Source organism: Oncorhynchus mykiss, chromosome 1, assembly GCF_013265735.2.
Source record: "Oncorhynchus mykiss isolate Arlee chromosome 1, USDA_OmykA_1.1, whole genome shotgun sequence".
Taxonomy (NCBI): domain Eukaryota; kingdom Metazoa; phylum Chordata; class Actinopteri; order Salmoniformes; family Salmonidae; genus Oncorhynchus; species Oncorhynchus mykiss.
Window position 1 is genome coordinate 1,277,168 of NC_048565.1, and position 121,896 is coordinate 1,399,063.

Here is a 121,896-nt window from a genome sequence, read left to right on the forward strand (position 1 = left end):
CCCCAGTACGGGTCAAATGTCAGTACAACCCTACCCAGCCCCAGTACCTGTATGGGTCAAAGGTCAGTACAACCCTACCCAGCCCCAGTACCTGTACGGGTCAAAGGTCAGTATAACCCTACCCAGCCCCAGTACCTGTACGGGTCAAAGGTCAGTATAACCCTACCCAGCCCCAGTACCTGTATGGGTCAAAGGTCATTATAACCCTACCCAGCCCCAGTACCTGTACGGGTCAAAGGTCAGTATAACCCTACCCAGCCCCAGTACCTGTACGGGTCAAAGGTCAGTATAACCCTACCCAGCCCCAGTACCTGAATGGCTCAAAGGTCAGTACTACCCTACCCAGCCCCAGTACCTGTACGGGTCAAAGGTCAGTATAACCCTACCCAGCCCCAGTACCTGTATGGGTCAAAGGTCAGTATAACCCTATTCAGCCCCAGTACCTGTATGGGTCAAAGGTCAGTATAACCCTACCCTGCCCCAGTACCTGTACGGATCAAAGGTCAGTATAACTATACCCAGCACGGGTCAAAGGTCAGTACTACCCTACCCAGCCCCAGTACCTGTACGGGTCAAAGGTCAGTATAACCCTACCCAGCCCCAGTACGGGTCAAAGGTCAGTACAACCCTACCCAGCCCCAGTAAGGGTCAAAGGTCAGTACAACCCTACCCAGCCCCAGTACGGGTCAAAGGTCAGTATAACCCTACCCAGCCCCAGTACCTGTACGGGTCAAAGGTCAGTATAACCCTACCCAGCCCCAGTACCTGTATGGCTCAAAGGTCAGTATAACCCTACCCAGCCCCAGTACGGGTCAAAGGTCAGTATAACCCTACCCAGCCCCAGTACCTGTACGGGTCAAAGGTCAGTATAACCCTACCCAGCCCCAGTACCTGTACGGGTCAAAGGTCAGTATAACCCTACCCAGCCCCAGTACCTGTATGGGTCAAAGGTCAGTATAACCCTACCCAGCCCCAGTACCTGTACGGGTCAAAGGTCAGTACAACCCTACCCAGCCCCAGTACCTGTACGTGTCAAAGGTCAGTATAACTATACCCAGCACGGGTCAAAGGACAGTACTACCCTACCCAGCCCCAGTACCTGTACGGGTCAAAGGTCAGTATAACCCTACCCAGCCCCAGTACCTGTACGGGTCAAAGGTCAGTATAACCCTACTCAGCCCCAGTACGGGTCAAAGGTCAGTACAACTCTACCCAGCCCCAGTACCTGTACGGAAAACTGTCTGTTTGACTCCAAGTACCTTGGGGAGGGTCCTGACCTTAAAGATCTCCTCCAGGCCTGTCTGTTTGACTCCAAGTACCTTGCGGAGGAACCTGACCTTAAAGATCTCATCCTGTCTGTTTGACTCCAAGTACCTTGGGGAGGGCCCTGACCTTAAAGATCTCCTCCAGGCCTGTCTGTTTGACTCCAAGTACCTTGGGGAGGAACCTGACCTTAAAGATCTCATCCTGTCTGTTTGACTCCAAGTACCTTGGGGAGGAACCTGACCTTAAAGATCTCCTCCAGGCCTGTCTGTTTGACTCCAAGTACCTTGGGGAGGAACCTGACCTTAAAGATCTCATCCTGTCTGTTTGACTCCAATTACCTTGGGGAGGGCCCTGACCTTAAAGATCTCCTCCAGGCCTGTCTGTTTGACTCCAAGTACCTTGGGTAGGAACCTGACCTTAAAGATCTCCTCCAGGCCTGTCTGTTTGACTCCAAGTACCTTGGGGAGGGCCCTGACCTTAAAGATCTCCTCCAGGCCTGTCTGTTTGGCTCCAAGTACCTTGGGAAGGGCCCTGACCTTAAAGATCTCCTCCAGGCCTGTCTGTTTGACTCCAAGTACCTTGGGGAGGGCCCTGACCTTAAATATCTTCTCCAGGTCTGTCTGTTTGACTCCAAGTACATTGGGGAGGGCCCTGACCTTAAAGATCTCATCCAAGACTGTCTGTTTGACTCCAAGTACCTTGGGGAGGGCCCTGACCTTAAAGATCTCCTCCAGGCCTGTCTGTTGGACTCCCAGTATCTTGCTTGCTTTGGTGATAATCCTTCTCAGCATATTTCTCTGGCTGACATATGCATTACCAAACTAACAAACAATACAAAAAGTTAAAATACTCTCAATGAAAGATTTGTAAAACAGAGTCAGAGTCAAGCCCCCTACAGTGTAGTGGAACACTTCTCCTCCAGTCCCCTACAGTGTAGTGGAACACTTCTCCTCCAGCCCCCTACAGTGTAGTAAACACTTCTCCTCCAGCCCCCTACAGTGTAGTGGAACACTTCTCCTCCAGTCCCCTACAGTGTAGTGGAACACTTCTCCTCCAGCCCCCTACAGTGTAGTGGAACACTTCTCCTCCTGTCCCCTACAGTGTAGTGGAGCACTTCTCCTCCAGTCCCCTACAGTGTAGTGGAACACTTCTCCTCCAGCCCCCTACAGTGTAGTGGAACACTTCTCCTCCAGCCCCCTACAGTGTAGTAAACACTTCTCCTCCAGCCCCCTACAGTGTAGTGGAACACTTCTCCTCCAGTCCCCTACAGTGTAGTGGAACACTTCTCCTCCAGCCCCCTACAGTGTAGTGGAACACTTCTCCTCCAGTCCCCTACAGTGTAGTGGAGCACTTCTCCTCCAGCCCCCTACAGTGTAGTGGAACACTTCTCCTCCAGTCCCCTACAGTGTAGTGGAGCACTTCTCCTCCAGTCCCCTACAGTGTAGTGGAACACTTCTCCTCCAGTCCCCTACAGTGTAGTGGAACACTTCTCCTCCAGTCCCCTACAGTGTAGTGGAACACTTCTCCTCCAGTCCTGAGCATCACCACTGAGCGATTACAGCAACAGCAACTCAGAGCTGACAGACAGGGAGGGAGCGAGAAAGTGAATATTGTAGGGGAAAATTCTGGCATAACTTTCTCTCTTTCTCCCTGTTTCCCTCTCTCTCGCTCTCTTTTCTATCCCTCTGTCTCCCTCTCTCCACCCTCTTCAGGCTCTGAACCTGGGGTACAGCAGTATCTTTGGTTTCTACAGGCCCTTAACTTCCTGTCTCCCTCTACCTCTCCCCTCTCTACAGGCCCTTAACTTCCTGTCTCCCTCTACCTCTCCCCTCTCTACAGGCCCTTAACTTCCTGTCTCCCTCTACCTCTCCCCTCTCTACAGGCCCTTAACTTCCTGTCTCCCTCTACCTCTCCCCTCTCTACAGGCCCTTAACTTCCTGTCTCCCTCTACCTCTCCCCTCTCTACAGGCCCTTAACTTCCTGTCTCCCTCTACCTCTCCCCTCTCTACAGGCCCTTAACTTCCTGTCTCCTTCTACCTCTCCCCTCTCTACAGGCCCTTAACTTCCTGTCTCCTTCTACCTCTCCCCTCTCTACAGGCCCTTAACTTCCTGTCTCCCTCTACCTCTCCCCTCTCTACAGGCCCTTAACTTCCTGTCTCCCTCTACCTCTCTACAGGCTCTGAACCTGGGGTACAGCAGTATCTTTGGTTTCTACAGGCCCTTAACTTCCTGTCTCCCTCTACCTCTCCCCTCTCTACAGGCCCTTAACTTCCTGTCTCCCTCTACCTCTCTACAGGCTCTGAACCTGGGGTACAGCAGTATCTTTGGTTTCTACAGGCCCTTAACTTCCTGTCTCCCTCTACCTCTCCCCTCTCTACAGGCCCTTAACTTCCTGTCTCCCTCTACCTCTCCCCTCTCTACAGGCCCTTAACTTCCTGTCTCCCTCTACCTCTCTACAGACTCTGAACCTGGGGTACAGCAGTATCTTTGGTTTCTACAGGCCCTTAACTTCCTGTCTCCCTCTACCTCTCTACAGGCTCTGAACCTGGCGTACAGCAGTATCTTTGGTTTCTACAGACACTTTGTTGGTCCTCCTCACATCAAGGCCATGTGTCGTCTGCTGGGGTACCAGGGCATCGCTGTGGTCATGGAGGAACTGCTCAAAGTGGTCAAGAGCCTGGTGAGAAAGGAGAAGGGTGGGATGAGTGAGGGGGTGGAGGGTAAGTGGGCGAGAGGGGGATGGAGAGTGAGGGTGGGAGGGAGGGAGGGTGAGTAGAGGGAAGGTGGGAGGGAGAGTGGAGGGAGGGAGGAGGAAAGGGCAGTGAGGGTGGAGAGAGGGAGGAGGAATGGAGAGTGAGGGAGGAGGAGAGGAGAGTGGAGGGAGGAGGAATGGAGAGAGGGAGGGAGAGAGGGAGGGAGGAGGAATGGAGAGAGGGAGGGAGGAGGAATGGAGAGAGGGAGGGAGGAGGAATGGAGAGAGGGAGGGAGGAGGAATGGAGAGAGGGAGGGAGGAGGAATGGAGAGAGGGAGGGAGGAGGAATGGAGAGAGGGAGGGAGGAGGAATGGAGAGTGGAGAGAGGGAGGGAGGAGTGGAGAGTGGAGGGAGGAGGAGTGGAGAGAGGGAGGGAGGAGGAGTGGAGAGTGGAGAGAGGGAGGGAGGAGGAATGGAGGGAGGGAGGGAGGAGGAATGGAGAGAGGGAGGGAGGAGGAATGGAGAGTGGAGAGAGGGAGGGAGGAGTGGAGAGTGGAGGGAGGAGGAGTGGAGAGAGGGAGGGAGGAGGAGTGGAGAGTGGAGAGAGGGAGGGAGGAGGAATGGAGGGAGGGAGGGAGGAGGAATGGAGAGAGGGAGGGAGGAGGAATGGAGAGAGGGAGGGAGGAGGAATGGAGAGAGGGAGGGAGGAGGAGTGGAGAGTGGAGAGAGGGAGGGAGGAGGAATGGAGAGAGGGAGGGAGGAGGAATGGAGAGAGGGAGGGAGGAGGAATGGAGAGTGGAGAGAGGGAGGGAGGGAGGAGGAGTGGAGAGTGGAGAGAGGGAGGGAGGAGGAGTGGAGAGTGGAGAGAGGGAGGGAGGAGGAATGGAGAGTGGGAGGGAGGGAAGAGGAATGGAGAATGGAGAGAGGGAGGGAGGAGGAATGGAGAGAGGGAGGGAGGAGGAATGGAGAGAGGGAGAGAGGAGGAATGGAGAGAGGGAGGGAGGAGGAATGGAGAGTGGAGAGAGGAAGGGAGGAGGAATGGAGAGAGGGAGAGAGGAGGAATGGAGAGAGGGAGGGAGGAGGAATGGAGAGAGGGAGGGAGGAGGAATGGAGAAAGGGAGGGAGGAGGAATGGAGAGTGGAGAGAGGAAGGGAGGAGGAATGGAGAGAGGGAGAGAGGAGGAATGGAGAGAGGGAGGGAGGAGGAATGGAGAGAGGGAGGGAGGAGGAATGGAGAGAGGTAGGGAGGGAGGAGGAGTCCAGCTCCAGGGCACCATCATGCAGTATGTTATTAACCCTGCCCCCCCTCAGCTCCAGGGCACCATCATGCAGTATGTTATTAACCCTGCCCCCCCCCTCAGCTCCAGGGCACCATCATGCAGTATGTTATTAACCCCCCCCCTCCCCCTCAGCTCCAGGGCACCATCATGCAGTATGTTACTAACCCCCCCCCTCCCCTCAGCTCCAGGGCACCATCATGCAGTATGTTATTAACCCTGCCCCCCCCCCCCCTCAGCTCCAGGGCACCATCATGCAGTAAGTTATTAACCCTGCCCCCCACCTCAGCTCCAGGGCACCATCATGCAGTATTTATTAACCCTGCCCCCCCCCCCCCCCCCCCCCCCCCCCCCCCCTCCCTCAGCTCCAGGGCACCATCATGCAGTATGTTATTAACCCTGCCCCCCCCCCCCCCCCCCCCCCCCTCAGCTCCAGGGCACCATCATGCAGTATTTATTAACCCTGCCCCCCCCCCCCTCCCCTCAGCTCCAGGGCACCATCATGCAGTATGTTATTAACCCTGCCCCCCCTCAGCTCCAGGGCACCATCATGCAGTATGTTATTAACCCCCCCCCCCCCCCCCTCAGCTCCAGGGCACCATCATGCAGTATGTTATTAACCCTGCCCCCCCTCAGCTCCAGGGCACCATCATGCAGTATGTTATTAACCCTGCCCCCCCCTCAGCTCCAGGGCACCATCATGCAGTATGGTATTAACCCCCCCCCCCCCCCTCAGCTCCAGGGCACCATCATGCAGTATGTTATTAACCCTGCCCCCCCTCCCCTCAGCTCCAGGGCACCATCATGCAGTATTTATTAACCCTGCCCCCCCCCTCAGCTCCAGGGCACCATCACGTAGTATGTTATTAACCCTGCCACCCCCCCCCCCCCCTCAGCTCCAGGGCTCCATCATGCAGTATGTTATTAACCCTGTCCCCCCCCTCCCCTCAGCTCCAGGGCACCATCATGCAGTATGTTATTAACCCTGCCCCCCCCCTCAGCTCCAGGGCACCATCATGTAGTATGTTATTAACCCTGCCACCCCCCCCCCCCCCCCCTCAGCTCCAGGGCTCCATCATGCAGTATGTTATTAACCCTGTCCCCCCCCTCCCCTCAGCTCCAGGGCACCATCATGCAGTATGTTATTAACCCTGCCCCCCCTCCCCTCAGCTCCAGGGCACCATCATGCAGTATGTTATTAACCCTGCCCCCCCTCCCCTCAGCTCCAGGGCACCATCATGCAGTATGTTATTAACCCTGCCCCCCCCTCAGCTCCAGGGCACCATCATGCAGTATGTTATTAACCCCCCCCCCCCCCCCCAGCTCCAGGGCACCATCATGCAGTATGTGAAGACCCTGATGGAGGTGATGCCTAAGATCTGCCGTCTCCCCCGCCACGAGTACGGCTCGCCGGGTGAGTCCGGAGAGACAAGGAGCTCCCTTCAATGTCTGTTAGATATTTATATAATTAAAGGTTTTAGCAAGGCAAAGTAGACTACAGTAGCTAGCCATTTAGAGTAATCGATCCCTTGATTTGTTTAGCTGACGTAGCCGTCTCTCCTCCCTGCCAGGTATCCTGGAGTTTTTCCACCACCAGCTGAAGGACATAGTAGAGTACGCCGAACTGAAGACCGTCTGCTTCCAGAACCTCAGGGAGGTGGGCAATGCACTGCTCTTCTGTCTGCTCAGCGAACAGAGCCTGGTAAGAACCACGACCCCAACACGTCTACACAACCACGACCCCAACACGTCTACACAACACGACCCCAACACGTCTACACAACCACGACCATAACACGTAAACACAACCACGACCATAACACGTAAACACAACCACGACCCCAACACGTCTACACAACCACGACCCCAACACGTCTACACAACACGACCCCAACACGTCTACACAACCACGACCTCAACACGTCTACACAACCACGACCCCAACACGTCTACACAACCACGACCCCAACACGTCTACACAACCACGACCCCAACACGTCTACACAACCACGACCCCAACACGTCTACACAACCACGACCCCAACACGTCTACACAACCACGACCCCAACACGTCGCACAACCACGACCCCAACACGTCTACACAACCACGACCCCAACACGTCTACACAACCACGACCCCAACACGTCTACACAAACACGACCCCAACACGTCTACACAACCACGACCCCAACACGTCTACACAACCACGACCCCAACACGTCTACACAACACGACCCCAACACGTCTACACAACCACGACCATAACACGTCTAAACAACCACGACCCCAACACGTCTACACAACCACGACCTCAACACGTCTACACAACCACAACACGTCTACACAACCACGACCCCAACACGTCTACACAACACCTTGTTTCAGTGGAACATCTCTGACCAGTAGCTAGCAGATTGTCAGCAACACCTTGTGTCAGTGGAACATCTCTGACCAGTAGCTAGCAGCAACACCTTGTGTCAGTGGAACATCTGTGACCAGTAGCTAGCAGCAACACCTTGGAAAATACAATGGCTGCTAAAAAAGACAATTTAAACAATCTTCTCTTTCACTCTCAGTCTCAGGAGGAGGTGTGTGACCTGCTACATGCCGCACCATTCCAGAACATTCTTCCCAGGGTCCATGTCAAGGGTAAGATTTTCTGTCTGTCTGTCTGTCTGTCTGTCTGTCTGTCTGTCTGTCTGTCTGTCTGTCTGTCTGGATCAGTGACTCTGTTATCTCTTCTCATTGTAGAGGGTGAGCGTCTTGATGCCAAGATGAAACGCCTGGAGGCTAAATACACAGCCCTGCACCTGGTTCCTCTGATAGAACGCCTGGGAACCCCACAGGTACCATCACACTGCCTTAGTAAACACCAGCCCTGGGAACCCCACAGGTACCATCACACTGCCTTAGTTAACACCAGCCCTGGGAACCCCACAGGTACCACCACACTGCCTTAGTTAACACCAGCCCTGGGAACCCCACAGGTACCATCACACTGCCTTAGTTAACACCAGCCCTGGGAACCCCACAGGTACCATCACACTGCCTTAGTTAACACCAGCCCTGGGAACCCCACAGGTACCACCACACTGCCTTAGTTAACACCAGCCCTGGGAACCCCACAGGTACCATCACACTGCCTTAGTAAACACCAGCCCTGGGAACCTACAGGTACCATCACACTGCCTTAGTTAACACCAGCCCTGGGAACCCCACAGGTACCACCACACTGCCTTAGTTAACACCAGCCCTGGGAACCCCACAGGTACCATCACACTGCCTTAGTTAACACCAGCCCTGGGAACCCCACAGGTACCATCACACTGCCTTAGTTAACACCAGCCCTGGGAACCCCACAGGTACCATCACACTGCCTTAGTTAACACCAGCCCTGGGAACCCCACAGGTACCACCACACTGCCTTAGTTAACACCAGCCCTGGGAACCCCACAGGTACCATCACACTGCCTTAGTAAACACCAGCCCTGGGAACCCACAGGTACCATCACACTGCCTTAGTAAACACCAGCCCTGGGAACCCCACAGGTACCATCACACTGCCTTAGTTAACACCAGCCCTGGGAACCCCACAGGTACCACCACACTGCCTTAGTAAACACCAGCCCTCCCTCTTCCCCACCCATTCTCCTCCCTAATCCCCCTCCCCCTCTTTTACTTCCCCACTCTTTCTCCCCCCTCTCTTCCACTGTAGCAAATAGCCATTACCCGTGAAGGTGACCTGCTGACCAAAGAGCGTCTGTGCTGTGGCCTGTCCATGTTCGAGGTCATCCTCACACGTGTCCGCGGTTTCCTGGACGACCCCATCTGGCGCGGCCCGTTGCCCAGCAATGGCGTGATGCACGTGGACGAGTGTGTGGAGTTTCACCGGCTGTGGAGCGCCATGCAGTTTGTTTACTGCATCCCTGTAGGAGCACACGAGTTCACCGTGGAGTGAGTAGTGACACAGCATCGGTCTAGAACGATCCCTGAGGGGTTTACTCTGCTCTGTATAGAGGGGGGGGGGATCTCTGCTCTGTATAGAGGGGGGATCTCTGAGGGGTTACACTGCTCTGTATAGAGGGGGGTGATCTCTGCTCTGTATAGAGGGGGATGATCTCTGCTCTGTATAGAGGGGGATCTCTGAGGGGTTTACACTGCTCTGTATAGAGGGGGGTGATCTCTGCTCTGTAAAGAGGGGGATGATCTCTGCTCTGTATAGAGGGGGTGATCTCTGCTCTGTATAGAGGGGGATGATCTCTGCTCTGTATAGAGGGGGGTGATCTCTGCTCTGTATAGAGGGGGGGATCTCTGAGGGGTTTACACTGCTCTGTATAGAGGGGGGAGGGGTGATCTCTGCTCTGTATAGAGGGGGATGATCTCTGCTCTGTATAGAGGGGGGATCTCGGAGGGGTTTACACTGCTCTGTATAGAGGGGGGATCTCTGAGGGGTTTACACTGCTCTGTATAGAGGGGGATCTCTGAGGGGTTTACACTGCTCTGCTCTGTATAGATGAGACAACCTCATATCACAGTAGTTAGTATATTCAGATAGCTAGGTGAGACAACCACATATCACAGTAGTTAGTATATTCAGATAGCTAGGTGAGACAACCTCACATCACACATATCATATTAGTTAGTATATCCATATATCTAGGTGAGACAACCACATATCACAGTAGTTAGTATATTCAGATAGCTAGGTGAGACAACCACATATCACAGTAGTTAGTATATTCAGATAGCTAGGTGATAGCTAGGTGAGACAACCACATATCACAGTAGTTCGTATATTCATATATCTAGATGAGACAACCACATATCACAGTAGTTAGTATATTCAGATAGCTAGCTGGGACAACCACATATCACAGTAGTTAGTATATTCAGATAGCTAGGTGAGACAACCACATATCACAGTAGTTAGTATATTCAGATAGCTAGCTGGGACAACCACATATCACAGTAGTTAGTATATTCAGATAGCTAGGTGAGACAACCACATATCACAGTAGTTAGTATATTCAGATAGCTAGCTGGGACAACCACATATCACAGTAGTTAGTATATTCAGATAGCTAGGTGAGACAACCACATATCACAGTAGTTAGAATATTCAGATAGCTAAGTGGACAACCTCATATCACAGTAGTTAGTATATTCAGATAGCTAGGTGAGACAACCACATATCACAGTAGTTAGTATATTCAGATAGCTAGCTGGGACAACCACATATCACAGTAGTTAGTATATTCAGATAGCTAAGTGGACAACCACATATCACAGTAGTTAGTATATTCAGATAGCTAGGTGAGACAACCACATATCACAGTAGTTAGTATATTCAGATAGCTAAGTGGACAACCACATATCACAGTAGTTAGTATATTCAGATAGCTAGGTGAGACAACCACATATCACAGTATCACTCTCTGGAGAGAGAGGGAGAAAGAGGGCATAGGAGTAGGGTGGTTCTGGAGAGAGAGGGAGAAAGAGGGCAAGGAGTAGGGTAGTTCTGGAGAGAGAGGGAGAAAGAGGTCAAGGAGTAGGGTAGTTCTGGAGAGAGAGGGAGAAAGAGGGCATAGGAGTAGGGTAGTTCTGGAGAGAAAGAGGTCAAGGAGTAGGGTAGTTCTGGAGAGAGAGGGAGAAAGAGGTCAAGGAGTAGGGTAGTTCTGGAGAGAAAGGGAGAAAGAGGGCATAGGAGTAGGGTAGTTCTGGAGAGAAAGAGGTCAAGGAGTTATATACCCAGCCCAGGTTATATACCCAGGTTATACAGGTTATATACCCAGCCCAGTGGAGACCGTCCATGAAACACTGCCTGGAAAATACAACACAGGTTATATACCCAGCCCAGTGGAGACAGTCCCCGACACACAGGTTATATACCCAGCCCAGTGGAGACAGTCCCCGAAACACAGGTTATATACCCAGCCCAGTGGAGACAGTCCCCAAAACACAGGTTATATACCCAGCCCAGTGGAGACAGTCCCCGAAACACTGCCTGGAAAATACAACACAGGTTATACACCCAGCCCAGTGGAGACAGTCCCGACACACAGGTTATATACCCAGCCCAGTGGAGACAGTCCCGACACACAGGTTATATACCCAGCCCAGTGGAGACAGTCCCGACACACAGGTTATACACCCAGCCCAGTGGAGACAGTCCCGACACACAGGTTATACACCCAGCCCAGTGGAGACAGTCCCCGACACACAGGTTATATACCCAGCCCAGTGGAGACAGTCCCGACACACAGGTTATACACCCAGCCCAGTGGAGACAGTCCCGACACACAGGTTATATACCCAGCCCAGTGGAGACAGTCCCTGAAATGCCGTCGCAATCACCGCTCTCTCTCAATTCAATTTCAATTTAAGGGGCTCTCTTTCTCTCCCACTACTCTCTCTTCTTCTATCCTATCATCTCTCCCTTCTGCTAAATCCTTCTCCCTTCTGTCTCCTGATTCTGCCTCTTCGGCCCTACTCTCCTCCCTTTCCACATCCTATGACTCGCACGGTCCCCTCTCCTCCCGGCCGGGTCAGCCCCTCCTGCTCCGAGTAACTCATTGTGAGCTAACAGAACAGGACGGGGGGGCAGCTGAGTGAAAATCTAGGAAAACTAAACTTTCAGAGGACCTATCATCCTTCCAGTCCCGTATCTGGTGCTTAAGCCACTTTCTAATACTATACATTTGAAACTTCTGCCTCTAACCCTATTTTCCTCCTCTTCCTCCATCCTTAATCCTCCACCCCCCCAACTCCCTCTCAGTGGACTACTGTCAACCACTTTATCAATCGCTCCTCACTCAGCCTATTGAGTCGACTGGTCTCACTCACTCTGTCTATTGAGTCCACTGGTCTCACTCACTCTGTCTATTGAGTCCACTGGTCTCATTCACTAAGCCTGTTGAGTCAACTGGTCTCACTCACTCAGCCTATTGAGTCCACTGATCTCACTCACTCAGCCTATTGAGTCCACTGATCTCACTCACTCAGCCTATTGAGTCCACTGTTCTCACTCACTCTGTCTATTGAGTCCACTGGTCTTATTCACTAAGCCTGTTGAGTCCACTGGTCTCACTCACTCAGCCTATTGAGTCCACTGGTCTCACTCACTCAGCCTATTGAGTCCACTGGTCTCAGCCTATTGAGTCCACTGGTCTCACTCACTCAGCCTATTGAGTCCACTGGTCTCACTCACTCAGCCTATTGAGTCCACTGGTCTCAGCCTATTGAGTCCACTGGTCTCACTCACTCAGCCTATTGAGTCCACTGGTCTCAGCCTGTTGAGTCCACTGGTCTCAGCCTATTGAGTCCACTGGTCTCACTCACTCAGCCTATTGAGTCCACTGGTCTCACTCACTCAGCCTATTGAGTCCACTGGTCTCACTCACTCAGCCTATTGAGTCCACTGGTCTCACTCACTCAGCCTGTTGAGTCCACTGATCTCACTCACTCAGCCTGTTGAGTCCACTGGTCTCAGCCTATTGAGTAGACTGGTCTCACTCACTCTGTCTATTGAGTCCACTGGTCTCATTCACTAAGCGTGTTGAGTCCACTGGTCTCACTCACTCAGCCTATTGAGTCCACTGGTCTCACTCACTCAGCCTATTGAGTCCACTGGTCTCACTCACTCAGCCTGTTGAGTCCACTGAACTCACTCACTCAGCCTATTGAGTCGACTGGTCTCAGCCTATTGAGTCCACTGGTCTCAGCCTATTGAGTCCACTGGTCTCACTCACTCAGCCTATTGAGTCCACTGGTCTCAGCCTATTGAGTCCACTGGTCTCACTCACTCAGTCTATTGAGTCCACTGGTCTCAGCCTATTGAGTAGACTGGTCTCACTCACTCAGCCTGTTGAGTCCACTGGTCTCACTCACTCAGCCTATTGAGTCCACTGATCTCACTCACTCAGCCTGTTGAGTCCACTGGTCTCAGCCTATTGAGTAGACTGGTCTCACTCACTCTGTCTATTGAGTCCACTGGTCTCATTCACTAAGCGTGTTGAGTCCACTGGTCTCACTCACTCAGCCTATTGAATCCACTGGTCTCACTCACTCAGCCTATTGAGTCCACTGGTCTCACTCACTCAGCCTGTTGAGTCCACTGATCTCACTCACTCAGCCTATTGAGTCGACTGGTCTCAGCCTATTGAGTCCACTGGTCTCAGCCTATTGAGTCCACTGCTCTCACTCACTCAGCCTATTGAGTCCACTGGTCTCAGCCTATTGAGTCCACTGGTCTCACTCACTCAGCCTATTGAGTCCACTGATCTCACTCACTCAGCCTATTGAGTCGACTGGTCTCAGCCTAGATTCCACTGGTCTCAGCCTATTGAGTAGACTGGTCTCACTCACTCAGCATGTTGAGTCCACTGGTCTCAGCCTATTGAGTAGACTGGTCTCACTCACTCGGCCTATTGAGTCCACTGGTCTCAGCCTGTTGAGTCCACTGGTCTCATTCACTCAGCCTGTTGAGTCCACTGGTCTCACTCACTCAGCCTATTGAGTCCACTGATCTCACTCACTCAGCCTATTGAGTCCACTGATCTCACTCACTCAGCCTATTGAGTCCACTGGTCTCACTCACTCTGTCTATTGAGTCCACTGGTCTTATTCACTAAGCCTGTTGAGTCCACTGGTCTCACTCACTCAGCCTATTGAGTCCACTGGTCTCACTCACTCAGCCTATTGAGTCCACTGGTCTCAGCCTATTGAGTCCACTGGTCTCACTCACTCAGCCTATTGAGTCCACTGGTCTCACTCACTCAGCCTATTGAGTCCACTGGTCTCACTCACTCAGCCTATTGAGTCCACTGGTCTCAGCCTATTGAGTCCACTGGTCTCACTCACTCAGCCTATTGAGTCCACTGGTCTCACTCACTCAGCCTATTGAGTCCACTGGTCTCACTCACTCAGCCTATTGAGTCCACTGGTCTCAGCCTGTTGAGTCCACTGGTCTCACCCACTCAGCCTATTGAGTCCACTGGTCTCAGCCTATTGAGTCCACTGGTCTCACTCACTCAGCCTATTGAGTCCACTGGTCTCACTCACTCAGCCTATTGAGTCCACTGGTCTCACTCACTCAGCCTATTGAGTCCACTGGTCTCACTCACTCAGCCTATTGAGTCCACTGGTCTCATCCTATTGAGTCCACTGGTCTCACTCACTCAGCCTATTGAGTCCACTGGTCTCAGCCTATTGAGTAGACTGGTCTCACTCACTCAGCCTGTTGAGTCCACTGGTCTCACTCACTCAGCCTATTGAGTCCACTGATCTCACTCACTCAGCCTGTTGAGTCCACTGGTCTCAGCCTATTGAGTAGACTGGTCTCACTCACTCTGTCTATTGAGTCCACTGGTCTCATTCACTAAGCGTGTTGAGTCCACTGATCTCACTCACTCAGCCTATTGAGTCCACTGGTCTCACTCACTCAGCCTATTGAGTCCACTGGTCTCACTCACTCAGCCTGTTGAGTCCACTGATCTCACTCACTCAGCCTATTGAGTCGACTGGTCTCAGCCTATTGAGTCCACTGGTCTCAGCCTATTGAGTCCACTGGTCTCACTCACTCAGCCTATTGAGTCCACTGGTCTCAGCCTATTGAGTCCACTGGTCTCACTCACTCAGCCTATTGAGTCCACTGATCTCACTCACTCAGCCTATTGAGTCGACTGGTCTCAGCCTAGAGTCCACTGGTCTCAGCCTATTGAGTAGACTGGTCTCACTCACTCAGCCTGTTGAGTCCACTGGTCTCAGCCTATTGAGTAGACTGGTCTCACTCACTCAGCCTATTGAGTCCACTGGTCTCAGCCTATTGAGTAGACTGGTCTCACTCACTCAGCCTATTGTGTCGACTGGTCTCAGCCTGTTGAGTCCACTGGTCTCATTCACTCAGCCTGTTGAGTCCACTGGTCTCATTCACTCAGCCTATTGAGTCCACTGGTCCCACTCATTCAGCCTATTGAGTCCACTGGTCTCATTCACTCAGCCTATTGAGTCCACTGGTCTCACTCACTCAGCCTATTGAGTCCACTGGTCTCACCCACTCAGCCTATTGAGTCCACTGGTCTCACTCACTCAGCCTGTTGAGTCCACTGGTCTCATTCACTCAGCCTGTTGAGTCCACTGGTCTCACCCACTCAGCCTATTGAGTCCACTGGTCTCATTCACTCAGCCTATTGAGTCGACTGGTCTCAGCCTATTGAGTCCACTGGTCTCAGCCTATTGAGTCCACTGGTCTCAGCCTATTGAGTCCACTGGTCTCATTCACTCAGCCTATTGAGTGCACTGGTCTCATTCACTCAGCCTGTTGAGTCCACTGGTCTCAGCCTGTTGAGTCCACTGGTCTCATTCACTCAGCCTATTGAGTGCACTGGTCTCATTCACTCAGCCTATTGAGTCCACTGGTCTCACTCACTCAGCCTATTGAGTCCACTGGTCTCATTCACTCAGCCTATTGAGTCGACTGGTCTCAGCCTATTGAGTCGACTGGTCTCAGCCTATTGAGTCCACTGGTCTCACTCACTCAGCCTATTGAGTCCACTGGTCTCAGCCTATTGAGTCCACTGGTCTCACTCACTCAGCCTATTGAGTCCACTGGTCTCAGCCTATTGAGTAGACTGGTCTCACTCACTCAGCCTGTTGAGTCCACTGGTCTCACTCACTCAGCCTATTGAGTCCACTGATCTCACTCACTCAGCCTATTGAGTCCACTGGTCTCAGCCTATTGAGTAGACTGGTCTCACTCACTCTGTCTATTGAGTCCACTGGTCTCATTCACTAAGCGTGTTGAGTCCACTGGTCTCACTCACTCAGCCTATTGAGTCCACTGGTCTCACTCACTCTGCCTATTGAGTCTACTGGTCTCACTCACTCAGCCTGTTGAGTCCACTGATCTCACTCACTCAGCCTATTGAGTCGACTGGTCTCAGCCTATTGAGTCCACTGGTCTCAGCCTATTGAGTCCACTGGTCTCACTCACTCAGCCTATTGAGTCCACTGGTCTCAGCCTATTGAGTCCACTGGTCTCACTCACTCAGCCTATTGAGTCCACTGATCTCACTCACTCAGCCTATTGAGTCGACTGGTCTCAGCCTAGAGTCCACTGGTCTCAGCCTATTGAGTAGACTGGTCTCACTCACTCAGCCTGTTGAGTCCACTGGTCTCAGCCTATTGAGTAGACTGGTCTCACTCACTCAGCCTATTGAGTCCACTGGTCTCAGCCTGTTGAGTCCACTGGTCTCATTCACTCAGCCTGTTGAGTCCACTGGTCTCATTCACTCAGCCTATTGAGTCCACTGGTCCCACTCATTCAGCCTATTGAGTCCACTGGTCTCATTCACTCAGCCTGTTGAGTCCACTGGTCTCACCCACTCAGCCTATTGAGTCCACTGGTCTCATTCACTCAGCCTATTGAGTCGACTGGTCTCAGCCTATTGAGTCCACTGGTCTCAGCCTATTGAGTCCACTGGTCTCAGCCTATTGAGTCCACTGGTCTCATTCACTCAGCCTGTTGAGTCCACTGGTCTCATTCACTCAGCCTATTGAGTGCACTGGTCTCATTCACTCAGCCTGTTGAGTCCACTGGTCTCATTCACTCAGCCTATTGAGTGCACTGGTCTCATTCACTCAGCCTGTTGAGTCCACTGGTCTCAGCCTGTTGAGTTCACTGGTCTCATTCACTCAGCCTATTGAGTGCACTGGTCTCATTCACTCAGCCTATTGAGTCCACTGGTCTCATTCACTCAGCCTATTGAGTCGACTGGTCTCAGCCTATTGAGTCGACTGGTCTCAGCCTATTGAGTCGACTTGTCTCAGCCTATTGAGTCCACTGGTCTCAGCCTGTTGAGTCCACTGGTCTCATTCACTCAGCCTGTTGAGTCCACTGGTCTCATTCACTCAGCCTATTGAGTGCACTGGTCTCATTCACTCAGCCTGTTGAGTCCACTGGTCTCAGCCTATTGAGTCCACTGGTCTCAGCCTATTGAGTCCACTGGTCTCAGCCTATTGAGTCCACTGGTCTCACCCACTCAGCCTATTGAGTCCACTGGTCTCATTCACTCAGCCTGTTGAGTCCACTGGTCTCATTCACTCAGCCTATTGAGTCCACTGGTCTCATTCACTCAGCCTGTTAAGTCCACTGGTCTCAGCCTGTTGAGTCCACTGGTCTCAGCCTGTTGAGTCCACTGGTCTCACCCACTCAGCCTGTTGAGTCCACTGGTCTCAGCCTATTGAGTCCACTGGTCTCATTCACACAGAACTACCCTACACCATGCCCTCTTTCTCCAGAACTACCCTACTCCTTGACCTCTTTCTCTCCAGAACTACCCTACTCATTGACCTCTTTCTCTCCAGAACTACCCTACTCCTTGACCTCTTTATCTCCAGAACTACCCTACTCCTTGCCCTCTTTCTCCCTCTCTCTCCAGAACTACCCTACTCTTATGCCCTCTTTCTCCCTCTCTCTCCAGAACTACCCTACTCCTATGCCCTCTTTCTCTCCAGAACTACCCTACTCCTTGACCTCTTTCTCCCTCTCTCTCCAGAACTACCCTACTCCTTGACCTCTTTCTCCCTCTCTCTCCAGAACTGCCCTACTCCTTGCCCTCTTTCTCCCTCTCTCTCCAGAACTACCCTACTCCTTGCCCTCTTTCTCCCTCTCTCCCCAGAACTACCCTACTCCTTTGCCCTCTTTCTCCCTCTCTCTCCAGAACGACCCTACTCCTTTGCCCTCTTTCTCCCTCTCTCTCCAGAACTACCCTACTCCTTGACCTCTTTCTCCCTCTCTCCAGAACTACCCTACTCCTTGACCTCTTTCTCCCGCTCTCTCCAGAACTACCCTACTCCTTGACCTCTTTCTCCCTCTCTCTCCAGAACTACCCTACTCCTTGACCTCTTTCTCCCTCTCTCTCCAGAACTACCCTACTCCTTGCCCTCTTTCTCCCTCTCTCTCCAGAACTACCCTACTCCTTGACCTCTTTCTCCCTCTCTCTCCAGAACTACCCTACTCCTTGACCTCTTTCTCTCCAGAACTACCCTACTCCTTGACCTCTTTCTCTCCAGAACTACCCTACTCCTTAACCTCTTTCTCTCCAGAACGACCCTACTCCTTGACCTCTTTCTCCCTCTCTCTCCAGAACTACCCTACTCCTTGACCTCTTTCTCCCTCTCTCTCCAGAACTGCCCTACTCCTTGCCCTCTTTCTCCCTCTCTCTCCAGAACTACCCTACTCCTTGACCTCTTTCTCCCTCTCTCTCCAGAACTGCCCTACTCCTTGCCCTCTTTCTCCCTCTCTCTCCAGAACTACCCTACTCCTTGACCTCTTTCCCCCTCTCTCTCCAGAACTACCCTACTCCTATGCCCTCTTTCTCCCTCTCTCTCCAGAACTACCCTACTCCTTTGCCCTCTTTCTCTCCAGAACTACCCTACTCCTATGCCCTCTTTCTCCCTCTCTCTCCAGAACTACCCTACTCCTTGACCTCTTTCTCCCTCTCTCCAGAACTACCCTACTCCTTGACCTCTTTCTCCCTCTCTCTCCAGAACTACCCTACTCCTTGACCTCTTTCTCCCTCTCTCTCCAGAACTACCCTACTCCTTGACCTCTTTCTCCCCAGAACTACCCTACTCCTATGCCCTCTTTCTCCCTCTCTCTCCAGAACTACCCTACTCCTTGACCTCTTTCTCTCCAGAACTACCCTACTCCTTGACCTCTTTCTCTCCAGAACTACCCTATTCCTTGACCTCTTTCTCTCCAGAACTACCCTACTCCTTGACCTCTTTCTCTCCAGAACTACCCTACTCCTTGACCTCTTTCTCTCCAGAACTACCCTACTCCTTGACCTCTTTCTCCCTCTCTCTCCAGAACTACCCTACTCCTTGACCTCGTTCTCCCTCTCTCTCCAGAACTGCCCTACTCCTTGCCCTCTTTCTCCCTCTCTCTCCAGAACTACCCTACTCCTTGCCCTCTTTCTCCCTCTCTCTCCAGAACTACCCTACTCCTTGACCTCTTTCTCCCTCTCTCTCAAGAACTACCCTACACCATGCCCTCTTTCTCCATCTCTCTCCAGAACTACCCTACTCCTATGCCCTCTTTCTCCCCAGAACTACCCTTCTCCTTGACCTCTTTCTCCCTCTCTCTCCAGAACTACCCTACTCCTTGACCTCTTTCTCCCTCTCTCTCCAGAACTGCCCTACTCCTTGCCCTCTTTCTCCCTCTCTCTCCAGAACTACCCTACTCCTTGCCCTCTTTCTCCCTCTCTCCCCAGAACTACCCTACTCCTTTGCCCTCTTTCTCCCTCTCTCTCCAGAACGACCCTACTCCTTTGCCCTCTTTCTCCCTCTCTCTCCAGAACTACCCTACTCCTTGACCTCTTTCTCCCTCTCTCCAGAACTACCCTACTCCTTGACCTCTTTCTCCCGCTCTCTCCAGAACTACCCTACTCCTTGACCTCTTTCTCCCTCTCTCTCCAGAACTACCCTACTCCTTGACCTCTTTCTCCCTCTCTCTCCAGAACTACCCTACTCCTTGCCCTCTTTCTCCCTCTCTCTCCAGAACTACCCTACTCCTTGACCTCTTTCTCCCTCTCTCTCCAGATCTACCCTACTCCTTGACCCCTTTCTCCCTCTCTCTCCAGAACTCCCCTACACCATGCCCTCTTTCTCCGTCTCTCTCCATAACTACCCTACTCCTATGCCCTCTTTCTCCCCAGAACTACCCTACTCCTTTGCCCTCTTTCTCCCTCTCTCTCCAGAACTACCCTACTCCTTTGCCCTCTTTCTCCCTCTCTCTCCAGAACTACCCTACTCCTTGACCTCTTTCCCCCTCTCTCTCCAGAACTACCCTACTCCTATGCCCTCTTTCTCCCTCTCTCTCCAGAACTACCCTACTCCTTTGCCCTCTTTCTCTCTCTTTCTCCAGAACTACCCTACTCCTATGCCCTCTTTCTCCCTCTCTCTCCAGAACTACCCTACTCCTTGACCTCTTTCTCCCTCTCTCCAGAACTACCCTACTCCTTGACCTCTTTCTCCCCAGAACTACCCTACTCCTATGCCCTCTTTCTCCCTCTCTCTCCAGAACTACCCTACTCCTTGACCTCTTTCTCTCCAGAACTACCCTACTCCTTGACCTCTTTCTCTCCAGAACTACCCTACTCCTTGACCTCTTTCTCTCCAGAACTACCCTACTCCTTGACCTCTTTCTCTCCAGAACTACCCTACTCCTTGACCTCTTTCTCCCTCTCTCCCCAGAACTACCCTACTCCTTGACCTCTTTCTCCCTCTCTCTCCAGAACTACCCTACTCCTTGACCTCTTTCTCCCTTTCTCTCCAGAACTGCCCTACTCCTTGCCCTCTTTCTCCCTCTCTCTCCAGAACTACCCTACTCCTTGCCCTCTTTCTCCCTCTCTCTCCAGAACTACCCTACTCCTTGCCCTCTTTCTCCCTCTCTCCCCAGAACTACCCTACTCCTTGACCTCTTTCTCCCTCTCTCTCCAGAACTACCCTACTCCTTGACCTCTTTCTCCCTTTCTCTCCAGAACTGCCCTACTCCTTGCCCTCTTTCTCCCTCTCTCTCCAGAACTACCCTACTCCTTGCCCTCTTTCTCCCTCTCTCTCCAGAACTACCCTACTCCTTGCCCTCTTTCTCCCTCTCTCTCCAGAACTACCCTACTCCTTGACCTCTTTCTCCCTCTCTCTCCAGAACTACCCTACACCATGCCCTCTTTCTCCATCTCTCTCCAGAACTACCCTACTCCAATGCCCTCTTTCTCCCCAGAACTACCCTACTCCTTTGCCCTCTTTCTCCCTCTCTCTCCAGAACGACCCTACTCCTTTGCCCTCTTTCTCCCTCTCTCTCCAGAACTACCCTACTCCTATGCCCTCTTTCTCCCTCTCTCTCCAGAACTACCCTACTCCTTGACCTCTTTCTCCCTCTCTCCAGAACTACCCTACTCATTGACCTCTTTCTCCCTCTCTCTCCAGAACTACCCTACTCATTGACCTCTTTCTCCCTCTCTCTCCAGAACTCCCCTACACCATGCCCTCTTTCTCCGTCGTTCTAAACACCAGCCCTGGGAACCTGTGTGTCGGGGACTGTCTCCACTGGGCTGGGTGTATAACCTGTGTTTCGGGGACTGTCTCCACTGGGCTGGGTATATAACCTGTGTTTCGGGGACTGTTTCCACTGGGCTGGGTGTATAACCTGTGTTGTATTTTCCAGGCAGTGTTTTGGGGACTGTCTCCACTGGGCTGGGTGTATAACCTGTGTGTCGGGGACGGTCTCCACTGGGCTGGGTGTATAACCTGTGTGTCGGGGACGGTCTCCACTGGGCTGGGTGTATAACCTGTGTTTCGGGGACTGTCTCCACTGGGCTGGGTATATAACCTGTGTTTCGGGGACTGTCTCCACTGGGCTGGGTAAATAACCTGTGTTGTATTTTCCAGGCAGTGTTTCGGGGACTGTCTCCACTGGGCTGGGTATATAACCTGTGTTTTGGGGACTGTCTCCACTGGGCTGGGTATATAACCTGTGTGTCGGGGACTGTCTCCACTGGGCTGGGTGTATAACCTGTGTTTTGGGGACTGTCTCCACTGGGCTGGGTATATAACCTGTGTTTCGGGGACTGTCTCCACTGGGCTGGGTATATAACCTGTGTTTTGGGGACTGTCTCCACTGGGCTGGGTATATAACCTGTGTGTCGGGGACGGTCTCCACTGGGCTGGGTGTATAACCTGTGTTTCGGGGACGGTCTCCACTGTGCTGGGTATATAACCTGTGTTTCGGGGACTGTCTCCACTGGGCTGGGTATATAACCTGTGTGTCGGGACTGTCTCCACTGGGCTGGGTGTATAACCTGTGTTGTATTTTCCAGGCAGTGTTTCGGGGACGGTCTCCACTGGGCTGGGTATATAACCTGTGTGTCGGGGACTGTCTCCACTGGGCTGGGTGTATAACCTGTGTGTCGGGGACTGTCTCCACTGGGCTGGGTGTATAACCTGTGTTTCGGGGACGGTCTCCACTGGGCTGGGTATGTAACCTGTGTGTCGGGGACTGTCTCCACTGGGCTGGGTATATAACCTGTGTTGTATTTTCCAGGCAGTGTTTTGGGGACGGTCTCCACTGGGCTGGGTGTATGATCATCTCCCTACTGGGTCAACAGAGACGCTTTGACATCCTGGACTTCAGCTATCACCTGCTGAAGGTGCAGAAACACGATGGAAAGGATGAGATCATCAAGAGTGTGGTGAGTGGAAGGTCAGGGGTCAGCAACACTGGAACCTTCAGACCCCAAACATCTGAGTTGTTCGTATTCATTAGCACAAACAGTAGCAAAAGTGGTTCTTAGTGAATACAACCATGGGTGTCATGTTTAGGGTAATCTCTGCCAGACAGTCTTTTAGATCCGGCCAAAACAACGATTTATAGTATCATTAGTCTGAATGATGTCTCTCCTTCCTCAGCCTCTTAAAAAGATGGTGGACAGAATCCACAAGTTCCAGGTTCTCAACGATGAGATCTACGCCATTCTGAACAAGTACCTGAAGTCAGGCGACGGGGAAAATATGCCTGTGGAGCATGTCCGGTGTTTCCAGCCTCCTATCCACCAATCCCTGGCCAGCAACTGAGATTGACCATCCAATAGCATGAATCAGCAATACATTTCCTATAGCGCCATCCACTTATGTTTAACTAAGCACAAAGGTTGCATCTCAAACGTTTTATATAAGTGCACTACCTAGGGAATAGGGTGCCTTTTTGGAGGCACTTATGAAATATTCTTCCCCCTTTTAAACTAGATGATAGGAACACTGTGGACCATTTTCAGCAAGTTGAAAACAGAAATATACGAGGTCTAAATCATGTTTGATCTTTAAGTATATATATTTTTCAGAACTGTTTAAAGCAGCAGTGCCCCAACTTTCCTTATATAATGTTTGTCAGGATGATTTTTGTGCCTTAAGTAATCAATCGCAAAACTGTGTTTCACATCTGGAACACTGTAGACCAGGGAATGATTTATTTTGGGGGTGGTGGGATATCGTTGTAGCCTGTACTCAATGAAGGGGAATTGGACAGAGTAGAGTATATTTGGTGCTAAAAACCTATCAATCTGTAAAGTAACCAAGTTTCTTAATGATAAAGCATTTATTCACTTAGCCTTTTTGTGTTGAAATTATTTTAATCATTTTCATTCAATAAATATGTAACAAATATCGTCTTGTTCTTGAGTGCATTTATGTAAAAGATACAAAAAAAAACAGTTGTTGATTTAACTCTTCAGGTATCACAATTAAGAACACGTATCAGTTTACGTTCCAAATGACCTCCCTATTCCCTCTATAGTGCACTACTTCTGACCAGATCCATAGGGGTAGTGCACTATGTAGGGAATAGGGTGCCACGTATCCCAAACTCAGAACTGGAGCCAAAATTAAAAAAAATCAGACCAATAACATTACAAAAACAAAGCTGTTGATTTGTAGAAGGAAACTCTGTGCAGGTTTAAATACAGAATGTATAACGTAGTATGAATATTGCCTGCTTCCGAGGGTGAGATGAACCCCTGTCCCCATGTCGTCAGAGAACAGAAGGCAAATCTAATCCAAGTACAATCAGTGGGTCCATCTAAGTCAAGAGTTGATTGTTTTAATGTAAAAAAACAACCATCCACACCAGTGTAGTCCTAGGCAAATCCCCAAATAGCACCCTATATAGTGCACTAGTTTTAACCAGAGTATTGCACTATAAAGGGATGCCATTTGGGACGCAATCCTAGTCAGTCAGATGGGGGGGGGGGGGGTCTGCAGGACCTGGCAGCTAGGTCCTCTAAGAGGCTGTCAGTAGGATGAGGGGGGGGTCTGCTTGCTAGGTCCTCTAAGAGGCTGTCATGGTACCATTCCTCCTGGACAGGCTGTCAAACGGCAGGCCCACCTCCCTCTCCTCCAGGTTCATGTCTGTGGAGTCATTGCGCAGCAGTTCGTAGCTGCCGTGTGTTGCCACTCCGTTAGCTGCCGGCCCGGGCCTCTCGTCCTTCCTGATGGACACCGCCAGCGTGGACAGGCTCACACTAAGGTCCTTAAAGGCATGGAGCAGAAAGATACCAACTATAATGGTCAGGAACCCACTCAGAGTCCCGATAACATCAGCAGTAGCCATGTGCTCCCACTCTTTGAAGAGGATGGCAGAGCAGGAGAGGACTGAGGTGGTGAAGAACACGTAGTAGATGGGTGTGACCAGGGACGTGTTGAAGATATCCAGAGCCTTGTTCAGGTAGTTGATCTGAGTGGAGACGCAGGCCACCAGCCCGAGCAGTAACACCCAGGCTAAAGGGTTCCCCACCACGGACCTCCCAGCTATGGCCTCTTTGATGGCGATGCCCAACCCCTTCACACACGACACAGACAGAGCTCCTATCACAGAGCAGATGGTAATATACACCATGATGTTGGTCTGGCCGTGCCGAGGGCCCACCACCAAGATGAAGATGAGCGCTACGATGATGACGAAGGTGGCAAACACCAGGAAACCTGAGGGAGACAGAGGATGGCTTAGCTCACAGGAAGTTAAACAGAATAATGAGGTGTCTGAAGTTAGTCATCAAAGAGCAGTAGAGGAGAGAATAAAGTCTCCGGCCTCCTCCTCCAAAGAGCTTTAAGGACTTGAGGAAGCATCTTTTCAGAACACAGTAACTCATGTAGTTGAGGGGAGGGTCTGTCCGGTACCGACCTGGGTCCACCAGTTTCCGAGCCATGTGGTCCAGACTGTTGATCTCTTCCTCCTGAGGGGCGTGGATCACCATGGTAGTAGAGCCCAAGATACTGAGCAGACAGCCCAGCTTCCCGTGCAGGTTCAGACGCTCGGTCAGGAAGTACGAGGACAGCACCGCACTGCCGCAAAACATAGAAAACACAGTTATATTACAGTAACTCAGTTAACCGAAAATACAGAACCGCAACATAACCAATGTTCCCTCGATATTAACAGGCACTGAGCAAATTTTAGGTCTGCTGAGCGCAAAGTTGAAAGCAACTTCCAGCGAGCGTTTACTGTGACTACTGAGGCTGTACCCGCTTTAAGTTAGTTTTAACAGTGACCAAGTAGGCTACTGTGGCTGTTTGATCATAATGTAGGCCTACCATCAGAAACAACAGGGAAAAAATGCATCCCATAATATTTTTACATGGAGATAGCTGTTCTATCATTCAGCCTTCAGTAGCAGCCAATGTGTGGTGTTCAATGTAGGACTACATTCCATGAGACTTTTGAAAAAAAACATGCAGGGCTTCACATGAACCTGTTAATCCACTTGTCCTTCAGACAAGGAAGTGAATGAAAATGAAATGTTGTTTGATGCAAGAAACTACATCATTGTTTCCATACCATTACAGAGAATCAGACAAATCATGCTACTTAGCTTATTCAAGCCCGTCTCCAAACACAACACTGCTAATAATTCACTAACTAGCAACGGATAAGAACAAACGAGCACACATGGGCTACATGTAGCTCTCACTTTGATCTCAAAACAAGCACAACTACTCATGACCACTCATGCTGTAAACACAGTCCAGTTTCCAATGAATGGCACAGAGCCATATACGGTCTATTTGCAGATCTGATTGGTTATACGGGCTGGCGTGTCAATGCTGTAGAATCCTATGAGTTCTGCCTAACGAAATCTCTTGCATAGTTCGTTTGGTTTCGGTATGTTGCATTAAAAGTGGCTGATGATTTAATCCATGTTCCCACAGTAAAGGAAAACATTGAATCTTGTTCTTCACTCTGTGGGCTGATACAGTATTTCTATTGCAGTCTCAGGAAACATGGGTTATAACCTAAAATACAGTACCACACAGCAATGAGATGAAGCATACATCAAACCCACAGCCCCACACAAAAATAAAACGCAACAGTTGGTCCCATGTTTCATGAGCTGAAATAAAAGATCTCAGAAATGTTCCATACGCACAAAAAGCTTATTTCTCTAAAATGTTGTGCACAAAGTTTCTCTCTCTGTTAGTGAGCATTCCTCCTTTGCCAAGATAATCCATCCACCTGACAGGTGTGACATATCAAGAAGCTGATTAAACAGCATGATCATTACACAGGTGCACCTTGTGCTGGGGGACAATAAAAGGCCACTCTTAAATGTGCCGTTTTGTCACAACACAATGCCACAGATGTCTAAAGTTTTGAGGGAGCGTGCAATTGGCATGCTGACTGCAGGAATGTCTACCAGAGTCGTTGCCAAATAATTTAATGTTAATTTCTATACCATAAGCAACCGCCAACGCCGTTTTAGAGAATTTGGCAGCATCTCCAACCGGCCTCACAACCGCAGACTAACTTCTGCATAAACTGTCAGAAACCGTCCCAGGGAAGCTCATCTGCATGCTCGTCATCCTCACCAGGGTCTTGACCTGACTGCAGTTCAGCGTCGTGACCGACTTCAGTGGACAAATGTTCACCTTTGATGGCACTTTGGAGAAGTGTGCTCTTCACAATGAATCGCGGTTTCAGCTGTACTGGGCAGATAACAGACCGTGTGGGCGAGCGGTTTGCTGATATCAACGTTGTGAACAAAGTGGCCCATGGTGGCGGTGGGGTTATGGTATGGACAGGCATAAACTACGGACAACAAACGATTGCATTTTAGCGATGGCAATTTGAATGCACTGAGATCCTGAGGCCCATTGTCGTACCATTCACCCGCCTCCATCACCTCATGTTTCAGCATGATAATGCACGGCCCCATGTCGCAAGGATCTGTACACAATTCCTGGAAGCTGAAAATGTCCCAGTTCTTCCTTGGCCTGCATACTCACCAGACATGTCACCCATTGAGCATGTTTGGAATGCTCTGGTGGAACTACTCAGAAAAATGTTTGAAATTGTTGCATGTTGTGTTCTTACAGTGGGGAGAACAAGTATTTGATAACCTGCAAAATTGGCAGTGTTTCCTACTTACAAAGCATGAAGAGGGCTGTAGTTTTTATCATAGGTACACTTCAACTGTGAGAGACGGAATCTAAAACAAAAATCCAGAAAATCACATATTATGATTTTTAAGTAATTCATTTGCATTTTATTGCATGACATAAGTATTTGATACATCAGAAAAGCAGAACTTAATATTTGGTACAGAAACCTTTGTTTGCAATTACAGAGATCATACGTTTCCTGTAGTTCTTGACCAGGTTTGCACACACTGCAGCAGGGATTTTGGCCCACTCCTCCATACAGACCTTCTCCAGATCCTTCAGGTTTCAGGGCTGTCGCTGGGCAATACGGACTTTCAGCTCCCTCCAAAGATTTTCTATTGGGCTCAGGTCTGGAGACTGGGTAGGTCACTCCAGGACCTTGAGATGCCTCTTACGGAACCACTCCTTAGTTGCCCTGGCTGTGTGTTTCGGGTCGTTGTCATGCTGGAAGACCCAGCCACGACCCATCTTCAATGCTCTTACTGAGGGAAGGAGGTTGTTGGCCAAGAACTCGCGATACGTGGCCCCATCCATCCTCCCCTCAATACGGTGCAGTCGTCCTGTCCCCTTTGCAGAAAAGCATCCCCAAAGAATGATGTTTCCACCTCCATGCTTCACGGTTGGGATGGTGTTCTTGGGGTTGTACTCATCCTTCTTCTTCCTCCAAAGACGACGAGTGGAGTTTAGACCAAAAAGCTCTATTTTTGTCTCATCAGACCACATGACCTTCTCCCATTCCTCCTCTGGATCATCCAGATGGTCATTGGCAAACTTCAGACGGGCCTGGACATGCGCTGGCTTGAGCAGGGGGACCTTGCGTGCGCTGCAGGATTTTAATCCATGACGGCGTAGTGTGTTACTAATGGTTTTCTTTGAGACTGTGGTCCCAGCTCTCTTCAGGTCATTGACCAGGTGTAGTTCTGCCGTGTAGTTCTGGGCTGATCCCTCACCTTCCTCATGATCATTGATGCCCCACAAGGTGAGATCTTGCATGGAGCCCCAGACCAAGGGTGATTGAACGTCATCTTGAACTTCTTACATTTTCTAATAATTGTGCCAACAGTTGTTGCCTTCTCACCAAGCTGCTTGCCTATTGTCCTGTAGCCCATCCCATCCTTGTGCAGGTCTACAATTTTATCCCTGATGTCCTTACACAGCTCTCTGGTCTTGGCCATTGTGGAGAGGTTGGAGTCTGTTTGATTGAGTGTGTGGACAGATGTCTTTTATACAGGTAACGAGTTCAAACAGGTGCAGTTAATACAGGTAATGAGTGGAGAACAGGAGGGCTTCTTAAAGAAAAACTAACAGGTCTGAGAGCCAGATTCGTACTGGTTGCTAGGTGATCAAATACTTATGTCATGCAATAAAATGCAAGTTAATTACTTAAAAATCAGAATATGTGATTTTCTGGATTTTTGTTTTAGATTCCCTCTCTCACAGTTGAAGTGTACCTATGAAATGACAGACCTCTACATGCTTTGTAAGTAGGAAAACCTGCAAAATCAGAAGTGTATCAAATACTTGTTCTCCCCACTGTATCTGTGTTCAGTGTTTAACAGTTCACACACACAGCTCAATCACGGACAGAAGTAGAAGACAAACATTGTCACACCTCTACAGGACAGCATGGCAACAACACACACACACGGTTCAGTCATTCACACACCTGGTACAACTTCAAAAACATAAACTATAACATCTACTATATACTGTAAGGTCAAACATGTAGAACCAGTGGGCCCCCAGAGGAGTGACCTACCTGACCAGCACACTGAGGGCCCCCAGAGGGGTGACCTACCTGACCAGCACACTGAGGGCCCCCAGAGGGGTGACCTACCTGACCAGCACACTGAGGGCCCCCAGAGGAGTGACCTACCTGACCAGCACACTGAGGGCCCCCAGAGGGGTGACCTACCTGACCAGCACACTGAGGGCCCCCAGAGGGGTGACCTACCTGACCAGCACACTGAGGGCCTCCAGAGGGGTGACCTACCTGACCAGCACACTGAGGGCCCCCAGAGGGGTGACCTACCTGACCAGCACACTGAGGGCCCCCAGAGGGGTGACCTACCTGACCAGCACACTGAGGGCCCCCAGAGGGGTGACCTACCTGACCAGCACACTGAGGGCCCCCAGAGGGGTGACCTACCTGACCAGCACACTGAGGGCCCCCAGAGGGGTGACCTACCTGACCAGCACACTGAGGGCCCCCAGAGGGGTGACCTACCTGACCAGCACACTGAGGGCCCCCAGAGGGGTGACCTACCTGACCAGCACACTGAGGGCCCCCAGAGGGGTGACCTACCTGACCAGCACACTGAGGGCCCCCAGAGGAGTGACCTACCTGACCAGCACACTGAGGGCCCCCAGAGGGGTGACCTACCTGACCAGCACACTGAGGGCCCCCAGATGGGTGACCTACCTGACCAGCACACTGAGGGCCCCCAGAGGAGTGACCTACCTGACCAGCACACTGAGGGCCCCCAGAGGAGTGACCTACCTGACCAGCACACTGAGGGCCCCCAGAGGGGTGACCTACCTGACCAGCACACTGAGGGCCCCCAGAGGGGTGACCTACCTGACCAGCACACTGAGGGCCCCCAGATGGGTGACCTACCTGACCAGCACACTGAGGGCCCCCAGAGGGGTGACCTACCTGACCAGCACACTGAGGGCCCCCAGAGGAGTGACCTACCTGACCAGCACACTGAGGGCCCCCAGAGGGGTGACCTACCTGACCAGCACACTGAGGGCCCCAGATGGGTGACCTACCTGACCAGCACACTGAGGGCCCCCAGAGGGGTAACCTACCTGACCAGCGCACAGAGGGCCCCCAGAGGAGTGACCTACCTGACCAGCACACTGAGGGCCCCCAGAGGGGTGACCTACCTGACCAGCACACTGAGGGCCCCCAGATGGGTGACCTACCTGACCAGCACACTGAGGGCCCCCAGAGGGGTGACCTACCTGACCAGCACACTGAGGGCCCCCAGAGGGGTGACGAGAGTAGCAGGAGCGAAGGCATACGCTGCAAAGTTAGCCCCTTCTCCAGCCGCCACTGTGAAAACACACAGAACAGGAACACAAGCCCACATGTTTTTATGTTACCAGGTAAGTTGACTGAGAACAGAACGACCTGGGGAATAGTTACAGGGGAGAGGGGGGGGGATATAGACACTGAGATTAACTGAATCACATATTAAGAGGAACATTTGATCCATAGTACTTACTTGATAATAAGCCAGCCCACCAGAGACATTCTTTAAGATATGCGTGTCCACCTTGTCCTAGACAAAGAAGAAAACAGGTTCATTAGCTAGCAACGTTTCAGATCGCTAGCTTTAATTAATTAGTTACTCAAACATTCTAATGTGTGTTCAATAAAATGTCCCGCAGTCACACCATATAATCACCGAGGTAATTCTAGGGCGTTATGGTAACAACAAGCGGTACACGTTCTGATGTTACACACTGTAGGTTTAACAACAGTACACTTTGACCCTATATGACACGAGATGGCATGTGTCCTTTCTGCTTGTTCTTGGGCTATGTCCCAAATGACAGTACACTACCCCAATGGGCCCTGGTCAACACTAACCCTATGGGCCCTGGTCAACAGTAGAGCACTACCCTACGGGCCCTGGTCAACACTACCCCTACGGGCCCTGGTCAACACTACCCCTACGGGCCCTGGTCAACACTACCCCTACGGGCCCTGGTCAACACTACCCCTACGGGCCCTGGTCAACACTACCCCTACGGGCCCTGGTCAGCACTACCCCTACGGGCCCTGGTCAGCACAACCCCTACGGGCCCTGGTCAACACTACCCCTACGGGCCCTGGTCAACACTACCCCTACGGGCCCTGGTCAACACTACCCCTACGGGCCCTGGTCAACACTACCCCTACGGGCCCTGGTCAACACTACCCCTATGGGCCCTGGTCAGCACTACCCCTATGGGCCCTGGTCAGCACTATAAGATAAGGTGCAGCAGAGAGCCTACTAGTTAATGATTGGGTGTGTACATAAGACAAGGTGCAGCAGAGAGTCTACTAGTTAATGATTGCTGTGTGTATATAAGACAAGGTGCAGCAGAGAGTCTACTAGTTAATGATTGGGTGTGTATAAGACAAGGTGCAGCAGAGAGTCTACTAGTTAATGATTGGGTGTGTATATAAGACAAGGTGCAGCAGAGAGTCTACTAGTTAATGATTGGGTGTGTATAAGACAAGGTGCAGCAGAGAGTCTACTAGTTAATGATTGGGTGTGTACATAAGACAAGGTGCAGCAGAGAGTCTACTAGTTAATGATTGGGTGTGTACATAAGACAAGGTGCAGCAGAGAGTCTACTAGTTAATGATTGGGTGTGTATAAGACAAGGTGCAGCAGAGAGTCTACTAGTTAATGATTGGGTGTGTACATAAGACAAGGTGCAGCAGAGAGTCTACTAGTTAATGATTGCTGTGTGTATATAAGACAAGGTGCCGCAGAGAGTCTACTAGTTAATGATTGGGTGTGTATATAAGACAAGGTGCAGCAGAGAGTCTACTAGTTAATGATTGGGTGTGTATAAGACAAGGTGCAGCAGAGAGTCTACTAGTTAATGATTGGGTGTGTATATAAGACAAGGTGCAGCAGAGAGTCTACTAGTTAATGATTGGGTGTGTATAAGACAAGGTGCAGCAGAGAGTCTACTAGTTAATGATTGGGTGTGTATAAGACAAGGTGCAGCAGAGAGTCTACTAGTTAATGATTGGGTGTGTATATAAGACAAGGTGCAGCAGAGAGTCTACTAGTTAATGATTGGGTGTGTATAAGACAAGGTGCAGCAGAGAGTCTACTAGTTAATGATTGGGTGTGTATAAGACAAGGTGCCGCAGAGAGTCTACTAGTTAATGATTGGGTGTGTATAAGACAAGGTGCAGCAGAGAGTCTACTAGTTAATGATTGGGTGTGTATATAAGACAAGGTGCAGCAGAGTCTCCTAGTTAATGATTGGGTGTGTATAAGACAAGGTGCAGCAGAGAGTCTACTAGTTAATGATTGGGTGTGTATATAAGACAAGGTGCAGCAGAGAGTCTACTAGTTAATGATTGGGTGTGTATATAAGACAAGGTGCAGCAGAGAGTCTACTAGTTAATGATTGGGTGTGTATAAGACAAGGTGCCGCAGAGAGTCTACTAGTTAATGATTGGGTGTGTATAAGACAAGGTGCAGCAGAGAGTCTACTAGTTAATGATTGGGTGTGTACATAAGACAAGGTGCAGCAGAGAGTCTACTAGTTAATGATTGGGTGTGTATATAAGACAAGGTGCAGCAGAGAGTCTACTAGTTAATGATTGCTGTGTGTACCAGCAGAGTCTCCTAGTTAATGATTGCTGTGTGTAATAAAAGCAGAAGTGTGACAAACTGATCAAGTGTTCAACTCTGCCGCACCCTTCTGCATCTTAGCACCAGTCAGTTACTACCACATTCTGAGCTGAAGTTGTCAACAATTGAGCTGAAGTTGTCAACAATTCCATTCACACCCAGTTACACAGCCACACCTGGCAGATCCTTACGATATTCATGTGTGAATTGGAAATGTGTTTTTTTGCATATCCCAACTCCCCTTGAGACACCCTCAGAGGGCTCATGGCCAGCCATTATCCCACCCCTCAGTGAGGGGTCATAGCCAGCCATTATCCCACCCCTCAGTGAGGGGTCATGGCCAGCCATTATCCCACCCCTCAGAGGGGTCATGACCAGCCATTATCCCACCCCTCAGAGGGGTCATGGCCAGCCATTATCAACGGCGACCTTGGAGCAATTAGGGTTAAGCGCAGATTTTTTTCGCCGGCTCAGGGATTCAAACTAGCAACCTTTCGGTTACTGTCCAAATACTCTAACAGCTAGGCTACCTGACATCAATCTATGCGTACAGTACATATAAACAAAATGACCTGCTCTCTTGATCTCTTTCTCAAATGTACAAATTCACCTAAACGATACTGTGTACTCTACTTTACATATTAGTAATTTAGTAGACACTCTTATCTAGAGCAGCAGTTGGTGACTGAACATAAACATGACCTTACCTGCCCTACACTGTCCCTTCCTGGCCAGGCGGAGTAGTCCTTTCTTCTTGAGAATGAAGCTTCCTCCTATGAAGATGCTGGAGCTGATGGCTAGTCCCAGGCCGATGTAGAAATCATACTTCCCTCTGTCCTGGCCCATGGTGACGCTGGATGTGTTGTTCGTACTGTTTGTTACATTGACCACAACACACAGGAGTTGCTGACCAGCCGAACACCTGTCACCAACCTGTGTCACCACTCTACCTTTAGTAAGACAGCAAAACGACAAGAGACAAACAAATATTCAACTCATACATCAATGTACCTAGGAAATAATGTACTTACTACGACTGTGATGTGGCCTCACCCAGCTTTAAGACGAATGCACTAAGTTGCTCGGGATAAAAGTGTCTGCTAAATGACAAATGTAAATTGAAATCGATATGCCTAGGTAAAATATACCTAAAGTTTACAACTGTTAGTAATTCAGTTGTAGAATCTGATTCCTCCCAGTTAGGCTAACTTACCATTTCGACAAGTTATATCACAGAGTGAACAACCCTGATCCAAAATAGTTGGTTCCATTATAGAAATGGCACATTGACAATCCGTATGCTAGGTAGACCAAACCCTGTCTACCACTTCCGCAACCTGAGTCAAGAACTCAGCAGGTGACTAAGAATGCAGTAATCAAAGATTCAATGTGGCGCTGCAAGACCCATAAATCTTCAGGCCAAAGCAATGTTGCCGTCATGAAATACCGGGTTGTCATTCACACCTGCACGATGACAACAATAACATGATCTGATTTGTGATGGGTTCATATGATAACTAGGTACTGTAGCTAGCTAACGTTCACTGGCATGGCTATTGCTAACGTAACGTTAGCCAGTTAGCTAATTAGGCAACTAGCTAACTAAATGACTACCTTCAATTTCCTAGCATCGCTATCAGTTTACTAACTAGCATAGCTATCATTTTGAGATTAAGCTCAAGCCTTCTTTTGTCCATCTCAGAGTCAGATCAAAACTAGCTAGCTTGTTAGCATAAGGGCTAATGTGCCCTAACTCGGTTGGTAATTGTACCAGCTAGCTAGCTATGTGAAAACCTGCGGCCAAATAACTAACTAGCAAGCTGGCATACTATTGTAAACATGAATATCATATGTATGTTTCCATGCGAAATACCTGGTAAAAAGATCCCTGGTTTTCCCAGGAAAACAGTGGTAGTTAGCTAGCTATGTGATAAATAGCAAGTTATAGCTATGTAGCTCTCTCATTTTGTTACGACCTAATTTGAAGGCAAGGTTGACGCTGTCCGCCCACACATGGTGAAAGGCCGATTCTTCACGCATGCGTACAAATAGGTCCTGAGAAGTTAGACTCGTTCTACCAGAAATTCTCTAGATGAATATTTTAGTGAAAACTTTAATAAAGTGCCCTATTTGATTGCCACATTCTAAATGGACTGTTACACCTCGAAATGTTTTAACGCATTTTTAACTAAGCCTATACAGTTTAGTGAAATGTTCTTGTCAGTCTTATCATACCGTATCGTATCATACTGTATCGTATCATACTATATCATATCATACTGTATCATATCGTACTGTATCGTATCATACTATATCATATCCTACTGTATCATATCGTACTGTATCATATCATACTGTATCATATCAAACTGTATCATATTATACTCTATCATATCATACTGTATCATACGGTATCATACTGTATCATATCATACTGTATCATATCAAACTATCATATCATACTGTATCGTATCATACTGTATCATATCATACTGTATCATATCATACGGTATCATACTGTATAATATCAAACTGTATCATATTGTATCATATCATATTGTATCATACCTGTCGTATCTTACCTCATCATACTGTATCGTATCATATCATACTATATCATATCATAATGTAACATACTGTATCATATCATACTGTATCATATCATACTGTATCATATCATACTATATCATACTGTAACATACTGTATCATATCATACTGTATCATATCATATCATACTGTATCGTATCATACTATCATATCATACTGTATCATATCATACTGTATCGTATCATACTATCATATCATACTGTATCATATCATACGGTATCATATCATACTATATCATATCATACTGTATCATACTATCATATCATACTGTATCATATCATACTATATCATATCATACTGTATCATATCATACTGTATCATATCATATCATACTGTATCGTATCATACTATCATATCATACTGTATCATATCATACTATATCATATCATACTATATCATACTGTATCGTATCATACTATCACATCATACTGTATCATACTATCATATCATACCGTCATATCATACTGTATTGTTATGTAAAACATATAGTTGCTCTCATATTCAACAAACAGTGCTTCTTCAGAGCTGCAATGTATTTTCCAAGCAATAACACAAATCCAAATATAATACCTAGTTATTGAATTAGTGAGAATAATATCTAACATTACCTGCCGAGATGCAACCAAAATGTTGTCACTTTTCTCTCCAGCCTTTGTGAGTCCTTCGATCCAACGTTACAGAAAGAGTCCCAGTTCCCCGCCACACTGTTGTGACTGTCTAGAATGACTCTCTAAATAATTCAATGACCCACAATGCTTATGTGAACAGGCATAGTTCTAAGGTTTACAAATGGACTGAATGGCCATTGGACATGAAGGGAGTCCAAACTGACTGAAGAAGACTCTAAAAGAATGAAATGTTATTTTGGTAGTTTCTCACAGAGGACGTGTGGGTAGCTGTCATAATAACCTGTGTGGTAGAACACATCATCAGGTCCACATTTAGAAGGCCTGCTGTAGTGAAATGGTGGTTGAACTACTCTCCCCCGTGAAGGGGATTCGTAGTCAGTTGCAGCACAGAGTGCATTTAACCAACTCTCTGAATAAGAGATGCATGGGGCTGCCTAATCGACAGCCACGTCATCAGCACATTTGTTGGAGGTTAACTGCCTTGCAAACACGTCACAAGATAAGAATCCATTTTTTTTTGCCTTTTATTGTAGAAAAATACAAAATCATTGAGTTAATTTCACTTAATTATAAAAGACGACCCCATACTGACAAAGTTGACCACGTTGTAAGTTGTAATGAAATTAGACTTTTCAATCGGACACCCGAGTTAGGTTCTTTGGTTACAGCCAGTCCATGTGGATTGACAAGTGTTAGAATAGCAAACATCTAGCACATTATACAGCAACAATGCTGCTTAGTGTGTTTGAACACAACAGGACATGACTATCATTGAGCCCTTGAGAATGACGAGCAACAAATATTGCACAACAGATATGTTGTTCGCAAATCCACAGTAAAATTCTTCAACTTATATTCAAGTATTTTATTAGATACAAATGCAATTCACAATATCTATGTTATTCAAGATAAAAAAAAATATGGCCCCAAATGAACCAATAAACACTGCATTAATCTCCCTGAGACTGACAAGCCTCTGATTAATCAATTTTATCTGGTCCTCTAGCAGCTGGTTTCCAGGTGAGTGAGGCCTCTGAGGAGATACGGAGCAGCAGGACCCCAACAGCCACAGTGGTTAGCCCACACAGCATGCCCAGGCAGTCTACTAAACCCACTGTGGTCCACTCTCTGAACAAGATGGCTGAAGCGGTGAGGACTGTAGATGTGAAGGTCACATAGTAAATGGCTTCAAACATGTTGGAGCTGTAGTGCTCCAGAGCCTTGTTGATGAAGGTGAACTGGATGAGGATGCTGACGGACAGGGTTCCCAGTAGACCCAGGAAGAGACCTAGGGCTCGGCTGCTGGAAGGCCCCCCGCTGAAGGCATCCTGAGCAGCCAGGCCCAGCCCCTTACAGCTGGTGACTGTGAAACTCCCCAGGAGGGAGCAGATGGACACGTACACCATAATGTTGGACGTGCCGTGAGCTGGGGCCACCCACACCATCAGCACAACCAGTAGTAGGACCACCAACAAAGAATAGGCGACGAACACTGCATGGAGAGAAAACATTCACACACCTCAGAATTACTCTCAATTGAACTTAGATGTAAAGTTCTTATTTAGAGGACTCTGAGCAGTTCTGGGCTGGTTCAAACTATAACATGTCCTTGTACAGAGCACTCTGAACAACGTCAATGGAGTTCACAGCAATGGACTTTGTACCGTATATATAGGGAATAGGGCTCTAGTCTAATGTAGTGCACTATATAGGGAATAGGGCTCTAGTCTAATGTAGTGCACTATATAGGGAATAGGGCTCTAGTCTAATGTAGTGCACTATATAGGGAATAGGGCTCTAGTCTAATGTAGTGCACTATATGGGGAATAGGGCTCTAGTCTAAAGTAGTGCACTATATAGGGAATAGGGCTCTAGTCTAATGTAGTGCACTATATAGGGAATATGACTCTAGTCTAATGTAGTGCACTATATAGGGAATAGGGCTCTAGTCTAATGTAGTGCACTATATAGGGAATAGGGCTCTAGTCTAATGTAGTGCACTATATAGGGAATAGGACTCTAGTCTAATGTAGTGCACTATATAGGGAATAGGGCTCTAGTCTAATGTAGTGCACTATATAGGGAATAGGGCTCTGGTCTAAAGTAGTGCACTATATAGGGAATAGGGCTCTGGTCTAAAGTAGTGCACTATATAGCAAATAGGGTGCCATTTGGGATGTAATAACCATGTCCAGGTCCCACCCACCTGGATCAGCAAGCCTCTCTTCCAGCTCCAGACTAGAGGTGACGCTCTCTGATTTAGGGGAGTGAATGATGAGCACGACAGAACCACAGCAACACAACACACAGCCCAGCTTCCCCAGGACATTCAGCTGTTCCTGGAGGATATAGGAGGCCAGAACAGCCCTGGATCACAAAGCAAACATTTCAGTGATCAAAACAGGGAGGCATGCAGTTAGCTAGCTAGGCAAAGATCACATCACTGTAAACACTCCTGTACTGTAGCAAACATCACATCACTGTAAACACCCCTGTACTGTAGCAAACATCACATCACTGTAAACACCCCTGTACTGTAGCAAACATCACATCACTGTAAACACCCCTGTACTGTAGCAAACATCACATCACTGTAAACACTCCCACCAGAAAACAAAAGACAATAGTAGTCACACACTGAATGATAACATGTCAATCAATAACTCACCCAAACAGCACCCCCAGGGCTCCTAAAGGTGTGACCACCACAGCAGGGGCTGCGTTATAGGCCAGGAAGTTCCCAATCTGTCCCACAATCACTTGTTCGGAGGAGTTCAGAGGTCAATTGAATTCATTAAATATGATCAATCACATAAACGAAATCAGTGAGTAGTGATAGTTAATGTAGTAGTAAAATGTCTTTATTATTAGGAGAATCCTGTGTTTGACAGAAATATCCATGAGGATGTAATACAGTTAATAAATGACAGGTGGCGCTGTTAACTCGGCTACTTACTGGAGAGTGTACCGCTCCACCATACGCCATCTTTTAGATAGGACCCACCTAAAAAAGAATGACATCACATGCAGTGTTTGTGTTATTAACAGTACGGTAGTCACCCTCTGATTTCCATGTCCAATTCTAGTTATGCCACGAAAGCAGCATTCATTTTTTTTTTGCAGAAAAATCACGAAAAGTCAAGAGGAACCGAATGAAGTTCAGAGATGGTGTACTTACTGTACATGTTATGTTACTGTGTCTGAGGATATTACAACATTGTAGCCAACAAATGACCCTACAAACATGATTATACATAGGATTCTTTCCCCCCAGCACTCTACCTCTTTTACGGGATCGTAAAATTCCCTTTTTTTGAAGCACAAACGTCGATCCATTGATGAAACTTGATATGACAGCTATCCATACACCAGCAGCAATTGGTGGCGAAGTCTCTCTAATTTCTGAAGTCATCATTAATCACACATTTTCCCATAAGTGACACAAATGGTGGGCTTAAATTAAATTTGTGACTAGGCGAGGCAAGTCCAAAGCACACTGTACATATTTATATATATTATAAGACGCAGGTTGATTGTTGCTAAAAGTTGCTAGATGACGTTGTGATGTCATTGCGTGATGACGTAAAACTGCGTCATTACGTAGAATAAACAATAACGTTACTCAAATTGACTGGCAAAAAAAACATGATTTGACATTTGTTCAGGTACAGACAGACTCCTACTCTTTTCTGTACACTTTTGATTGTAGACATGTTGATTGATGTTGTAAGTTCTGTTCAAGATCAAACATTTGTGAGAAATTATATTCATTGGGTTTGTCTCGTCGAACCCGTACTACTGCTGCTGCAGTCAGCCATCAATGATGTGCAATTTACTGAAATTGCTGCAGATGTCTCTCACAATGCGCTTTTGCAGCCAGGTACATGTGTTGTGACAGAAAATGTTTTTTTTTTTTCATTTAGAGGGAAAATGCGTGCATTTTAGCGTTTGAGTCACTTTTCAAAAGTTGCTAAAAGTTTTCTTTAAAAAAAAAAAGTAGCTAAATTTGTTGCTAGGTGCTGCATATAGCGCCCACCATAGGCTGTAGTCGACAATGCAGGTAAAGAGCTTTATTCTGGATGATTTAAAGCGAGAATATCAGTGAAAAGACGAACCGGCAGGTACGTATCAGTCACATAATGGCACATTGATATCTATTCAAAAGTCTATTAAACATTTCGGGCTACACATCTACAAAGTCAGGGAGAGGATAGCAAATCAATATCTGTATCAATTAATTTATAATGATACCATTTCCGATATGGGATGCACCTGTTGGTTGATGGATAGGTGAAAGTTATGTGCTTACACCTACAGCAGATCAATCATTAAGCTTCTTCAAGGGAGGAATGCAGGAATGCTTTCAATTCGAAAACGCCCCGTGACAAGGCTAAAAATCTAGCTACGTCATCTGTTTCCATGCCTTGTTTAGCTGTCAATCATGTGGGTCCAACGTGGAGGATTTATAAAGGCAGCAGCGCCGGTGATAGAAATAAGAACAACTCACACGATTATTTCAGGAGGCTGTTGCTGAGTGAGAGGTGTGTGTTGAGACTGAGCGCTGTAGGAGGCAGCAGAGTGTGAGCAGTGTTGCCAACTCCTCAGTAAGGAAGGTAAGCTAGCTAGCTATTGGCTGTCCTAAAAGTCACTAAATTGGCAACACTGAGTGTGAGTGAGAGGAGACAAGGCAGCACGAGTGCACATCGTGACAACATTTGACCAGTTGTAGGTAGGCTATTTAGATTGTCATTATGGAAATACCTACTTTCAACCCTTTTTCCATAAAACATATTATCGGGCCAGAACCGATGTGCAAGTTGTAAGACATTTCCTAACCCTTAGCTTCGATACAACTACAGGAAACAGTTGATACCGTCCTGGTTGAGGGCAGTGTCTCAAACATACCACAGGACTCCTATCAAATATAGATTGAGCTCTGAATGTCTGAATGAGCATTAATATATGTTTATGAGAGTTCAATTGAGAAGTTATCTTCTGATTGCTGATACGTAACGTGTTGACTTCTTGGTGCACGACTGCAACCAATTAGATGAGCATAAAATCGTATGTTTATGATGAAAAAGTCATCAAACTTTTGATATGTTGATACATGTGCTGACTGACCTCATGGCTGTCCTGTTGTCATAGCAGTTTTGTTGGGCGGGGAGGGGTCATGTTGTGGGGTTAGGGTTAATGTTATTTTATTGTCATGCCTGGTCGAGTCAGGTTACCGTGGACCACAGTCCTACAGAGATATCGCTCACACCCACCAGAGGTGAGGAGATAGACAGGTGGGGGTTTTATAACACCTCACACCCATTGTAAATCTTAAGGCAGCAGACAAAATCAAATCAAATGTTATTGGTCACATACACATGGGTAGCAGATGTTATTGGTCACATACACATGGTTAGCAGATGTTATTGGTCACATACACATGGTTAGCAGATGTTATTGGTCACATACACATGGTTAGCAGATGTTATTGGTCACATATGGTTAGCAGATGTTATTGGTCACATACACATGGTTAGCAGATGTTATTGGTCACATACACATGGTTAGCAGATGTTATTGGTCACACACATGGTTAGCAGATGTTATTGGTCACACACATGGTTAGCAGATGTTATTGGTCACATGGTTAGCAGATGTTATTGGTCACATACACATGGTTAGCAGATGTTATTGGTCACATACACATGGTTAACAGATGTTATTGGTCACATACACATGGTTAGCAGATGTTATTGGTCACATACACATGGTTAGCAGATGTTATTGGTCACATACACATGGTTAGCAGATGTTATTGGTCACATACACATGGTTAGCAGATGTTATTGGTCACATACACATGGTTAGCAGATGTTATTGGTCACATACACATGGTTAGCAGATGTTATTGGTCACATACACATGGTTAGCAGATGTTATTGGTCACATACACATGGTTAGCAGATGTTATTGGTCACATACACATGGTTAGCAGATGTTATTGGTCACATACACATGGTTAACAGATGTTATTGGTCACATACACATGGTTAACAGATGTTATTGGTCACATACACATGGTTAGCAGATGTTATTGGTCACATACACATGGTTAGCAGATGTTATTGGTCACATACACATGGTTAGCAGATGTTATTGGTCACATACACATGGTTAGCAGATGTTATTGGTCACATACACATGGTTAACAGATGTTATTGGTCACATACACATGGTTAGCAGATGTTATTGGTCACATACACATGGTTAACAGATGTTATTGGTCACATACACATGGTTAGCAGATGTTATTGGCCACATACACATGGTTAGCAGATGTTATTGGTCACATACACATGGTTAGCAGATGTTATTGGTCACATACACATGGTTAACAGATGTTATTGGTCACATACACATGGTTAGCAGATGTTATTGGTCACATACACATGGTTAACAGATGTTATTGGTCACATACACATGGTTAGCAGATGTTATTGGTCACATACACATGGTTAACAGATGTTATTGGTCACATACACATGGTTAACAGATGTTATTGGTCACATACACATGGTTAACAGATGTTATTGGTCACATACACATGGTTAGCAGATGTTATTGGTCACATACACATGGTTAACAGATGTTATTGGTCACATGGTTAACAGATGTTATTGGTCACATACACATGGTTAGCAGATGTTATTGGTCACATACACATGGTTAACAGATGTTATTGGTCACATACACATGGTTAGCAGATGTTATTGGTCACATACACATGGTTAGCAGATGTTATTGGTCACATGGTTAACAGATGTTATTGGTCACATGGTTAACAGATGTTATTGGTCACATACACATGGTTAACAGATGTTATTGGTCACATACACATGGTTAACAGATGTTATTGGTCACATACACATGGTTAACAGATGTTATTGGTCACATACACATGGTTAGCAGATGTTATTGGTCACATACACATGGTTAGCAGATGTTATTGGTCACATACACATGGTTAACAGATGTTATTGGTCACATACACATGGTTAGCAGATGTTATTGGTCACATACACATGGTTAGCAGATGTTATTGGTCACATACACATGGTTAGCAGATGTTATTGGTCACATGGTTAACAGATGTTATTGGTCACATGGTTAGCAGATGTTATTGGTCACATGGTTAGCAGATGTTATTGGTCACATGGTTAACAGATGTTATTGGTCACATGGTTAGCAGATGTTATTGGTCACATGGTTAGCAGATGTTATTGGTCACATGGTTAACAGATGTTATTGGTCACATGGTTAACAGATGTTATTGGTCACATGGTTAGCAGATGTTATTGGTCACATGGTTAGCAGATGTTATTGGTCACATGGTTAACAGATGTTATTGGTCACATGGTTAGCAGATGTTATTGTGAGTGTAGTGAAATGCTTATGCTTAGCAGTATCAAACAGGTCATATCTAACAATTCCACAACAAAACCTAATATCAAACAATTCCACAACAAAACCTAATATCAAACAATTCCACAACAAAACCTAATATCAAACAATTCCACAACAAAACCTAATATCTAACAATTCCACAACAAAACCTAATATCTAACAATTCCACAACAAAACCTAATATCGAACAATTCCACAACAAAACCTAATATCTAACAATTCCACAACAAAACCTAATATCTAACAATTCCACAACAAAACCTAATATCAAACAATTCCACAACAAAACCTAATATCTAACAATTCCACAACAAAACCTAATATCTAACAATTCCACAACAAAACCTAATATCTAACAATTCCACAACAAAACCTAATATCTAACAAAACCTAATATCTAACAATTCCACAACAAAACCTAATATCTAACAAAACCTAATATCTAACAAAACCTAATATCTAACAAAACCTAATATCTAACAATTCCACAACAAAACCTAATATCTAACAAAACCTAATATCTAACAAAACCTAATATCTTACAATTCCACAACAAAACCTAATATCTAACAAAACCTAATATCTTACAATTCCACAACAAAACCTAATATCTAACAATTCCACAACAAAACCTAATATCTAACAATTCCACAACAAACCTAATATCTAACAGTCTAGTAAAGGAATGGGATGAGAATATATGAGTATAAACTATATGGATGAGCAGACAGAGCGGCTAAGATGCAATAGATAGTAAAGGATAGATAGTGAAGGATACAGGATACAGTACATGCATATGAGATGAGTAATGAGAGATATGTAAACATTATTAATGTGACTAGTGATCCATTATTAAAGTGGACAATGATTTTAAGTCTGTATGTTAGCAGCAGCCTCTCTGCTAGTGATGGCTGTTTAACAGTCTGATGGCCTTAGATAGATAGAAGCTGTTTTTCAGACTCTCGGTCCCTGTTTTGATGCACCTGTACTGACCTCGCCTTCTGGATGGAAGCGGGGTGAGCAGGCAGTGGCTCAGGTGGTTGTTGTCCTTGATGATCTTTATGGCCTTCCTGTGACATAGGGTGTTTTAGGTGTCCTGGAGGGCAGGTAGTTTGCCCCCGGTGATGCGTTGTGCAGACCTCACCACCCTCTGGAGAGCCTTGCGGTTGTGGGCGGAGCAGTTGCCGTACCAGGCTGTGACACAGCCCGACAGGATGCTCTCAATTGTGCACCTGTAAAAGTTAGTGAGGGTTTTCGGTGACAAGCCACATTTTTTTCAGCCTCCTAAGGTTGAAAAGATTGAAGAGGTTGAAGAGATACGGTTGCGCCTTCTTCACCACACTGTCTGCGTGGGTGGACCATTTCAGTTTGTCAGTGTTATGACCACAGAGGAACATAACTGTCCACCTTCTCCACTGCTGTCCCGTCGATGTGGATAGGGGGGCGCTCCCTTTGCTGTTTCCTGAAGTCCACGATCATCTCTTTTGTTTTGCTGAGTTGATTTTGCTGACACCACTCTCCGAGGGCCCTCATCTCCTCCCTGTAGGCCGTCTCGTCGTTGTTGGTAATCAAGCCCACTACTGTTGTGTCGTCTGCAAACTTGATGATTTAGTTGGAGGCGTGCATGGCCAAATCCTTTGTCCTCTCAGTGAGAAGGATTGGAATGTGTGAGTGGGCCCTATGGAGAATCTAACTCAGAACGGTAACTTGCAATAAATGGACTTCGGGACAAATATTTAATCAGCCAAAATGGTAATAACGATAGGATATGAAAATGAATGTTGTATTTGTTATGTTATTAAAAGTTAAATGACAACGTTATAATGAAAACATTGCAACTTGACGAGTTTCCGTAATATGCACGTTTACATATTGTACGCTGTGTGTAAAATGTCCAGATCAAAGAGAATGTTTTTGTAAAAGTGAACTGTGAAATGAGTTGTCTAAATCTTGATGCCTTGCCTCGTAACTACATACGCTCAGAGAACTTGGCCATAAAGGTCGGAAACGTACTCCGAAGACCCACTTTCAGAACAAAGAAATAGACCACTAAGAGAAAGGACACTGACATCTTGTGGACAATCAGAGAGTTACACCCAGTAACCAAAGAGGTGCTGACATCAGAGAAGAAGGTGAACTCTGTCCACGAAGGGATCGGAGACCCTCGACAAGGAATTACATCATTATATTCTGACCCATAAGAGTGGCAGGTTGGGATAAGGTGTTAGGGCTAAACTAAGCATGTATCCAACTGTGCTTTTCTCTCATGCACTCTCTCTTTCTAAATCCCCATTTTGTGTAACGTGTCATATTGTGTTGGTCTGCTAGGGACCTGCTTCATCATATTAAGTTCTAATCAATAGCCCAGACTGTGTATCTTTATATTATCATTTTAGCTTGTTAGTAAATAAATAAGCAACTCAATTGGTGTGGTACAGACTTATTTAGTGAGACTCGGGTTTGTGCAGCTTCACGAATTATGCAACGTTCATAATGAGACTGTAGAGGAAATTCATTAATTGGCGACTGTTGTAGAATCGATATTCAAGTTCATTTGGGAAATGGAAACTCAAGCACTCACAAACTTCTACAGATGCACAATCGAGAGCATCCTGTCGGGCTGTATCACCGCCTGGTATGGCAACAGCACCGCCCTCAACCGTAAGGCTCTCCAGAGGGTAGTGAGGTCTGCACAACGCATCACCGGGGGCAAACTACCTGCCCTCCAGGACACCTACACCACCCGATGTCACAGGAAGGCCATAAAGATCATCAAGGACATCAACCACCCGAGCCACTGCCTGTTCACCCCGCTATCATCCAGAAGGCGAGGTCAGTACAGGTGCATCAAAGCTGGGACCGAGAGACTGAAAAACAGCTTCTATGTCAAGGCCATCAGACTGTTAAACAGCCACCACTAACACTGAGTGGCTGCTGCCAACACACTGACACTGACTCAACTCCAGCCACTTTAATAATGGGAATTGATGGGAAATGATGTAAATATATCACTAGCCACTTTAAACAATGCTACCTTATATAATGTTACTTACCCTACATTATTCATCTCATATGCATACGTATATACTGTACTCTATATCATCGACTGTATCCTTATGTAATACATGTATCACTAGCCACTTTAAACTATGCCACTTTGTTTACATACTCATCTCATTTGTACATACTGTACTCGATACCATCTACTGTATCTTGCCTATGCTGCTCTGTACCATCACTCATTCATATATCCTTATGTACATATTCTTTATCCCCTTACAATGTGTACAAGACAGTAGTTTTGGAATTGTTAGTTAGATTACTTGTTATTACTGCATTGTCGGAACTAGAAGCACAAGCATTTCGCTACACTCGCATTAACATCTGCTAACCATGTGTATGTGACAAATAAAATTTGATTTGATTTAATTATAAACCATAATGGCAGGCCCAGGTCAGGCAGGGGTCGATAATCCAGAGTAGAGGCCAAGGCACAGGACGGCAGGCCCAGGGTCAGACAGAGGTCGATAATCCAGAGTAGAGGCCAAGGTACAGGACGGCAGGCCCAGGGTCAGGGCAGACAGAGGTTGGTAATCCAGAGTAGAGGCAATGGTACAGGATGGCAGGCCCAGGTCAGGCAGGGGTCGATAATTCAGAGTAGAGGCCAAGGTACAGGACGGCAGGCCCAGTGTCAGGGCAGACAGAGGTCGATAATCCAGAGTAGAGGCCAAGGTACAGGACGGCAGGCCCAGTGTCAGGGCAGACAGAGGTCGGTAATCCGTAGTAGAGGCAAAGGTACAGGACGGCAGGCCCAGGGTCAGGGCAGACAGAGGTCGGTAATCCGTAGTAGAGGCCAAGGTACAGGGCGGCAGGCCCAGGGTCAGACAGAGGTTGGTAATCTGTACTAGAGGCCAAGGTACAGGGCGGCAGGCCCAGGGTCAGGGCAGACAGAGGTCGGTAATCCGTACTAGAGGCCAAGGTACAGGCCCAGGGTCAGGGCAGACAGAGGTCGACCAATAATGATTTTTCAACGCCGATACTGATTATTGGAGGACCAAAAAAATACGATAAATTAATCGACCGGAATTTTTTTAAATAATAACAATTACAACAATACTGAATGAACACTTTTATTTTAACTTAATATAATACATAAATAAAATCTATTTAGTCTCAAGTAAATAATAAAACATGTTCAATTTGGTTTAAATAATGCAAAAACAGTGTTGGAGAAGAAAGTAAAAGTGCAATATGTGCCATGTAATAAAGCTAATGTTTCAGTTCCTTGCTCAGAACATGAGAACATATGAAAGATGGTGGTTCAATATTCCCAGTTAAGACGTTTTAGGTTGTAGTTATTATAGGACTATTTCTCTCTATAACATGTGTATTTCATATACCTTTGACTATTGGATGTTCTAATAGGCACTTTAGTATTGCCAGCCTAATCTCAGGAGGTGATAGGATTGAAGTCATAAACAGCCCTGTGATTCAAGCATTGAATGAATGCTTACAAGCCTGCTGCTGTCTACCACCGCTCAGTCAGACTGCTCTATCATCAAATCATAGACTTATTTATAACATAATAAACACAGAAATAGGAGCCTTTGGTCACTAATATGGTAAAATCTATCCTTTTGAAAACAAAACGTCTATTCTTTCCGTGAAATACAGAACCATTCTGTATTTTATCCTTTAGTCTAAATATTACTGTTACATTGTACAGCCTTCAATATTATGTCATAATTATGTAAAATTCTGGCAAATTAGTTTGCAACGAGCCAGGCGGCCCAAACTGTTGCATATACACTGACTGCGTGCAATGAACGCAAAAGAAGTGATACAATTTCCCTAGTTAATATTGCCTGCTAACCTGGATTTCTTTGAACTAAATATGCAGGTTTAAAAATATATAATTCTGTGTATTGATTTTAAGAAAGTCATTGATGTTAATGGTTAGGTACATTCGCACAACGATTGCGCTTTTGTTAAATCATCACCTGTTTGGCGAAGTAGGCTGTGATTCGATGATAAATTAACAGGCACCGCATTGATTATATGCAACGCAGGACAAGCTAGTTAACCTAGTAATATCATCAACCATGTGTAGTTAACTAGTGATTATGTTAAGATTGATTGTTTTTTATAAGATAAGTTTAATGCTAGCTAGCAACCTACCGTGGCTCCTTGCTGCACTGGCGTAACAGGCAGTCAGCCACACAGTCTCCTCGTGGAGTAACAGGCAGTCAGTCAGCCTGCCACACAGTCTCCTCGTGGATTGCAATGTAATCGGCCATAATCGGCATCCAAAAAGGCTGATTAACGATTGTTATGAAAACTTGAAATCGGCCCAAATTAATCAGCCATGCCGATTAATCGGTCGATCTCTAATCCAGAGTAGGGGCAAAGGCACATGACGGCAGGCAGGCTCAGAGTCAGGACAGACAAAAGACAAAACCAGGAGGACGAGAAAAAGAGAGACTTGTGAAAAACAGGAGCTGAGACAAAAAGCTGGTTGACTTGAACAAACAAGACGAACAGACAGACAGAAAACACTGGTATATATACACAAGGGGATAACAAGGGGATAATGGGGGTGGAGACAATCACAATGACAGGTGAAACAGATCAGGGCGTTCCACCTGGGCGCCTACCTGGTTGAGCGGGATGTTGGCGTTGGAACTCAGATGAGGCCTAGGTCCAGGATGTCCCTAGCGGTGACCCAGCACCTCCCCTCCGGGCCCTAAAGGGCTGTGAGACATGACTTTAATTCTAAACACAGGAAAGGTAGGAAGTATACGGAGGGTACGGGGCAACAGAAGACAAATAACAGAGGGGCTAATAATCTTGGAACAGGGGGGAAGTGTCTCGGCTTCGGGGTGTAGCTGCGGGGCTATACCGCCAGCGTATCTGGCTTGACCATCTTGGATACCGGTCGGTGCAGCGGAAGCGAAGTGGCCCGAGCCTTACTGAACCCCTCCCGGAGGTCCTGGTACTCAGTAAGGCTGGAGGAGAGATCCGGGGTAATTTCCAAGCCCCCAGGAAGACGCCCAGGGGCAGGCAGAGCTGACTTCAGGCAATGAGTGTGGCAGGACGGGCTCCAGTAGCCCAGTCAATAGAGGGATTGTGTTGCTGGAGCCAAGCGAATCCCAATACCACGGGATCCTGCGGAGACTCAATTAGCAGGAACTGGATCGTCTTGCTGTGGTTCCCCAACACTCATAGGTTGATGGGGGTGGTAGGGTGGGTGATCCAGCCGATAGAGCGCCCGTCCAGCACTCTAACATCCATAGGAATGGAGAGAGGTTGAGTGGGGATACACAGGGGATAATGGGGGTGATGGGCGACACCTGGAGGAGGGTGGAGACAAGCACAAAGACAAGTGAAACAGATCAGGGCGTGACAATGCTGTAATTATCAATGCTAAGATAATGGAGTAATTATGGATGATACGCTAATGCAGTAAGGATCAGTGCTAAGATAATAGAGTAAGTATGGATGGAAAGATAATGCAGTAAGGATCAATGATAAGGTAATAGAGTAATTATGGATGGAAAGATAATGAATTAAGGAGCAATGCTAAGATAATGGAGTAATTATGGATGGAAAGATAATGCAGTAAGGATCAATGATAAGATAATGGAGTAATTATGGATGGAAAGATAATGCAGTAAGGATCAATGATAAGATAATGGAGTAATTATGGATGGAAAGATAATGCAGTAAGGATCAATGCTAAGATAATGGAGTAATTATGGATGGAAAGATAATGCAGTAATTATCGATGATAAGATAATTCAATGCTATCAAAGATAAAATACATATTTTTCATCCTTTGACTTTCTGACTGCCTTTAAGAAATGACATGAACCCACTACACATTCAGCAACTTTAGGTTGATCTCTATAGAACCACTGTAAATGACATGAACCCACTACACATTCAGCAACTTTAGGTTGATCTCTATAGAACCACTGTAAATGACATGAACCCACTACACATTCAGCAACTTTAGGTTGATCTCTATAGAACCACTGTAAATGACATGAACCCACTACACATTCAGCAACTTTAGGTTGATCTCTATAGAACCACTGTAAATGACATGAACCCACTACACATTCAGCAACTTTAGGTTGATCTCTATAGAACCACTGTAAATTACATGAACCCACTACACATTCAGCAACTTTAGGTAGATCTCTATAGAACCACTGTAAATTACATGTTTAGGTTGATCTCTATAGAACCACTGTAAATTACATGTTTAGGTTGATCTCTATAGAACCACTGTAAATGACATGAACCCACTACACTTTCAGCAACTTTAGGTAGATCTCTATAGAACCACTGTAAATTACATGTTTAGGTTGATCTCTATAGAACCACTGTAAATTACATGTTTAGGTTGATCTCTATAGAACCACTGTAAATTACATGTTTAGGTTGATCTTTATAGAACCACTGTAAATTACATGTTTAGGTTGATCTCTATAGAACCACTGTAAATTACATGTTTAGGTTGATCTCTATAGAACCACTGTAAATTACATGTTTAGGTTGATCTCTATAGAACCACTGTAAATTACATGTTTAGGTTGATCTCTATAGAACCACTGTAAATTACATGTTGAGGTTGATCTCTATAGAACCACTGTAAATTACATGTTGAGGTTGATCTCTATAGAACCACTGTAAATTACATGTTTAGGTTGATCTCTATAGAACCACTGTAAATTACATGTTTAGGTTGATCTCTATAGAACCACTGTAAATTACATGTTTAGGTTGAGAAACTCAAAACCATTAAAAAAAAATATATTACAAAAAAATGTAGATGATAAATCCCTTTTTGTTTTATTCAAGATCGTCCGTCATTTCCAAACAAATTATCTGACAAATACTGGTTTCTATTAGCAGAGGGAGTGGTCCTCTAAACATGGTTGACTCTCTCAGAGCTGTGGAATGACTCAGTGTGGTTGTTCCTGGAATCAGACCAACGGCTCCATCTTTTCCAGAGGCACTCATATAAGCACATTAGTCCTCTACACTAATGGAGTGTGTATAGGGACTTAGATGGTCTCTACTCTGAGCCACTTCTCTGTCTGTCTGGTTCACACAGCAATGCCCATGCAGTCTGACAATTATCAACTAAAGTCATTCAAATGAACACAAATCGACTTACTGTAGCAATATTGGTGCTCTGTGCTAAATGTTCAGGATTTCAAATCAGCCATTTCATGAAAGTTGAATACCCAGTGAAATGTCTCTGTTAGAATCTGATGGATTGTTGTCTCTCTTGTCGTGATGTGTGTTTTGTCCTATATTTGTATTTAACTTATTTTTAATCCCAGGCCCGTCCCCGCAGGAGGCCTTTTGGTAGGCCGTCATTGTAAATAAGAATGTGTTCTTAACTGACTTGCCTCATTAAATAAAGGTTCAATAAAATACATAAAATAAAATTATGACATGGTCTGGAGACAGAAGTTTTATATCCAACATGACCTCATCAACAGTCTATTGATGGTAATTGGTTTGATCACTGAGACCATCACTGAGACCATCACAGAGCAGAGACCATCACTGAGACCATCACAGAGCAGAGACCATCACTAAGACCATCACAGAGCAGAGACTATCACTAAGACCATCAGAGACCACAACAGAGACCACCACAGAGACCATCACTGAGACCATCACAGAGCAGAGACCATCACTGAGACCATCACAGAGCAGAGACAATCACTAAGACCATCACAGAGCAGAGACCATCACTAAGATCATCACAGAGCAGAGACCATCACTAAGCCCATCAGAGGCCACCACAGAGACCACCACAGAGACCACCACAGAGACCATCACAGAAACCACCACTGAGACCATCACAGAGACCATCACTGAGACCATCAGAGAGCAGAGACCATCACTAAGACCATCACAGAGCAGAGACCATCACTAAAACCACCACAGAGGCCACCACAGAGGCCACCACAGAGGCCACCACAGAGGCCACCACAGAGGCCACCACAGAGACCACCACAGAGACCACCACAGAGACCATCACTGAGACCACCAGAAGACCTCATCTCCACGAGTATCATTATTAGCATAGTAGTGTGGAGGACTGGTAACATGTTGGACTTTACACTGCTACATAGTAGTGTGGAGGACTGGTAACATAATGGACTTTACACTACTACATAGTAGTGTGGAGGACTGGTAACATAATGGACTTGACACTGCTACATAGTAGTGTGGGGGACTGGTAGCATATTGGACTGCTACATACTGTGATGTCTGTCTGTCTTACTGTCTCTCTGTTTGTAATGTGATGCTGCTAGACCCCCCATTAGTGCTCAGAATCAATATGATGGCTCCCTATCTCTCACAGTGTCCCCTGTATGCACTTTGACATCCAAATGGCACCCTATTCCCTATTTAGTGCACTTTTTTTCCAGGGGCCATAGGTTTAAAGTAGTGCACTATAGGGAATAGGGTGCCATTTGGGACACACCCTTAGGATACTACCTCGTTGAATGATAGGCTACTAACTCGTTGAATGATAGGCTACTACCTCGTTGAATGATAGGATACTACCTCGTTGAATGATAGGATACTACCTCGTTGAATGATAGGATACTACCTCGTTGAATGATAGGCTACTACCTCATTGAATGATAGGATACTACCTCGTTGAATGATAGACTACTACCTCGTTGCATGATAGGATACTACCTCGTTGAATGATAGAGTACTACCTCGTTGAATGATAGGATACTACCTCGTTGAATTATAGGGTACTACCTCGTTGAATGATAGGGTACTACCTCGTTGAATGATAGGCTACTACCTCGTTGAATGATAGGATACTACCTCGTTGAATGATAGGATACTACCTCGTTGAATGATAGGCTACTACCTCGTTGAATGATAGGATACTACCTCATTTAATGATACATACTACCTCGTTGAATGATAGGCTACTACCTCGTTGAATGATAGGCTACTACCTCGTTGAATGATAGGATACTACCTCATTTAATGATACATACTACCTCGTTGAATGATAGGCTACTACCTCGTTGAATGATAGGCTACTACCTCGTTGAATGATAGAGTACTACCTCGTTGAATGATAGAGTACTACCTCGTTGAATGATAGGCTACTACCTCGTTGAATGATAACTACTACCTCGTTGAATGATAGGATACTACCTCATTGAATGATAGGCTACTTCCTGTCACAATTGACTCATCTATCACACACAGAGTCACGGGCAAGAGAGCAGTACTTCACTGAGCTGACATATCTTATCTAGGTTAACACACATAACTGATCTTGTTTAACACACAGAACTGATCTAGGTTAACACACATAACATAAATCTGATCTAGGTTAACACACATAACACATAACCTAGATCAGTTAACACACATAACATAAATATGATCTAGGTTAACACACAACACAGAACTGATCTAGGTTAACACACATAACACATAACCGATCTAGGTTAACACACAACACAGAACTGATCTAGGTTAACACACATAACACATAACTGATCTAGGTTAACACACAACATAAATCTGATCTAGGTTAACACACATAACACATAACTGATCAGGTTAACACACATAACATAAATCTGATCTAGGTTAACACACATAACATACATCTGATCTAGGTTAACAAACACAACACATACATTATCTAGGTTAACACACATAACTGATCTAGGTTAACACACAACACAGAACTGATCTAGGTTAACACACATAACATACATCTGATCTAGGTTAACACACACAACACATAAATGATCTAGGTTAACACACATACCTGATCAGGTTAACACACATAACACAGAACTGATCTAGGTTAACACACATAACATAAATCTGATCTAGGTTAACACACAGAACTGATCTAGGTTAACACACATAACACATAACTAATCTAGGTTAACACACATAACATAAATCTGATCTAGGTTAACACGCATAACTGATCTAGGTTAACACATAACATAAATCTGATCTAGGTTAACACACAACACAGAACTGATCTAGGTTAACACACATAACACATAACTGATCTAGGTTAACACACAACACAGAACTGATCTAGGTTAACACACAACACATAACTGATCTAGGTTAACACACAACATACATCTGATCTAGGTAAACACACATAACACATAACTGATCAGGTTAACACACATAACATAAATCTGATCTAGGTTAACACACAACATACTTCTGATCTAGGTTAACACACACAACACATAAATGATCTAGGTTAACACACAACACAGAACTGATCTAGGTTAACACACACAAAACAGAACTGATCTAGGTTAACACACATAACTGATCAGGTTAACACACATAACATAGAACTGATCTAGGTTAACACACAACATAAATCTGATCTAGGTTAACACGCACAACACAGAACTGATCTAGGTTAACACACAACATAAATCTGATCTAGGTTAACACACACAACACATAACTGATCTAGGTTAACACACACAACACAGAACTGATCTAGGTTAACACACATAACTGATCAGGTTAACACACATAACACAGAACTGATCTAGGTTAACACACAACATAAATCTGATCTAGGTTAACACACAACACATAACTGATCTTGGTTAACACACACAACACATAACTGATCTAGATTAACACACACAACACATAACATAGAACTGATCTAGGTTAACACACATAACATAGAACTGATCTAGGTTAACACACACAACACATAACCGATCTAGGTTAACACACATAACACAGAACTGATCTAGGTTAACACACAACACAGATCTGATCTAGGTTAACACACACAACACAATATAAAACTGCAACACACTGTAATGAACCAGAGATTTACTCCACAGCTAGCTTGAAATGTTGCGGATGGAGCCACCAATTGGTACCTATTGGGTGACTCAACCCGCTGGAATGTTGTCAAGGAGGGCGTGTGTTAGCAAACCAGAGGTCCGGAGTTTGAGCCAGGTACTGCCGTGTTCACATGCTAGGCACATGCTAGGCAGAACTAGAAAACACACCGAAATTGTTTGTGTATCCCATGCTTTCGGTGTTGTACACCAGATGAAAATGCACTAATTCTGGTTGTGGAAAATATATTTCAAAGCTGGTTAGACAGTGCAATGATTCAAAGCGGGTTAGACAGTGCAATGATTCAAAGCGGGTTAGACAGTGCAATGATTCAAAGCGGGTTAGACAGTGCAATGATTCAAAGCGGGTTAGACAGTGCAATGATTCAAAGCGGGTTAGACAGTGCAATGATTCAAAGCGGGTTAGACAGTGCAATGATTCAAAGCGGGTTAGACAGTGCAATGATTCAAAGCGGGTTAGACAGTGCAATGATTCTCTACACTGGACTTGCTTGTTTTGTCACCAAACTGAAATGGTCCAACTATTAGAATTTTAACAACCAGGAAATGGAAGAGTGATTTCTGAATAGTACATATTTAACTAGTTTGCTGGAAGACAATCAACCATAGGCTAAATATTGCCAATAAGATGCAAAACCTCATAATTAAGCAATAAGTCCCGAGGGGGTGTGGTATATGGCCAATATACCAAATCAAATCTAATTTTTATTTGTCACATACACATGGTTAGCAGATGTTAATGCGAGTGTAGCGAAATGCTTGTGCTTCTAGTTCCGACAATGCAGTAATAACCAACAAGTAATCTAACTAACAATTCCAAAACTACTGTCTTGTACACAGTGTAAGGGGATAAAGAATATGTACATAAGGATATATGAATGAGTGATGGTACAGAGCAGCATAGGCAAGATACAGTAGATGGTATCGAGTACAGTATATACATATGAGATGAGTATGTAAACAAAGTGGCATAGTTAAAGTGGCTAGTGATACATGTATTACATAAGGATACAGTCGATGATATAGAGTACAGTATATATGTATGCATATGAGATGAATAATGTAGGGTAAGTAACATTATATAAGATAGCATTGTTTAAAGTGGCTAGTGATATATTTACATCATTTCCCATCAATTCCCATTATTAAAGTGGCTGGAGTTGAGTCAGTGTCAGTGTGTTGGCAGCAGCCACTCAATGTTAGTGGTGGCTGTTTAACAGTCTGATGGCCTTGAGATAGAAGCTGTTTTTCAGTCTCTCGGTCCCAGTCACCACGGCTAAGGGCTGGTGGAGATGTTATAGCAACGTGCATTAGGTGAACACCAAACATGGTATATTGGCCATACATCACAAACCCCGGAGGTGCCTTATTGCTATTATAACCTGGTTACCAACTTAATTGGAGCAGTAAAAATAAATGTTTTGTCATACCCGTGGTATACGATCTGCTATACCACGACTTTCAACCAATCAGCATTCAGGGCTCGAACCACCCACTTTACAAATAGTAATACACACTATGTAGCAGAAAGCTTGATCCAAAGTGTCCTACAGGGAATCGAACCCATAACGTTTACTGTTGTAAGCGCCCTGCTCTACCGACTGAGCCGCATAGGACCACCACATTACCTTGTGGAATATTAAACTAATGATGTCAGGGCATATACATTTAACAGTTTTACCCATGTAGATAATAGATATATATTTCCGTTTAGTGAATTGTTGCTAGCTTGCCCCCGAGTCAATATGAATTCTGCTGTTCTACCAATCAGCAAAACGCTCCAACGAGCTCGCAAACTGAAGTATCACGTAACCAGGTCCATTTAGCTGCTCTGTCATACAGAGAGCCAGTTTCTTCAGACTCCGGACAACCTGGTATGAACCAGTGGTGGTGGTGAGTCTCGTCTAAGGGAGAGGAAAACCTGGCAAACACCTGGTAACAACATGGATAATGTAGGCTAGATGAGTTTTGCGCACTCGGAAACGAATTGGTCTTTAATTCAACCCTCCCCCCCCAAAAAACCACAGAAGTGACATTTGGACTTCTACATTGCCGTGGGTGTGATAGTCTAATAACCAATGAATGCCACGGCTTGGATAATGGAGGTTTGGATGAGTTCAAACCACGACGGGTCTCGCCGCCGCTACTGGTAACGGTTTAGGCAAAATGTTTGGTGTTCACCTAATGCGCGGTGCTATAACATCTTCCGAAAGATTTCCGACTGATGTGAAACATTTCAACTGATCTAAGATATCGGGAGCTGTTAGGTTAATATCAGAGAGCTGCTGATCAAATATAGCCATAGGTTTATAACGTTTTTTTTTTTTTTACGCTGGAAAACCCGTTAAACACCTGTTTAGAGTCGAGACGCGTGATCCTATGTTGGAGAGATCACAAGAAATGTTTGGGTTGCAGAGAAGAGGGGAATTTGACATTCTCTCTGTGTCACTCATAGTGGCGTTGGTGTGCTGTGCGCAGAGGTGAGTGTTGGGGAAGAGACCCGTCGTAAAGAAGGGATGGTCCCGTCCTATTGGAAAAAAGTTAGTTTAATGGTCTCTTTCTTGTATTTCAGCGCCAACGAACCGGGGAATATGTCTTTCGTAAAGGAGACGGTGGACAAACTGTTAAAAGGGTATGATATCCGCCTTCGACCAGACTTCGGAGGTACATCTACACTTTTTTTGCGCGTTGATGATGGTGCAAATTATTGCCCAATAATATTACTATAATGAATATAATAATATACGTCATTTGTCATGTTAATGGTAATTTGATTATTGTTCCTATTTCTCAGGCAAACCGGTTTCTGTTGGCATGAGTTTAGATGTGGCAAACATCGACATGGTGTCAGAGGTCAACATGGTAAGTAGTATAAATCCATATACTTACATTTGACCACTGATTGACTGGATGTTGCATCATTTTTATTATTCTATATTTTTTATTTCACCTTTATTTAACCAGGTAGGCTAGTTGAGAACACCTTTATTTAACCAGGTAGGCTAACTGTGACCTGGACAAGATAAAGCAAAGCAGTGCGACACAGAAGACAACACAGAGTTGGAGTATGGAGTAAACAATAAACAAGCCAATAACACAAACAAGTCAATGGCACAGTGGAAAAAATAAAGTCTATATACAGTGTGTGCAAAAGGCATGAAGAGGTAGGCAATAAATAGGCCATAGGAGCGAATAATTACAATTTAGCAGATTAACACTGGAGTGATAAATGAGCAGATGATGATGTGCATGTAGAGATACTGGTGTGCAAAAGAGCAGAAAAGTACATAAAATTAAAACAGTATGGGGATGAGGTAGATTGAATGGGCTATTTACAGATAATGTTGATATATTTCAGACATTCCTATGGTTTACCTTTTCCTTATTGACAATGTTGTCTTCATGTTGTTTGAAAGGTTGAGCGGTCGCTTTATGTTGACCGACAGTATTTCAGACATCAGTATTACCTTTCCACTGTCTTTACTCGTCAGAAGTGAAAACCTTTTGGTTGAGAAGTTAGTGGCAGATTGTTGTATTTTGTGTCTTGCTGAGCAGGATAAGGATGATACTTAATCAGCGTTTCTATATAGAAATATATGTTTCACATTGCAACGCTCACATTACTTTTGATATGATTCTCTTCTCATTTGTTAAAATACATTTTACCGTTACTTAATCCCAAGGCTCATCATTGATAATCATTAAACCATTTGGTAAACATATTTTTCTACTGGCTACTACAGATTTACATAATGAAAATGTAAGTTTGTAAAGTATAAACATTTAAAGTATGATACAGTATATATATATATATATATATATACTGTAATGTATTATTATGGAGTATTAAAACAATCTGATATTGACAAGATCAGAGATGTTAGTTTATTGGTCACATACACAGATTAGCAGATGTTACAACCGGTGTGACGGAATGCTTGTGTTTCTAGCTCCTACAGTGGAATAGTTGTGTTTCTAGCTCCTACAGTGGAATAGTTGTGTTTCTAGCTCCTACAGTGGAATAGTTGTGTTTCTAGCTCCTACAGTGGAATAGTTGTGTTTCTAGCTCCTACAGTGGAATAGTTGTGTTTCTAGCTCCTACAGTGGAATAGTTGTGTTTCTAGCTCCTACAGTGGAATAGTTGTGTTTCTAGCTCCTACAGTGGAATAGTTGTTTCTAGCTCCTACAGTGGAATAGTTGTGTTTCTAGCTCCTACAGTACAGTGGAATGCTTGTGTTTCCAGCTCCTACAGTGGGATGCTTGTGTTTCCAGCTCCTACAGTGGAATAGTTGTGTTTCTAGCTCCTACAGTACAGTGGAATAGTTGTGTTTCTAGCTCCTACAGTGGAATAGTTGTGTTTCTAGCTCCTACAGTGGAATAGTTGTTTCTAGCTCCTACAGTGGAATAGTTGTGTTTCTAGCTCCTACAGTGGAATAGTTGCGTTTCTAGCTCCTACAGTGGAATAGTTGTGTTTCTAGCTCCTACAGTGGAATAGTTGTGTTTCTAGCTCCTACAATGGAATAGTTGTGTTTCTAGCTCCTACAGTGGAATAGTTGTGTTTCTAGCTCCTACAGTGGAATAGTTGTTTCTAGCTCCTACAGTGGAATAGTTGTGTTTCTAGCTCCTACAGTACAGTGGAATAGTTGCGTTTCTAGCTCCTACAGTGCAGTGGAATAGTTGTTTCTAGCTCCTACAGTACAGTGGAATGCTTGTGTTTCTAGCTCCTACAGTGCAGTGGAATAGTTGTTTCTAGCTCCTACAGTGCAGTGGAATAGTTGTGTTTCTAGCTCCTACAGTGGAGTGCCTTTGTTTCTAGCTCCTACAGTGGAATGCTTGTGTTTCTAGCTCCTACAGTGGAACGCTTGTGTTTCTAGCTCCTACAGTGGAACGCTTGTGTTTCTAGCTCCTACAGTGGAATGCTTGTGTTTCTAGGTCCTACAGTGGAATGCTTGTGTTTCTAGCTCCTACAGTACAGTGGAATGCTTGTGTTTCTAGCTCCTACAGTGCAGTGGAATGCTTGTGTTTCTAGCTCCTACAGTGGAATAGTTGTTTCTAGCTCCTACAGTGGAATAGTTGTTTCTAGCTCCTACAGTACGGTGGAATAGTTGTGTTTCTAGCTCCTACAGTGGAATGCTTGTGTTTCCAGCTCCTACAGTGGGATGCTTGTTTTTCTAGCTCCTACAGTACAGTGGAATAGTTGCGTTTCTAGCTCCTACAGTGCAGTGGAATAGTTGTTTCTAGCTCCTACAGTACAGTGGAATGATTGTGTTTCTAGCTCCTACAGTGGAATGCTTGTGTTTCTAGCTCCTACAGTACAGTGGAATGCTTGTGTTTCTAGCTCCTACAGTACAGTGGAATGCTTGTGTTTCTAGCTCCTACAGTACAGTGGAATAGTTGTGTTTCTAGGTCCTACAGTGCAGTGGAATGCTTGTGTTTCTAGCTCCTACAGTGGAATAGTTGTTTCTAGCTCCTACAGTGGAATAGTTGTTTCTAGCTCCTACAGTACGGTGGAATAGTTGTGTTTCTAGCTCCTACAGTGGAATGCTTGTGTTTCCAGCTCCTACAGTGGGATGCTTGTGTTTCTAGCTCCTACAGTACAGTGGAATAGTTGCGTTTCTAGCTCCTACAGTGCAGTGGAATAGTTGTTTCTAGCTCCTACAGTACAGTGGAATGCTTGTGTTTCTAGCTCCTACAGTACAGTGGAATGCTTGTGTTTCTAGCTCCTACAGTACAGTGGAATGCTTGTGTTTCTAGCTCCTACAGTACAGTGGAATGCTTGTGTTTCTAGCTCCTACAGTACAGTGGAATAGTTGTGTTTCTAGGTCCTACAGTGCAGTGGAATGCTTGTGTTTCTAGCTCCTACAGTGGAATAGTTGTTTCTAGCTCCTACAGTGGAATAGTTGTTTCTAGCTCCTACAGTACGGTGGAATAGTTGTGTTTCTAGCTCCTACAGTGGAATGCTTGTGTTTCCAGCTCCTACAGTGGGATGCTTGTGTTTCTAGCTCCTACAGTACAGTGGAATAGTTGCGTTTCTAGCTCCTACAGTGCAGTGGAATAGTTGTTTCTAGCTCCTACAGTACAGTGGAATGCTTGTGTTTCTAGCTCCTACAGTGCAGTGGAATAGTTGTTTCTAGCTCCTACAGTACAGTGGAATGCTTGTGTTTCTAGCTCCTACAGTGGAATGCTTGTGTTTCTAGCTCCTACAGTACAGTGGAATGCTTGTGTTTCTAGCTCCTACAGTACAGTGGAATGCTTGTGTTTCTAGCTCCTACAGTACAGTGGAATAGTTGTGTTTCTAGGTCCTACAGTGCAGTGGAATGCTTGTGTTTCTAGCTCCTACAGTGGAATAGTTGTTTCTAGCTCCTACAGTGGAATAGTTGTTTCTAGCTCCTACAGTACGGTGGAATAGTTGTGTTTCTAGCTCCTACAGTGGAATGCTTGTGTTTCCAGCTCCTACAGTGGGATGCTTGTGTTTCTAGCTCCTACAGTACAGTGGAATAGTTGCGTTTCTAGCTCCTACAGTGCAGTGGAATAGTTGTTTCTAGCTCCTACAGTACAGTGGAATGCTTGTGTTTCTAGCTCCTACAGTACAGTGGAATGCTTGTGTTTCTAGCTCCTACAGTACAGTGGAATGCTTGTGTTTCTAGCTCCTACAGTACAGTGGAATGCTTGTGTTTCTAGCTCCTACAGTACAGTGGAATAGTTGTGTTTCTAGGTCCTACAGTGCAGTGGAATGCTTGTGTTTCTATCTCCTACAGTGGAATAGTTGTTTCTAGCTCCTACAGTGGAATAGTTGTTTCTAGCTCCTACAGTACGGTGGAATAGTTGTGTTTCTAGCTCCTACAGTGGAATGCTTGTGTTTCCAGCTCCTACAGTGGGATGCTTGTGTTTCTAGCTCCTACAGTACAGTGGAATAGTTGCGTTTCTAGCTCCTACAGTGCAGTGGAATAGTTGTTTCTAGCTCCTACAGTACAGTGGAATGCTTGTGTTTCTAGCTCCTACAGTGCAGTGGAATAGTTGTTTCTAGCTCCTACAGTACAGTGGAATGCTTGTGTTTCTAGCTCCTACAGTGGAATGCTTGTGTTTCTAGCTCCTACAGTACAGTGGAATGCTTGTGTTTCTAGCTCCTACAGTACAGTGGAATGCTTGTGTTTCTAGCTCCTACAGTACAGTGGAATAGTTGTGTTTCTAGGTCCTACAGTGCAGTGGAATGCTTGTGTTTCTAGCTCCTACAGTGGAATAGTTGTTTCTAGCTCCTACAGTGGAATAGTTGTTTCTAGCTCCTACAGTACGGTGGAATAGTTGTGTTTCTAGCTCCTACAGTGGAATGCTTGTGTTTCCAGCTCCTACAGTGGGATGCTTGTGTTTCTAGCTCCTACAGTACAGTGGAATAGTTGCGTTTCTAGCTCCTACAGTGCAGTGGAATAGTTGTTTCTAGCTCCTACAGTACAGTGGAATGCTTGTGTTTCTAGCTCCTACAGTACAGTGGAATGCTTGTGTTTCTAGCTCCTACAGTACAGTGGAATGCTTGTGTTTCTAGCTCCTACAGTACAGTGGAATGCTTGTGTTTCTAGCTCCTACAGTACAGTGGAATAGTTGTGTTTCTAGGTCCTACAGTGCAGTGGAATGCTTGTGTTTCTAGCTCCTACAGTGGAATAGTTGTTTCTAGCTCCTACAGTGGAATAGTTGTTTCTAGCTCCTACAGTACGGTGGAATAGTTGTGTTTCTAGCTCCTACAGTGGAATGCTTGTGTTTCCAGCTCCTACAGTGGGATGCTTGTTTTTCTAGCTCCTACAGTACAGTGGAATAGTTGCGTTTCTAGCTCCTACAGTGCAGTGGAATAGTTGTTTCTAGCTCCTACAGTACAGTGGAATGATTGTGTTTCTAGCTCCTACAGTGCAGTGGAATAGTTGTTTCTAGCTCCTACAGTGCAGTGGAATAGTTGTTTCTAGCTCCTACAGTGCAGTGGAATAGTTGTTTCTAGCTCCTACAGTGCAGTGGAATAGTTGTGTTTCTAGCTCCTACAGTGGAGTGCCTTTGTTTCTAGCTCCTACAGTGGAATGCTTGTGTTTCTAGCTCCTACAGTGGAACGCTTGTGTTTCTAGCTCCTACAGTGGAACGCTTGTGTTTCTAGCTCCTACAGTGGAATGCTTGTGTTTCTAGCTCCTACAGTGGAATGCTTGTGTTTCTAGCTCCTACAGTGGAATGCTTGTGTTTCTAGCTCCTACAGTACAGTGGAATGCTTGTGTTTCTAGCTCCTACAGTACAGTGGAATGCTTGTGTTTCTAGCTCCTACAGTACAGTGGAATGCTTGTGTTTCTAGCTCCTACAGTACAGTGGAATAGTTGTGTTTCTAGGTCCTACAGTGCAGTGGAATGCTTGTGTTTCTAGCTCCTACAGTGGAATAGTTGTTTCTAGCTCCTACAGTGGAATAGTTGTTTCTAGCTCCTACAGTACGGTGGAATAGTTGTGTTTCTAGCTCCTACAGTGGAATGCTTGTGTTTCCAGCTCCTACAGTGGGATGCTTGTGTTTCTAGCTCCTACAGTACAGTGGAATAGTTGCGTTTCTAGCTCCTACAGTGCAGTGGAATAGTTGTTTCTAGCTCCTACAGTACAGTGGAATGCTTGTGTTTCTAGCTCATACAGTGCAGTGGAATAGTTGTTTCTAGCTCCTACAGTGCAGTGGAATAGTTGTTTCTAGCTCCTACAGTGCAGTGGAATAGTTGTGTTTCTAGCTCCTACAGTGGAGTGCCTTTGTTTCTAGCTCCTACAGTGGAATGCTTGTGTTTCTAGCTCCTACAGTGGAACGCTTGTGTTTCTAGCTCCTACAGTGGAACGCTTGTGTTTCTAGCTCCTACAGTGGAATGCTTGTGTTTCTAGGTCCTACAGTGCAGTGGAATAGTTGTGTTTCTAGCTCCTACAGTGCAGTGGAATAGTTGTGTTTCTAGCTCCTACAGTACAGTGGAATAGTTGTGTTTCTAGGTCCTACAGTGCAGTGGAATGCTTGTGTTTCTAGCTCCTACAGTGGAATAGTTGTGTTTCTAGCTCCTACAGTGGAATAGTTGTTTCTAGCTCCTACAGTGGAATAGTTGTTTCTAGCTCCTACAGTACGGTGGAATAGTTGTGTTTCTAGTTCCTACAGTGGAATAGTTGTGTTTCTAGCTCCTACAGTGGAATAGGTGTGTTTCTAGCTCCTACAGTGGAATAGTTGTGTTTCTAGCTCCTACAGTGGAATAGTTGTGTTTCTAGCTCCTACAGTGGAATAGTTGTGTTTCTAGCTCCTACAGTACAGTGGAATGCTTGTGTTTCTAGCTCCTACAGTACAGTGGAATGCTTGTGTTTCTAGCTCCTACAGTACAGTGGAATGCTTGTTTCTAGCTCCTACAGTACAGTGGAATGCTTGTGTTTCTAGCTCCTACAGTACAGTGGAATGCTTGTGTTTCTAGCTCCTACAGTACAGTGGAATGCTTGTGTTTCTAGCTCCTACAGTGGAACGCTTGTGTTTCTAGCTCCTACAGTGGAATGCTTGTGTTTCTAGGTCCTACAGTGCAGTGGAATAGTTGTGTTTCTAGCTCCTACAGTGCAGTGGAATAGTTGTGTTTCTAGCTCCTACAGTACAGTGGAATAGTTGTGTTTCTAGGTCCTACAGTGCAGTGGAATGCTTGTGTTTCTAGCTCCTACAGTGGAATAGTTGTGTTTCTAGCTCCTACAGTGGAATAGTTGTTTCTAGCTCCTACAGTGGAATAGTTGTTTCTAGCTCCTACAGTACGGTGGAATAGTTGTGTTTCTAGTTCCTACAGTGGAATAGTTGTGTTTCTAGCTCCTACAGTGGAATAGGTGTGTTTCTAGCTCCTACAGTGGAATAGTTGTGTTTCTAGCTCCTACAGTGGAATAGTTGTGTTTCTAGCTCCTACAGTGGAATAGTTGTGTTTCTAGCTCCTACAGTACAGTGGAATGCTTGTGTTTCTAGCTCCTACAGTACAGTGGAATGCTTGTGTTTCTAGCTCCTACAGTACAGTGGAATGCTTGTGTTTCTAGCTCCTACAGTGGGATGCTTGTGTTTCTAGCTCCTACAGTACAGTGGAATAGTTGTGTTTCTAGCTCCTACAGTGGAATAGTTGTTTCTAGCTCCTACAGTGCAGTGGAATGCTTGCGTTTCTAGCTCCTACAGTGCAGTGGAATAGTTGTTTCTAGCTCCTACAGTACAGTGGAATGCTTGTGTTTCTAGCTCCTACAGTACAGTGGAATGCTTGTGTTTCTAGCTCCTACAGTACAGTGGAATGCTTGTGTTTCTAGCTCCTACAGTACAGTGGAATGCTTGTGTTTCTAGCTCCTACAGTACAGTGGAATAGTTGTGTTTCTAGGTCCTACAGTGCAGTGGAATGCTTGTGTTTCTAGCTCCTACAGTGGAATAGTTGTTTCTAGCTCCTACAGTGGAATAGTTGTTTCTAGCTCCTACAGTACGGTGGAATAGTTGTGTTTCTAGCTCCTACAGTGGAATGCTTGTGTTTCCAGCTCCTACAGTGGGATGCTTGTTTTTCTAGCTCCTACAGTACAGTGGAATAGTTGCGTTTCTAGCTCCTACAGTGCAGTGGAATAGTTGTTTCTAGCTCCTACAGTACAGTGGAATGATTGTGTTTCTAGCTCCTACAGTGCAGTGGAATAGTTGTTTCTAGCTCCTACAGTGCAGTGGAATAGTTGTTTCTAGCTCCTACAGTGCAGTGGAATAGTTGTTTCTAGCTCCTACAGTGCAGTGGAATAGTTGTGTTTCTAGCTCCTACAGTGGATTGCCTTTGTTTCTAGCTCCTACAGTGGAATGCTTGTGTTTCTAGCTCCTACAGTGGAACGCTTGTGTTTCTAGCTCCTACAGTGGAACGCTTGTGTTTCTAGCTCCTACAGTGGAATGCTTGTGTTTCTAGCTCCTACAGTGGAATGCTTGTGTTTCTAGCTCCTACAGTACAGTGGAATGCTTGTGTTTCTAGCTCCTACAGTACAGTGGAATGCTTGTGTTTCTAGCTCCTACAGTACAGTGGAATGCTTGTGTTTCTAGCTCCTACAGTACAGTGGAATAGTTGTGTTTCTAGGTCCTACAGTGCAGTGGAATGCTTGTGTTTCTAGCTCCTACAGTGGAATAGTTGTTTCTAGCTCCTACAGTGGAATAGTTGTTTCTAGCTCCTACAGTACGGTGGAATAGTTGTGTTTCTAGCTCCTACAGTGGAATGCTTGTGTTTCCAGCTCCTACAGTGGGATGCTTGTGTTTCTAGCTCCTACAGTACAGTGGAATAGTTGCGTTTCTAGCTCCTACAGTGCAGTGGAATAGTTGTTTCTAGCTCCTACAGTACAGTGGAATGCTTGTGTTTCTAGCTCATACAGTGCAGTGGAATAGTTGTTTCTAGCTCCTACAGTGCAGTGGAATAGTTGTTTCTAGCTCCTACAGTGCAGTGGAATAGTTGTGTTTCTAGCTCCTACAGTGGAGTGCCTTTGTTTCTAGCTCCTACAGTGGAATGCTTGTGTTTCTAGCTCCTACAGTGGAACGCTTGTGTTTCTAGCTCCTACAGTGGAACGCTTGTGTTTCTAGCTCCTACAGTGGAATGCTTGTGTTTCTAGGTCCTACAGTGCAGTGGAATAGTTGTGTTTCTAGCTCCTACAGTGCAGTGGAATAGTTGTGTTTCTAGCTCCTACAGTACAGTGGAATAGTTGTGTTTCTAGGTCCTACAGTGCAGTGGAATGCTTGTGTTTCTAGCTCCTACAGTGGAATAGTTGTGTTTCTAGCTCCTACAGTGGAATAGTTGTTTCTAGCTCCTACAGTGGAATAGTTGTTTCTAGCTCCTACAGTACGGTGGAATAGTTGTGTTTCTAGTTCCTACAGTGGAATAGTTGTGTTTCTAGCTCCTACAGTGGAATAGGTGTGTTTCTAGCTCCTACAGTGGAATAGTTGTGTTTCTAGCTCCTACAGTGGAATAGTTGTGTTTCTAGCTCCTACAGTGGAATAGTTGTGTTTCTAGCTCCTACAGTACAGTGGAATGCTTGTGTTTCTAGCTCCTACAGTACAGTGGAATGCTTGTGTTTCTAGCTCCTACAGTACAGTGGAATGCTTGTGTTTCTAGCTCCTACAGTGGGATGCTTGTGTTTCTAGCTCCTACAGTACAGTGGAATAGTTGTGTTTCTAGCTCCTACAGTGGAATAGTTGTTTCTAGCTCCTACAGTGCAGTGGAATGCTTGTGTTTCTAGCTCCTTCAGTACAGTGGAATAGTTGTGTTTCTAGCTCCTACAGTGGAATAGTTGTTTCTAGCTCCTACAGTACAGTGGAATGCTTGTGTTTCTAGCTCCTACAGTGGAACGCTTGTGTTTCTAGCTCCTAGAGTGGAACGCTTGTGTTTCTAGCTCCTACAGTGGAATGCTTGTGTTTCTAGCTCCTACAGTGCAGCGGAATAGTTGTTTCTAGCTCCTACAGTGCAGCGGAATAGTTGTTTCTAGCTCCTACAGTACAGTGGAATGCTTGTGTTTCTAGCTCCTACAGTACAGTGGAATGCTTGTGTTTCTAGCTCCTACAGTACAGTGGAATGCTTGTGTTTCTAGCTCCTACAGTACAGTGGAATAGTTGTGTTTCTAGGTCCTACAGTGCAATGGAATGCTTGTGTTTCTAGCTCCTACAGTGGAATAGTTGTTTCTAGCTCCTACAGTGGAATAGTTGTTTCTAGCTCCTACAGTGGAATGCTTGTGTTTCCAGCTCCTACAGTGGGATGCTTGTGTTTCTAGCTCCTACAGTACAGTGGAATAGTTGCGTTTCTAGCTCCTACAGTGCAGTGGAATAGTTGTTTCTAGCTCCTACAGTACAGTGGAATGCTTGTGTTTCTAGCTCCTACAGTGCAGTGGAATAGTTGTTTCTAGCTCCTACAGTGCAGTGGAATAGTTGTTTCTAGCTCCTACAGTGCAGTGGAATAGTTGTGTTTCTAGCTCCTACAGTGGAGTGCCTTTGTTTCTAGCTCCTACAGTGGAATGCTTGTGTTTCTAGCTCCTACAGTGGAACGCTTGTGTTTCTAGCTCCTACAGTGGAACGCTTGTGTTTCTAGCTCCTACAGTGGAATGCTTGTGTTTCTAGCTCCTACAGTGGAATGCTTGTGTTTCTAGCTCCTACAGTACAGTGGAATGCTTGTGTTTCTAGCTCCTACAGTACAGTGGAATGCTTGTGTTTCTAGCTCCTACAGTACAGTGGAATGCTTGTGTTTCTAGCTCCTACAGTACAGTGGAATAGTTGTGTTTCTAGGTCCTACAGTGCAGTGGAATGCTTGTGTTTCTAGCTCCTACAGTGGAATAGTTGTTTCTAGCTCCTACAGTGGAATAGTTGTTTCTAGCTCCTACAGTACGGTGGAATAGTTGTGTTTCTAGCTCCTACAGTGGAATGCTTGTGTTTCCAGCTCCTACAGTGGGATGCTTGTGTTTCTAGCTCCTACAGTACAGTGGAATAGTTGCGTTTCTAGCTCCTACAGTGCAGTGGAATAGTTGTTTCTAGCTCCTACAGTACAGTGGAATGCTTGTGTTTCTAGCTCCTACAGTGCAGTGGAATAGTTGTTTCTAGCTCCTACAGTGCAGTGGAATAGTTGTTTCTAGCTCCTACAGTGCAGTGGAATAGTTGTGTTTCTAGCTCCTACAGTGGAATGCCTTTGTTTCTAGCTCCTACAGTGGAATGCTTGTGTTTCTAGCTCCTACAGTGGAATGCTTGTGTTTCTAGCTCCTACAGTGGAACGCTTGTGTTTCTAGCTCCTACAGTGGAATGCTTGTGTTTCTAGCTCCTACAGTGGAATGCTTGTGTTTCTAGCTCCTACAGTGCAGTGGAATGCTTGTGTTTCTAGCTCCTACAGTACAGTGGAATGCTTGTGTTTCTAGCTCCTACAGTACAGTGGAATGCTTGTGTTTCTAGCTCCTACAGTACAGTGGAATGCTTGTGTTTCTAGCTCCTACAGTACAGTGGAATAGTTGTGTTTCTAGGTCCTACAGTGCAGTGGAATGCTTGTGTTTCTAGCTCCTACAGTGGAATAGTTGTTTCTAGCTCCTACAGTGGAATAGTTGTTTCTAGCTCCTACAGTACGGTGGAATAGTTGTGTTTCTAGCTCCTACAGTGGAATGCTTGTGTTTCCAGCTCCTACAGTGGGATGCTTGTGTTTCTAGCTCCTACAGTACAGTGGAATAGTTGCGTTTCTAGCTCCTACAGTGCAGTGGAATAGTTGTTTCTAGCTCCTACAGTACAGTGGAATGCTTGTGTTTCTAGCTCCTACAGTGCAGTGGAATAGTTGTTTCTAGCTCCTACAGTGCAGTGGAATAGTTGTTTCTAGCTCCTACAGTGCAGTGGAATAGTTGTGTTTCTAGCTCCTACAGTGGAGTGCCTTTGTTTCTAGCTCCTACAGTGGAACGCTTGTGTTTCTAGCTCCTACAGTGGAACGCTTGTGTTTCTAGCTCCTACAGTGGAATGCTTGTGTTTCTAGGTCCTACAGTGCAGTGGAATAGTTGTGTTTCTAGCTCCTACAGTGCAGTGGAATAGTTGTGTTTCTAGCTCCTACCGTACAGTGGAATAGTTGTGTTTCTAGGTCCTACAGTGCAGTGGAATGCTTGTGTTTCTAGCTCCTACAGTGGAATAGTTGTGTTTCTAGCTCCTACAGTGGAATAGTTGTTTCTAGCTCCTACAGTGGAATAGTTGTTTCTAGCTCCTACAGTACGGTGGAATAGTTGTGTTTCTAGCTCCTACAGTGGAATAGTTGTGTTTCTAGCTCCTACAGTGGAATAGTTGTGTTTCTAGCTCCTACAGTGGAATAGTTGTGTTTCTAGCTCCTACAGTGGAATAGTTGTGTTTCTAGCTCCTACAGTGGAATAGTTGTGTTTCTAGCTCCTACAGTACAGTGGAATGCTTGTGTTTCTAGCTCCTACAGTACAGTGGAATGCTTGTGTTTCTAGCTCCTACAGTACAGTGGAATGCTTGTGTTTCCAGCTCCTACAGTGGGATGCTTGTGTTTCTAGCTCCTACAGTACAGTGGAATAGTTGTGTTTCTAGCTCCTACAGTGGAATAGTTGTTTCTAGCTCCTACAGTGCAGTGGAATGCTTGTGTGTCTAGCTCCTTCAGTTCAGTGGAATAGTTGTGTTTCTAGCTCCTACAGTGGAATAGTTGTTTCTAGCTCCTACAGTACAGTGGAATGCTTGTGTTTCTAGCTCCTACAGTGCAGTGGAATAGTTGTTTCTAGCTCCTACAGTGCAGTGGAATGCTTGTGTTTCTAGCTCCTACAGTACAGTGGAATGCTTGTGTTTCTCGCTCCTACAGTACAGTGGAATGCTTGTGTTTCTAGCTCCTACAGTGGAATGCTTGTGTTTCTAGCTCCTACAGTGGAACGCTTGTGTTTCTAGCTCCTACAGTGCAGTGTAATAGTTGTTTCTAGCTCCTACAGTGGAATGCCTTTGTTTCTAGCTCCTACAGTGGAATAGTTGTGTTTCTAGCTCCTACAGTACAGTGGAATAGTTGTTTCTAGCTCCTACAGTACAGTGGAATGCTTGTGTTTCTAGCTCCTACAGTGGAATGCTTGTGTTTCTAGGTCCTACAGTGCAGTGGAATGCTTGTGTTTCTAGCTCCTACAGTACAGTGGAACGCTTGTGTTTCTAGCTCCTACAGTACAGTGGAATGCTTGTGTTTCTAGCTCCTACAGTGGAATAGTTGTGTTTCTAGCTCCTACAGTGCAGTGGAATAGTTGTGTTTCTAGCTCCTACAGTGCAGTGGAATAGTTGTGTTTCTAGGTCCTACAGTGGAATAGTTGTGTTTCTAGGTCCTACAGTGCAGTGGAATAGTTGTGTTTCTAGCTCCTACAGTGGAATAGTTGTGTTTCTTGCTCCTACAGTGGAATAGTTGTGTTTCTAGCTCCTATAGTACAGTGGAATAGTTGTGTTTCTAGCTCCTATAGTACAGTGGAATAGTTGTGTTTCTAGCTCCTACAGTGGAATAGTTGTGTTTCTAGCTCCTACAGTACAGTGAAATAGTTGTGTTTCTAGCTCCTACAGTGCAGTGGAATGCTTGTGTTTCTAGGTCCTACAGTGGAATAGTTGTGTTTCTTGCTCCTACAGTGGAATAGTTGTGTTTCTAGCTCCTACAGTGGAATAGTTGTGTTTCTAGCTCCTACAGTACAGTAGAATAGTTGTGTTTCTAGCTCCTACAGTGAAATAGTTTTGTTTCTAGCTCCTACAGTGGAATAGTTGTGTTTCTAGCTCCTACAGTGGAATGCTTGTGTTTCTAGGTCTTACAGTGGAATAGTTGTGTTTCTAGCTCCTACAGTGGAATAGTTGTGTTTCTAGCTCCTACAGTGGAATGCTTGTGTTTCTAGGTCTTACAGTGGAATAGTTGTGTTTCTAGCTCCTACAGTGGAATGCTTGTGTTTCTAGCTCCTACAGTGGAATAGTTGTGTTTCTAGCTCCTACAGTGGAATAGTTGTGTTTCTAGGTCCTACAGTGCAGTGGAATAGTTGTGTTTCTAGCTCCTACAGTGGAATAGTTGTGTTTCTAGCTCCTACAGTACAGTGTAATAGTTGTGTTTCTAGGTCCTACAGTGGAATAGTTGTGTTTCTAGGTCCTACAGTGGAATAGTTGTGTTTCTAGGTCCTACAGTGGAATAGTTGTGTTTCTAGCTCCTACAGTACAGTGTAATAGTTGTGTTTCTAGGTCCTACAGTGGAATGCTTGTGTTTCTAGGTCCTACAGTGGAATAGTTGTGTTTCTAGGTCCTACAGTGGAATAGTTGTGTTTCTAGCTCCTACAGTGGAATAGTTGTGTTTCTAGCTCCTACAGTACAGTGTAATAGTTCTTTTTCTAGGTCCTACAGTGCAGTGGAATGCTTGTGTTTCTAGGTCCTACAGTGCAGTGGAATAGTTGTGTTTCTAGCTCCTACAGTGGAATAGTTGTGTTTCTAGGTCCTACAGTGGAATTGTTGTGTTTCTAGGTCCTACAGTGGAATTGTTGTGTTTCTAGGTCCTACAGTGGAATTGTTGTGTTTCTAGGTCCTACAGTACAGTGGAATAGTTGTGTTTCTAGGTCCTACAGTACAGTGGAATAGTTGTGTTTCTAGCTCCTACAGTGGAATAGTTGTGTTTCTAGGTCCTACAGTACAGTAATACAATATCAATACAATACAATAAGCAACTAATCCAGAAAGTCCAACACTAGAAAGATATGCATTCCCTATACAATAAACATGTGTCCAACATTTTATTTTTAATGGATGGGGGGGGGGGGGGGGGGCAGCAGCAATAGAGTAATATAGGCCAATAGAGTAATGTAATATAGGCCAATACAGTACTCTAATACTGTAATATAGGCCAATACAGCACTCTAATACTTTAATATAGGCCAATACAGTACTCTAATACTGTAATATAGGCCAATACAGTACTCTAATACTGTAATATAGGCCAATACAGTACTGTAATACTGTAATATAGGCCAATACAGTACTCTGATACTGTAATATAGGCCAATACAGTACTGTAATACTGTAATATAGGCCAATACAGTACTCTAATACTGTAATATAGGCCAATACAGTACTCTAATACTGTAATATAGGCCAATACAGTACTCTGATACTGTAATATAGGCCAATACAGTACTCTGATACTGTAATATAGGCCAATACAGTACTGTAATACTGTAATATAGGCCAATACAGTACTCTGATACTGTAATATAGGCCAATACAGTACTCTGATACTGTAATATAGGCCAATACAGTACTGTAATATAGGCCAATTCAGTAATATATTCCATTTACACAGCAGAAAATGTTTTCCAAAGTGACAGCAGTCCATACATTTAGCTATGTAACCCCAGTGGGAATTCAACCCACAACTGTGGTGTTGCCACGGCCATGCTCTATTGAACCGAGCTACGGACAGGACCACTACAATACATTCCTACAATACCAAAGTGCTTGGTTATGTTGCTGACTTCTTAACTTTGTAACCACTATTTTAGGAGTTTCATAATGAGTCAGCAGAGCACAGCTAAGTGGTCGAGCCCACAGAGGGCCATTTTAAAAGCATTACCCTCAACAGTAGAACCGGTCTTAGAGGCTGTGTCCCAAATGACACCCCGTTTCCTATACAGTTGCACTACTTTTGACCACGGCCCATGGGGCTCTGGTGAAGAGTAGTGCACTATGTAGGGAATAGGTTGCCATTTGGGACAGATGATCAGAATGGTTTCTGAATAATTCACAGCCTGACTCTGTTGCTTGATGTGTGGCAGGTTGTTATAACCCTGTCCTAGCCTGCTTCAGGTTGTTATAACCCTGTCCTAGCCTGCTTCAGGTTGTTATAACCCTGTCCTAGCCTGCTTCAGGTTGTTATAACCCTGTCCTAGCCTGCTATACTATACACCCCCTGCCTGGGTCTATGCTATACTACTAGACACCCCCTGCCTGCGTCTATGCTATACTATACACCCCCTGCCTGGGTCTATGCTATACTAGACACCCCCTGCCTGGGTCTATGCTATACTAGACACCCCCTGCCTGGGTCTATGCTATACTACTAGACACCCCCTGCCTGGGTCTATGCTATACTAGACACCCCCTGCCTGGGTCTATGCTATACTAGACACCCCCTGCCTGGGTCTATGCTATACTAGACACCCCCTGCCTGGGTCTATGCTATACTAGACACCCCCTGCCTGCGTCTATGCTATACTAGACACCCCCTGCCTGGGTCTATGCTATACTAGACACCCCCTGCCTGGGTCTATGCTATACTAGACACCCCCTGCCTGGGTATATGCTATACTAGACACCCCCTGCCTGGGTCTATGCTATACTAGACACCCCCTGCCTGGGTCTATGCTATACTAGACACCCCCTGCCTGGGTCTATGCTATACTAGACACCCCCTGCCTGGGTCTATGCTATACTAGACACCCCCTGCCTGGGTCTATGCTATACTAGACACCCCCTGCCTGGGTCTATGCTATACTAGACACCCCCTGCCTGGGTCTGTGCTTGACAGGTCCTGAATAATGGCTGTGGAGGAGGGGGTCTATACTAGATAGGTCCTGAATAATGGCTGTGGAGGAGGGGGTCTATACTAGACAGGTCCTGAATAATGGCTGTGGAGGAGGGGGTCTATACTAGACAGGTCCTGAATAATGGCTGTGGAGGAGGGGGTCTATACTAGACAGGTCCTGAATAATGGCTGTGGAGGAGGGGGTCTATACTAGACAGGTCCTGAATAATGGCTGCTGAAGGCATGTTGTTGGGAGGAATATAGAGTTGTTTGACTCTTCTATAAATATCAACCTGACTACAGGAAATCTATTTCCACTGTCAGACTGTGATGAATATCTCTGTCCGTTGGTTGTCTCTTCTCCTTTGAGGACAGGAGGAGCCTCCTGAACCTGACGCTAGTGAGAGAGTGTAGTTACCCAATGAAATGACATATTTGGGCGTTCGTTGAAACAATGTAAAATACAGTGTTTTATTTGATACACCTTATTGTAACCTTGCTCTGTCTATATATACAGACGCATACAGTTGGAGTCAAAAGTTTGGACACACTTACTCATTCCTCATGGGTTTTTCTTTATTTTTACTATTTTCTACATTGTGGAATAATAATGAAGACATCAAAACTATGAAATAACACATGGAATCATGTAGTAACCAAAAAATGTTAATCAAAATATATTTTATATTTGAGATTCTTCAAAGTAGCCACCCTTTGCCTTGATGACAGCTTTGCACAAGCTTGGCATTCTCTCAACCAGCTTCATGAGGTAGTCACCTGGAATACATTTCAATTAACATGTGTGCCTAGTTCAAAGTTCATTTGTGGAGTTTCTTTCCTTCTTAATGGGGCCAATCATTTGTGTTGTGACAAGGTAGGGGGGTACACAGAAGATAGCCCTAATTGGTAAAAGACCAAGTCCATATTATGGCAAGAACAACTCAAGTAAGCAAAGAGAAATGACAGTCTGTCATTACTTTTTAAGACATGAAGGTCAGTCAATCCAATTTCAAGAACTTTGAAAGTTTCTTCAAGTGCAGTCGCAAAAACCATCAAGCGCTGTGATGAAACTGGCTCTCATGAGGACCGCCACAGGAAAGGAAGACCCAGAGTTACCTCTGCTGCAGAGGATAAGTTCATTAGAGTTAACTGGCTCTCAGGAGGACCGCCACAGGAAAGGAAGACCCAGAGTTACCTCTGCTGCAGAGGATAAGTTCATTAGTTAACTGCACCTCAGATTGCAGCCCAAAAAAATGCTTTTCAGAGTTCAAGTAACAGACATTTCAACATCAACTGTTCAGAGGAGACTGTGTGAATCAGGTCTTCATGGTTGAATTGCTGCAAAGAAACCACTACTGAAGGACACCAATAAGAAGAAGAGGCAATGGACATTTGACCGGTTGCAAACATCGTGTCTTTGTGAGAAAGAGTAGGTGAACGGATGATATCTGCATGTGTGGTTTCCACCGTGAAGCATGGAGGAGGAGGTGTGATGGTGCTTTGCTGATGACACTGTCTGTGATTTATTTAGAATTCAAGGAACACTTAACCAGCAGGGCTACCACAGCATTATGAAGCGATACACCATCCCATCTGGTTTTCGCTTACTGGGACTGACATTCGTTTTTTAATAGGACAATGACCCAAAACACACCTCCAGGCTGTGTAAGGTCTATTTGACTAAAGAGGAGAGTGATGGAAAGGGGGATACCTAGTCAGTTGTACAACTGAATGCCTTCTTCTGAAATGTGTCTTCTGCTTTCAATCCAACCCCTTTGAATCAGAGAGGTGTGGGGGGCTACCATAATCGACATCCACGTCTTCGACACCCGGGGAGCAGTGGGTTAACTGCCTTTACTTATGGGCTGAAGGACAGATTTTTACCTTGTCAGCTCGGGAATTTGATCCAGCAACGTTTTGGTGACTGGCCCAACGCTCTAACCACTAGGCTACCTGCCGCCCTGCATCAGATGACCTGGCCTCCACAATCATTCGACCTTAACCCAATTGTGATGGCTCGGGATGAGTTGGACAGCAGAGTGAAGGAAAAGCAGCCAACAAGTTGTTAGCATATGTGGGAACTCCTTCAGACTGTTGGAAAAGCATTCCTCATGAAGCTGGTTGAGAGAATGCCAAGAGTGTGCAAAGTTGTCATCACGGCAAATGGTGGCTACTTTTTTTTAAAGAATCTCTAATATAAAATATATTTATACTATATATATATACTACTTTTTTGCTTACTACAAGATTCCATATGTGTTATTTCATAGTTTTGACATTTTCAATATTATTCTACAATAAAGAAAAACCCTTGAATGAGTTGTTGTATCCAAACGTTTGACTGGTTCTGTAGGTGGGAAACCATGATACGACTGCTCTAATTCTCTGTGCGTCTCCAGGACTACACGTTGACCATGTACTTCCAGCAGTACTGGAGGGACAAGAGGCTGGCGTACGCTGGGATCCCCCTCAACCTGACCCTGGATAACCGGGTCGCTGACCAGCTCTGGGTCCCCGACACCTACTTCCTCAATGATAAGAAGTCCTTTGTGCATGGGGTCACCGTGAAGAACCGTATGATCCGACTGCATCCGGACGGCACCGTGCTCTACGGACTGAGGTTAGTACTGTCTCTCCACATATACAGTGCCTTGCGAAAGTATTCGCCCCCCTTGAACTTTGCGACCTTTTGCCACATTTCAGGCTTCAAACATAAAGATATAAAACTATATTTTTTTGTGAAGAATCAACAACAAGTGGGACACAATCATGAAGTGGAATGACATTTATTGGATATTTCAAACTTTTTTAACAAATCAAAAACTGAAAAATTGGGCGTGCAAAATTATTCAGCCCCCTTAAGTTAATACTTTGTAGCGCCACCTTTTGCTGCGATTACAGCTGTAAGTCGCTTGGGGTATGTCTCTATCAGTTTTGCACATCGATAAACTGAAATTTTCTCCCATTCCTCCTTGCAAAACAGCTCGAGCTCAGTGAGGTTGATGGAGAGCATTTGTGAACAGCAGTTTTCAGTTCTTTCCACAGATTCTCGATTGGATTCAGGTCTGGACTTTGACTTGGCCATTCTAACACCTGGATATGTTTATTTTTGAACCATTCCATTGTAGATTTTGCTTTATGTTTTGGATCATTGTCTTGTTGGAAGACAAATCTCCGTCCCAGTCTCAGGTCTTTTGCAGACTCCATCAGGTTTTCTTCCAGAATGGTCCTGTATTTGGCTCCATCCATCTTCCCATCAATTTTAACCATCTTCCCTGTCCCTGCTGAAGAAAAGCAGGCCCAAACCATGATGCTGCCACCACCATGTTTGACAGTGGGGATGGTGTGTTCAGCTGTGTTGCTTTTACGCCAAACATAACGTTTTGCATTGTTGCCAAAAAAGTTCAATTTTGGTTTCATCTGACCAGAGCACCTTCTTCCACATGTTTGGTGTGTCTCCCAGGTGGCTTGTGGCAAACTTTAAACAACACTTTTTATGGATATCTTTAAGAAATGGCTTTCTTCTTGCCACTCTTCCATAAAGGCCAGATTTGTGCAATATACGACTGATTGTTGTCCTATGGACAGAGTCTCCCACCTCAGCTGTAGATCTCTGCAGTTCATCCAGAGTGATCATGGGCCTCTTGGCTGCATCTCTGATCAGTCTTCTCCTTGTATGAGCTGAAAGTTTAGAGGGACGGCCAGGTCTTGGTAGATTTGCAGTGGTCTGATACTCCTTCCATTTCAATATTATCGCTTGCACAGTGCTCCTTGGGATGTTTAAAGCTTGGGAAATCTTTTTGTATCCAAATCCGGCTTTAAACTTCTTCACAACAGTATCTCGGACCTGCCTGGTGTGTTCCTTGTTCTTCATGATGCTCTCTGCGCTCTGAGACTATCACAGTGCAGGTGCATTTATACGGAGACTTGATTACACACAGGTGGATTGTATTTATCATCATTAGTCATTTAGGTCAACATTGGATCATTCAGAGATCCTCACTGAACTTCTGGAGAGAGTTTGCTGCACTGAAAGTAAAGGGGCTAAATAATTTTGCACGCCCAATTTTTCAGTTTTTGATTTGTTAAAAAAGTTTGAAATATCCAATAAATGTCGTTCCACTTCATGATTGTGTCCCACTTGTTGTTGATTCTTCACAAAAAAAATACAGTTTTATATCTTTATGTTTGAAGCCTGAAATGTGGCAAAAGGTCGCAAAGTTCAAGGGGGCCGAATACTTTCGCAAGGCACTGTATGTCCCAGTATATTATATATGGTATATGTAGCGGTATATTATATATGTTATATGTAGCAGTATATTGTATATTTAGCACTATATGTAGCAGTATATTATAAATTGTATATGTAGCAGTATATTGTATATGTAGCAGTATATTATATATGGTATATGTAGCAGTATATTGTATATGGTATATGTAGCAGTATATTGTATATGTAGCAGTATATTGTATATGGTATATGTAGCAGTATATGTATCAGTATATTATATATGTTATATGTAGCAGTATATGTATCAGTATATTATATATGTTATATGTAGCAGTATATGTATCAGTATATTATATATGTTATATGTATCAGTATATTATATATGTTATATGTATCAGTATATTATATATGTTATATGTATCAGTATATTATATATGTTATATGTATCAGTATATTATATATGTTATATGTAGCAGTATATTGTATATGTTCCATGTTATATGTAGCAGTATATGTAGCAGTATATTATATATGTTATATGTAGCAGTATATTGTATATGTTCCATGTTATATGTAGCAGTATATGTAGCAGTATATTATATATGGTATATGTAGCAGTATATTATATATGGTATATGTAGCAGTATATTATATATGTTATATGTAGCAGTATATTGTATATGTTCCATGTTATATGTAGCAGTATATGTATCAGTATATTATATATGTTATATGTAGCAGTATATTATATATGTTATATGTAGCAGTATATTGTATATGTTCCATGTTATATGTAGCAGTATATGTATCAGTATATTATATATGTTATATGTAGCAGTATATTATATATGTTCCATGTTATATGTAGCAGTATATGTAGCAGTATATTATATATGTTCCATGTTATATGTAGCAGTATATTGTATATGTTATATGTATCAGTATATTATATATGTTATATGTATCAGTATATTATATATGTTATATGTAGCAGTATATGTATCAGTATATTATATATGTTATATGTATCAGTATATTATATATGTTATATGTATCAGTATATTATATATGTTATATGTAGCAGTATATTGTATATGTTCCATGTTATATGTAGCAGTATATTATATATGTTATATGTATCAGTATATTATATATGTTATATGTATCAGTATATTATATATGTTATATGTATCAGTATATTATATATGTTATATGTAGCAGTATATTGTATATGTTCCATGTTATATGTAGCAGTATATGTAGCAGTATATTATATATGTTATATGTAGCAGTATATTATATATGTTATATGTATCAGTATATTATATATGTTATATGTAGCAGTATATGTATCAGTATATTATATATGTTATATGTATCAGTATATTATATATGTTATATGTATCAGTATATTATATATGTTATATGTATCAGTATATTATATATGTTATATGTAGCAGTATATTGTATATGTTCCATGTTATATGTAGCAGTATATTATATATGTTATATGTATCAGTATATTATATATGTTATATGTATCAGTATATTATATATGTTATATGTAGCAGTATATGTATCAGTATATTATATATGTTATATGTATCAGTATATTATATATGTTATATGTATCAGTATATTATATATGTTATATGTAGCAGTATATTGTATATGTTCCATGTTATATGTAGCAGTATATGTAGCAGTATATTATATATGTTATATGTAGCAGTATATTGTATATGTTCCATGTTATATGTAGCAGTATATGTAGCAGTATATTATATATGGTATATGTAGCAGTATATTATATATGGTATATGTAGCAGTATATTATATATGTTATATGTAGCAGTATATTGTATATGTTCCATGTTATATGTAGCAGTATATGTATCAGTATATTATATATGTTATATGTAGCAGTATATTATATATGTTATATGTAGCAGTATATTGTATATGTTCCATGTTATATGTAGCAGTATATGTATCAGTATATTATATATGTTATATGTAGCAGTATATTATATATGTTCCATGTTATATGTAGCAGTATATGTAGCAGTATATTATATATGTTCCATGTTATATGTAGCAGTATATTGTATATGTAGCAGTATATTGTATATGGTATATGTAGCACTATATGTAGCAGTATATTATATATGTTATATGTAGCAGTATATGTAGCAGTATATTATAAATGGTATATGTATCAGTATATTATATATGTTATATGTAGCAGTATATTGTATATGTTCGATGTCATATGTAGCAGTATATTATATATGGTATATGTAGCAGTATATTATATATTGTATATGTAGCAGTATATTATATATTGTATATGTAGCAGTATATTATATATGGTATATGTAGCAGTATATTATATGTAGCAGTATATTATATATGTTATATGTAGCAGTATATTATATATGTTATATGTAGCAGTATATTGTATATGTAGCAGTATATTATATATTGTATATGTAGCAGTATATTGTATATGGTATATGTAGCAGTATATTATATATATGTTATATGTAGCAGTATATTATATATATGTTATATGTAGCAGTATATTATATATATGTTATATGTAACAGTATATTATATATATGTTATATGTAGCAGTATATTATATATATGTTATATGTAGCAGTATATTATATATATGTTATATGTAACAGTATATTATATATATGTTATATGTAGCAGTATATTTTATATATATGTTATATGTAGCAGTATATTTTATATATATGTTATATGTAGCAGTATATTGTATATGTTATATGTAGCAGTATATTGTATATATGTTATATGTAGCAGTATATTATATATATGTTATATGTAGCAGCATATTTTATATATATGTTATATGTAGCAGTATATTTTATATATATGTTATATGTAGCAGCATATTTTATATATATGTTATATGTAGCAGTATATTGTATATGTTATATGTAGCAGTATATTTTATATATGTTATATGTAGCAGTATATTATATATGTTATATGTAGCAGTATATTTTATATATGTTATATGTAGCAGTATATTATATATATGTTATATGTAGCAGTATATTTTATATATATGTTATATGTAGCAGTATATTATATATATGTTGTAAGTAGCCGTATATTATATATGTTGCAGTATATTGCAGTGAATATAGTGCAATATAATAAATAGTGTACTCAGGTTCTCCCTTAGTTAAAGAGGCACAGACCTGTTACACTTTTTTAAGTAAAAATGTTTTTTTACTGATGAAGAGGCAAAGTGCAATCACTTGGTCTGTATAGTAGCAGACCAGAATTACATAATTTAGGAAGAGTGCTTAATGTGAAGACGTGGATGTCGATTATGGCAGCCCCCCCCCCCCACCTCTCTGATTCAGAGGGGTTGGGTTAAATGCAGAAGACACACCTCTCTGATTCAGAGGGGTTAAATGCAGAAGACACATTTCAGTTGAAGGCATTCAGTTGTACAACTGACTAGATATCCCCCTTTTCCCTTTTCCTATCAGAAGCTTGTATTAGCAATAGGCCATCGGATGCATCATGGCATCCCAACAGAGTACTAACAACTCAGGAAGAGAAGAGATCAACCTATCCAGGAAGGAAGAGACGGATCTGATTTAATGGATAGCGGAAGAGAGGATTTGCTGGTCTGTTAGGAGGCCGTTAATGGAGAAATGCTCATGTGTTTTCCTGGTAAAGTGGTCGTATTGTTACATTCAGAGACTCACACACATCTCTCCATCCTGGACATCTAACTGATGCAGGAAGCCATTTTGGGATGCCCCTCAGGGTGTGTTCCAAATGGAACTCTATTTCCTGTATAGTACACTACTTTTGACCAAAGCACCATGCGGGCCCCGGCCAAAAGTAGTGTACTACTTAGGAAATAGGGGGTCATTCGGGACACAGTCGGGGAGCCTCTCAGACCGAGGCTAAACCACCACAGTCTGGGAGCCTCTCAGACCGAGGCTAAACCACCACAGTCAGGGAGTCTCTCAGACCGAGGCTAAACCACCACAGTCGGGGAGCCTCTCAGACCGAGGCTAAACCACCACAGTCGGGGAGCCTCTCAGACCGAGGCTAAACCACCACAGTCTGGGAGCCTCTCAGACCGAGGCTAAACCACCACAGTCTGGGAGCCTCTCAGACCGAGGCTAAACCACCACAGTCTGGGAGCCTCTCAGACCGAGGCTAAAGCACCACAGTCTGGGAGCCTCTCAGACCGAGGCTAAAGCACCACAGTCTGGGAGCCTCTCAGACCGAGGCTAAACCACCACAGTCTGGGAGCCTCTCAGACCGAGGCTAAACCACCACAGTCGGGGAGCCTCTCAGACCGAGGCTAAACCACCACAGTCGGGGAGCCTCTCAGACCGAGGCTAAACCACCACAGATATGTAATCTCAGAATATCCAGTGTTTTAGAGGTAGGCCATCTGATAAAGCCATTCAGGATCAGTTTAGATAGGAATATCTGGGTTCCTAGTCTCTGCCCCGTTTAGTGAACCTAGTCTCTGCCCCGTTTAGTGAACCTAGTCTCTGCCCCGTTTAGTGAACCTAGTCTCTGCCCCGTTTAGTGACAGGCAGTGTGTTGGTTCATTGAGACCAGGCCACGTCGGTCCAGACAGGCAGTGTGTTGGTTCATTTAAACAGGCCACATCGGACCAGACAGACAGTGTGTTGGTTCATTGAGACCAGGCCACATCGGACCAGACAGACAGTGTGTTGGTTCATTGAGACCAGGCCACATCGGACCAGACAGGCAGTGTGTTGGTTCATTTAAACAGGCCACATCGGACCAGACAGGCAGTGTGTTGGTTCATTGAGACCAGGCCACATCGGACCAGACAGGCAGTGTGCTGGCTCATTTAAACAGTCCACATCGGACCAGACAGGCAGTGTGTTGGTTCATTTAAACAGGCCACATCGGACCAGACAGACAGTGTGTTGGTTCATTTAAACAGTCCACATCGGACCAGACAGGCAGTGTGTTGGTTCATTTAAACAGTCCACATCGGACCAGACAGGCAGTGTGCTGGTTCATTTAAACAGTCCACATCGGACCAGACAGGCAGTGTGTTGGTTCATTGAGACCAGTCCACATCGGACCAGACAGGCAGTGTGCTGGCTCATTGAGACCAGGCCACATCGGACCAGACAGGCAGTGTGCTGGTTCATTTTAACAGGCCACATCGGACCAGCCAGGCAGTGTGTTGGTTCATTGAGACCAGGCCACATCGGACCAGACAGGCAGTGTGCTGCTTCATTGAGCCCAGGCCACATCGGACCAGACAGGCAGTGTGTTGGTTCATTGAGACCAGGCCACATCGGACCAGACAGGCAGTGTGTTGGTTCATTGAGACCAGGCCACATCGGACCAGACAGGCAGTGTGCTGGTTCATTTAAACAGGCCACATCGGACCAGACAGGCAGTGTGTTGGTTCATTGAGACCAGGCCACATCGGACCAGACAGGCAGTGTGCTGGTTCATTTAAACAGTCCACATCGGACCAGACAGGCAGTGTGCTGGTTCATTTAAACAGGCCACATCGGACCAGACAGGCAGTGTGCTGGTTCATTGAGACCAGGCCACATCGGACCAGACAGGCAGTGTGTTGGCTCATTGAGACCAGGCCACATCGGACCAGACAGTGTGTTGGTTCATTTAAACAGGCCACATCGGACCAGACAGGCAGTGTGCTGGTTCATTGAGACCAGGCCACATCGGACCAGACAGGCAGTGTGCTGGCTCATTTAAACAGTCCACATCGGACCAGACAGGCAGTGTGTTGGTTCATTTAAACAGGCCACATCGGACCAGACAGGCAGTGTGTTGGTTCATTGAGACCAGGCCACATCTGACCAGACAGGCAGTGTGCTGGCTCATTGAGACCAGTCCACATCTGACCAGACAGGCAGTGTGCTGGTTCATTGAGCCCAGGCCACATCGGACCAGACAGGCAGTGTGTTGGTTCATTGAGACCAGGCCACATCGGACCAGACAGGCAGTGTGTTGGTTCATTGAGACCAGGCCACATCGGACCAGACAGGCAGTGTGCTGGTTCATTTAAACAGGCCACATCGGACCAGACAGGCAGTGTGTTGGTTCATTGAGACCAGGCCACATCGGACCAGACAGGCAGTGTGCTGGTTCATTTAAACAGTCCACATCGGACCAGACAGGCAGTGTGCTGGTTCATTTAAACAGGCCACATCGGACCAGACAGGCAGTGTGCTGGTTCATTGAGACCAGGCCACATCGGACCAGACAGGCAGTGTGTTGGCTCATTGAGACCAGGCCACATCGGACCAGACAGTGTGTTGGTTCATTTAAACAGGCCACATCGGACCAGACAGGCAGTGTGCTGGTTCATTGAGACCAGGCCACATCGGACCAGACAGGCAGTGTGCTGGCTCATTTAAACAGTCCACATCGGACCAGACAGGCAGTGTGTTGGTTCATTTAAACAGGCCACATCGGACCAGACAGGCAGTGTGTTGGTTCATTGAGACCAGGCCACATCTGACCAGACAGGCAGTGTGCTGGCTCATTGAGACCAGTCCACATCTGACCAGACAGGCAGTGTGTTGGCTCATTGAGACCAGGCCACATCGGACCAGACAGGCAGTGTGCTGGTTCATTTAAACAGGCCACATCGGACCAGACAGGCAGTGTGTTGGCTCATTGAGACCAGGCCACATCGGACCAGACAGGCAGTGTGTTGGTTCATTGAGACCAGTCCACATCTGACCAGACAGGCAGTGTGTTGGCTCATTGAGACCAGGCCACATCTGACCAGACAGGCAGTGTGCTGGCTCATTGAGACCAGTCCACATCTGACCAGACAGGCAGTGTGTTGGCTCATTGAGACCAGGCCACATCGGACCAGACAGGCAGTGTGCTGGTTCATTTAAACAGGCCACATCGGACCAGACAGGCAGTGTGTTGGCTCATTGAGACCAGGCCACATCGGACCAGACAGGCAGTGTGCTGGCTCATTGAGACCAGGCCACATCGGACCAGACAGGCAGTGTGCTGGTTCATTTAAACAGGCCACATCGGACCAGACAGGCAGTGTGTTGGTTCATTTAAACAGGCCACATCGGACCAGACAGGCAGTGTGCTGGCTCATTGAGACCAGGCCACATCGGACCAGACAGGCAGTGTGCTGGTTCATTTAAACAGGCCACATCGGACCAGACAGGCAGTGTGTTGGTTCATTTAAACAGGCCACATCGGACCAGACAGGCAGTGTGCTGGCTCATTGAGACCAGGCCACATCTGACCAGACAGGCAGTGTGCTGGTTCATTGAGACCAGTCCACATCGGACCAGACAGGCAGTGTGCTGGTTCATTGAGACCAGGCCACATCGGACCAGACAGGCAGTGTGCTGGTTCATTGAGACCAGGCCACATCGGACCAGACAGGCAGTGTGCTGGTTCATTGAGACCAGTCCACATCGGACCAGACAGGCAGTGTGTTGGTTCATTGAGACCAGGCCACATCGGACCAGACAGGCAGTGTGTTGGCTCATTGAGACCAGGCCACATCGGACCAGACAGGCAGTGTGTTGGTTCATTTAAACAGGCCACATCGAACCAGACAGGCAGTGTGCTGGCTCATTGAGACCAGGCCACATCGGACCAGACAGGTAGTGTGCTGGCTCATTGAGACCAGTCCACATCGGACCAGACAGACAGTGTGTTGGTTCATTTAAACAGTCCACATCGGACCAGACAGGCAGTGTGTTGGTTTATTTAAACAGGCCACATCGGACCAGACAGGCAGTGTGCTGGTTCATTTAAACAGGCCACATCGGACCAGACAGACAGTGTGCTGGTTCATTGAGACCAGGCCACATCGGACCAGACAGGCAGTGTGTTGGTTCATTTAAACAGGCCACATCGGACCAGAGAGGCAGTGTGCTGGCTCATTTAAACAGTCCACATCGGACCAGACAGGCAGTGTGCTGGCTCATTGAGACCAGGCCACATCTGACCAGACAGGCAGTGTGTTGGTTCATTTAAACAGTCCACATCGGACCAGACAGGCAGTGTGCTGGTTCATTTAAACAGGCCACATCGGACCAGACAGGCAGTGTGCTGGTTCATTGAGACGAGGCCACATCGGACCAGACAGGCAGTGTGCTGGCTCATTGAGACCAGGCCACATCGGACCAGACAGGCAGTGTGCTGGTTCATTGAGACCAGTCCACATCGGACCAGACAGGCAGTGTGTTGGTTCATTGAGACCAGGCCACATCGGACCAGACAGGCAGTGTGTTGGCTCATTGAGACCAGGCCACATCGGACCAGACAGGCAGTGTGTTGGTTCATTTAAACAGGCCACATCGAACCAGACAGGCAGTGTGCTGGCTCATTGAGACCAGGCCACATCGGACCAGACAGGTAGTGTGCTGGCTCATTGAGACCAGTCCACATCGGACCAGACAGACAGTGTGTTGGTTCATTTAAACAGTCCACATCAGACCAGACAGACAGTGTGTTGGTTCATTTAAACAGGCCACATCGGACCAGACAGGCAGTGTGCTGGCTCATTTAAACAGGCCACATCGGACCAGACAGGCAGTGTGTTGGTTCATTTAAACAGGCCACATCGGACCAGACAGGCAGTGTGCTGGCTCATTTAAACAGGCCACATCGGACCAGACAGGCAGTGTGTTGGTTCATTTAAACAGTCCACATCGGACCAGACAGGCAGTGTGTTGGTTTATTTAAACAGGCCACATCGGACCAGACAGGCAGTGTGCTGGTTCATTTAAACAGGCCACATCGGACCAGACAGACAGTGTGCTGGTTCATTGAGACCAGGCCACATCGGACCAGACAGGCAGTGTGTTGGTTCATTTAAACAGGCCACATCGGACCAGAGAGGCAGTGTGCTGGCTCATTTAAACAGTCCACATCGGACCAGACAGGCAGTGTGCTGGCTCATTGAGACCAGGCCACATCTGACCAGACAGGCAGTGTGCTGGTTCATTTAAACAGTCCACATCGGACCAGACAGACAGTGTGTTGGTTCATTTAAACAGGCCACCTCGGACCAGACAGGCAGTGTGCTGGTTCATTTAAACAGGCCACATCGGACCAGACAGGCAGTGTGTTGGTTCATTGAGACCAGGCCACATCGGACCAGACAGGCAGTGTGTTGGTTCATTGAGACCAGGCCACATCGGACCAGACAGGCAGTGTGCTGGTTCATTTAAACAGGCCACATCGGACCAGACAGGCAGTGTGTTGGTTCATTGAGACCAGGCCACATCGGACCAGACAGGCAGTGTGCTGGTTCATTTAAACAGGCCACATCGGACCAGACAGGCAGTGTGCTGGCTCATTGAGACCAGGCCACATCTGACCAGACAGGCAGTGTGCTGGCTCATTTAAACAGTCCACATCGGACCAGACAGGCAGTGTGTTGGCTCATTGAGACCAGGCCACATCGGACCAGACAGGCAGTGTGCTGGCTCATTGAGACCAGGCCACATCGGACCAGACAGGCAGTGTGCTGGCTCATTTAAACAGTCCACATCGGACCAGACAGGCAGTGTGTTGGCTCATTGAGACCAGGCCACATCGGACCAGACAGGCAGTGTGTTGGCTCATTGAGACCAGGCCACATCGGACCAGACAGGCAGTGTGCTGGCTCATTTAAACAGTCCACATCGGACCAGACAGGCAGTGTGTTGGCTCATTGAGACCAGGCCACATCGGACCAGACAGGCAGTGTGCTGGCTCATTTAAACAGTCCACATCGGACCAGACAGGCAGTGTGTTGGTTCATTTAAACAGGCCACATCGGACCAGACAGGCAGTGTGCTGGTTCATTTAAACAGGCCACATCGGACCAGACAGACAGTGTGTTGGTTCATTTAAACAGGCCACATCGGACCAGACAGACAGTGTGTTGGTTCATTTAAACAGTCCACATCGGACCAGACAGGCAGTGTGTTGGTTCATTTAAACAGTCCACATCGGACCAGACAGGCAGTGTGCTGGTTCATTTAAACAGGCCACATCTGACCAGACAGACAGTGTGTTGGTTCATTTAAACAGGCCACATCGGACCAGACAGGCAGTGTGTTGGTTCATTGAGACCAGGCCACATCGGACCAGACAGGCAGTGTGCTGGTTCATTTAAACAGTCCACATCGGACCAGACAGGCAGTGTGTTGGCTCATTGAGACCAGTCCACATCGGACCAGACAGGCAGTGTGTTGGTTCATTTAAACAGTCCACATCGGACCAGACAGGCAGTGTGCTGGCTCATTGAGACCAGGCCACATCGGACCAGACAGGCAGTGTGCTGGCTCATTTAAACAGTCCACATCGGACCAGACAGGCAGTGTGCTGGCTCATTGAGACCAGGCCACATCGGACCAGACAGGCAGTGTGTTGGTTCATTTAAACAGTCCACATCGGACCAGACAGGCAGTGTGCTGGTTCATTTAAACAGGCCACATCGGACCAGACAGGCAGTGTGCTGGTTCATTGAGACCAGGCCACATCGGACCAGACAGGCAGTGTGCTGGTTCATTGAGACCAGGCCACATCGGACCAGACAGGCAGTGTGCTGGTTCATTTAAACAGGCCACATCGGACCAGACAGGCAGTGTGCTGGTTCATTGAGACCAGGCCACATCGGACCAGACAGGCAGTGTGCTGGTTCATTTAAACAGGCCACATCGGACCAGACAGGCAGTGTGTTGGTTCATTGAGACCAGTCCACATCGGACCAGACAGGCAGTGTGCTGGTTCATTGAGACCAGTCCACATCGGACCAGACAGGCAGTGTGTTGGTTCATTGAGACCAGGCCACATCGGACCAGACAGGCAGTGTGCTGGTTCATTGAGACCAGGCCACATCGGACCAGACAGGCAGTGTGTTGGTTCATTTAAACAGGCCACATCGGACCAGACAGACAGTGTGTTGGTTCATTTAAACAGTCCACATCGGACCAGACAGGCAGTGTGTTGGCTCATTGAGACCAGGCCACATCGGACCAGACAGGCAGTGTGTTGGCTCATTGAGACCAGGCCACATCGGACCAGACAGGCAGTGTGCTGGCTCATTTAAACAGTCCACATCGGACCAGACAGGCAGTGTGTTGGCTCATTGAGACCAGGCCACATCGGACCAGACAGGCAGTGTGCTGGCTCATTTAAACAGTCCACATCGGACCAGACAGGCAGTGTGTTGGCTCATTGAGACCAGGCCACATCGGACCAGACAGGCAGTGTGCTGGCTCATTTAAACAGTCCACATCGGACCAGACAGGCAGTGTGTTGGTTCATTTAAACAGGCCACATCGGACCAGACAGGCAGTGTGCTGGTTCATTTAAACAGGCCACATCGGACCAGACAGGCAGTGTGCTGGTTCATTTAAACAGGCCACATCGGACCAGACAGGCAGTGTGCTGGTTCATTGAGACCAGGCCACATCGGACCAGACAGGCAGTGTGTTGGTTCATTTAAACAGGCCACATCGGACCAGACAGACAGTGTGTTGGTTCATTTAAACAGTCCACATCGGACCAGACAGGCAGTGTGTTGGCTCATTGAGACCAGGCCACATCGGACCAGACAGGCAGTGTGTTGGCTCATTGAGACCAGGCCACATCGGACCAGACAGGCAGTGTGCTGGCTCATTTAAACAGTCCACATCGGACCAGACAGGCAGTGTGTTGGCTCATTGAGACCAGGCCACATCGGACCAGACAGGCAGTGTGCTGGCTCATTTAAACAGTCCACATCGGACCAGACAGGCAGTGTGTTGGTTCATTTAAACAGGCCACATCGGACCAGACAGGCAGTGTGCTGGTTCATTTAAACAGGCCACATCGGACCAGACAGGCAGTGTGCTGGTTCATTGAGACCAGGCCACATCGGACCAGACAGGCAGTGTGTTGGTTCATTTAAACAGGCCACATCGGACCAGACAGACAGTGTGTTGGTTCATTTAAACAGTCCACATCGGACCAGACAGGCAGTGTGTTGGCTCATTGAGACCAGGCCACATCGGACCAGACAGGCAGTGTGTTGGCTCATTGAGACCAGGCCACATCGGACCAGACAGGCAGTGTGCTGGCTCATTTAAACAGTCCACATCGGACCAGACAGGCAGTGTGTTGGCTCATTGAGACCAGGCCACATCGGACCAGACAGGCAGTGTGCTGGCTCATTTAAACAGTCCACATCGGACCAGACAGGCAGTGTGTTGGCTCATTGAGACCAGGCCACATCGGACCAGACAGGCAGTGTGTTGGCTCATTGAGACCAGGCCACATCGGACCAGACAGGCAGTGTGCTGGCTCATTTAAACAGTCCACATCGGACCAGACAGGCAGTGTGTTGGCTCATTGAGACCAGGCCACATCGGACCAGACAGGCAGTGTGCTGGCTCATTTAAACAGTCCACATCGGACCAGACAGGCAGTGTGTTGGCTCATTGAGACCAGGCCACATCGGACCAGACAGGCAGTGTGCTGGCTCATTTAAACAGTCCACATCGGACCAGACAGGCAGTGTGTTGGTTCATTTAAACAGGCCACATCGGACCAGACAGGCAGTGTGCTGGTTCATTTAAACAGGCCACATCGGACCAGACAGACAGTGTGTTGGTTCATTTAAACAGGCCACATCGGACCAGACAGACAGTGTGTTGGTTCATTTAAACAGTCCACATCGGACCAGACAGGCAGTGTGTTGGTTCATTTAAACAGTCCACATCGGACCAGACAGGCAGTGTGTTGGTTCATTTAAACAGTCCACATCGGACCAGACAGGCAGTGTGCTGGTTCATTTAAACAGTCCACATCGGACCAGACAGGCAGTGTGTTGGCTCATTGAGACCAGGCCACATCGGACCAGACAGGCAGTGTGCTGGTTCATTTAAACAGGCCACATCGGACCAGACAGGCAGTGTGCTGGTTCATTGAGACCAGGCCACATCGGACCAGACAGGCAGTGTGCTGGTTCATTGAGACCAGGCCACATCGGACCAGACAGGCAGTGTGCTGGTTCATTTAAACAGGCCACATCGGACCAGACAGGCAGTGTGCTGGTTCATTGAGACCAGGCCACATCGGACCAGACAGGCAGTGTGCTGGTTCATTTAAACAGGCCACATCGGACCAGACAGGCAGTGTGTTGGTTCATTGAGACCAGTCCACATCGGACCAGACAGGCAGTGTGTTGGTTCATTTAAACAGGCCACATCGGACCAGACAGACAGTGTGTTGGTTCATTTAAACAGTCCACATCGGACCAGACAGGCAGTGTGTTGGCTCATTTAAACAGGCCACATCGGACCAGACAGACAGTGTTTTGGCTCATTGAGACCAGGCCACATCTGACCAGACAGGCAGTGTGCTGGTTCATTTAAACAGGCCACATCGGACCAGACAGGCAGTGTGTTGGTTCATTGAGACCAGGCCACATCGGACCAGACAGGCAGTGTGCTGGCTCATTGAGACCAGTCCACATCGGACCAGACAGGCAGTGTGTTGGTTCATTGAGACCAGGCCATATCGGACCAGACAGGCAGTGTGCTGGCTCATTGAGACCAGGCCACATCTGACCAGACAGGCAGTGTGCTGGCTCATTGAGACCAGGCCACATCGGACCAGACAGGCAGTGTGTTGGTTCATTTAAACAGTCCACATCTGACCAGACAGGCAGTGTGCTGGCTCATTTAAACAGTCCACATCGGACCAGACAGGCAGTGTGCTGGCTCATTGAGACCAGGCCACATCGGACCAGACAGGCAGTGTGCTGGCTCATTTAAACAGTCCACATCGGACCAGACAGGCAGTGTGTTGGCTCATTGAGACCAGGCCACATCGGACCAGACAGGCAGTGTGTTGGCTCATTGAGACCAGGCCACATCGGACCAGACAGACAGTGTGTTGGTTCATTTAAACAGGCCACATCGGACCAGACAGACAGTGTGTTGGTTCATTTAAACAGTCCACATCGGACCAGACAGGCAGTGTGTTGGTTCATTTAAACAGGCCACATCTGACCAGACAGACAGTGTGTTGGTTCATTTAAACAGGCCACATCGGACCAGACAGACAGTGTGTTGGTTCATTTAAACAGTCCACATCGGACCAGACAGGCAGTGTGCTGGTTCATTTAAACAGGCCACATCTGACCAGACAGACAGTGTGTTGGTTCATTTAAACAGGCCACATCGGACCAGACAGGCAGTGTGTTGGTTCATTGAGACCAGGCCACATCGGACCAGACAGGCAGTGTGCTGGTTCATTTAAACAGTCCACATCGGACCAGACAGGCAGTGTGTTGGCTCATTGAGACCAGTCCACATCGGACCAGACAGGCAGTGTGTTGGTTCATTTAAACAGTCCACATCGGACCAGACAGGCAGTGTGCTGGCTCATTGAGACCAGGCCACATCGGACCAGACAGGTAGTGTGCTGGCTCATTGAGACCAGTCCACATCGGACCAGACAGGCAGTGTGTTGGTTCATTTAAACAGGCCACATCGGACCAGACAGACAGTGTGTTGGTTCATTTAAACAGTCCACATCGGACCAGACAGGCAGTGTGTTGGCTCATTGAGACCAGGCCACATCGGACCAGACAGGCAGTGTGTTGGCTCATTGAGACCAGGCCACATCGGACCAGACAGGCAGTGTGTTGGTTCATTTAAACAGGCCACATCGGACCAGACAGACAGTGTGTTGGTTCATTTAAACAGTCCACATCGGACCAGACAGGCAGTGTGTTGGCTCATTGAGACCAGGCCACATCGGACCAGACAGGCAGTGTGTTGGCTCATTGAGACCAGGCCACATCGGACCAGACAGGCAGTGTGCTGGCTCATTTAAACAGTCCACATCGGACCAGACAGGCAGTGTGTTGGCTCATTGAGACCAGGCCACATCGGACCAGACAGGCAGTGTGCTGGCTCATTTAAACAGTCCACATCGGACCAGACAGGCAGTGTGTTGGTTCATTTAAACAGGCCACATCGGACCAGACAGGCAGTGTGCTGGTTCATTTAAACAGGCCACATCGGACCAGACAGGCAGTGTGCTGGTTCATTGAGACCAGGCCACATCGGACCAGACAGGCAGTGTGTTGGTTCATTTAAACAGGCCACATCGGACCAGACAGACAGTGTGTTGGTTCATTTAAACAGTCCACATCGGACCAGACAGGCAGTGTGTTGGCTCATTGAGACCAGGCCACATCGGACCAGACAGGCAGTGTGTTGGCTCATTGAGACCAGGCCACATCGGACCAGACAGGCAGTGTGCTGGCTCATTTAAACAGTCCACATCGGACCAGACAGGCAGTGTGTTGGTTCATTTAAACAGTCCACATCGGACCAGACAGGCAGTGTGCTGGTTCATTTAAACAGTCCACATCGGACCAGACAGGCAGTGTGTTGGCTCATTGAGACCAGGCCACATCGGACCAGACAGGCAGTGTGCTGGTTCATTTAAACAGGCCACATCGGACCAGACAGGCAGTGTGCTGGTTCATTGAGACCAGGCCACATCGGACCAGACAGGCAGTGTGCTGGTTCATTGAGACCAGGCCACATCGGACCAGACAGGCAGTGTGCTGGTTCATTTAAACAGGCCACATCGGACCAGACAGGCAGTGTGCTGGTTCATTGAGACCAGGCCACATCGGACCAGACAGGCAGTGTGCTGGTTCATTTAAACAGGCCACATCGGACCAGACAGGCAGTGTGTTGGTTCATTGAGACCAGTCCACATCGGACCAGACAGGCAGTGTGTTGGTTCATTTAAACAGGCCACATCGGACCAGACAGACAGTGTGTTGGTTCATTTAAACAGTCCACATCGGACCAGACAGGCAGTGTGTTGGCTCATTTAAACAGGCCACATCGGACCAGACAGACAGTGTTTTGGCTCATTGAGACCAGGCCACATCTGACCAGACAGGCAGTGTGCTGGTTCATTTAAACAGGCCACATCGGACCAGACAGGCAGTGTGTTGGTTCATTGAGACCAGGCCACATCGGACCAGACAGGCAGTGTGCTGGCTCATTGAGACCAGTCCACATCGGACCAGACAGGCAGTGTGTTGGTTCATTGAGACCAGGCCATATCGGACCAGACAGGCAGTGTGCTGGCTCATTGAGACCAGGCCACATCTGACCAGACAGGCAGTGTGCTGGCTCATTGAGACCAGGCCACATCGGACCAGACAGGCAGTGTGTTGGTTCATTTAAACAGTCCACATCTGACCAGACAGGCAGTGTGCTGGCTCATTTAAACAGTCCACATCGGACCAGACAGGCAGTGTGCTGGCTCATTGAGACCAGGCCACATCGGACCAGACAGGCAGTGTGCTGGCTCATTTAAACAGTCCACATCGGACCAGACAGGCAGTGTGTTGGCTCATTGAGACCAGGCCACATCGGACCAGACAGGCAGTGTGTTGGCTCATTGAGACCAGGCCACATCGGACCAGACAGACAGTGTGTTGGTTCATTTAAACAGGCCACATCGGACCAGACAGACAGTGTGTTGGTTCATTTAAACAGTCCACATCGGACCAGACAGGCAGTGTGTTGGTTCATTTAAACAGGCCACATCTGACCAGACAGACAGTGTGTTGGTTCATTTAAACAGGCCACATCGGACCAGACAGACAGTGTGTTGGTTCATTTAAACAGTCCACATCGGACCAGACAGGCAGTGTGCTGGTTCATTTAAACAGGCCACATCTGACCAGACAGACAGTGTGTTGGTTCATTTAAACAGGCCACATCGGACCAGACAGGCAGTGTGTTGGTTCATTGAGACCAGGCCACATCGGACCAGACAGGCAGTGTGCTGGTTCATTTAAACAGTCCACATCGGACCAGACAGGCAGTGTGTTGGCTCATTGAGACCAGTCCACATCGGACCAGACAGGCAGTGTGTTGGTTCATTTAAACAGTCCACATCGGACCAGACAGGCAGTGTGCTGGCTCATTGAGACCAGGCCACATCGGACCAGACAGGCAGTGTGCTGGTTCATTTAAACAGTCCACATCGGACCAGACAGGCAGTGTGTTGGCTCATTGAGACCAGTCCACATCGGACCAGACAGGCAGTGTGTTGGTTCATTTAAACAGTCCACATCGGACCAGACAGGCAGTGTGCTGGTTCATTGAGACCAGGCCACATCGGACCAGACAGGCAGTGTGCTGGTTCATTTAAACAGGCCACATCGGACCAGACAGGCAGTGTGTTGGTTCATTGAGACCAGTCCACATCGGACCAGACAGGCAGTGTGCTGGTTCATTGAGACCAGTCCACATCGGACCAGACAGGCAGTGTGTTGGTTCATTGAGACCAGGCCACATCGGACCAGACAGGCAGTGTGTTGGCTCATTGAGACCAGGCCACATCGGACCAGACAGGCAGTGTGCTGGCTCATTTAAACAGTCCACATCGGACCAGACAGGCAGTGTGTTGGCTCATTGAGACCAGGCCACATCGGACCAGACAGGCAGTGTGCTGGCTCATTTAAACAGTCCACATCGGACCAGACAGGCAGTGTGTTGGCTCATTGAGACCAGGCCACATCGGACCAGACAGGCAGTGTGCTGGCTCATTTAAACAGTCCACATCGGACCAGACAGGCAGTGTGTTGGTTCATTTAAACAGGCCACATCGGACCAGACAGGCAGTGTGTTGGTTCATTTAAACAGTCCACATCGGACCAGACAGGCAGTGTGTTGGTTCATTTAAACAGGCCACATCGGACCAGACAGACAGTGTGTTGGTTCATTTAAACAGGCCACATCGGACCAGACAGACAGTGTGTTGGTTCATTTAAACAGTCCACATCGGACCAGACAGGCAGTGTGTTGGTTCATTTAAACAGTCCACATCGGACCAGACAGGCAGTGTGTTGGTTCATTTAAACAGTCCACATCGGACCAGACAGGCAGTGTGCTGGTTCATTTAAACAGTCCACATCGGACCAGACAGGCAGTGTGTTGGCTCATTGAGACCAGGCCACATCGGACCAGACAGGCAGTGTGCTGGTTCATTTAAACAGGCCACATCGGACCAGACAGGCAGTGTGCTGGTTCATTGAGACCAGGCCACATCGGACCAGACAGGCAGTGTGCTGGTTCATTGAGACCAGGCCACATCGGACCAGACAGGCAGTGTGCTGGTTCATTTAAACAGGCCACATCGGACCAGACAGGCAGTGTGCTGGTTCATTGAGACCAGGCCACATCGGACCAGACAGGCAGTGTGCTGGTTCATTTAAACAGGCCACATCGGACCAGACAGGCAGTGTGTTGGTTCATTGAGACCAGTCCACATCGGACCAGACAGGCAGTGTGTTGGTTCATTTAAACAGGCCACATCGGACCAGACAGACAGTGTGTTGGTTCATTTAAACAGTCCACATCGGACCAGACAGGCAGTGTGTTGGCTCATTTAAACAGGCCACATCGGACCAGACAGACAGTGTTTTGGCTCATTGAGACCAGGCCACATCTGACCAGACAGGCAGTGTGCTGGTTCATTTAAACAGGCCACATCGGACCAGACAGGCAGTGTGTTGGTTCATTGAGACCAGTCCACATCGGACCAGACAGGCAGTGTGCTGGCTCATTGAGACCAGTCCACATCGGACCAGACAGGCAGTGTGTTGGTTCATTGAGACCAGGCCACATCGGACCAGACAGGCAGTGTGCTGGCTCATTGAGACCAGTCCACATCGGACCAGACAGGCAGTGTGTTGGTTCATTGAGACCAGGCCACATCGGACCAGACAGGCAGTGTGCTGGCTCATTGAGACCAGGCCACATCTGACCAGACAGGCAGTGTGCTGGCTCATTGAGACCAGGCCACATCGGACCAGACAGGCAGTGTGTTGGTTCATTGAGACCAGGCCACATCGGACCAGACAGGCAGTGTGCTGGTTCATTTAAACAGGCCACATCGGACCAGACAGGCAGTGTGTTGGTTCATTGAGACCAGGCCACATCGGACCAGACAGGCAGTGTGCTGGCTCATTGAGACCAGTCCACATCGGTCCAGACAGGCAGTGTGTTGGCTCATTGAGACCAGTCCACATCGGACCAGACAGGCAGTGTGTTGGTTCATTGAGACCAGGCCACATCGGACCAGACAGGCAGTGTGTTGGTTCATTTAAACAGTCCACATCTGACCAGACAGGCAGTGTGCTGGTTCATTTAAACAGGCCACATCGGACCAGACAGGCAGTGTGTTGGCTCATTGAGACCAGGCCACATCGGACCAGACAGGCAGTGTGCTGGCTCATTTAAACAGTCCACATCGGACCAGACAGGCAGTGTGCTGGCTCATTGAGACCAGTCCACATCGGACCAGACAGGCAGTGTGCTGGTTCATTTAAACAGGCCACATCGGACCAGACAGGCAGTGTGTTGGTTCATTGAGACCAGTCCACATCGGACCAGACAGGCAGTGTGTTGGTTCATTTAAACAGGCCACATCGGACCAGACAGACAGTGTGTTGGTTCATTTAAACAGTCCACATCGGACCAGACAGGCAGTGTGTTGGCTCATTTAAACAGGCCACATCGGACCAGACAGACAGTGTTTTGGCTCATTGAGACCAGGCCACATCTGACCAGACAGGCAGTGTGCTGGTTCATTTAAACAGGCCACATCGGACCAGACAGGCAGTGTGTTGGTTCATTGAGACCAGTCCACATCGGACCAGACAGGCAGTGTGCTGGCTCATTGAGACCAGTCCACATCGGACCAGACAGGCAGTGTGTTGGTTCATTGAGACCAGGCCACATCGGACCAGACAGGCAGTGTGCTGGCTCATTGAGACCAGTCCACATCGGACCAGACAGGCAGTGTGTTGGTTCATTGAGACCAGGCCACATCGGACCAGACAGGCAGTGTGCTGGCTCATTGAGACCAGGCCACATCGGACCAGACAGGCAGTGTGTTGGTTCATTGAGACCAGGCCACATCGGACCAGACAGGCAGTGTGCTGGTTCATTTAAACAGGCCACATCGGACCAGACAGGCAGTGTGTTGGTTCATTGAGACCAGGCCACATCGGACCAGACAGGCAGTGTGCTGGCTCATTGAGACCAGTCCACATCCGTCCAGACAGGCAGTGTGTTGGCTCATTGAGACCAGTCCACATCGGACCAGACAGGCAGTGTGTTGGTTCATTGAGACCAGGCCACATCGGACCAGACAGGCAGTGTGTTGGTTCATTTAAACAGTCCACATCTGACCAGACAGGCAGTGTGCTGGTTCATTTAAACAGGCCACATCGGACCAGACAGGCAGTGTGCTGGCTCATTGAGACCAGGCCACATCGGACCAGACAGGCAGTGTGCTGGCTCATTTAAACAGTCCACATCGGACCAGACAGGCAGTGTGTTGGCTCATTGAGACCAGGCCACATCGGACCAGACAGGCAGTGTGTTGGCTCATTGAGACCAGGCCACATCGGACCAGACAGGCAGTGTGCTGGCTCATTTAAACAGTCCACATCGGACCAGACAGGCAGTGTGCTGGCTCATTGAGACCAGTCCACATCGGACCAGACAGGCAGTGTGCTGGCTCATTGAGACCAGGCCACATCGGACCAGCCAGGCAGTGTGTTGGCTCATTGAGACCAGTCCACATCGGACCAGACAGGCAGTGTGTTGGCTCATTGAGACCAGTCCACATCGGACCAGACAGGCAGTGTGTTGGTTCATTTAAACAGTCCACGTCGGACCAGACAGGCAGTGTGTTGGCTCATTGAGACCAGGCCACATCTGACCAGACAGGCAGTGTGCTGGCTCATTTAAACAGTCCACATCGGACCAGACAGGCAGTGTGTTGGTTCATTGAGACCAGGCCAATGGCTCTCTATTAACGTATGTGTCGTCTTAGTGAGTCAGACCAGTGCCAGGGCACACCTCCAGAAGAGACTGCTGTAGTGGGTTCATGTTTCAACCAGAGGTTTCTTCAGGACCTGCGTGTTCAGGGCTTCATGTTGTTGGTTCAACACAGACAAATAGAACCCACACAGCTCTTTCTAGCTCTGGAGGTGGCAGCTGGAAAAGGGCTGACATTCTCATTGCTGTGTGTGTGTGTGGTGTGTGTGTGTGTGGTGTGTGTGTGGTGTGTGTGTGTGGTGTGTGTGTGGTGTGTGTGTGGTGTGTGTGTGGTGTGTGTGGGGGGGTAATAAGTGGGTGGGTGTGTGCATGTGTGCTAAGGTACGGAGAATCCGAGCATGTCAGTCCTGTTCAGGTGGCCGGTCCTGTTCAGGAGGCCAGTCCAGAATTTTTACTCTGTCTATCAGGGCTCCCGAGTGGCGCAGCAGTCTAAGGCACTGCATCTCATTGCTTGAGGCGTCACCACAACCGGCCGTGATTGGGAGTCCCATAGTTGTGGGAACCGACAATTGGCCCAACGTAGTCCGGGTTTGGCTGGTGTTGGCCGTCATTGTAAATAAGAATTTGTTCTTAACTGACTTTCCTGGTTAAATTAAATAAATAAATATCAGCATGTCTGTACCTTTCTGTAGGATGTGTTTGCCTATCTTTATTCAGTCCCAAATGGCACCCTATTCCCTAGTGTACTAGTTTTCACCAGAGGGGCTTTGGTCAGAAGTAGTGCACTATAAAGGGAAACGTTCATGGACTCGCATGCCTGTTTCTTAATCTGTGTCATAATGTTGGTCTGTTTGATGTAGGATAACAACGACGGCTGCCTGTATGATGGACCTGAGGAGATACCCACTGGACGAACAGAACTGTACTCTGGAGATAGAGAGCTGTGAGTAAACTAGATATCAAACCAAATCAAATTATTGGTCACATACACATATTTAGCAGATCTTATTGCGGGTGTAGGGAAATGCTGTTCCTAGCTCCAACAGTGCAGTAATATCTAACAATTCACAACAATACACACAAGATAAAAGTAATATAATTAAATTAAGAAATATATAAATATTAGGACAAGCAATGTCGGAGTCCGGTGTATAAAAAATAATAATGTGATGCGATGTATAGACACTATACTATATATTCTATCCACATACTGTCCATATCTGTAGGATCGAATAGTACATTTCCAGCCATAGTTGAATAGGATGAGCATTGACTATAATACAGTATATACATATGAAATGAGTAAAACAGTATGTAAACATTATTAAAGTGACCAGTGATTCCATGTCTATGTACATAAGGCAGCAGCCTCTAAGGTGCAGGGTTGAGTAACCGGGTGGTAGCCGTCTAGTGACGGTGACTAAGCTCAGGGCAGGGTACTGGACGGGGGTCAGCTAGTGACGGTGACTAAGCTCAGGGCAGGGTACTGGACGGGGGTCAGCTAGTGACGGTGACTAAGCTCAGGGCAGGGTACTGGACGGGGGTCAGCTAGTGACGGTGACTAAGCTCAGGGCAGGGTACTGGACGGGGGCCAGCTAGTGACGGTGACTAAGCTCAGGGCAGGGTACTGGACGGGGGTCAGCTAGTGACGGTGACTAAGCTCAGGGCAGGGTACTGGACGGGGGTCAGCTAGTGACGGTGACTAAGCTCAGGGCAGGGTACTGGACGGGGGCCAGCTAGTGACGGTGACTAAGCTCAGGGCAGGGTACTGGACGAGGGCCAGCTAGTGACGGTGACTAAGCTCAGGGCAGGGTACTGGACGGGGGCCAGCTAGTGACGGTGACTAAGCTCAGGGCAGGGTACTGGACGGGGGCCAGCTAGTGACGGTGACTAAGCTCAGGGCAGGGTACTGGACGGGGGCCAGCTAGTGACGGTGACTAAGCTCAGGGCAGGGTACTGGACGGGGGCCAGCTAGTGACGGTGACTAAGCTCAGGGCAGGGTACTGGACGGGGGTCAGCTAGTGACGGTGACTAAGCTCAGGGCAGGGTACTGGACGGGGGTCAGCTAGTGACGGTGACTAAGCTCAGGGCAGGGTACTGGACGGGGGCCAGCTAGTGACGGTGACTAAGCTCAGGGCAGGGTACTGGACGGGGGCCAGCTAGTGACGGTGACTAAGCTCAGGGCAGGGTACTGGACGGGGGTCAGCTAGTGACTGTGACTAAGCTCAGGGCAGGGTACTGGATGGGGGTCAGCTAGTGACGGTGACTAAGCTCAGGGCAGGGTACTGGACGGGGGCCAGCTAGTGACGGTGACTAAGCTCAGGGCAGGGTACTGGACGGGGGTCAGCTAGTGACGGTGACTAAGCTCAGGGCAGGGTACTGGACGGGGGTCAGCTAGTGACGGTGACTAAGCTCAGGGCAGGGTACTGGACGGGGGCCAGCTAGTGACGGTGACTAAGCTCAGGGCAGGGTACTGGACGGGGGTCAGCTAGTGACGGTGACTAAGCTCAGGGCAGGGTACTGGACGGGGGCCAGCTAGTGACGGTGACTAAGCTCAGGGCAGGGTACTGGACGGGGGTCAGCTAGTGACGGTATAATTGCGCCGGAGGGGATGGCTGTCGTTTTACTGGCTCCTAACCAACTGTGCTGTTTTTCCACATTGTTTGTAACTTATTTTGTACATAATGATGCTGCTATCGTCTCTTATGACCGAAAAGAGCTTCTGGACATCAGAACAGCGACTACTCACCTCGAACTGAATGAAGAGTTTTTTTTTCTTTAATGAGTCTAACTCGAAGGATATACTGCTTTGTCAAGACAAGGCCCAAATCCCCATCATCAGCGTGAGGAAAAGACGGAGGAAAAGCGGGAGGAGGGCGGGTTGCAAGGCTTTCGCCGACGAATAGGTAAACCACCACTACCCTCCGTACTATTGGCCAACGTGCAGCCAATCATTGGAAAACAAACTGGACGATCTACGATTAAGACTATTCTACCAACGGGATATAAAAAACTGTCATCTTATGTTTCACCGAGACCTGGCTGAACGACGACACGGATAATATAGAGCTGGCTGACTTCTCCATGAATCGGCAGGACAGAGCAGCTACATCTGTTAAGACGAGGGGCGGGGGTGTGTATTTGTCAATAACTGCTGGTGCACGTCGTCTAATATTAAAGAAGTCTCGAGGTAGAATACCTCATGATAAGCTGTAGACCACATTATCTACCAAGAGTTCTCATCTATATTATTCGTAGCCATCTATTTACCACCACAAACCGACGCTGGCACTAAGACCACATTCAACCAACTCTATAAGGCCATAAGCCAGCAATAAAATGCTCATCCAGATGTGGCACTCCTAGTGGCCGGGGACATTAATGCAGGGAAACTTAAATCCATTTGATCTAATTTCTATCAGTATGTTACATGTGCAACCAGAGGGGAAAAAACTCTAGACCACCTTTACTCCATACACAGAGACACATACAAAGCTCTCCCTCGACCTCCATTTGGCAAATCTAACCATAATTCTATCCTCCGGATCCCTGCTTACAAGCAAAAACTAAAGCAGGAAGTACCAGTGACTCAGTCAATACGGAACTGGTCAGATGACGCGGATGATAAACTACAGGACTGTTTTCCTGCACAGACTGGAATATGTTCCCGGATCCATCCAATTGCATGCCAGTCACCGGCTTCATAAATAAGTGCATCAACGACGTTGTCTCCACAGTGACTGTACGTACATTTCCCAACCAGAAGCCATGGATTACACGCAACATCCGCACTAAGCTAAAGGCTAGAGCGGCAGGTAGCCTAGTGGTTAGAGCATTGGGCCAGTAACTGAAAGTTTGCTGACTCGAATCCCCAAGCTATTAAGAAATCCCGCTATGCCCTCAGACAAATCATCAAACAGGCAAAACGCCAATACAGGACTATTATGGGCTACAAAGGGAAACCGAGTCGCGAGCTGCCCAGTGATGCGAGCCTACCAGACTAGCTAAGTGCCTTTTATGCTCACTTCGAGGCAAGCAACACTGAAGCATGTATGAGAGCACCAGCTGTTCCGGATGACTGTGTGATCACACTCCCTGTAGCTGATGTGAGCAAGACCTTTAAATAGGTCAACATTCACAAAGCTGCGGGACCAGACAGATTACCAGGACATGTACTCAAAGCATGCATGGACCAACTGGCAAGTGTCTTCACTGACATTTTCAACCTCTCCCTGACTGAGTCTATAGTACTTACATGTTTCAAACAGACCATCTCGGTGCCCAAGAAAGCGAAGGTAACCTGCCTAAATGATTACCGCCCCGTAGCACTCACGTCGGTAGCCATGAAGTGCGTTGAAAGGCTGGTCATGGCTCACATCAACACCATCATGCCGGAAACCCTAGACCTACTCCAATTTGCATACTGCCCCAACAGATCCACAGATAACAAAATCTCAATCGCACTCCACACTGCCCTTTCCCACCTGGACAAAAGGAACACCTATGTGAGAATGCTGTTCATTGACTACAGCTCTGCGTTATGGTTCCCACAAAGCACCATAGTGCCCACAAAGCTCATCACGAAGCTAAGGACCCTGGGACTGAACACCTCCCTCTGCAACTGGATCCTGGACTTCCTGACTGGCTGCCCCCAGGTGGTAAGGGTAGGCAGCAACACATCTGCCACGCTGATCCTCAACACTGGGGCCCTTCAAGGGTGCGTGCTCAGTCCCCTCACCGCCTGGTATGGCAACTGCTCTGCATCTGACCGTAAGGCTCTACAGAGTGCCATCACTGGGTCCAAGCTTCCTGCCATCCAGGACCTCTATACCAGGCGGTGTCAGAGGAAGGCCCTATAAATTGTCAGACTCCAGTCACCCAAGTCATAGACTGTTCTCTCTGCTACCGCACGGCAAGCGGTACCAGAGCACCAAGTCTAGTACCAAAAGGCTCCTTAACAGCTTCGACCCCCAAGTCATAAGACTGATGAACAATTAATAAAATGGCCACCCAGACTATTTACACATTGACCCCCCCCCCCCCCCCCCCCCCCCCTCTTTGTTTTTACACCATCATGCCGGAATCCCTAGACCCATTCCAATTTGGGGGCGGGGTCCAATTTGCATTCTTGAATGTTCCAAATAGAAATTCCCTTTTAATAGAGTCAATGTTATTTCTTATTCAACAAGTCAGAGAGGCATTTTTGTTCTACATAGCCTACTTTTTACCTATTTTTCTGTTACTACTCGCTGTTTATTATCTATTCATAGTCACTTCACGAATTACCTTGACTAACCTGTATCCCCGTTAACTCAGTACCGGTACCACCTGTAAATAGCCTTGTTATTGTTATGTACATTTCCTGTGTTACTCATTTTTGTATAATTTTTTTATCGCTTTAGTTTATTTAGTAAATATTTTATTATGAACTGCGCTGTTGGCCTGTAGGTAAGCATTTCATGGTCTACACCTGTTGTATGGCTATTTAACAGTCTGAAATGTAAGGTGTTTTTCAGTCTCTCAGTCCCATCTTTGATGCACTTGTACTGACCTCGCCTTCTGGATGATAGCGGGGTGAACAGGCCTTTTCTCGGGTGGCTGAGGTCCTTGATGATCTTTTTGCCCTTCCTGTGACATCCAGTGCTGTAGGTGTCCTGAAGGGCAGGTAGTGTGCAGTTGCCATACCAGGCGGTGCAGTTGCCATACCAGGCGGTGATAGAGTCCTCTGAAGAGGAGATCAAGAGAGAGATCGATAGAGTGGACTCTGTACTTTATCCATGATGTCTCCTAACTCATCAGTACATGTCTCCCCATAAAACTGCTGAAGGTCACTTATGAACAGCCGTAAACAGCGTATCTGTTGGTCTGCCTACCAATGAGACTGGAAACACTGTCAGGCTATCTCCAAAATGGCACCCTGTTCCCTATGTAGTGCACTACTTTAGACCAGAGCCCTGTTCCCTATATAGTGCACTACTTTAGACCAGAGGCCTGTTCCCTATATAGTGCACTACTTTAGACCAGAGCCCTGTTCCCTATATAGTGCACTACTTTAGACCAGAGCCCTATTCCCTATATAGTGCACTACTTTAGACCAGAGCTCTATTCCCTATATAGTGCACTACTTTAGACCAGAGCCCTATTCCCTATGTAGTACACTACTTTAGACCAGAACCCTATTCCCTATATAGTACACTACTTTAGACCAGAACCCTATTCCCTATATAGTACACTACTTTTGATCTGGAATAGGGTGCTATTGGGGACACAAACGCGTTGTCAGCTAGACATCAGGCTAATAGTAGATTTACGTCAGCCTCATGTAACTAACTATCTATTACCCACGAGCCTCTGCTCTTTCTGTGATTCACAGGACTTCATCATACTCTGTCATCACGAGCCACAAATATCACTTAGCCTGAATGCTAATGAAATAGATGAGTCATCTTAATGTGTCAACTAAATTAATGACAAGGCTAGTGTAAGTTAGTGCTTTAGTTTGTTGGCTTGGGTTACATAACCTATATTTTACTTTCATTCGCACATATTTAGTAGTTCACTGCATTCAATAATCTACAATACGTTATTTCTCGTCAGACTCGCATAGTTAACTAGATTCAACTATGATTTCTATTATGTTGAGTAATGAACTAAGTATGGCGCATGCCTGTGTGTTTCTGTGTGACAGATGGCTACACCACAGATGACATCGAGTTCTACTGGAAAGGGGGGGAGAATGCTGTGACAGGAGTGACTCGCATCGAGCTGCCTCAGTTCTCCATCGTGGACTACAAACTGGTTTCCAGGAATGTGGTCTTTTCCACAGGTACAGTAACGGCCATGGAGAGCCATGATTAGGGTTGCTTTTACAGAAAACGTAGGTTTGACGGTTCCCGGAATCAGGAGGGAATCTAGAATCCTCCAACTAGGATTTCTGGGAAACCTGGGAGTTTTGTGGAAGTTATGTAATATTGCAAAACGTATCATGATCATATTATACAGTCCCCGTGTTTGGTATCATGATCATATTATACAGTCCCCGTGTTTGGTATCATGATCATATTATACAGTCCCCGTGTTTGGTATCATTATCAAAAAAATTGGCGCACTCTTTTGTGATTTGTTTTTTGTTTGTTAGACAAAACCAGACCAACAGCCTCTGATGAAGTTTCTGTTTTGTTAGAGAAACCAGACCAACTGCCTCTGAAGTTTCTGTTTTGTTAGAGAAACCAGACCAACAGCCTCTGATGAAGTTTCTGTTTTGTTAGAGAAACCAGACCAACAGCCTCTGATGAAGTTTCTGTTTTGTTAGAGAAACCAGACCAACTGCCTCTGAAGTTTCTGTTTTGTTAGAGAAACCAGACCAACTGCCTCTGAAGTTTCTGTTTTGTTAGAGAAACCAGACCAACAGCCTCTGATGAAGTTTCTGTTTTGTTAGAGAAACCAGACCAACAGCCTCTGATGAAGTTTCTGTTTTGTTAGAGAAACCAGACCAACAGCCTCTGATGAAGTTTCTGTTTTGTTAGAGAAACCAGACCAACAGCCTCTGATGAAGTTTCTGTTTTGTTAGAGAAACCAGACCAACTGCCTCTGAAGTTTCTGTTTTGTTAGAGAAACCAGACCAACAGCCTCTGATGAAGTTTCTGTTTTGTTAGAGAAACCAGACCAACAGCCTCTGATGAAGTTTCTGTTTTGTTAGAGAAACCAGACCAACAGCCTCTGATGAAGTTTCCGTTGTTTGTTAGAGAAACCAGACCAACTGCCTCTGAAGTTGCCATTGCCTCGAACTTTATTGTAACTTTTTTTTTTACTACGCAACAATCTCTCTCCCAGCTCCCTCCAAAATGTTATGTTCCTGTGTATTGTATTGTGATGTCGTTTTCAGGTACTCAAACACTCCATTGAAGAGTGATCCAGAATAATAGTTATTGTCTGGGGTCCTGTAGTGTAGTGGTCCTGTGCTGTGATCCAGAATAATAGTTATTGTCTGGGGTCCTGTAGTGTAGTGGTCCTGTGATCCAGTATTAGAGAGTTATTGTCTGGGGTCCTGTAGTGTAGTGGTCCTGTGATCCAGAATAATAGTTATTGTCTGGGGTACTGTAGTGTAGTGGTCCTGTGCTGTGATCCAGTATAATAGTTATTGTCTGGGGTCCTGTAGTGTAGTGGTCCTGTGATCCAGAATAATAGTTATTGTCTGGGGTCCTGTAGTGGTCCTGTGATCCAGAATAATAGTTATTGTCTGGGGTACTGTAGTGTAGTGGTCCTGTGCTGTGATCCAGTATAATAGTTATTGTCTGGGGTCCTGTAGTGTAGTGGTCCTGTGCTGTGATCCAGTATAATAGTTATTGTCTGGGGTCCTGTAGTGTAGTGGTCCTGTGCTGTGATCCAGAATAATAGTTATTGTCTGGGGTCCTGTAGTGTAGTGGTCCTGTGATCCAGAATAATAGTTATTGTCTGGGGTCCTGTAGTGTAGTGGTCCTGTGATCCAGAATAATAGTTATTGTCTGGGGTCCTGTAGTGTAGTGGTCCTGTGATCCAGAATAATAGTTATTGTCTGGGGTCCTGTAGTGTAGTGGTCCTGTGATCCAGAATAATAGTTATTGTCTGGGGTCCTGTAGTGTAGTGGTCCTGTGATCCAGTATAATAGTTATTGTCTGGGGTCCTGTAGTGGTCCTGTGATCCAGAATAATAGTTATTGTCTGGGGTACTGTAGTGTAGTGGTCCTGTGCTGTGATCCAGTATAATAGTTATTGTCTGGGGTCCTGTAGTGTAGTGGTCCTGTGCTGTGATCCAGTATAATAGTTATTGTCTGGGGTCCTGTAGTGTAGTGGTCCTGTGCTGTGATCCAGAATAATAGTTATTGTCTGGGGTCCTGTAGTGTAGTGGTCCTGTGATCCAGAATAATAGTTATTGTCTGGGGTCCTGTAGTGTAGTGGTCCTGTGATCCAGAATAATAGTTATTGTCTGGGGTCCTGTAGTGTAGTGGTCCTGTGATCCAGAATAATAGTTATTGTCTGGGGCCCTGTAGTGTAGTGGTCCTGTGATCCAGTATTAGAGAGTTATTGAAGCTATAGACTACTGTCTACTCTATTACTGAAGCGATAGCCTACTGTCTACTCTATTACTGAAGCTATAGACTACTGTCTATTCTGAGTATTTGATGAATGTATTTGCAATTTTGATGGTATAATATAGTTTTGATGAACTTATTTATGTTTTGAGAAGGCAACTACATTTTAGAAATGCATTGACTGTTTAGCAAAAGGCCAGAGTTCTTTGTCTAGTGTACTGTTTTGAAAATCGATTGTTCCAGAAAATGATTGTACGCGATTGAGAAACTGTAATGTCATCGAAGCATAAACATTTATTATTATTATTATACTGAGAAATGTAAATTTCCATTTCCATTGTGGTCTCAATGCTAAGTTGCGAACAAATCATTTGGACTTAGGTCCAGGGTTGCTTGTTACCATGGTGACACAAACTGCCGTTGCTATGGGAACGTGAAACAAGCCACAAAATAAGATAAGCCTATCACTGTGTTTGTGCCGCTCGAGCTAAGCAGCAGTTCTGTCACCTTTTTCCATCTTCTCCCTCTTTTTTACTACGTTGTGTTTCTATAGACAGGTGCCTACCCAAGACTGTCTCTAGGTAGTACAGTCTAGTCTAGTCCAGTCCATTCTGTATGTCTGTCTTGAAATAAGACGCAATATTGTTTTCCCTACAGGTGCCTACCCACGTCTGTCTCTGAGCTTCAAGCTAAAGAGGAACATCGGCTACTTCATCCTGCAGACGTACATGCCCTCCATCCTGATCACCATCCTGTCCTGGGTCTCCTTCTGGATCAACTACGACGCCTCCGCTGCCAGAGTGGCTTTAGGTACTGCCTTTAAAACTGACCTCTGATCTGGAGAGAGAGAGCGAGACGGGGATAGTGTGACTGTCCCCTCTGAGCCAGTGCATTGGGACACAGAATGCCAGGGGGGTGCTATGGGGTTATTTAAGATACTCTTTGAAGAGGTAGGGTTTCAGATGTTTTCGGGAACAAGGGCAGGGACTCTGCTGTCCTAGCTTCAGGGGGAACCTGGTTCCACCAGAACGGAGTGCTCGGGTTGGGGTGTAGGGTTTGATCATAGCCTGAAGGTAGGGAAGGGCAGTTTTTCTTGCTGCTCCGTAGGTAAACACCATGGTGTTGTAGTGGATGTGAGTTTCGACTGGAAGCCAGTGGAGTGTGCGGAGGAGTGCGGTAACATGGGAGAATTGAGGAAGGTTGAAAACCAAGTGGATTGCAGCGTTTGGGATAAATTGCAGGGGTTTAATGGCACAAGCTGGGAGCCCAGACAGCACTGAGTAGAGCAGGAACCTGCAGGAGTGAATCACTGTTTTGATGTTTGCAGAGAATGACAGTGTGTTATCCAGGGTCATGCCAGGTTCTTTGCACTCTGGGAGGACAACACTGTGGAGTTGTCAACTGTGATGGCAAGGTCTTTGAACGGGCAGGCATTCCCCGGGAGTAAGAGCAGCTCTGTCTTGTCGATATTGACCTTGACGTGGTGGACCGACATCCAAGTTGAAATATGCGTGCCGCCACCTGGGAGTCAGAGGGGAGGAAGGATAAAAGTAGTTGAGTGTCATCTGTATAGCAAATGTAGGAGAGACCATGTGAGGACATGACAGAGCTGAGTGACTTGGTCGATAGAGAGGAGAGGAGAGGTCCATCCTCATAGCAGTGATAGGAGAGACCATGTGATGATATGACCAGTGACTTGGTATATAGAGTGTTACGTGGAGTGGAACAGGGAAACCAAAGAGCAGACTCAGACGAGGAGACTGGGATCAAGTCACCAAGGTATTTATTAAAACGAAGCAGGAAGATGGAGAGCAGTCCAGGGGAAGCTCGGGCGGGTTGCAGGAAACCAGGTGCGGAGAATGAGGCTGGAGCGAGAGGGGTTGAGACAGGGTAACCAGGTGAGGAGAATGAGGCTGGAGCGAGAGGGGTTGAGACAGGGTAAGCAGGTCTGGGGGGGAATCCAAGGGAGTAGTAGAGTGGGGATTCCAGGACAGAGTAGCAGGATGACGAGACGTGGGACTGGAGACGGGGACCAGAGTCAGAGCGGGCAGAACTGTAGCGGAGAGGAAAACCGTATCAGGCAAGGAAAACAGGCATAACAGGATCTAAATAGTAATAAACGGCTAGAAACATAGACTGGCTGAGCAGAGATTACGATCTGGCAGTGTGGAAGTGGCAGGACTTGTAGAGGTCTTGGTTATGGAACAGGTTGCAGCTGGTGGGGATCTGCTCTGACTCCAGCACACCTGTCTCCAACCACACAATCACACAAGGGAGAGAGAGAGCACTGGGGGAGTGGCGGCAGGTAAAGGAGACACAGGATGAGCAGTAGAGGGCGTGGCAGGAGCAGATGTAACGTAGAGCAAAGAGGATAGGCCTAGAACCGAGTCCTGGGGGACACCAGTAGTGAGACTACGTGGTGCAGTCATAGATCCTCTCCATGTCACCTGGTAGGAGTGGCCTGCCAAGTAGGATGCAATCCAATAGTGTGTAGAGCCTGAGACGCCTAGCCCTGAGAGGGTGGAGGGGAGGATCTCATAGAGCCTGAGACACCCAGCCCTGAGAGGGTGGAGGGGAGGATCTCATAGAGCCTGAGAGGGTGGAAAGGGGGAGCTGATGGTTCACGGGGTGAAAGGCAGCGGCTGGATCTAGGAGGATGAGAACAGAGGAGAGAGAGTCAGCTTTGGCAGAGAGTCTCCATGACACAGAGAAGAACAGTCTCAGTTGAGTGACCCATCTTGAGGAGGAGGTCAGAGACCTGGCCTTCTGGTGCCAGGACAACAACCTCTCCCTCAACGTGATCAAGACTAAGGAGAAGATTGTGGACTACAGGAAAAGGAGGACCGAGCACTCCCCCATTCTCATCGACAGGGCTGTAGTGGAGCAGGTTGAGAGCTTCAAGTTCCTTGGTGTCCACATCACCAACAAAATATAATGGTCCAAGCACACCAAGACAGTTGTGAAGAGGGCACGACAAAACCTATTCCCCCTCGGGAGACTGAAAAGATTTGGCAAGGGTCCTCAGATACACAAACGGTTCTACAGTTGCGCCATTGAGAGCATCCTGACCAGTTGCATCACCGCCTGGTATGGCAATTGCTCTGCATCTGACCGTAAGGATCTACAGAGTGCCATCACTGGGGCCAAGCTTCCTGCCATCCAGGACCTCTACACCAGGCGGTGTCAGAGGAAGGCCCTAAAAATTGTCAAAGACTACAGCCACCCCAGTCATAACCTGTTCTCTCTGCTACCGCACGGCAAGCGGTACTGGAGCGCCAAGTCTAGGTCCAAGAGGCTTCTAAACAGCTATGACCCCCAAGCAATAAGACTCCTGACCATCTAATCAGACTATTTGCATCCCCCCCCCCCCCCCCTTTTGCGCTGCTGCTACTCTCTTTTATTATCTATGCATAGTCACTTTAATAACTCTACCCACATGTACATATTACCTCAATTACCTCAACTAACCAGTGCCCCCACACATTGACTCTGTACCGGTACCCTCCTGTATATAGCCTTCACATTGACTCTGTACCGTAACACCCTGTATATAGCCTCCACATTGACTCTGTACCGGTGCCCCCTGTATATAGCCTCCACATTGACTCTGTACCGGTACCCCCTGTATATAGCCTCCACATTGACTCTGTACCGGTACCCTCCTGTATATAGCCTTCACATTGACTCTGTACCGTAACACCCTGTATATAGCCTCCACATTGACTCTGTACTGGTACCCCCTGTAAATAGCCTCCACGTTGACTCTGTACCGTAATACCCTGTATATAGCCTCCACATTGACTCTGTACCGTAATACCCTGTATATAGCCTCCACATTGACTCTGTACCGGTACCCCCTGTATATAGCCTCGACATTGACTCTGTACCGTAATACCCTGTACATAGCCTCCACATTGACTCTGTACCGTAATACCCTGTACATAGCCTCCACATTGATTCTGTACCGTAATACCCTGTATAAAGCCTCCACATTGACTCTGTACCGGTACCCCCTGTATATAGCCTCCACATTGATTCTGTACCGTAATACCCTGTATATAGCCTCGCTATTGTTATTTTACAGCTGTTCTTTAACTTCTTGTTACTTTTATTTATGTTTCTTATTGATATTTTTTAAACTGCATTGTTGGTTAAGAGCTTGTAAGTAAGCATTTCACTGTAAGGTCTACGACACCTGTTGTTTTGTGACTAATACAATTTGATTTGATTTGAAAAAGCACTTCAGGCAAACAGATTGTAATTTTGGTGCACACAGAATGGAGTCGTGAGTGCATTAAAGTGCCTCTTCTGTTTTCTTCACAATACAACAAACGGATTCATTCTGTCCAGGACAATCCAGGGTTTAACACATCATCTTATGACTGTGGATCAAACATTACAGCATCCTCAACATCTCATCTGTCAACACATCCTCCCCTCTCTATTTACAGCATCCTCAACGTCTCATCTGTCAACACATCCTCCACCCTCTATTTACAGCATCCTCAACATCTAATCTGTCAACACATCCTCCCCTCTCTATTTACAGCATCCTCAACGTTTCATCTGTCAACACATCCTCCCCTCTCTATTTACAGCATCCCCAACGTCTCATCTGTCAACACATCCTCTCCTCTCTTTTACAGCATCCTCAACGTCTCATCTGTCAACACATCCTCTCCTCTTTTACAGTATTCTCAACGTCTCATCTGTCAACACATCCTCCCCTCTCTATTTACAGCATCCCCAACGTCTCATGTGTCAGAACACATCCTCCCCTCTCTATTAACAGCATCCCCAACGTCTCATCTGTCAACACATCCTCCCCTCTCTATTTACAGCATCCTCAACGTCTCATCTGTCAACACATCCTCCCCTCTCTATTTACAGCATCCTCAACGTCTCATCTGTCAACACATCCTCTCCTCTCTATTTACAGCATCCCCAACATCTAATCTGTCAACACATCCTCTCCTCTCTTTTACAGCATCCTCAACGTCTCATCTGTCAACACATCCTCTCCTCTCTATTTACAGCATCCCCAACATCTAATCTGTCAACACATCCTCTCCTCTCTTTTACAGCATCCTCAACGTCTCATCTGTCAACACATCCTCTCCTCTCTATTTACAGCATCCCCAACATCTAATCTGTCAACACATCCTCTCCTCTCTTTTACAGCATCCTCAACGTCTCATCTGTCAACACATCCTCCCCTCTCTATTTACAGCATCCTCAACGTTTCATCTGTCAACACATCCTCCCCTCTCTATTTACAGCATCCTCAACGTCTGTATTTGCTGCTACAGTATATATCAGGATGTGCAGTATGTGACTGTTACAGTATATATCAGGATGTACAGTATGTGACTGTTACAGTATATATCAGGATGTGCAGTATGTGACTGTTACAGTATAAGTCAAATGAAATGTTATTTGTCACATACACATGGTTAGCAGATGTTAATGCGAGTGTAGTGAAATGCTTGTGCTTCTAGTTCTGACAATGCAGTAATAACCAACGAGTAATCTATCTAACAATTCCAAAACTACTACCTTATACACACAAGTGTAAAGGGATAAAGAATATGTACATAAAGATATATGAATGAGTGATGGTACAGAGTGGCATAGGCAAGATGCAGTAGATGGTATCGAGTACAGTATATACATATGAGATGAGATAAATAATGTAGGGTATGTAAACATTATATTAAGTAGCATTGTTTAAAGTGGCTAGTGATATATTTTACATCAATTCCCATCAATTCCCATTATTAAAGTGGCTGGAGTTGAGTCAGTGTGTTGGCAGCAGCCACTCAATGTTAGTGGTGGCTGTTTATATATCAGGATGTGCAGTATGTGACTGTTACAGTATATCAGGATGTGCAGTATGTGACTGTTACAGTATATATCAGGATGTGCAGTATGTGACTGCTACAGTATATATGAGACTGGGAGGTGGGAGGCATTCTAGGCTACTGCATTTAAATGATATTGATTTTCTTTTGATTAACAATAAGCTTCAAACGATTAGAAATAGCTTTTCATTGATGCTATTACTCTCAAAGTTACTGTTAGTTCAGTTTGTGTTATGTCCTCTGTTTACTTCGTGTGAATAGTTCATTCTAATTCTAAAGCTGAAGTTTGATTACCTTATTAGATTACTATAATGACTGGTCAACCAAATAACACACTTTACTTCACTACCTGGAATGTAAAAGGGCTCAATCACCCTGTTAAGAGAAACAAAATCTTTGCTCACCTTATTTGATCGGCTCTACTTAGAACCCACTTGTGTAAATAGGATTAGTATAAATAGGATCTGGGTATTGGCCATCTATACTGACCAAGTTTATTAGATTTAGTTTTGTCAATAAACCCCAATATCCCAGAGGTAGAGCAAATCAGATATTTTCTTATAGGTGGGCGAACTCCGCTCTTGTGCCGTGATGCCTATTGTTTCAAACCAAGGAACTTTCCGCTCCAGGTATCACCACGGTGTTGACCTTGACCACCATCAACACCCATCTGAGAGAGACGCTCCCTAAGATCCCCTATGTCAAGGCCATAGACATGTACCTGATGGGCTGCTTCGTGTTCGTCTTCCTGGCTCTGCTGGAGTACGCCTTCGTCAACTACGTCTTCTTCGGACGGGGCCATCGGATGCAGAAGAAGTTGGCAGAGAAGGTCAACAATGACAGGGCGGCCAAGTTCGACGGCAACAGGGTAACGTTTACCCCCTCAGAAATGGTCAGTAGGTTTATTTTTTATTATTCTGTAATTGGACATCTTGGATTGTTAACTGTGGGTCCCTGTTTTATCTACAGTACATTTTAAGTCACATAACAACGGACAGAGATTGAGACTAATTGTACTCAACGATATGTTGATTGTTCAAATTTGATTGGTCACATGCGACGAATACAACAGGTGTAGACTTTACCGTGAAATGCTTACTTACGAACCCATTCCCAACAATGCAGAGTTTAAAAAATATATATATATATTTTCTCAATCAAAACTAAATCAAAACATTGTTTTCTGGGGGATTCTTCCCATTGACCTCCACAGACCTGTAAGTACTAGTACACTATACACAGTATTAGGAGGGCCCTAGGTGAAAGGATGATATTGCCACTAAGATAAACTGACATATAGCATCATAGAGATGAAAGTCCTTGATAAGTCCAGACGTGGATCTTCACAGTAACAGTGTTAGAGTCAGTTCAGTATTAAGTTCCTATATTCAGTTATTCTTCTCTAGGAGAGTGCTGTCAAATGGATGGACATCAATCAGATTCACATGCAGTGGTAGATTCAGTTACAGCATCTAGGTATGAATTCCAAATGGAACCATATTCCGTATATAGTGCACTAGCTGACAAGGTAAAAATCTGTTGTTTTGACCCTGAGCAAAGAAGTTAACCCACTGTTCGCCACTGTTCCCGGGCGCTGAAGACGACGATGTCCATTAAGGCAGCCCCCCCTGGCACCTCTCTGATTCAGAGGGGTTGGGTTAAATGCGGAAGACACATTTCAGTTGAATGCATTCAGTTGTACAACTGACCAGGTATTCCCCTTTCCCTGTCCCTTACTTTTGACCACAGCCCAATGAGCCCTGGTCAAGAGTAGTGCACTATATAGAGACTACTGTGCCATTTGGGATTCATTCCTAGTATTCTCCAACACTTTCAACATACCTAGCATTAGTATTTTGGCTGCCCTGGTCCAGTATTCATTATTAGATGTCTGAAACGGAGGTCCAGTATTCATTATTGGATATCTGGCTTAACTCGGCTTGAAAATCTATGGCAAGTCTTAAATGGCTGTCTAGCAATAATCAACAACCAACTAGACACTATGGAACACAAAGCTTTTACTATCTCATCCTGGAACTTAAAAGGTCGGAGGTCATCTGACTTTGTCCTAAAGAGCAGGAACCTGGACTTCACCAAATAAATTAGAAGTACAGACATTGTCATCCTTCAAGAAACCTGGTATAGAGGAGACGGACCCAGTGGGTTACAGAGAGCTGGTAGTCCCATCCACCAACCTACCAGGTGTGAAACAGGGAAGAGATGCAGGGGGTATGATAACTTGGTATAAAGCAGACCTAACCCACTCTATTAAATTCATCAAAACAGGAACATTTTACATCTGGTTAGAAATAAATACATAAATAATCTCAACTGAGAAAAATTTCCTCTTGTGTGCTACCTATATCCCCCCCACTAGAATCCCCATACTTTAACGAAGACAGCTTCTCCATCCTGGAGGGGTAAATCAATCATTTCCAGACCCGGGGACATGTACTAGTCTGTGGTGACCTACATGCCAGAACCGGACAAGAACCTGACACCCTCAGCACACAGGGGGACAAACACCTACCTGGAGGTGACAGCCTTCCCTCCCCTGTATGCCCCCCTAGACACAACTACGACAACATAACCAACAAAAACAGGTCACAGCTGCTGCATGTCTGTCGCGTGCTGGTTCTGTACATAGTGGATGGTAGGCTTCGAGGGGACCACGTTGTTTACGTTCCCCTCTTTGTCACAATCAGCAAATAGTGTCTCTGGAACTTATTTGTGTACTTATTCCTTGCAGTGTTCTTTTTTTTATATCCAAGGGGAAGTGGGATGATCTCTACACGGGGGAGTCATGGAGCCTCAGAGGCCCCTGCATTTGGGTGGGGGAGGCTGTGACGCTCTGCTGCCATTGTTGAGATCAAGGGGCTTTCATATCTCTCACTTCACATCTGTGCAAATTGTCGTTGCAGCCGCAATGCCCGTCCTGTCCTAGCAAGCTTGGTAGCTTAGTGGCCTTACCTTAGCATGAGGTCTGTATATTACAAAATATTTACAGATGATTTTACTTTTTGGATTCAGAAGTAGGTTGACTGAACTCACTCGGTTTTGTGTTGGATGTTATCTCCAGGTTTCTGCTTTTGCAGGTTTTGGTTTGTTAGAAGAAAAAAAATCTGGATAGTCCTTCCAGGTAATCTGGTTCAAAATAAGGTTTTAGGTTTGAAATGTAGATTTGGAGTGAAGGTTTTGATGTATAGGTTTGTATCCTATATGTAAAAAAATCCAAGTTTTCAAAGTTCAGCCAAATAATTTATTTTTTTGCAGAAAAGTTCAGAAGGCCATGAGCTCATGACCTCTCTTCTCTTGCTGTCCTTTCCTCTGATAGGTTGACTCTCAGGGCAACATCCTCCTGACAACCCTGGAGATCCACAACGAAGTTGGCGCCGGCAATGAGATCACAACCAGCATCACCGAGACAACTACACGGAACTCCACCTCCATGATATTCAACCAATCAGGCCTCCAGTACCGAAAACCGAGTGCTCTGAGTGGCCGGGAGAGGAACGCCCATGCTCACGTGAAGAAGACACGGCTACGCAGGCGGTCCTCTCAATTCATAATCAAAATCCCCAACCTGACGGACGTTAACTCCATCGATAGATGGTCACGGGTTGTCTTCCCCTTCACCTTTACCCTCTTCAACTTCATCTACTGGCTTTACTACGTGAACTAGTGGTCTTCAAGCCTCTCCTCAGGGACCCCCAGCCGTTCATCTACTGGCTTTACTACGTGAACTAGTGGTTCTCAAGCCTCTCCTCAGGGACCCCCAGCCGTTAAATTTTAGATCCACTGAACTAAGTAACAGAAGGGATTTTCACTCCTTAAACTTCTCTTGTTTCTCTAAAGAGTAAAGAAACCCATCTGTATTCGGAGGACATATGACTACGCAGTCCATACTGAGTGCAGAGAAACACTACTACAACACTGAGTTGTGGGGTCTCTTGAACTGTACGTTCAGACGAGCAGAGACAGACGCTTTGTGGAAATACTATCCTTCTGAACACTCCTCTGTACAAACAAGAGGGGGACACAGTAAATGGTATGGGGTTTTCAGAAGCGTTATTTACTTTGATTTATGCCAATTATTGTGACTCTACCCCCTTATTTTAGTGTGAGAAATTCATTGAGCTAAATTAATTCAGTATGCTATTTATCATAGTAGCCCATTATAAACTGAATGAGAAATGAATTCAGTGTGCTATTTATCATAGCCCGTTATAAACTGAATGAGAAATTAATTCAGTGTGCTATTTATCATAGTAGCCCATTATAAACTGAATGAGAAATTAATTCAGTGTGCTATTTATCATAGTAGACATTATAAACTGAATGAGAAATTAATTCAGTGTGCTATTTATCATAGTAGCCCATTATAAACTGAATGAGAAATTAATTCAGTGTGCTATTTATCATAGTAGCCCGTTATAAACTGAATGTGAAATTAATTCAGTGTGCTATTTATCATAATAGCCCGTTATAAACTGAATGAGAAATTAATTCAGTGTGCTATTTATCATAATAGCCCGTTATAAACTGAATGAGAAATTCATTCAGTATGCTATTTATCATAGTAGGCCATTATAAACTGAATGAGAAATTAAATGCACAGCCTTTGAGTCAGGATATGTCTGGTTTATCTGTTGGGATATTACCATTCCAGTCATGTCTATGTTCTATGGACTGTCAGCACAGGATCATATGTAATGTATAGGGTTGCATATGAGCTGAATATTATAGTCATGAATAGTCATTAACAGTCATGAATAACCATGAATAGTCATTAACAGTCATGAATAACCATGAATAGTCATGTACTGAATCACTTTTGGATACTAATTCCATTGGCTTGGGTCTGACTATTCTGCAAACGATTTACTTAAAAAATATATATATAAGTGCTAAAGTAACCTCTATGTTATCTTGATCTATATTTCACTGTACATTGGAGGCAACGTAATGTCAACTCTGCTCTCACCAACCCACACCTCAGTATCACTGTAGTTCATAGGTCACGCCTAACATCCACACTGCCAAGATAAGCATGTCATGGAACCTGAATCATCCATTTTTATTCATTAAACCAGACTTACTTTTATTCATTTTACAATAATCAATGTAAGTCATTTACCTTCCCTGAGTGAAATTATGTTTTCTGATCACAAGAAAACGTGTGTTCCGATCTGCTGTCATGCAATGCTCAATCAAGGCTTTGATGTGGGCCTTACATGTGTTGGCAATACAGTAGGCTCTGACCTTCGTCTGACCTAAACTGTACCCATATCTTTATGAATAGCCTAATGAATTTTGAATTATGTTATTTTTTACAATGTACATACATACCGTAGCCATAGAAAACACAACTCAGGTTCTGAATGGAGAGGTTCCTTATCACAATACACATGATCTATTGTCTGATTGTGTTATTACACAGTATTCCTATACATTTCCCTATGATTGGTTTATAATGTAGCCATACTATATACTACACATGACTACTGCTTTATAATTTCTCAGTGAAGTATCCTGTCCTTTAAGATCTCAGAGAACTGACACTAGGGGTTCTGCTCATACACACTACAACAACATCCCCCTGGTCCAAGACAGACATCGCACATTAGAGGCTCTGTATAGGGAATAGGGTGCTGTTTGAGATGCAGACTTTACACTAGACCACCCTACAGAGAGTCTAGGCCCCCCTACAGAGAGTCTAGACCCCCCTACAGAGAGTCTAGGCCCCCCTACAGAGAGTCTAGGCCCCCCTACAGAGAGTCTAGGCCCCCCTACAGAGAGTCTAGGCCCCCCTACAGAGAGTCTAGGCCCCCCTACAGAGAGTCTAGGCCCCCCTACAGAGAGTCTAGGCCCCCCTACAGAGAGTCTAGGCCCCCCTACAGAGAGTCTAGGCCACCCTACAGAGAGTCTAGACCCCCCTACAGAGTCTCTACCACCCTACAGAGAGTCTAGACCCCCCTACAGAGTCTCTACCACCCTACAGAGAGTCTAGGCCACCCTACAGAGAGTCTAGGCCACCCTACAGAGAGTCTAGGCCACCCTACAGAGAGTCTAGACCCCCTACAGAGAGTCTAGACCCCACTACAGAGAGTCTAGGCCACCCTACAGAGAGTCTAGGCCAACCTACAGAGAGTCTAGGCCACCCTACAGAGAGTCTAGGCCACCCTACAGAGAGTCTAGGCCACCCTACAGAGAGTCTAGGCCACCCTACAGAGAGTCTAGGCCACCCTACAGAGAGTCTAGACCCCCCTACAGAGAGTCTAGACCCCCCTACAGAGAGTCTAGACTCCCCTACAGAGAGTCTAGACCCCCCTACAGAGAGTCTAGACTCCCCTACAGAGAGTCTAGACCCCCCTACAGAGAGTCTAGACCCCCCTACAGAGAGTCTAGACCCCCCTACAGAGAGTCTAGACCCCCCTTCCATAGAGTCTAGACCCCCCCTATGGAGAGTCTAGACCCCCCTTCCATAGAGTCTAGACCCCCCTTCCATAGAGTCTAGACCCCCCTAAAGACTCTAGACCCCGAAACAGAGAGTCTAGACCACCCTACAGTCCATACCCCCCTACAGAGAGTCTAGACCCCCCTACAGAGAGTCTAGACCCCCTACAGACAGTCTCATTTTGAGTGTGATTCCATATTTAGGCTAGTTGAGCTGGGAGCATTGAGCATGATTGCAGAGAGTAAGCATGCCATAGAACCCTAATCATCTGTTTTTATCCATAACAGAGACTTACCTTCATTCATTTCACATAATCTTAATCATTAACTTCCCTGAGTGAGTAGGACATGAAAACACTTTTAAATTAAACTTAGTGTTTAAAAAAACATTATGAAACATGCATACAAATGGTTATTTTGTCAATAGTACAACAATTTGAATAAAGAAAGGTGAATGAATCCCTCATGAGTCATGTGTTTCTACTCTGTACCTGACTATTTGTGTGCATCCACACCACATATTACAGTATGCTGTTACTGACCCACATACAGTAGGACGGGCTGTTACTGACCCACATACAGTAGGAAGGGCTGTTACTGACACATACAGTAGGCAGGGCTTTTACTGACACATACAGTAGGAGGGGCTGTTACTGACACACATACAGTAGGAGAAGCTGTTACTGACCCACATACAGTAGGAAGGGCTGTTACTGACCCACATACAGTAGGAGGGGCTGTTACTGACCCACATACAGTAGGAAGGGCTGTTACTGACCCACATACAGTAGGAGGGGCTGTTACTGACCCACATACAGTAGGAAGGGCTGTTACTGACCCACATACAGTAGGAGGGGCTGTTACTGACCCACATACAGTAGAAAGGGCTGTATGTGGGTCAGTAGGAAGGGCTGTTACTGACCCACATACAGTAGGAAGGTCTGTTACTGACCCACATACAGTAGGAGGGGCTGTTACTGACCCACATACAGTAGGAGGGGCTGTTACTGACCCACATACAGTAGGAAGGGCTGTATGTGGGTCAGTAGGAAGGGCTGTTACTGACCCACATACAGTAGGAAGGTCTGTTACTGACCCACATACAGTAGGAGGGGCTGTTACTGACCCAC

At 46.0% G+C, this 121,896-nt stretch overlaps 4 protein-coding genes and 1 long non-coding RNA gene across 13 annotated transcripts in view; 3 read left to right on the forward strand and 2 right to left on the reverse strand.

The window, feature by feature from the left end:
* Positions 1-23,457, forward strand: part of cyfip1 (cytoplasmic FMR1 interacting protein 1) — a 126,914-nt gene extending 103,457 nt beyond the window's left edge. For 3 of the 7 annotated variants that reach the window (XM_036978157.1, XM_036978109.1, XM_036978261.1), the window contains 8 exons: positions 3,803-3,946; positions 6,558-6,648; positions 6,806-6,936; positions 7,813-7,885; positions 7,988-8,082; positions 8,952-9,190; positions 22,338-22,485; positions 22,703-23,457. In XM_036978157.1, the coding sequence (XP_036834052.1) occupies positions 3,803-3,946; positions 6,558-6,648; positions 6,806-6,936; positions 7,813-7,885; positions 7,988-8,082; positions 8,952-9,190; positions 22,338-22,485; positions 22,703-22,867 (1,086 nt within the window). In that variant the 3' untranslated portion in view covers positions 22,868-23,457. Of the gene's footprint in view, positions 1-3,802; positions 3,947-6,557; positions 6,649-6,805; positions 6,937-7,812; positions 7,886-7,987; positions 8,083-8,951; positions 9,191-21,461; positions 21,639-21,685; positions 22,038-22,113; positions 22,275-22,337; positions 22,486-22,702 lie in introns of those variants that run through there. The other 4 variants (XM_036978210.1, XM_036978300.1, XM_036978398.1 and 1 more) reach the window with 4 other exon arrangements.
* nipa2 (NIPA magnesium transporter 2) lies at positions 23,402-34,625 on the reverse strand. Of its 2 annotated transcripts, none has more exons than XM_021607727.2 (6): positions 33,809-33,956; positions 33,303-33,545; positions 30,454-30,510; positions 30,191-30,281; positions 24,969-25,129; positions 23,402-24,769 (listed from the first exon to the last, which is right to left on the reverse strand). In XM_021607727.2, exons 1-6 carry the CDS (start codon positions 33,864-33,866, stop codon positions 24,117-24,119), a joined length of 1,263 nt encoding a protein of 420 aa, XP_021463402.2. In that variant the 5' UTR covers positions 33,867-33,956; the 3' UTR covers positions 23,402-24,116. The 2 variants fall into 2 exon arrangements, with proteins under 2 accessions (XP_021463402.2, XP_021463477.2); XM_021607802.2 differs by lacking the exon at positions 33,809-33,956 and adding an exon at positions 34,469-34,625 and having other exon boundaries at positions 23,406-24,769.
* A 1,713-nt stretch (positions 34,626-36,338) lies between these two features.
* Positions 36,339-40,358, reverse strand: nipa1 (NIPA magnesium transporter 1). 2 transcript variants are annotated; one of them, XM_036978631.1, is made up of 5 exons: positions 40,340-40,358; positions 38,789-38,836; positions 38,501-38,591; positions 38,039-38,199; positions 36,339-37,324 (listed from the first exon to the last, which is right to left on the reverse strand). In XM_036978631.1, coding segments are annotated over exons 2-5 (765 nt in total). In that variant the 5' UTR covers positions 38,790-38,836; positions 40,340-40,358; the 3' UTR covers positions 36,339-36,812. The 2 variants fall into 2 exon arrangements, with proteins under 2 accessions (XP_036834526.1, XP_021463695.1); XM_021608020.2 differs by lacking the exon at positions 40,340-40,358 and adding an exon at positions 39,115-39,420.
* Positions 40,359-50,154: 9,796 nt separating this feature from the next.
* LOC118964682 lies at positions 50,155-51,099 on the forward strand. Its single transcript, XR_005051889.1, has 2 exons — positions 50,155-50,488; positions 50,565-51,099. It is a non-coding gene; the product is annotated as an uncharacterized LOC118964682 (long non-coding RNA).
* Positions 51,100-56,929: 5,830 nt separating this feature from the next.
* On the forward strand, positions 56,930-121,213 carry gabrb3 (gamma-aminobutyric acid type A receptor subunit beta3). Its single transcript, XM_021608164.2, has 9 exons — positions 56,930-57,712; positions 57,805-57,896; positions 58,027-58,094; positions 76,654-76,874; positions 100,240-100,322; positions 106,068-106,205; positions 109,107-109,259; positions 114,940-115,202; positions 117,645-121,213. Exons 1-9 carry the CDS (start codon positions 57,612-57,614, stop codon positions 117,990-117,992), a joined length of 1,467 nt encoding a protein of 488 aa, XP_021463839.2. The 5' UTR covers positions 56,930-57,611; the 3' UTR covers positions 117,993-121,213.
* Positions 121,214-121,896: the final 683 nt, after the last annotated feature.

Excerpts from the sequence above, each read along its gene's own strand:
- nipa1 (XM_021608020.2), bottom strand. The coding sequence starts at position 39,247 with ATGATGACTTCAGAAATTAGAGAGACTTCGCCACCAATTGCTGCTGGT. Across the intron at positions 38,592-38,788 it reads GTGGAGCGGTACACTCTCCA|TGATTGTGGGACAGATTGGG; the intron begins GTAAGTAGCCGA and ends CCTCCGAACAAG. Across the intron at positions 37,325-38,038 it reads AGAGAGGCTTGCTGATCCAG|TGTTCGTCGCCTATTCTTTG; the intron begins GTGGGTGGGACC and ends CTCTCCATGCAG.
- gabrb3 (XM_021608164.2), top strand. The coding sequence starts at position 57,612 with ATGTTGGAGAGATCACAAGAAATGTTTGGGTTGCAGAGAAGAGGGGAA. Across the intron at positions 58,095-76,653 it reads TGGTGTCAGAGGTCAACATG|GACTACACGTTGACCATGTA; the intron begins GTAAGTAGTATA and ends GTGCGTCTCCAG. Across the intron at positions 106,206-109,106 it reads GAATGTGGTCTTTTCCACAG|GTGCCTACCCACGTCTGTCT; the intron begins GTACAGTAACGG and ends TTTTCCCTACAG.
- nipa2 (XM_021607727.2), bottom strand. The coding sequence starts at position 33,866 with ATGGAACCAACTATTTTGGATCAGGGTTGTTCACTCTGTGATATAACT. Across the intron at positions 33,546-33,808 it reads TGATATAACTTGTCGAAATG|GTAGAGTGGTGACACAGGTT; the intron begins GTAAGTTAGCCT and ends GTCTTACTAAAG. Across the intron at positions 24,770-24,968 it reads TCGGAAACTGGTGGACCCAG|GTTTCCTGGTGTTTGCCACC; the intron begins GTCGGTACCGGA and ends TGTCTCCCTCAG.